The following is a 144,179-nucleotide window of genomic DNA, read 5'->3' on the forward strand; positions in this document are numbered from 1 at the left end:
GCACGGAGGGCATGTCCCCGAGGCGGCTCATATTGCGGGGCACCAGCACCCGAGGGAGGGTTCGGGGCTTGGGGCCAATGTGGAATTCTGTCCCAACAGGGGAACGTTCAGACGGAAGACCACCGCGCACCTGGGCCACCTCAAGACCCAAAATAACATCGGGTCCGAGCACGACCGTTCTCAGGTCTTGGATGGCATCGGCTGCGACCTGGACACTCATAGACGCGCGTCGTGCCAACTCCTGCGGGAGCATCCAGCCCCGTCCTCCGCCACCCAGCACGTCCCCGATCCTGGTCACCCCTGCGGCCACAGCCCTCCTCTCCGCCAACCACTGAAAAGGACGGAGGGGCGGATTCCTGAGCAGCGGCTCTCTGACGATAGCCGCTACTCCTGACGGGGGAGAGCTGCGTCGCGAGGCGACCACTTTCCAGACTTTGATCAGGTCCTGGTAAAAGACGGGCAACGCCTGCAAGGAGCCACTGAGGCCCAGCTGTTCTATAAACAGGAGCTGCGCGTCATAATTCAGGCCGTGCACCTGATGGAAGAAATACGTCATCAGGGCACACCATCTCGGAGGAGGCTCGACGTAGAGGTATCGCTGCAGGGTCTGAAGGCGGAAAGTCGCCACCTGTGTGCGTAGGCACACTAGCGCCTGACCACCCTCCCTAAGCGGGAGACTCAGAACTTCAGCAGCAACCCAGTGCAATCTTTTGTCCCAGAAGAAGTCGACTAACAATTTCTGGATTCTTGTGACAAAGTCCGGGGGAAAACAACAGAGTAACTCTTTCGAGTACAAACCCATTTCCATCTGTTGTCAGATGAAGTTACATTGTTTCATAGTTTGCCTTTGTGAGATTTGAACTCTTGATAATCTTTTAAATGAAAACCAAATCAACAAAATTGGGATAAATCAGGCACAGCCTCTAATTCAGGTCAGCTGTAAAACCAAGAACAAAGTTTAAAGGAAACTTACAAACTTTAAATCAAAATGTGATTAAAGTGGTCAACAAAACACCCCAGTCCCCGCGGTGCCCACCGAGCACGGAAGGCCTCGAGAGTGCCAGCAGACACCGCGTGCTCCTTCTCCAGGGACATCCGGCAGTGAACGTAGCCACGGAAGAGGGACAAACAATCGGGCGGGACTCCCCCGTCGATCGCCCGCTGCCTGGACCTGTTAATTGCCAACTTGGCCAGGCCCAGGAGCAGGTTCACGAGGAGGTCCTCCTCCTTCCCGACCCCCTTCCACACCGGGTGCCCATAGATCAGGAGCGTGGGGCTGAAGTGCAATCAAAACATCAATAAAAGGTTTTTCAAATAACTAAAAAGGGAGTGCAGCCTACAACACCCTATGTATACATGGTCCACGGACTCCAGAAGACCGCAAAAAGGGCATGTGTCCTGAGAGTCCGTGAACCTATGCATCCTCTTATTATAAGGGACTGCTGCATGCAACACCCTCCAACCCAGGTCCCCGATAGAAAGGGGGAGGACACCTCCGTAGAGGGCCTCCCATCGGGGGCCTCCGCCGCCGGACGGCAACAAGGCACGCCAGGGCGTGTCCGGTCGACGGACAAGGGCGAGAAAATGGAAGGTGTGCAGCAGCAGTCCGTACAAAAAGCCCCTCTTTGCCGTGCCAAAAGGCACAGAGCGCATGTCCCCGAGGCGGCTCATATTGCGGGGCACCAGCACCTGAGGGAGGGTTCGGGGCTTGGGGCCAATGTGGAATTCCGTCCGAACAGGGGAACGCTCAGACGGAAGACCACCGCGCACCTGGGCCACCTCAAGACCCAAAATAACGTCGGGTCCGAGCACGACCGTTCTCAGGTCTTGGATGGCATCGGCTGCGACCTGGACACCCACAGACGCGCGTCACGCCAACTCCTGCGGGAGCATCCAGCCCAGTCCTCCGCCACCCAGCACGTCCCCGATCCTGGTCACCCCTGCAGCCACAGCCCTCCTCTCCGCCAACCACTGAAAAGGACGGAGGGGCGGATTCCTGAGCAGCGGCTCTCTGACGATAGCCGCTACTCCTGACGGGGGAGAGCTGCGTCGCGAGGCGACCACTTTCCAGACTTTGATCAGGTCCTGGTAAAAGACGGGCAACGCCTGCAAGGAGCCACCGAGGCCCAGCTGTTCTATAAACAGGAGTTGCACGTCATAATTCAGGCCGTGCACCTGACGGAAGAAATACGTCGTCAGTGCACACCAACTAGGAGGAGGCTCGACGTAGAGGTATCGCTGCAGGGTCTGAAGGCGGAAAGTCGACACCTGTGTGCGTAGGCACACTAGTGCCTGACCACCCTCCCTAAGCGGGAGACTCAGAACCTCGGCAGCGACCCAGTGCAATCTTTTGTCCCAGAAGAAGTCGACTAACAATCTCTGGATTCTTGTGACAAAGTCCGGGGGAGGGGTCAAAGTGACCAGCCGATACTACAACATGGCGGCGATCAGCTGGTTTATGACCAGAACTCGACCTCGGTAAGATAGCACTCGGAGCAGTCCTGTCCAGCGCCGCAGGCGAGCGGTGACTTTCGTCTCCAGTTCCTGCCAGTTTGCCGGCCAGGATTCCTCAGCGGGGCAGAGATGGACCCCCAGGTAGAGGAGGCTGGTCCTGCTCCAGGTGAAAGGCCTGAGCTCCTTGGGTAGGGGATCCATCTGCCACTGACCGACCAGGAGTCCAGAACATTTACCCCAGTTGATCCTGGCAGAAGAAGCGGCAGAGTAGACCTCCTGGCACTCGCGCATCCTCCACAGGTCAGCCGGGTCACTAAACATAAGGAGCACGTCATCGGCGTAAGCCGAAAGGACCACCCCGATGCCCGGCCCGCGCAGAACCAATCCCGACAACCTCCTCCGCAAGAGGCGCAGGAAAGGCTCCACGCAAATAGAATACAACTGGCCAGACAGGGGGCAGCCCTGACGTACCCCTCTCCCAAAGCGAAGGGGCGCCGTCAGGGACCCGTTAACCTTCACTAGACACTCCACGGCGGTGTACAGAAGTCGGATCCGGGCGACAAAATGCGTCCCGAACCCGAAAGCTCGCAGAGTTCCGAGTAAGTATTCGTGATCCACCCTGTCGAACGCCTTCTCCTGATCGAGAGACAGGAAGGCGCTCGACAGACCAGCCCTCTGGGAATGGTGGATGATGTCCCGGACCAGATGGATGTTATCATAAATGGTTCGGTCCGGGACGGTGTAGGACTGGTCAGGGTGGATCATGTGGTCCAGCACGGTGCCGAGCCGAGAAGACATGGCTCGGGCGAAGATTTTGTAGTCCGTGCTGAGGAGAGAGACCGGGCGCCAGTTTTTAAGAAGGCGGAGATCCCCCTTCTTCGGCAGCAGGGCAATCACGGCCCTGCGCCACGAAAGGGGCATCTCCCCGGTAGCAATGCTCTCCCCCAGGACCCCCGCGAAGTCGCTCCCCAAGACGTCCCAGAACGCCCTGAAGAACTCCACGGTCAGCCCGTCTAGTCCCGGGGTTTTGCCCCTAGAAAGACCGTCGAGTGCGCCGGTCAGCTCCCCCAGACTTATAGGGGAGTCGAGCTTTCCGGCGCACTCCGGGCCGACTTGCGGCAGGTCCTCCCACAAAACTCTGCAAGCTTCCTCACTGGACGGATCCGGAGAGAACAGGGCAGTGTAGTAATCTTGGGCAATGGCCCTGATGCCCTCCGGATCCGAGACAAGGGATCCGTCGTCGGCCAGCAGCGTAAAGAGCTGCTTACGGACCCCGTGCCTTTTATCCAGTGAGTAGAAGAAGGGAGAGCCACGGTCCATCTCCTTAAGGAAACAGATCCGCGACCTCACGAACGCGCCCCGAGACCCGACCAGTTGCAGGTCCCGCAGCGCGCCCTTCTTCTCATCGTACACCGACCGCAGGGCCGGGTCTGCGTCGGGCTGACGGAGACGTGCCTCCAGGTCGAGCACCTCCTTCTCCAACTCCTCGACCCTGGATTTGCGTCTCATTGTCGACCCCTTCGCGTACTCTTGACAGAAAACTCGGACGTGAGTCTTGCCCACGTCCCACCATAGCCTCAAGGAGGGGAAGCCTCCCCGCTTCCTTCTCCAGCCGGCCCAGAAGCGACGGAACGAGTCCAGGAACCGCTGGTCTTCCAACAACAGGTTATTAAAATGCCAGTACGCGGACCCCGTCCGAGCGCAGAACGAAGTGAGCTCCGCCCACACCAGATGGTGGTCCGTGCACGGAACCTGCTGTATAGAAGCAGCCGGAACGCAGGACACGTACGCCTTCGAAACGTAAAGGCGGTCGAGTCTGGACGCTCCGACTCCAGGTGACACAAAGGTGAACACGCTGGAGTCAGGATGGAGATTTCGCCAGACGTCCACTAAGTCGAAGGACCTGACCAGGTCCCTCAACCTACTCACACCTCGCGTGCAGTGCGGGGTACCGTGACGGTCCCGGACCCCGAGGGTGCAATTGAAATCCCCCCCGAAGACGATGCACTCGCCAGCGTCGATGGAGCTGAGATGAGTGGACACTTCTTCAAAGAAGCTCGCTTGCTGCTGCGTGCCCAGGGGAGCGTACACATTCACAAAGTGAAGCACCGCCCCCCCCCAGACGCACAGTCAGGTGCAGCAACCGGCCTGGCACCGGCTCCTTGACCCCCAAGATCTCCGGTTGAAAATGCGGGGCCAACAAGATAGCTACCCCGCCAGAATTGGAGGCTAGGTGACTCATGTAGACCCCCCCTCGCCACTCCAGGAGCCACGTGGCTTCGTCTCCCGGAACGGTATGGGTTTCTTGCAGGAAGCACAACGCATACTTCCCGTCCCTGAGGACCGAGAAGTTCTGGAACCTGCGCTGTGCGGAAAATTGGGTGGGAGTAACTCTTTTGAGTACAAACATGTTTCCATCTGTTTTTTCAGATGAAGTTACATTGTTTCATAGCTTGCCATTGTGAGATTTGAACTCCGGATCTTGGGGTTACAAGCCCAGTACCATAACCACTTGGCTATTTAGGCCAAGCCAAAGAGCAATTCAACTAAGCCCACTCCCCTGCCCTTTCCCCAGAGACACCTGTGTACTCTGTAAGTCTTTCGAGTACAAACCCATTTCCATCTGTTTCAGATGAAGTTGCATTCTTTCATAGTTTGCCATTGTGAGATTTGAACTCTTGATCTTGGGGTTACAAACCCAGTATCGTAACCACTTGGCTATTTAGGTCAAGCTCAACACATTTCCATCTGTTTCAGATGAAGTTACATTGTTTCATAGTTTGCCATTGTGAGATTTGAACTCTTGATCTTGGGGTTACAAACCCAGTACCATAACCACTTGGCTATTTAGGCCAAGCTCTCACATTAAGATGTAACTCTTTCAAGTTCCGTTAAGATGTAACTCTTTCGAGTACAAACCCGTTTCCATCTGTTTCAGATGAAGTTACATAGTTTACCATTGTGAGATTTGAACTCTTGATCTTGGGGTTACAAACCCAGTACTATAACCACTTGGCTATTTAGGCCAAGCTCTCCATTAAGATGTAACTCTTTCGAGTTCTGTTAAGATGTAGTTGCACAGCCTGGGCACGGGTGTTAATTACATATGCATACTATTCACTATTCTCAATAAACTCCTAAGAATGTCTCCCTGCCTATGGCTCCTAGTTCTGATAAAGGCAGGTTTCTCAGTCCAGGGCCTCTTCCTTGTGCTTTGTGCAGCCTTCCAAGCAAAGTGATGGTCCAGCCTCAGATTCCCTGGACATGTTACTGATGCCTGCACCTCGATGGTGCTGGTCATTGCTGTCAGAATGTCGTGGGCAGGTGTCACAGAGTTCCATCATTCTCTCTGTCTGCTCTCAGCACCTTTAAGGTGGGGTTGACTCCATCTCTTCGGCATCTGTGACCAGTGACGCTGTGCTCCTGAAGGGGTCAGGTGCTGAAGGCTGACAAAGGATCAGGTGCTTTTAAAGTTTCATGGCTGTGTCTCTATATATGACCCTGATCACAGAGCGCAGGCGAGCTGTACTCGGCCAGAAAGAGGTTGGACATATGAAGATTTATGGAGTGTCCTCACTGCATGTCGTGATCATCCTCTTGGACTCGAGTGACTATTAGGACCTCCACTGCATCTCCATGACAGGAGCATTCTCACACTGGGTATGTGTACTAACATAAGCCAGACTGGAGTCAAACGTTTACAGATGCAATGTGAGGATCTATGGTGTCACTCACTGCATGCCGTCATCATCCTCCGTAAATCTGGCAGCTATGAGGGCCTCCCGAGTGCACCTGCCTGTCTGGCCAGTGCGAGGGCCTCAACCTGTCATTGCCGCCTGCGAGGACCTCCTCACCCTGATCTCTGTCAGCGTCCTCCTCATGCAAGGAGGCCTCCAGCTCCACAATCTCCTCCTCCGTCAGCTTCTCTCCCTGTTGCAGCGCCAGGTTGTAAAGGGTGCAGCAGGTGACCCTCTGTGGACTGTATTGCAGGGCTCTACCAGATCGGTCCAGGCACCGGAACCTTATCTTCAGCACCCCGATGGTCTGCTCCACCAAGTTGCGAGCTGCTGCATGAGCCTCATCATACCTTCGCTCTGCTGCAGTCTGAAGCCGCCACACGGGTGTCATCAGCCACGTCCTCTGCGGGTAGCCCATGTCCCCGAGGATCCAGCCCTGCAGCTTCTGTGGATCCTGGGATCAGGGATCTGTGACTGACTGAAGGTGTAGGAGTCGTGCACACTCCATGGAAACCATGCACACCTGGAGGATGCGTTTCTGGTGGTCATGCACTAGCTGTACATTCAGCGAATGGAAGCCATTGCGATTGATGTAGTTGACCGTGTGTTGTGACGGAGATCTAAGCGCAGTCGATGGCACCCTGAACCTGTGGGAATCCCGAGATCTGGGCGAATCCAATTGCTCTTGCATCCTGGCTTTCCTGGTCCCAGTGAAATGCACAAAGTTGTGTGCCCTCGCGAAGATGGCGTCCGTGAGCTCACAGATGCATTTGTGGGTGGAGGCTTGTGACATCCCACAGAGGTCATCTGTGGAACCCTGAAAGGAGCCACTGGTGTAGAAATTGAGCGCTGCTGTCACTTTCACAGCCACTGGCAGTAGATGCCCACCATGTCCCCATGGCGCCAAATCCTGCATCAGGTGGTAGATGTGACTGAACAGTTCCGTAGACATGGGCAGTCTTTGGCGACACTGGCTCTCGACAAGGATGAAAGGCAGTGTCTATAGACCCTGGGTATCACTAAGGCACCAACCAGCGACACCTCGCTGCATGAGCAAGAACCCCAGCCACCCCTTCTTGCTGAGGTTGCTGCTCCTTCCTCTGCGCAGCCTGGAACCTCAGTCGCTTTCCCCTTCACGTTCTGTGTGCCACGAGGCATACAGCTAGGATACCAGTCTCCATGATTCTGATGTACTCTTCCTGCAGGATGAAAGAGAGACACATGGGTTTGCATGGGTGTACTAAGAACCTGTCCTGACTAAGTGTGAAGGCCCCTTAACGCATTGCGGAGAGTGCTGGCCACCATTTGAATGGCCAGAGATTGGTGCGCTGCATGGCTGTCCGAAACCCCACCCATCTCTGCCCCAATCCACCCGACCGATTGGCGGCAGCTTTGCCCATTGCTCAGCTCAGGCTCAGGCATTTTCCTAATCCTCACTGCAAGGCTGCGCTGTTAGCTTGAGCCATCAGGAAGACTGGTCCAAGCAGGGATGCTGACATCGCAAGGGGTTCTGAGCGCCTCCATCAGTGACTGCTGCATGGCCAGCTTTAGCAAGGAGATTGTACAACTTGCCCAGTCGTCCAACTGCTCTGTAGTCCACTAAAACACTCATTAGTTTGCTGTCTGTGCCCGGGGGGTGAAAAGCCCTGGAGCACTTGGTGGCACTTTGATGCCTCTGCATTGCCGTAGTGGGTAGACAAGCTAGAAGCCCGCCCCCAATCATTTCAATGGCTCCGCCTGAACTGTCTCAGTTGCAGAGGAATGGTCACTTTATACAAGGTGTCCCTAATGCGCAGCCACCTCCCTCGCCTACCACCAATGCTTGTGCGCTACCTTCAACCGCTGGCAGCCCTAGCCGCACTCCCAACCCCACTCCAGGTCACCTCAACCACAGAGCTGCCCTTACCCCTCCACCCGAAGGCACTCAAGCTCCAAGTTCAACAGGTGACCCTGGCGAGCACTGCGCAACGTTACTGCGTACTCACCTCAGAGTTCCCCTCAAAGTGCACCCTCCAAGTGCTCTCCTTTTACATGCTGTTTTGAAACATGTTGGCGTGTTTTCCTGCCAATGTGGGCGGATGATCCCACAAAGGATGGTGGGGGAGGTGGGGGAAGGAAACAATTCCGACAGGCTGGCCTAATAATATGCTGATGCTTTACAATGAGGTTCCCAATGTCCAATGGCAAGAAACACAGCCCACCATTGGCAGGTTGAGCAGATGATTGCAAACTGGTTTCACGTTGTGAAACTGATCATGCCACATTGTCCTCTCACACCATCAAACATGCCCAATAGTGGTGGGCACAGAAAATCCTGGCCCATGTCTTCATTTTCCAGTAGCACAGGAATCCATTTTATACAGGTAATGGTTTTTCACCTCCAAAAGTAATACTTGTCACTCATTTGACTGGTGTGTACACTGTACGTTGAGGTGACTTGGAAGGATCCGATAGCCTGAAAATATTATGCTGTGGTAACAGTTTTATGGGAGGATTTTATGTTCAACTAGATGTGGTCATTGTGTAAAAGCTGCCACAAATTTTCAGTACTGTCTTTGGGGTTTAGCAGCAACAAATATAGGTTTCCTCAGCCACATCCAGGTATGTGAGGTGGTCTATAAATATAAATCCTGGGTAGGTCCAAATGCACGTGCCTCTTCAAACCCTTCCCTCTCATAATTAAATTGCATGGGGGGCCAGGAAAGGAAGTTGGTCAGTAGTTTAATTGGAGTGTGTTCAAGGGAGTGGAAGACAGGTTTTATGAGCTAAGGGCATGAGGCGTGTTAGGATAGTAACTAGAAAAAATAGATTGTTAAGGTCACCACATTACAGGAAGGATGTAATAGCTCTGGAGAGAGTGCAGAGGAGGTTTACAAGAATGTTGCCAGGGTTAGAAAAGTGTAGCTACGAGGAGAGATTGGATAGATTGAGGTTATTTTCCTTAGAGCAAAGAAGGCTGAGGTGACTTGATTGAGATGTACAAAATTATGAGGGGAACAGATAGAGTGGACAGGATAAAATTGTTTCCCTTGATGGTGAATTCTAGAACCAGGGGACATAGATTCAAGGTAAGTGGCAGAAGGTATAGGGAGGACAAGAGGAAGAACTTTTTTACTCAGAGGGTAGTGGGTGTCTGGAATTCGCTGCCCAAGTTGGTGGTAGAGGCAGAAACTAAACTCTTTTAAAAAGTACCTGGATCTGCACCTAAAGTGCTGTAAGCTGCAGGGCTATGGGCCAGGCGCAGTAAGGTGGGATTAGAAAGGGCACCTGGGTGTCCTCGGGCTGGCATGGACAAGATGGGTTGAATGGCCTCCTGCTGTGCTGAAACTTTTCTATGGTTCTATGTTTCTAAGGGTTAGAGTGGGGGAACCTTGGGAGAGGCTTGGTGTTTAACAGACAGGGAAATGAAAAAGATGGTTTCAATTTAAGAATCAAGGAAGTCCATGCACTTTTGTTCAAGTTAAGTGCAGAGGGTGGGGTTTTAAAGAGATTGCTTTGTAGTGCATAAAAAAAGCCAAAGTTCATCTTTGCTTTCCAGGATGATGCTGTAACAGTGATTGGTTTTAGCAGAGAGCAGCAAGGCCTGATAGTGGTCCAACCTGATGGGGTATTTGATGTTTCGTAGAACAGTTTTGAGCTAGATACGCTTAACTCCTGGACTTTATAGCATGAAGATGGTGCTATACTGGGAGGGGTAACAACCAGGGTGGGAGGAAATAATGGCTTTACTTAGAACAAGGAGATCAAAGGTGAAGATTAGTCAACCACAGGGTAGAGCGATCTGCAATTGTAGTCGTAAGCCACTTGCAGGAGAATTTATTCCATGGGCAGATGCAAAAGGATGTGGGGTTGGAAGAGGGAAGTGGGTGGTATGGGATACAAAGGAATATTTGTAGAAGGCCTTATCTGTGATCACGATCATGGCAGGAGAGAGGCAATTTGAGACAACAAGGTTGAAGTAGGTAAGTGTGAATATGACAGGAGGGCTTATATTGGCAGATGGGTTGAAAGAGTAAAAGCTGACAGTGAAATCAGAGGGAAAGCTGAGATAGGGATTCAAACCACTAATGGGCAAGGAGTCTGTCCATGAAGTGGCTGAGACAGGAAGGCAGGGTCATAAAAAAAATTAGGATTTTAGGGGAGACTGAGAAAGGTTGGGGCAAAATGTTCTCAAGAGAAGGTTATCAGGAATAAGGGGAGAATCCAAGCTGTGATTTGATGTTTCAAGCAACCCCACTAGCCCCACTGCTTATAGCAAGGCAGATGATGGTAAAAATAACCAGGAAGTTTGCTTCAGTAAGGAATAAAGTGTCATCCATGAATTGATTTTCTGTCAATTGTAATAATTCACAAGGTTGTAAACAACAACATCCTTGTTTAAGAGTGAACGGACATTCTGGAGGGAATTGGAGAAGGATGGTAATTGCTTATTCAGTGGCAGATTCTGAGGGAACAATGGTGGGTGGGGTGACTTGAGTGTTTTGCTATCCACAATAACTATATACAATATCCTAAGATTTCTTTCAACATAACTACAGCTTGATGAGCTTGGAGGTAAAAAAAATCAAAATCCAGCAGGATGTGAAAAGCAACTTTATTTTCTTTTTAATAGGACATGTACCAAAGTTGAGTGAAAATGTAGTACAAAGGAGGAAAGTTCAACCAATGTGATTCACTGGTTCATAGAGTGATAAATAGATTTACAGGCATACCTACCTTTAAAACTAACTCTGACTTTGGTTCTGCCTGTGGTACTAACAAGCAGCTAGAGCTTACAAAAACTAGGTCACTTTCTTAATAACCATCCTGGTAAGGACTGGCCATGGATTCACTAACGTTCAATATTTTTATTTTGAGGGAAGTGTTGATCCAAAAAATGCTAACAAGGTCTTTTAAAGCAAATGTATTTATTTGTAAACATCCCACATTTGCCCAATTATTCCAATCTGTACAAATATGAACAATATGTACAGCACAATTCAATAATTTAATAGTTTACTGATAATACACTTCTAGACTTACAGCTTGAAAGGTTCTAACATCATACACAGGTAAGTATACTGTGACGAGACATTACAAATCGGTAATTTTTTACTTCCACATTTACCCAAGGTAGTCACGTTAACAAATAATCAATGGGTAGCTCAAGTAACCAATAGTTCAGCCTAGGATAACATATTAAAGTGTAGTGGTACATATGGAATTGGATTAGGGTTGTGGTTACAGTAACTCATCATTAACAAGTCTTATCCCTGCTTCTCTCCTTTCCTAAATAACAGGTCTTGTACCCTTGAATGCACAGAAAACATTTTCCTTTTCTACTCTTATATATAAAGCCATGTGACTCAGCCCCGTTTTACTCCCAACCTGCTGTCTAGTTCAAAAGTAAAATTGGCAGGCGGAGTGGTTTGGGAAGAAAATAAAAAAAGGATGACCAAACCCAGGGAGCTTTTTAGTTCAAATTTCACTCCATTCCATACAATAACCACCTCCAGGAGCTAGCCTTCATTCTGGATTATGAAGTGCAAACACCATTCCAATAATAGCAACATTAATCATTCTGATAGTACACAGCACTGCAGTCCTCCATTGTAAAAGTAAACCAGTCAGAAGAAACAAAATGCAATGGGCTTAAGTACCTAAGTCCAACTCGAACATTAAACGACAAACTAAAGTGGAATTGATCATGCATGATACATCGTGAAGCACATTGTAACACAGCTCACATGACTTGTGCTAGTTAGTGAATTTTTAAGTTTTCAACACAATAACCTGTGCTTTAGTATATACGGTTAGTTTCAGCGCATGGAGACAGGTAGCTATGTTGCAGAAGATATGCAGAAAGATAAAGCACAAGAGTGTGTGTCAATCATCAACACACCCTTTTGTGATACACTTGATAAAAGATAATGCTTTATGTAACTGTACTGATAAAAGCTTCAAAGTAAAAAGATACTTAAACTGATCCTGATAAGTGGTTGAATGAACGTGCACAAGATCTACTGTTTGCAATTAAGTTCACTTCCCTGTTTAAGTCTTGAATATACCAAAATTCCATAAGTGCCGGCTCTGCTGGAAAGGACTACCTTAAATATCATAGCAGGCCACTAAACACCACATGATTAACTGCAATTTTGCAATAATATGCAAATGAAGTAAAACCGTGAGGAAACAAGTCATTCCAAACATTCAAAGACATCTAAAATGGTAGAACAGACAACTAACAAAAATTGTTCAGTGCCAACCACAGCATTTTCATGTGGACCATTATTACTCTGTTGCTCTATCTGGCTGTCCTCATTAATATCTTTGCAATTTAATATGCAGGCTTGCAGCAGAAAATAACAATTTATACAGTACAAATTTCCCACATTCTTTCTGCCAATCAGTACACATACAGTTATATACTTGGGACTCAATCATTTGCACTAGTTACATTGCTTGCTGTCCAGTATCCCCATTATAACTCAGTAGTGTGATCGCTCTCTGCATGAGGAGTCCAAATGCAAATAAAAAAGTGGTAAAGTTCACTTTTGCTTAGAATGGCTGGCAGTATAATCTGGCCGTCTTGTTTGAATGATTTTTGGTTTAGGTCGATTTTTCCCTTCCTCTTCCTCTTGTTCCTGCTCCAGTTCTGGATCACTTTCACAGACATGAACGACAACGCTGGGTGTGGTGTCGGTACCTGCATGCAGTTCGTATTTCTCCCCTGTACAGAATATAAAAAAGTGGATCTTAGCAACAACAAAAAAAAAATCTCCTTACATTTGATACAAGAGTTATTATATATTGTGACATCCACATGTGTTGACAGGCACACATTGGATCATCGCTTATAACAAGTTATTCTTTCCAAGAATTAAAAAAACAGAGAATGCATTGTCCTTAGACCTTTCCTCTTACATCTACAAGCTTTTAAATCCCAAATTTGTGGCACACGATATTGTTTCTTGTTTTAACTAACCTTCCCTCTTACCTCTTTCAATCTTGGTGTGCCCTGGTACTTAGTCTCGTCATCTTAGCTCAGCAATTTAAAAATTATATTCCTCGTGGTTTAACAGTCACCACACCTTTTGAATATATTTCATCCAGTTTAATTCTATTTTCTTCCTTTCCTTACAGTCCATTTTTTTTTTAAATCAGCTCACCTTCCCGACAACTGATCCATTTCCAGACCAGCACTATTCTGTATCCAACCTCTGGACGTCACACAACAGCAGCCTGGGTTGACTTGCCCTTTAAACATCCCTATCACCAGAATCGCATTTCAAGGCATCTCAGCCAACTCAATTAGGAAACGTCCCTTTGGGACAGTAGATGAGTTTACGTCAAAATGCTCACAATTTTAGAGAGCATTCATGTACTTGCAGAGAATCTTGATGTTTCTATATGCTTCAATCTTGCATGAGAAAAATGCATTGCGGTGGGTGGTGGTGGTTGGGGGCGGGGGGGGGGGGTGGTGTGAGAGAAAGCGGAAGAAAGAATTAAGCCCTATTGAACTACGAACAAGCATGTGTTGTGATTACCTGGGCCCAGCTTAGATATTGCATATAGCAGGTCATAGTTTATAACCGGAGTGGCATCTTCAGCTTGCTTCCAGCCAACAGGAGGGGATGCTGGTGGAGAAATGAGGAACTGCTTTTCTGGATGTGGTGGAGCCAGGTGTGGGTTACCTTTACTGAAAGTTTTGTTCTGGATCTAGAGAAAGAAAAAAATCACTCATTTAAAAAATACTGTAAGTTTTTTTAAAGTTATATTTTGATTGAAAATTGCTGTGTTAATTTTGTGCACAAAGTTAAATCACACTTAAGAAAAGGACACTTTTCCATTTCAGACACCCAAGAGTATATTTTTGATCAGCAATAAATTTTCAGACAGAGTGGATATTATTGACTGGATGTGAGTCTGAAATGGGTCATGTTGCACCTTTTTCAAAGCCTGGATTTTTAAAATTCTTTCATGGGATGTGGGCATCACTGACTAGGCTAGCATTTATTGTGCATCCCTAATTGCCCTCAAGGAGGTGGTGGTGAGCCGCCATCTTGAACCGTTGCAGTCAAAGTGCTGTAGGTACACCCATAGTGCTATAAGGAAGGGAGCTCCAGGACTTTGACCCAGTGACAGTGAAAAAATGGCAATATAGTTAAGCCAGGATGGTGTGCGGCTTGGGGGGGAACTTGCAGGCGGTGGTTTTTCTATGCATCTGCTGCCCTTGTTCTTCTTGGTGGTTGAGGTCGCAGGTTTGGAAGGTGCTGTCAACTCACTGCACTTACCCACAATAAGATTGTTGTAGGTGGCACTGATGCAGACTTGATGGCATGAATGTGATATATAAAAGACCTAACTAACCACAATGCTGGATATTTGTCAGAAGATATTTGTCACTCACAGGTATTTCACACTTTCGACTGGCACTGAATGTTAAAGTGAACCAAGTCATTGGCCTCATCTGCCATTATGTTGGCAACAATACCTGGTGTCCCTGGCACAGACATGGCAACTGTGGGGAACGAGTTTCACAGGTTTCAGGTTAGATCTAAGAAAGACTAAATAGGAGCAGGAGCAGGCCATTTGACCTAACGCGATCTGTGCCATTTGCTGTCACAACACACCACTTGGAATGACACTTGAAATGATATGAAGTGACCGGCTGCAGCCTTTAATCTGCCACCACCTACTCACAACCACCTCATACAGTCCAAGTATTTTAGGAACTGAGGGGTCAGGTGCTGGGCTATTCAGTCACACGCCCGCAGGCTCCATGTCATGCCTTCACAGTTGTTTTCCTTTCATGTCACTTTTGACTGTCCATTCCTTTCCCCCTTTCACTTCAGATTTTCTTGAGATGCCTTATAAGCCTTTGCAAATGTTCAACATTTTTTGGCCATTTGTGCAGCGTCTTTCTTTTAAGCATTTTCATCCTTTTAAATTTCATCTCAATTCTCTATTTGCTAGTCAGTCCACTCCCAATAGACTGATTGGCCTTCAAAAGGCCTTAGATACCCATGCCACCATAAACAATGGCATTAATGAGCTGACCACAGAAAATTGCATGCAATTAACACACTTCCTGCTATTGAATTGATTTTTAGACAATTTGGACTGAACTTGCTTAGGATTGGAAGCATTAAATTCTCATATCCAAGACTCTCCAGATCTCCCTCTATTTTGAGTCCAAACATTGCTGCTGTTGATGTGGCGTACATGGACTTTCAAAAGGCATTCAATACAGTGCCACACCGAAGGTTTGTAAGAAAAGTCATAGGTCATGGGATAAAAGGCGCAGTAGCAACACGGATACAAAATTGGCCAAGTAATTGGATGCAGAGGGTAACGTTGAATAGATATTTTTCAGGCTGGAGGAAGGTTTGTTCCCCATGGTTGATATTGGGATCCTTGCTTTTCCTGATATATATTCATGATTTAGATCCTGGTGTGCAGGGGACAGTTTCTAGGTTTGCAGACGATACAAAACTTGGGAGAATTGTAATCTATGAGGAGAACAGTACAGAACTTCAAAAGGACATTGACAAGTTGGTGAAGTGGGCAGATCATTGGCAGGTGAAGTTCATTGCAGAGAAGTGTGAGGTGATTCATTTTGGTAGGAAGAACATGGAGAGACAATATAAAATAAGGCGTACAATTCTTACATGTGTGCGAGAGCAGAGAAACCTGGGTGTATATGTGCATAGATCATTGAAAGTGGCAGGACAGGTGGAGAGAACAGTTAATAAAGCGTACAGGATCCTGGGCTTTATTAATAGGGGCATAGAGTACAAGAGCAGGGAGGTTATGCTGAGTTTATATAGACACTAGTTAGACCTCACTTAGAGTATTGTGTACACTTTAGGAAGGATCTGATTGCATTGCGATCGCGAAGCGGTTTACAAGAATGGTTCCAGGGATTAGAAACTTGAGTTATGAAGACAGATTGTAGAGATTGGGACTGTTCTCCTTGGTAAGGAGGAGACTAAGAGGAGATTTGATAGAGGTGTTCAAAATCATGAGGGGACTATATAAGAACAGATAGGGAAAAACTGTGCCCACTCGTCAAGGGTCACAACATGAGGGCACAAATTTAAAGTGATTTGCAAAAGAAGCAAATGTGATGTGAGAAAAAGCGAGTGGTTTGAGTCTGGAATGCACTGTCTGGAAGTATGGTGGAGGCAGGTTCAATCGAGGTATTCAAGGGGACATTAGATGGTTGCTTGAATAGAAACAATTTGCAAAGGTATAGGGAAAAAGCAGGAGAATAGCATTAAGTCATGATGCTCATTTGGAAGCTGGCACAGACATGATGGGCCGAATGGGCCTCCTTCTGTGCCATAATAATTGTGATATCCAATCTCAGAATACCACTGTATATGGCAGCAGAGCCCTATTCTCACAAATAAGTCATCCTGTGCAATAAAACTGAAAATTTAGTGTTGAATGCTTTTTTCAGTATTGCTCAAGGCCTCATGGAAGTACAGAAACAGTTTGGAGGCACTTCAATATATTTTAAGTAAACAGATTTATTAAAAAAGGAGCTTGCTTTAAAATTATGACAGTAAAAATGAATACCTGTGCGAAGTATAGTTTCATTTTCTTCCCATTAAACTCAGTTTCGTGAAGTTGAATTCTGGCCTCAGTTGCTGCAATGGGGTTGCTGAAGTTGATCCGTACACGCCTGAAGCTCTTAAAAAACTGAAAGGTCACATTCTTGTCATAGGCCCTGAACAGTGTCTCAAAGTCATCCTGTAGAGAAATTCAAGCAATGGTTAAATTTCAAGCAATTAGTTCCAGGATAGGTTTAATAGCTTTCAGCATTGGATTTGAATCATAATCGTGTCACTTTACTATCATAAAAATCTGTAGATCAAAGTACTCTAGAGTTCCTTGATTTTCTGATCTTTTTCATTAGTTTTCTGAGTTCAAGTGGAGAACAAGATCAGAACTCTCACTCTGAGGTTGCTCAATGACATCAAACAGGCAGTGGTATCCTAAACAGTGGTATCCATTAAATATAAACAGAGCCATGCCTTTGGATTGCCACTAGCCATAATGCAGGAGCAGAGAAGATACCAAGCTAATTGATTGGAAGATGAGAGTTCCTAAGTGATAACATTGTTTAGTGTATTTTGGCTTCTCTGTATTGGACTCTGTCACCTACTCCAGGACCATATGAAGACCTCCAGGCTTTTCTTCCTCTTGCAAGTCAAAGAGCTGACAAGATTGATCCTTAACATCCGAGCTTTCAATTAAACAGCCAATAATTGACATGATCAAATGCACTTGGGAGTTACTGGCACACTCTGGTGATAACATCATTTTATTAAGGAGTTACAAGAGAATGATATTTGACCATAATGTGCCACAGTCAACTTGATGTTTCAAAAATTGAATAAAAATTTGAAACATACAAAACGGAATAACTGGCAAAAAGATCACAACTTCAGGAATAATTAAGTGCAGCCTTTTTGAATTGAAGCATCATATCCCAAACACACAGTAAGTTTATTACTGCTTGTGAATACATATAAATACCACCTCTCTCTTTCAAATAGCTTATCTTTCCCATAAAGATATAGTAATCATTTAAAAAACTCTTCAGTACAAAATGGGCCAAAGCAACGTTGACATGTTTAATGTTTTGCACAAGTTAAACAGGTAACTAATCTTTTAAATCATTCCAAAAATAAAACTACCTCTGCCTTCAAATTGACAACCATAGAATATTTAGATGCATGAAGTTCACATAATATACAAAGAAAATTTCCTGGACATGTATGAAAAGTCTAAAAGCAATACGCAGCAACTGTGACTTCTTTCCGACGCACACCGGTGCTGATCATACCTTTGCCGTCCATACCTACACCACATAGACTGCAGCAGTTCAAGAAGGCAGTTTAACAGCAAGTACAACAATTCACAGTCATGATGCCAAGTTCGCCTGAGAGCAGATCTCGCACACCTGGCTCTAAACCAAAATGTAAAACTCTTGGGCCAGCCTTCAGGCCAGTTAGTTCCAGCAAGGTTTACATCTGGCCTACAGCCAGCTGTATGAGACTAGCTGCTGGTCAGCCCAGTGGAATCAGTGCAATACAAGACAATGAGTGGCAGCTCTGCTTTTGATTATTTGCTTCCATTTTCCAATGGGGTTTTGCCCTAGCTCACTTCGCTCATACCTGTCTTGCTGCGTTTCCTGCAAGTACTTCTCAGTTAAATGCAGAGGCAACGGCTATTCATGCAATCTTATATACCAGTTTGCTTAAACAAGGAGCTGTAAATGCACTTAAAATTGTTCCACTGCTATGCAGGTCCAAAGACAAGCCAAGTCAAGCATAGCAACCATCTGGTTTTAACATGGTCATGTCGGGTTGGTGGATGTTAAAAGGTTGTCTGTAATTGTGGATAAATAGAATTACCTTTCTACTAGTAACAGCCAAAGACTGCTCCTAATCACATAACAGATGTCATTAAGAGCTTAATTATAGAGGTAGGTTTTACACAACATCTTAAAAGGAGAGGCAGAAAGACTTAAGGAGGGGATTCCTGAGCTTGGCGTCTAGAAGATTGAAGGCACAGCTGCCATTGATGGGGTGAATGAAGTAGGGAATGCACAAGGTGTTAAGTTGGATGGACGCAGAGTTCTTGGGCGGTTGAAGGAGGATACAGAGATAGGGAGGGATTTAAACACATGGATGAAACTTTTAAAATCAAAGTGTTCTACAACCAAGAGCAAATGTGACTCAGGGGTTATGGGTGAACAAGGCTTGGTACAAGTTAAGATGTGGGAAAAGTTTTCAACGAATTCAAGTTACTAGTGTGTGGAAGCACAGGTAGGAGGACATTGGAATAGTTATGTCTCAAGACACCAAAAGCATGGGTTTCAGCAGCAGATGGGCTGAGGCAGAGATGGGCAATATTATTTGAGGTGGAACAAGCAGTCTTTTATTGGAGGGGATTATGGGGTGGTAAACTGAGCTGCACAGAGATTGTGAACAGTCTGCTTCAGTTTCAAGAGGTGGCCAGGGACTGGGATAGAATCAGCGGCTAAGTAATGGAGTTTGTAGTTCTTTTCCTGGCCACATCATTCACAAGAAATGCCTCAAATACCTCAAAAAAAAAAGTTTATGCCCAAAGCACATTCCTCAATAAATATTAAACTCTGCTGGATTATAGTCAGATTTCAAGGCATTTGTTTCGTACTGGCACCCTCCAATCTCCAAATCCAAATCAATTTCCTGCAAGGGTCATATTATGTTCACGTAAAACAGTAAAATACTTAGATATAAAACTACTTTCCAATGCTGCCAAGTCAGATTTCCTTCTTTAACAGCTCTCCTGTAATTGGACTGGTCTTAATCCGAATTGAAGCTTCCTCCATACGCGAATAAAATTTACAACTTGAATTTCTCCATTAAAAAAACAAAATCTCTATTTTCATGAAAAACTACAGAAGTGCACTAGCCCAGGTGCTCTCGTATTCATTTCGTTCCACTGCGCCCATTCACTTCAGACAATGGCTAACCTACTCCACCATAGATGTTAACCAATTTAACATGTAAAGGGGATGCAATGAACCTCTTTTCCATCCCCAATAGCTAAGTGAATTCTCCCAAAACATCTAACTTTACATCCAAAAATATGCACAATACACATATGCTTTTGACCATTTGCCGTCCTCAGTAAGAGTATAGTATTTGGTATGACTGAAGCTCACAAATCACTTTCCACATGACATTCACATTATCTCCACCTGTGTCTCTCAGTCCAGACAATTTCTGAAATTGTTTTTGACTACTGAATCAAATCAGCAGCAGTGATTTATCGCTAAATTCAATGCAAGCTCTCAAAATGGAAGTCTTTTTATTGTATTAAGATGGGTTGAGAAGAGAAAGACATACAACTGAAAGTATAATTAAACCATAAATCCACTCCTGGACTACTTAGGAATTGGAATATTCCATCCTGAGTCAGGGTTAATAGATTTCCTTCAATTCTTTGTCCAAGTCAGTAGCTAATTAAAAGGTTAGCTGAAAGGAACTGACATCAGACTGGTGAAATTCAACCCTCCACTTCCTGAATCATTTAGGTTCCACTGGTAATATTCTACAAAAGTGCTTTATAATTCATTTGTATAACACAAAGCTTCCAATGGAAGTATTTCCATAATATCATACAATTTGTCCCATTTATAATGCAGAATGGATTCAGAGGCCAACACTGCACCACCAAATATGCTGGAATTGTGCGTGTACAGCTGATCGGAAGTCACAGTGAAGACTTTACCCTTCTCCCAACAAACCAGGTGAGCTCAGCACACCTGAAGGCAGTACAAAAAGAGCACCAACTTTGAATGCTTTCGGCATTGGTTTGCAGATTCAGGTGATATCCATCATCTTTGGAGAAACACGTGATGCCTCATGTTAAGGCCGTGCAAGTTCTATATGAAGCAGAACACTACTGGTGTACTAGATCACCCAGGCTCTACCCCAGAGGGTGTTAAGTGTATTTCACACCCCTCACTCCGAAAAAGAAACAAGGTAGGAGTCAATAATAAGATTGCAGATTATGTGAGCCCCACTTCTGTCATTTAAAATCTACCTCTTTGACCAAGTAACATGATTGACTCTTAACAGCTGTCAAGGGATGGACAACAAATGCTGGCTGTGCCGGTAACATCCACATCCCAAGAAAGAATTAAAAAAAAACTTTTGGTCATCTCTCCTAATATCTCCTCCTGAGGTGTGGTGCCAAAATTTGATTGCTAATGCACGTCAAGGGCCTTAGGAGTATTTTGCTCATTTTCAGTTTGGGCAGTGCATTTGTGATTACCAGAAAGGCTAATGAATGTTATTTGCTAATGGAAGAAGATATAAAGATAGGAATGAGGAATATGACAATCGGCTTTTTAAGGGCCAGAGTCAAGAGATTTAAAAATACAAAGTGTAAGGCGAAAAAGAATTAAGCTACTGCTCCACCTCCTTAAACAGCTAACCACTCCCATTCTCTCACTAGTCCATAAGAACATAAGAAATAGGAACAGGAGTAGACCATTCGGCCCCTCGAGCCTGCTCCGCCATACAATAAGATCATGGCTGATCTTCTTGTGTTTCGATTTCCACATTCCCATCTAACCCCGATAACCTTTGACTCCCTTGCCTAACAAGAATCTATCTACCACTGCCTTAAAAATATTCAATGCCCCGCCTCCACCACCTCCTGAGGCAGGAAGTTCCAAAGTCACACAACCCTCAGAGAAAAAAAAACTCATCTCTGTCCTAAAAGGGTGACTCTTAATTTTAAAACAGTGCCCCCTAGTTCTCGACTCACCCACAAGAGGAAACATCCTTTCAACATTTACCTTAAGACCATTCAGAATCTTGTATGCTTCAATCAACTCACCCCTCACTCTTCTAAACTCCAGTGGAAACAAGCCCAGTCTGTCCAACCTTTCCTCGTAAGACAACCTACTTGTTCCAGGTATCAATTTAGTAAACCACCTTTGAACTGCCTCCAATGCATTTACATCCTTCCTTAAATAAGGAGACCAAAACTGCACACAGTATTCGAGGTGCGGTCTCACCAATGCCCTGTCTAACTGAAGCATAACATCCTTACTTTTATGTTCAATCCCTCTCGGAATGAAGGATAGCATTCCATTAACCTTCTTAGTCCAGGGTCTCCTGTATTCATTTTGTTCCATCTACAGTCACTTCTCAAATCTGCCTATTTGAGAATAATTCAGTGATGGCTCTGCTTACAAGTGGCTGTTCTTCTCCCCCTGAACAGCAGCTCCCTACAACAACGGCTGATCTCCCGCAAAATTCTTGTTGACAAGTGAAGTTCCATGTACGTTCTAGTGGTAAAAAGAAAGACTTGCATTTATATAGTGCCTTTCACAACAACTTGCAGTTGTATGAGCACCTTTAGTTTAGTAAGAAGTCCCAGGACTTTAGGGCAGAATGTCCCAAAGTGTTTTATAGCCAATTAAGTATCTTGTGAAGTGTCATCACTGCTGCAATTTAAGAAAGAAAGCAGCGAACTTACTTACAAGAAAGATCCACAAAGCATCATATCTGTACTTAGGTCTTGATTGAGGGATAAACATTGGCCAAGACACCAGGGAGAATGTCTCACCAAAACAATGGCACCTCTGACAGTGCAACTCTCCTGCATGTCCTAATATGTCAGATTCAAATTATAAGCAGCATTTATAGCTTTGTCCCTCTGCTATAGCACAAAGTCTGTCTACAACTGAAGGCTGAAAGAGCCTGTGTGAAAGAGCCTGACCACTCTACTCAGACAACCACCAACGTAGGGATAAGCATGTCAGAATATACTGCTGACATTGCGCTCTGGGTATCAGGAAGGCATTAAGGCCTAACTATGCAGGTGATCTCACCTGTCACTGAATTGAAACCTGGGAAGAATTAAACATCTAGTCAATACTAGAGCATGTAGAACCTTTTGACGTGAAGCAGCACACACAGAAGTGACCAACATTGTCTGCTATTATTTGACCTTTGTATAATGTGGTCTAACCCTAGGCATAAAACAGTAAGTGTTAGCAACTACATGACAGGTGGTCAGGTCAGAACAGTGCTCATGAAGCACTACAGTTGTTCAAAGGCATGTTACAGTTACAGTTTGTATTTATCCATTTGTTTTAAAATATAAAAGTTATCTGAAGCTTTCTGAGTGAAGCTCCCATCACACTGCCAACCACACCCCCACAACCGCCAAATACTCTTCTCAATCTCGATCACAGAGTGGTTTATCTGGTATCCATAACATGAGAAAAACCACATCGCAGTTGTACTGCCAGCCAGCTTTTTCTAGGCTGTTGGTGGTAATGCATTTTATTTGCATCTTCCTCAGTTTTGCTTCATATTTTAGCCATGGAAACTTTTCGTGTTATTTACAATTGGAAAATGCTTTTTTCACAAACACCATAATAATCAAAAAGGAGCCACGTGATTCACCACATTTGCAGTATGAATAAGAACTTCAAATAATGCCCAGTGCACATTTTATTCACAGAATGTTGCTTATGTATGAAACTGTATTCATTGGGCTCAAACATGCTAACCGGCGCTCACTTTAAATCTTAAATTAAGTTTATGCCAGTGAACAATTATAACCTACACTCTCAAGTTATAATTAGATGTGAGAAAAGATTGGGGACTTCATTCATAAATTTCTACCAACAGATCCCCTCATTAACTCAAGTACATTTTTTTTAAATTGTGGGATATAATAAAGGAGGCCTGTCATTTAGAACTTGTACAAAAAGTAGAATTTCTCCCTTGGAAAACTATAACATGCAGCTATTCACAATTCTGGGATTTTTTTCCCTTCCCCAGTTGTTAAGTCCTCAAACGTCCTGACAATTATTCTGCACAAAGTTTACAGCCGAGACTTCCTTCCCTGATTATAAAACAAATATTGGTACTTCACTCAGTACTACACTGAGACAATGCACTCACCGGTTACCGTACTACCTGTTGAAACCCTTCCCCTTTATTTCAGAAGCAATAGATGTTACCTAGTTTTCCATGACCTTTAGGTGATAAAATTCACCATATTTGTACACAGTTCCATCTTCTTTCCCCCAAAATATGTTATACTAAATAAGCAGGAACGGAGGACAGGAACAACTATGCAAATGAACATCATAAAATGTAGTTAGATCTTCATTCCACATTAGCTATTGGGAGTATTAGGAAACAAATATCAGGTATGCACAATACCAATTTCGAACAAGCACAAACTAAATTACAACATGCTTCCCAAGTCAAAATGCTATTCTTAATGACACTCAAATATGCCAAGCCAGTTAAATATGTCCTAAATAATAACAATAAGGATGATAAAGTGCCCTAAAATGGACAATAAATTGAAACGAGTTAGTCATTCTCAAAGTGTTTAAAAAATAGACATGAATTAACCCAACTCCTTACCCGAACATCAACATCAGTAAAGACTTCAGTGTCAGGCAAGCAGGCAATCAGAATAATATTGCAGTTAAGACTTTGGAAATGCATGGCTGATTTAGGAAAAGGCTCCCAGGTCTGATTTGTAAACCAGCAAAACAGTCTCAAGCTGCTGCTGACACTTCTATGAATTACAAGCTGTTGCGCTCTACTCTAATTTATACAGAATCTTGTGCTCACCCTCAGGAGCTTTACGGTATGAGACAGCAAATTCTTAAACAAAACCTGCACGTTCCAACTAGGACAAAATGAACTTCGAATGGAAAGTAGTGACATCAGCACTTAGTCAAGATATCTATGCTAATCAGCTTGGCTTTGCACTGGAAGATGGAAAAAACAGCTGATGTTGCCTGGCAGCTGTGTTATCATTGGTTCTGCACATAGTTTCCATCAGCAGTAATTCCATTCAACACCCACAATATGCACTTAATTTGAATGGCTTGCATCAGATGGAAAATTTTACACTGTTAAAACAACTGTTAAATAGTAACTGGAATAAATCATTAAACTGAAGATATTAAAGAGAACAGTAGGAAAATTAACCAGTCACCCTCGAATCTCCCCAACCCTCTTTCCTTCTACTCAAAACAGGCACCTCATGAATTTAATGACCTTGGCTCAGCCAAAACCATAAGAAACTGCCAGCACCCTTGCACACACACAGCCTGTTCCATTTCGAAATTTCAAGGAATTCTTTGGAAGATGTCCAAGAGACTGAAAAACATTCAAAGGTTCTACTGCACTAGTTAGTGATTAGAGAATTTTTACCTGGTGAATGCAAGGGGTGGCAGAAAACCACAGTTGTACTGCCGGCCAGCTTCATATCATAATCTGGCTAAGGAAAACTAAACTCTTGGAGCAGGGATTTGGGGGCAGGAGGAGGGGGCAAGATGGTGGAGAAACAAGAATTAGTTTCTGTGTTAAAAAAAAGCCAATGGTGACCCTTACAAATTGTAGCCGGAGGACACTGGGCAAATTTAATACAAAACAAGGCAGGAAATCTGACAGGCTCTTCTCTGCTGTCAATTCTGTGCAATCGCAGCAGTTTAAAAATTCTCAATTTAAATTAGAAGCAATTTTAGGCTCCAGACAACAATCCAGAATGAAAAGGTCTGGAAGGAAAGATTGGATATACATAGTACAAATATGAATAGGAGGATGTGCCTCTTGACAACTAATGGGGAAATTATCAACAAAAAATGACTGGAAAAATGCTAGGGGAATTTAATGTGGCAATTACCAAAGTATGAAGACTTAAATACGCACATATTTCTGTGGAAAACCAAGGTAATCGGAAAATCTGTCTCACATTTACTTTGTGGAAACAAGGAAGGAGGTCATGCTGAATGAAAATGAGGAAGGAACATGACTGTAGCGTGATAAAATAACAGGACATTGCCCATTAAGCAGGTTTGATTTTTAAAACTGGTTTATTTCAAAATAGGTCAAAGCGTCCCCATAGGTCACTAGCACTACAGAAGGAAGCTGAAGTGAAGACTCATTTAAGAAAGTGTGGAGCACTCTTCAAGTAACATCAGTGGCTACTCCCCCATTTCAGTTAGTGCAGGAACCAGATTTGGTAGTTATTACAAAAGCAAAATACAGTGGATGCTGGAAATCTGAAAAAAAATGCTGGATAAACTCGCTCTGATAAATGGTCATTGACCTGAAACATTAACTCAGTTTTTCTCTCTACAGGTGCTGCCTGTGCTGCTGAGAATTTCCAGCTTTTTCTGTTTCTGTTTCAGCTTTGATAACTATTGCAGCCAAGTGTCCTATAATGTTTCCAAAACCTCCTCTTAGTGCATTAAGTATTATACAAAATAGAACTTGATTTATTAAACTAAGCACAATGAAATTTAATTTGCGAAACATTTGGAAAATTGAGCTCCAATAGAGATTGCAATATACTAGTTAAAATAAACGTTAAACTTCAGTCACGTCAATACAACTCTCTTTGCTACTCAACTAACCTTTAGCAGCCATTCACAACACAGTGACAATATTTACATGAAGCATACACTGTTACTTTCTTTGTTGATTAAAATACAGTTGACATTTAAATGTTTCGTCGGTGTACAGCTTTTTTCCCCTCAAAACTTTTGGACTGCAATTTACTCAAATTCAGATATTGACAATCTTAATGAACCACTGCATTCATTAGCAAATCTAGTCATTGAATACAACCAAGACAACAACAGCAGCAACAACAATAACAACGACACGTAAGGTGGAAAGCGAGGTAAAGAGGCAGGGAGGTATAGGGAGGGAATGCCAGAGTTTGGGGCCTAGGTGACTGAAGACAAAGCCACCAACGGTGGAGTGAGTAAAATCGAGGATGCACAAGAAACCAAGACTGAGTGCGCAAAATATCACAGGATTGTGGGGCTGGTTTACAGAGACAGGGAGGAGCAAGGCCACATGGAGGGATTTGAAAACAAGAAAAAGTGTCTCAATCTATATAAAAAATTACAAGAACTTTTAGGTAAATTTGCTGCAACCGCTGAAAACAGCTGGGGCGTGGGGGTGGGTGGGGAAGGGGAGAGAAGAGACAAAAAATTTAGCAACATTTTCCTCATTCCATTTTAGGGTGCTTTGGTTTAGGATCGCAACTCTTTTTTTATTCGTTCGTGGGATGATTTACAGCTTTTACACCCATACTAAGAAAATTCAAATTTGATCAAGGTTTTATAAGGTGATGAAGTGAAAAAATTGTGTTGCGTAGGCAGTTTGTTCCAACTAAATATATGAGAGGACCATGAGGGTTTCAAGTTACCCGAGGCCAGACCTAGGTTAGATATTAGGAGGTAGTTCTTTTCCCACAGAATAGCAAGCCTGAGGAACAGGTTGCTGTCTCATGCAGTGGAGCCAATTTGGTGGATTGCTTCAAGCAAGAGCTGGACCTATTTTTTGTGAGGACGGAGATCATGTGTGCAGAAATAGTTTCTGCATAATATTAATCATAGCTAGGGTGGTCTCTTCGACTTTTTGATCATCTTGGGGAGGTGGTCAGACAGGAAATTTCCATATTATTTTTCAAGAGTTGGCCTAGATTTTTAAATTTGTTTTCTACTTCAGGAGGTCATGTGTCTTTCAGGTGGGGAATGTACATGTTCTGTTCTACAAGGCATCACAATTGTGTGGAATGACCTGGATGGACTCGTGGGTCTTATCCTGTTACTTCTTGGTGCATGTGCATAAATACTGGGTTCCTTTTTTTTTAAATGAAGTGGAAAGGCTCAATACATTTTGCCTAGAACTAAATGGATATAACCAAGTTATCATGTCACATCTTCATGTCAGCCTCTGTATCATACAATTATGAATCAGCATCTAAACTGTGCTGCTGGAAGTAGATAAAGAAATTATATTTCATAAAATCATTAACATAATGACGAATTTGGCTCATTTTCAAACTGTATTCTTGAATAATCCATAATATACTGAGCAATAAAAAAAGAAACTGAGTCACATCTGGATTTTCTTACTTTTTAGAACATTGCAATAACAATCAAAGCACCAAGTTAAAGTCATCAGGAATCATGAGTCATTCAATAAAATGCTGTGTAACCTTCATTTCCAAAGGACACATCTGACACTTCTTTTTGGATGCATAACCAAAGCAGCTGTTGTATTATGGATCACAAACTCCAGAAAAGTACAAAATTAGTAGTCCACTATAATGTGCAGGTCACTTAACTGCAAAGTAACCTTGGCTTTACAGCAAGATATGCAGCATAACAGGAGCCTGAGCTCATGATTGAGGCCACCCCCAGGCGGACTTCTTGCACCACTCAGCTCCAAACCAGTTGCAGCAAGAATCTTTCAAGCTTTTAGTAACAGGAACCTGCAACATTTTCACCATCATTTTACACAGCAGTCAACAAAACATTGTGCAAACGTTCTCAAGGGCAATTTGGGATGGGCATTAAATGCTGGCCATGCCAACAACACCCACATCCCAAGAACAAACAAAAAAAAAATCACTGAAGTGTGTACACATGCACACAATGTATTCTGCTTTATCTGAAAATGAGAATACATTGAGCCAACAGTATAGGTCTTAAATTGGCATTTGTGATAGAGAGACAGAATCGTATATGAATTAGGAGCACTTGGCCCCTCAAGCCTGCTCCACCATTCAATAATATCATGGCTGATCTGATTTTGACCTCATATTCCTGCCTAGACCCGATAACCTTTCACCCCCTTGCTCATCAAGAATCTATCTACCTCTGCCTTAAAGATATTCAAGGACTCTGCTTCAACCACCTTTTGAGGAAGAGAGTTCCAAAGTCTCTCAACCCTCAGAAAAAAAAATCCTCATCTCTGTCCTATATGGGCGACCCTTTATTTTGCAATGGTGACTCCTAGTTCTAGCTTCTCCCACATGAGGAAATATCCTTTCCACATTCACCTTGTCAAGTCCTCTCAGATCTTATATGTTTCAATCAAGTCATGTATTTGGATTTTTGGAAGGCTTTTGATAAAGTCCCACATAAGAGTTTAGTGTGCAAAATTAAAGCACGTGGGATTGGGGGTAATATATTAGCATGGATTGAGAATTGGTTAGTAGACAGGAAACAGAGAGTAGGAATAAATGGGTCTTATTCGGAGTAGCAGGCGGTGACTAGTGGGGTACCAAAGGTAACAGTGCTTGGGCCCCCGTTATTCACAATTTTTATCAATGATTTGGATGAGGGAACCAAATGTAATATTTCCAAATTTATTGATGACATGAAACTTGGTGGGAATATGAGCGGTGAGGAGGATGTTAAGAGGCTTCAATGTGATTTAGATAAGTTGAGTGAGTAGGCACATACATGGCAGGTGCAGTATAACGTGGATAAATGTGAGGTAGGAAAACACTAAAAGGCAAAGTATTATTTAAATGGTGATAGATTGGGAAATGTTGATGTGCAAAGGGAACTGGGTGACCTTGTACATCAATCACTGAAAGCAAGCGTGCAGGTGCAGCAAGCAGTTAAGAAGGCAAATGATATGTTGGCCTTCATTGCGAGAGGACTTGAGCACAGGAGCAAGGATGTCTTACTGCAGCTGTACAGGGCCTTGGTGAGACCACAGCTGGAGTACTGTGTGCAGTTTTGGTCTCTTTGCCATAGAAAGGATATACTTCCCATAGAGGGGGAGCAGCAAAGGTTCACCAGACTGATTTCTGGGATGGCAGGATTGTCATATGAGGAGAAATTGGGTTGACTTGCCCTGTATTCACTGGAGTTTAGAAGAATGAGTGGGGATATCATTGAGACGTTTAAAATTCAGGCAGGGCTGGACAGACTGGATGCAGGGATAATGCTTCCTCTGGCCGGGAGGGTCTAGAACAAAGGGTCACAATCTTAGGATACAGGGTAGACCATTTAGGGCTGAGGTGAGGTGAAACATCTTCACTCAGAGGGTGATGAACCTATGGAATTCTCTACCACAGAAGGCTGTGGAGACAAAGTCACTGAATATATTTAAGAAGGAAATAGATAGATTGCTAGACTCCAAAGGCATCAAGGGATATGGGGGGAGAGCAAGAGTATGGCATTGAGATAGAGAATCAGCCATGATCATATTGAATGGTGGAGCAGGCTCGAAGGGCCGAATGACCCACTCCTATTTTCTATGTTTCAATATTTCTTAACTCCAGTGGATACAAGCCTAGTCTGTCCAATCTTTCCTCATAAGTCAACCCTTCCATTCCAAGTATTAATCTAGTAAACCTTCTCTGAACTACTTCTAATGCATTTACATCTTTCCTTAAATAAGGAGACCAATACTGTACACAGTACTCTAGATGTGGTCTCATCAATGCCCTGTATAACTGAAGCATAACCTCCCTACTCTTGCACCTGCATACTAATTAGACACAGAGAAATCACCATTGCATTTTTATACTATTACGTAATGGTATTGTTATTGCTAGGCAAGTTATACAGTAAAGCGGCACTCAACATAGTAAACAGGAAAACACAATGACAAAGAACCCAAAAAACATTAGCACAGAAGATGATGATTCAGCTCACATCACAACTATTTACTTCATTCCCAAATGCCTCAGTATTTTCTTCCACATTTATCCAATTCCCCCAAAATTTAGCGATCAATTAAATTTCAGCAGTCACTTGACAATATGTTCCATATTCTAATAAACCTTTGAACGAAAAAAAAATTCTAAGGCCTCCCAGATTTGTGGAATGTAAATCTGGTATCTGGACTTCAACTCACTCCTTACTGTTATCCTCTTGTCAAGTTGGTTATGTACATTGGATTTAGACTGCAAGTTCATTATAACAACAACGTAAGTCACATTACAGTGTCTAATGCAAAAGTATATACCTGTATTGGAGGTAGTACAGTGAAGGTTCACTAAAATGGTCCTTCGGATGAGGGGGTGGTACTATGATGAGAAGCTGAGTAAATTGAGCCTATATTCTCCGAAGTTTAGAAGAGGTGATCTCACTGAAACTTACAAAATTCTGAAGGGGCTTGACAGGGTTGATGCTGAGAGGTTGTTTCTGTTGGTCGGGGAATCTTCAACATGGTGGGGGTGGTGCAGTCTCAGGGTAAAGGGGTCGATCATTAGGGACTGAAATGAAGAGGAATTTCTTCACTCAAAGGGTTGATCATCTTTGGAATTCTCCACTTGGAGGGTTGTGGATTCTCTAGCATTGAATAACTGTAAGGCTGGGATAGACAAGTTTTTGGTCTCTCAGGGAATTACAGGATATGGGGAGCAGGCGGGATAATGGAGTTGAAACTGAAAGTCAGCCACGATCGCACTGAAAGGCAGATCAGGCTCGATGTGCTATGTGGTCCACTCCTGCTCCTGTTTCTCATAAAGCCCCCCAAAAATTATGGGTGAATGTGACACTTACTGTGTGAATGATATAAAAGACATTAATGTTCAAGTTTCAGGCACAAGACATAAAACTGGTGACAGGGGTGTTTATGATGATGAAAAGGATTCTAATAGGATAGATGAAGAGAACCCACTTCTCCTGGTGGGGAATACAGAGTAAGTGAAAATTCCATTCAGGAGTGAAATCAAGAATCAGTTTTCACACAAAGGGTAGTAGAAATCTAGAACTTTCTCTTTCCCCTCTCCAAAAAAGACTGTGGATGCTGGGTCAATTAAAATTTTCGATGCACTGAGATCGCTGGATATTTATTGGGAAAGAGCATCAAGGGGTATGGATCAGGGGTGGCTAAATGGAATAGATGTACAAATCAGTCATGACCTAAGTGAATGTCCGAACAGGTTCGAGAGACTGAATGTCCTAATTCTGTTCCTAAGGCTATGGCAAGAAAGGACCAATGCTTCCATATGGGGCAACAGAATTTTTGAGAGATCTGTAGAATGATCCAAAGTCATTACTTATTTAAAATGGCTCATCGCCTTGTAGAGGTCAAATCTGTAGCAAAGTACACAGGAAGGATAGTGCAATTTAACAGAGTTAGATGAAGTAGGGTGGTAGGAAGTTTGCTTGGAGCATAAACAGTAGCCTTGATCAGTTGGGTTGAATGGCCTGTTTCTGTGCTGTACGTTCTATATAATTTTATGTTATTTCCATACATCTATTTCTTAGCAACATTCATGAGTTAAGTTCTTGGAGTAAAGGTGGCTGAGAGGAGATTTGATAGAGGTATTCAAAATCATGAAGGATCTGGACAGAATAGACAAGGTGAAGCTGTTCCCACTCACGAAAGGGTCGAGAACGAGAGGCCACAGATTTCAAGTAATTGGAAGAGAAGCAAAAGTGATGAGAATATTTTTTTCACGTAGTGAGTGGTTAGGGCCTGGAATACACTCCCTGAGAGTGTGGTGGTGGCAGGTTCGATCAAAGCGTTCAAACGGGAATTGGTTTGTTATCTGAAAAGGAAGATTGTTTAGGGTTATGGGGAGAAGGTGGAGAGCCGGTGCAGACATCATGGCCAAATGACCTCCTTCTGCGCTGTAACAATTCTGTGATTATGGTGAGCAACTCCGAGCTGCCACTTTACAAAAATAAAACACTATTTAGAAACGAGGCTCACAATCCATTAAAAACAGACATTTTAACACGTGGTAAGCTCCATTCATCAAATACAGTTGAAATTAAGGTTAAAGTGCAATGAGCAGGTCACTGTAGCATTAGCAATTGGAAACTGAATCATGTTCTAAGGCTGGGATTAGAAACACCTTACAGCTCTTCATGCTAATGCTTTGTAAGAGCAGTTGTTAAGAAAAGGAGGCAGCTGCTCTTATAATTCCACTCCCCTTTTATACACATAATATTGGAATTTTTGCACATTAGTAATTGCTACTGAAAAATCTAATCTGTGCACCATTTCTGGGCAAAATCCTTGCAGCTATGTTTTAGAGCTAAATACTTTCCATAAGTGGTCAGCTGTCAAAGCCATTGTAAAAAGGGGCCGGTAATTGACAAGTAGTTAACTGCTTTTTGGGAGATTGTTACATTGATGGCGGGTGGGAGAGAGGAAGTTCTCATTCAGTAATACATAACTAAACATATCCACAAAGCACAAAGCACAAATCACGTTAGTGAACTTTAGTTCTATGAATGCAGATAGCCTGATACAGATTGAACAGAGACCAGTCTATTAATATTTGGCTTTCAGCCAACTTAACACAATATCACATTTTCCACTCCTTGCCTCAGTTGCATCTGTGAAAGGGTTTCCATTAAACCACTGATGGTCAGCAAATCCACACATTCAAAATGATAGAAGCTCAAAAAAAATCTCGCGCTCACAAAAGGTCACGGTAGCCAAAAAAAATTACATGGAAAGAGCCATTCCACTGATTAATATGACCTCTTTTAAAGAAAGGACGCCCCCACCATTGTCATACTTGTATTATAACCTAAACTACATGAAGTACATTGCATGCTCCTTCAAAAATTAATATTTCACACAAACAAAAGGGCATCTGGGCAATTTATGGAAAGATTGGAAACACAGCCTTGTGCACATTGATAGTCATGCACAATTGAAAAAATGGAAAATTTGTACCAGGTTTGAATCCAGTGACTGATGAGGAGGAGTTCAATTTTTAGCCAATGAAGTCTGTTGTACTGAGGTCATGCTTTACCTTTTTATGGGTAGCTGAGTGTATGCTGGTATGATTTCCAGTTTCCCATAACAAACAAAAACAAGAAAGAATTAAGGAAATCTCAGCAAACCTATCAAAGGTACAATGGTCAAGCTTTTGATGATAATTGTATGCTTATGAACATTTGATTCAGCATTCTGTAGCACGCCTGAAAATTAAGGAATTTAGATGAGTCTAATCTAGACTCTTACATAAAAGCAAAATACTGCAGATACTGGAGTTCTGAAATAAAAACAGAAGTTCTGGTAAAACTCAGCAGGTATGGCGGCATCAGTGGAGAGAGAAGCAGAATTCTTGAAAAGTTAACTCTGACCTACACTTGCACACAATGAAACTATAAGGAGGGATTTGTTTACTTAAACCAACAAGGTCTTATTTTAAAAATTAACCCAGTACAAATTTTGGGGTGAAATAAAAGTTGCCCAACAGCAAACACAAGAACAGAAATGGTTGACTTACAACCAAGTAAGAATCTAATCAACACGCCTCCTCAAATTCTTCGAGGCCTCTCAAGGGCATCTGACATCAAGTCAACACTGTTTACATAAGGTTTAAAATAACTCATTTAGGAGGTTATATTTGGAATAGCGTGTGTAATCCTGGGCATCCCACGTTAAATACATTGAAGGGGCTTCTGAGAAAAAGGGACATCTGCAAGGTGTGGATTACACACTCATAAGTAGGTTCACATTGGACTGATATCATGATACTGGAGGATAAATACAAAAAAACGGCTAAGTCTCAGGTAAGGCAGGAAATTCTCTTCCTTTCCCTTGCCCCTCCAACAGATGCATAGATTTGTAGAATGGTGCCATTAATATCACGTTAGAAGGACTGGATGAATCTGCCTATATAATCGCTATTAAAGTTATTGGAAAAATGCTTGATTAAAACAAATTATAGAATCCCTTTGATTCCAATCCAAATGGTAAAAAAAAATCATCCTCAATGCAATCCATCTGAATTTATTTAAATAGATTCACTTTTTCCATACATAATAAGGCAAGGACAATTTCAGGCAATGGAAGGTTTCTTTATAGCATGGTCATCAGGTACATTCGGGTTGCATACACCACAGTAACATTTTAACACAATTATAATTAAGGTTTCTACCCTCGCCAGCCAAGGGTCTTCTGAAGGGAGAGGGCTGGGGAGAGAGAGAGAGAGAGAGAGAGAGAGAGAGAGGTGGGGGGGGGGGGGGTGGGAGTAGAAAGACCAGTCTTTCGGTTACAGGTCTGGCAGCATCTGCAGAGAGGAGCACAGTTAACATTTCGAGTCCGCATGACTCTTCAACAGACCTAAGGAAAGAGGTGAAATATAAGCTGGTTTAAGGGAGGCGGGGAACACAAGAGCAGCTGGATAGAGGGCCAGTGATAGGTGGAGATAACCAAAAGATGTCACAGACAAAAGGACAAAGAGGTGTTGAAGGTGGTGATATTATCTAAAGGAATGTGCTAATTAAGGGTAGAAAGCAGGATGAGCAAGGTACAGATAGCCCTAGTGGGGGGTGGGGTGGGGTGAAGGAATCTAAAAAGGCTAAAAGGTAGAGATAAAACAATGGATGGAAATACATTTAAAAATAATGGAAATAGGTGGGAAAAGAAAAATCTATATAAATTATTGGGAAAAAGGGGGGGGGGGGAGATCAGAAAGGGCATAGGGATGGAGGAGAGTTCATCTAAAATTGTTGAACTCAATATTCAGTCCGGAAGGCTGTAAAGCTCCTAGTCGGAAGATGAGGTACTGTTCCTCCAGCTTGCGTTGAGTTTCACTGGAACAATGCAGCAAGCCAAGGATGGACATGTGCGCATGAGAGCAGGGTGGAGTGTTGAAATGGCAAGCGACAGGGATGCCTGGGTAATGCTTGTGGACAGACCAAAGGTGTTCTGCAAAGCGGTCACCCAGTCTGCGTTTGGTCTTTCCAATGTAGAGGAAACCACGTTGGAGCAGCGAATGCAGTAGACTAAGTTGAGGGAAGTGCAAGTGAAATGCTGCTTCACTTGAAAGGAGTGTTTGGGCCCTTGGACGGTAAGGAGAGGAGAAGTAAAGAGGCAGATGTTGCACCTTCTGCAGTTGCATGGGAAGGTGCCGCGAGCGGGGGATTTTTTGCTCCCAATGTGGTTTCCTCTACATTGGAGAGACCAAACGCAGACTGGGTGACCGCTTTGCAGAACACCTTCGGTCTGTCTGCAAGCATTATCCAGACCTCCCTGTTGCTTGCCATTTCAACATTCCACCCTGCTCTCATGCCCACATGTCCATCCTTGGCTTGCTGCACTGTTCTAGTGAAGCTCAATGCAAACAGGAGGAACAGCACCTCATCTTCCGATTAGTCACTTTATAGCCTTCTGGATTGAATATTGAGTTCAACAATTTTAGATCATGAACTCTCTCCTCCATCCCTACCCCCTTTCCAATTTTCCCCCTCCTTTTTGTTTTTTCCAATAATTTATATAGATTTTTCTTTTCCCACCTATTTCCATTATTTTTAAATGTATTTCCATCCATTGTTTTATCACTACCTTTTAGCCTTTTTTGATTCCTTCACCCCACCCCCACTAGGGCTATCTGTACCTTGATCGTCCTGCTTTCTACCCTTAATTAGCACATTCCTTTAGATAATATCACCACCTTCAACACCTCTTTGTCCTTTTGTCTGTGACATCTTTTGGTTATCTCCACCTATCACTGCTCTCTATCCAGCTCTTCTTGTCCCACCACCATCCCCACACCGCACCTCCCACCCCCCTTAAACCAGCTTATATTTCATCTCTTTTGTATTTTTCCTTAGTTCTGTTGAAGAGTCATGTGGACTCGAAACGTTAACTGTGCTCCTCTCCACAGATGCTGCCAGACCTGCTGAGTTTTTCCAGGTATTTTTGTTTTTGCTTTGGATTTCCAGCATCCGCAGTTTTTTGCTTTTATTTCAGTTACAGTTGTTACATTGTTGGGAAAAGAGAGAGTGGAAATCCAGCTACGTTATACTTCCGACTTGTGATAATTAGGACATTTCCGCTTCAGGGGCCATGACCGTGTGATGCAGGTGGTCTTTACCTGCCTGTCATTTTTGAATTTCTATTTCTCAATATGGACATTGCTCACCTCAATGAAAAATCACAGGATAAAGCCCTACAACTGGATTTAACAAAAAAAAGAAATTAGAGAGTGACAAATTATTTCTTTAGAAAATATACAAAGGAAATAAAAATTCTGAGATCCAAAGGGTGCAGCAGCTGGTGTATACCTTTGCTTGCAGGCTAACAGTCATGCCTTGTTTCTTCAGAATGGGCGATTTTAAGAACACAGACTGAGTAAAAAACTTTCCCACTAGCTAATGATCCTTCAAATATTTACTTCTGTTCTTTGCTGCTGTTGGCTATTTATGGCAGGTTAAGATCTCCTTTAAGACATTTCAGCTTGATGTGATGAGCCATCATCATTACAAATTAATTATTATGGAAAAACATTCCATGCATGTACGTGCACTGTATATCATTTAGCATCAATTAAAACATTATTTAGCTCCATTTTAATAATTTTACTTTAAATATGTAAATGTTGACTTTAAAAGGGGTTTGATGATGGAAAAGCTTTCACTATACGAAGAGCAAATCTGACTGTTTAGAAAATTTTTAATTTGGGCAATCTAGAAATACATTTTTGTTGTGCTCAACACAAAAGTTCACTTCCATAGGCATGTCTTCATTTCCCCATGATCAGAAATATTTAACCCAATTCACTTGGCAGAAACAGGTGGGTGGGCAGATAAAATGATCTGGGTTACTACCCTGTCAGAATGACACCTGGATTGCTGCTGCTTCTGGACAGGCAGCCAAGCTGCCTATTCAAAGCGGATGTACATTAATGTCATGAGGCCTCAAAAATCATTTTGAAACTTACCCAAGAGCGAAAGCCACCTGATTCTATTTACAGGTTCTTACCTTCAGGTGGAGTGCATAACAGGTAAACTGTTTCTGCCAATGTCTGAGACAAGTTTCTACCCCGTTAACCTTAATTGCTGGGAATTCGCTCCATATTTGTGCTTAAATGCATGTACAATCAGGGCTTAAAACAAACATGTAGCCTAAAAGATCATGGAAATTTGCAAATAAGCAAGTTTACAGGCACAAGAACAATCCGTCCAATTCTCTCTGATCTCTTATTGATCCGTCCGCTCAAAGGCATCTCTGCCTACAACAATGGTCTTATTCCCAGGTTAAAGTTGTATATAGAAGTTTTCTGCAATTGTGCTCATTTCAAATTAAGACCAGTCTTTCAGGTGTCGCACGAAACTGTAATTTTTCTTGCTGTTTTATTGCAATGTTTTGAACTTCTGTAAAAACATCAAGGCACCTGAAAGCGTTTTTAAGACATCAGCATCAGCCAGATTAAAAACTGAAACACTCTTTCAATTGCAATTTCTTAAAGATGTCATATCCAAAGTGCATGAATAATGGTTAAACAACTTGAAACTTTTAATTTCATATTCTGTGGTGTGGGTTTGGTGTCAATTGCTTACTCTGAATTTACATCCAGTTTTTATGTTTGGGCTTATTCCAATGAGATTGTGTCAAATTATGATCAAACCTCCTGCCAGGCAGAATGGGTGTGGTAATGGGTGTAATTTCCAGGCTGTGCTCTCATAGGAAATACCAGGCCAATCTGCACATTTGTATTCCTGAGACTTTTTCCAGTCTCATCCCAGAAGCTTATTCACTTTTTCCCCCCTCTAACTTGATGAACATGTAGCTCTTTAGGCAATGAGTTTTTTTTAAAGGGAGGACATCAAAAAAAATGTATATATTTATCTTCTCTTCTAAAACCGTTTTACCTGCACTCATCCTGTAAGGGGACAGCATCTATTGAAAAATTTATAATTTTGTACGTTATTTAAAACCCTAGGTGAGATTTTTTGGCCCTGCCACCAATGGGCATCGCTGCGAGCGTGACAGGAAAATTTGGAGAGCCATTGACTTTTAACAACTCTCCAAATTTTCCCATCCCAGCAGCACTGATGCCTGCCGACGTTGGGGAGTAAAATCCCACCCAAGGTTCCTACAATTTCCACCTAGAGTATTGCTGAAAAAAAAACATGCCTAATTTTTCGTCTTGCACTCATTAGGACACCTCGCAAGAATACCAATATAAATTTGCTAAACAATCCTCAATGTGCTAAGAATTACGCTGACAACCAATTTAAGATTGTCAGTCGGGCTCACTGTGGCACATTTGCGTGTACTGGAAGCTACATATATTAATACACAGGGCCCTGTTCTTTGCAGACAGAATGACACATTGTGCCTGTTTCAGCTAAACACAATAGTGACAGCCATTTGCCGACTCATTCCTCAAGGCAATGCCTTGACCAATCATGGTCAAGCTGCCTGGTTTGAATTTCAAACAATGCTTGGCAGTTAACTGTCAGTCACCATCAGTGGTGCATTCTCCATGGCAATGCCACTTGCCAATCAATCAACACTCTCTTCATATACAGTGTAAATTGTTGTTTTCCTTTTACATTGGCATTTTTGCGAGGTCTCCTGTTGAGTGTAAGGCGAAAAGGTTAGGCCTGTCTCTTTTTTCAGCAATATTCATGTTCTGTACTACCAGAAAACTAATTTCCACCTTCTCAAGAACAAATTAGGACGCGCAATAAATGCTGGTCCTACCAGTGACACCCACAGCCCCTGAAATAAAAATATATAAACTCTGCTGCTAATCACCTGGAATCACAAAGTGGACATGTAAACGAATAGAAACTGTTCAGCTCTAGCACCAAGTGCAGACCTGGAAACAATGCCAATGTCCACACAACTTGGTTCTCCAACAGCGTGAGAGAACCAGACAGATCCACTGTTCTGATTCATCTGAATTAGTATTGGGGAGCATAAAAACTTAGAATAGTTAAAGAGAACCATACACTTACGATGTATTTCATCATATTGTTGAAAAATCCAAAAACCCTTCACACAATAAATAATTTCCACAATGTGGTAACTATTAGGTGGGGAAACAGAATAGCCATTCGCACAAGAGAAATGAGCAGTTAAATTATCTTTGGAGGAAGGAATATTGGCTGGGATACTGGGAGACCTGCCAGTCTTCTTCGACAATTGCCCACAAGTTGATTTTGTAATACTAAGTTACAAGTTAAAAATAAGTCCTCTGAGTTACCTCAATAACTCGTGGTAAAATCAATTCTCAATGTAGTACTAAGCCAAACAAGGAGGCCCGTTGATAGTCCTTGCAAAGTTAGCTGATCTCAATTAGGAGCACATAAGAGATTGCTCCTTGAGGGATAGGTTCAAGTAATCTATTGTCTCCAACTGGCCCAATCACCATTCACCTCAGTGATGTTCAATTCATCAAATGGGTGTGTGCGGCAGCTGTTTGGGAGTGGAGGCAGAGGATGGGGCAAGAATAGAGACTAAAGTAGAAACAAATATTTTGTAGGTTCGATCAGAGGTGCGTTTCTAAGATTGCGATGGGAGGAGCTGGAAGAAAACTTTGTTTTCATATTACGCCATTACAATCTTGCCAATTTTTCTGCGATTATCCACAAATAAGGATGGAAACATGATCTTCACTTGCATACAAGATATGTCACAGAATTATTTTTCTACTTCTGAGCTAACAGGAGAATGCAGTGGACATCTTGCATATTTTTCAGTAAGCAATTTGCTATGATGTGTGGCTAATTGTTTGACCCGGGCTATATTAACCGTCCTGAGGGAAATTAGGGATGAGTCTTGCCAGCGATGCTCATATCCCATGAAAGAATATATTAAAAATTATACAAGGCAGAGAATAGAGGTGCAAGTTTTGGTTCATCATGTCCACTTTTTGAAACTGTAGGTTAGTAGTGAACCTAACAAATGAGCATCAACTGTTTATTACAACTGAATAACCTTCAGATGCTCTCCAACTACACTCAGGCATGAGAATAATTTCTTGGGTAGGGTACTAGAGAACTCCTGGTATCCATGATTTGTACCCTAGCAGAGCAGCTGTACAGAATCAGAATTGGGAAGGAAAGTAAAAAAAATTGCATGTAACATATCTGCAGTAGATACTGTGCTATCATCAGTAGTTCAGCGAAATGAGTATCTTGACAGTTCCAACAGCATATAACATTGCTGCCTAAATTAGCAATGGTCTCAGGTCATATGGGGAAAGTGGGATTAAGAAGGGCGGGGAGGGAGAAGCAAAAAATTTTTGGAAAAAGCACACTGTTGGAAGATGCAAATCTTAAGAGAAACCTCCCAATTTGTAGGTAAAAATGTTGCAGAATTTTCCTCCCCTCTACAATCAATCACTAACTGAAAAGATCACCAATAAATCACTAACTGAAAAGATCACCAATAAAAGTCTTCTATTAGGGATCCTAAGGAAAATGTTGTCAAAAGGCATACAGAATTACCTTTCAAGGTCTTGAGCTTTTCGTGAAAATAGCAGTGGGCCTTCCATCATTAATAAATTCCAAATCAGGATATATTTAAGTACACCCGAGAAATCCAACCCTTCCCACTGAAGGGAAAAAACATGCATGGTGCAATTCTGTGACAGAAGCCCATTACCACTTAGATGATGTTACTGAGTAACCTCTGGAATCAGTCGATGGAAAGACCATTATCTACTCAAGGCAGCACTTTACTGAAGGCTACGAATGACAGTTTCAAACAGCTGTTCAGCAAGCAGTGGAAACTTTGAACAATTTGTCCTCGACAACCAAATCCACCCTCCCTGCCCGAATATGCTGCTGCCATGGAACAAAACCATTCAAAGCACTGACAGAATTGAAGCTTCCAGGCTCCTTAAACTGCACAATATTTCCCATCTAAAAGTTATGAATAAAACTGTGCTGGAGTGAATGCCTTCCAGAACCAAAGTGGCAAAAGACAATAGCAAGATTTCATCTGCAATAAGTTTTAATAACAAAAGCAAACCTTCAGGTTTCCTAGAGATAAAAACAAAAAAACTGCGGATGCTGGAAATCCAAAACAAAAACAGAATTACCTGGAAAAACTCAGCAGGTCTGGCAGCATCGGCGGAGAAGAAAAGAGTTGACGTTTCGAGTCCTCATGACCCTTCGACAGAACTTGAGTTCGAGTCCAAGAAAGAGTTGAAATATAAGCTGGTTTAAGGTGTGTGTGTGGGGGGCGGAGAGAAAGAGAGAGGTGGGGTGGGGGGGGAGGGTGTGGTTGTAGGGACAAACAAGCAGTGATAGAAGCAGATCATCAAAAGATGTCAATGACAATAGTACAATAGAACACATAGGTGTTAAAGTTAAAGTTGGTGATATTATCTAAACGAATGTGCTAATTAAGAATGGATGGTAGGGCACTCAAGGTATAGCTCCAGTGGGGGTTGTTTTTTTTTTATATAATGGAAATAGGTGGGAAAAGAAAAATCTTTATAATTTATTGGAAAAAAAAGGAAGGGGGAAACAGAAAGGGGGTGGGGATGGGGGAGGGAGCTCACGACCTAAAGTTGTTGAATTCAATATTCAGTCCGGAAGGCTGTAAAGTCCCTAGTCGGAAGATGAGGTGTTGTTCCTCCAGGTTGCGTTGGGCTTCACTGGAACAATGCAGCAAGCCAAGGACAGACATGTGGGCAAGAGAGCAGGGTGGAGTGTTAAAATGGCAAGCGACAGGGAGGTTTGGGTCATTCTTGCGGACAGACCGCAGGTGTTCTGCAAAGCGGTCGCCCAGTTTACGTTTGGTCTCTCCAATGTAGAGGAGACCACATTGGGAGCAACGAATGCAATGGACTAAGTTGGGGGAAATGCAAGTGAAATGCTGCTTCACTTGAAAGGAGTGTTTGGGTCCTTGGACGGTGAGGAGAGAGGAAGTGAAGGGGCAGGTGTTGCATCTTTTGCGTGGGCATGGGGTGGTGCCATAGGAGGGGGTTGAGGAGTAGGGGGTGATGGAGGAGTGGACCAGGGTGTCCCGGAGGGAGCGATCCCTACGGAATGCCGATAAGGGGGGTGAAGGGAAGATGTATTTGGTGGTGGCATCATGCTGGAGTTGGCGGAAATGGCGGAGGATGATCCTTTGAATGCGGAGGCTGGTGGGGTGATAAGTGAAGACAAGGGGGACCCTATCATGTTTCTGGGAGGGAGGAGAAGGTGTGAGGGCGGATGCGTGGGAGATGGGCCGGACACGGTTGAGGGCCCTGTCAACGACCGTGGGTGGAAAACCTCGGTTAAGGAAGAAGGAAGATATGTCAGAGGAACTGTTTTTGAATGTAGCATCATCGGAACAGATGCGACGGAGGCGAAGGAACTCAGAGAATGAGATGGAGTCCTTACAGGAAGCGGGGTGTGAGGAGCTGTAGTCGAGATAGCTGTGGGAGTCGGTGGGTTTGTATTGGATATTGGTGGACAGTCTATCACCAGAGATTGAGACAGAGAGGGCAAGGAAGGGAAGGGAAATGTCAGAGATGGACCACGTGAAAATGATGGAGGGGTGGAGATTGGAAGCAAAATTAATAAATTTTTCCAAGTCCCGATGAGAGCATGAAGCGGCACTGAAGTAATCATCGATGTACCGGAGAAAGAGTTGTGGAAGGGGGCGGGAGTAGGACTGCAACAAGGAATGTTCCACATACCCCATAAAGAGACAGCATGGGCCCCAGCTATGCCTGTCTCTTTATGGGGTATGTGAAACATTCCTTGTTGCAGTCCTACTCCGGCCCCCTTCCACAACTCTTTCTCCGGTACATCGATGATTACTTCAGTGCCGCTTCATGCTCTCATCGGGACTTGGAAAAATTTATTAATTTTGCTTCCAATCTCCACCCCTCCATCATTTTCACGTGGTCCATCTCTGACATTTCCCTTCCCTTCCTTGCCCTCTCTGTCTCAATCTCTGGTGATAGACTGTCCACCAATATCCAATACAAACCCACCGACTCCCACAGCTATCTCGACTACAGCTCCTCACACCCCGCTTCCTGTAAGGACTCCATCTCATTCTCTGAGTTCCTTCGCCTCCGTCGCATCTGTTCCGATGATGCTACATTCAAAAACAGTTCCTCTGACATATCTTCCTTCTTCCTTAACCGAGGTTTTCCACCCACGGTCGTTGACAGGGCCCTCAACCGTGTCCGGCCCATCTCCCACGCATCCGCCCTCACACCTTCTCTTCCCTCCCAGAAACATGATAGGGTCCCCCTTGTCTTCACTTATCACCCCACCAGCCTCCGCATTCAAAGGATCATCCTCCGCCATTTCCGCCAACTCCAGCATGATGCCACCACCAAATACATCTTCCCTTCACCCCCCTTATCGGCATTCCGTAGGGATCGCTCCCTCCGGGACACCCTGGTCCACTCCTCCATCACCCCCTACTCCTCAACCCCCTCCTATGGCACCACCCCATGCCCACGCAAAAGATGCAACACCTGCCCCTTCACTTCCTCTCTCCTCACCGTCCAAGGACCCAAACACTCCTTTCAAGTGAAGCAGCATTTCACTTGCATTTCCCCCAACTTAGTCTATTGCACTCATTGCTCCCAATGTGGTCTCCTCTACATTGGAGAGACCAAACGTAAACTGGGTGACCGCTTTGCAGAACACCTGCGGTCTGTCCGCAAGAATGACCCAAACCTCCCTGTCGCTTGCCATTTTAACACTCCACCCTGCTCTCTTGCCCACATGTCTGTCCTTGGCTTGCTGCATTGTTCCAGTGAAGCCCAACGCAAACTGGAGGAACAACACCTCATCTTCCGACTAGGGATTTTACAGCCTTCCGGACTGATTATTGAATTCAACAACTTTAGGTCGTGAGCTCCCTCCCCCATCCCCACCCCCTTTCTGTTTCCCCCTTCCTTTTTTTTCCCAATAAGTTATAAAGATTTTTCTTTTCCCACCTATTTCCATTATATAAAAAAAAAACAACCCCCACTGGAGCTATACCTTGAGTGCCCTACCATCCATTCTTAATTAGCACATTCGTTTAGATAATATCACCAACTTTAACTTTAACACCTATGTGTTCTATTGTACTATTGTCGTTGACATCATTTGATGATCTGCTTCTATCACTGCTTGTTTGTCCCTACAACCACACCCTCCCCCCCCCCCCACTCTCTCTATATCTCTCCGCCCCCCCACACACACACCTTAAACCAGCTTATATTTCAACTCTTTCTTGGACTCGAACTCAAGTTCTGTCGAAGGGTCATGAGGACTCGAAACGTCAACTCTTTTCTTCTCCGCCGATGCTGCCAGACCTGCTGAGTTTTTCCAGGTAATTCTGTTTTTGTTTTGCCTTCAGATTTCCTCCTCTGTCTGTGTAGATGGAATCTCGAAGTCTGGGCTGAATACTGGGCGACGATTGGTGAACCAGCCGTGTTTGGTGAATTGGGAGGCAATGGGTGAACTGGCTGTATTTCGGACGCACAATCTTTCCCATTTTCTAGTTACAGCCAAGGGTTCAACAGAACCTTCAAGAATGCTTCCAATCAGAGTTGGCAAACCTTAAGAGTGGGAGAACATTGCATGTACTCTAGTAAAAAGGAAGAAACCAACTTATATCTTTCACGATTTCAGACATCCCCAAAGTGTTTTTACAGCCAAATTAATACTTTTGAGGTGTAGTCATTGTCGTAATGTAGGAAACGTGGCAACCAAATTGGGCGCAGCAAAGTCCCACAAACAGCAATGTGTTAATGACCAGATTATCTGTTTTAGCGATGTTGCTTCAGGATAAATATTGGGCAGGGCACTGGGGAGAACTCTTAGTCTACTTCTAATAGTATTATTGGAACTTTTATGGGACCTGAGAAGCAGGTGAGAGTCCTTGGTTTATCATTCCCTCTAAAGGACAGTGTATCAGTGGTGTGGCATTCCTTCAGTTCATCACTTATTATGTCGGATGTGACTGTTGCTACAAGGCCAGCATTTATTCCCATCCCTAACTGATCTTGAGTAGCGCTGGTAAGCCACCTTCTTGAATCACTGCAGTCCCAGAGTCTTGAACCAGCGACAGTGAAGGTTGCCACATTTCCTACATTACAACAATAACTACACCTCAAAAGTATGAATTTGGCTGTAAAAACACTTTGCGGATGTCTGAAGTCGTGAAAGATATTTGTATGTGACTTGAAGGAGAACTTGCAGATGGTGATGTTCCCATGGGTTTGCTGCCCTGGCTCTTTTAGATGATACAGATCGTGGGTTTGGAATGTGCTGTTGAAAGAGTCTTGACAAGTTGCTGCAGTGCCTCTTCTAGATAGTACAGGCTGCTGGCACTGTGCACTGCCCGTGGAGGGGGTGCCATACAAGTGGGCTGCTGTGTCCTGGATAGTGTTGTACCCAGCCAGGAAAATGAACAGTATTCCATTACAATTCTGACTTGTACCTTGTAGATGGAGGACAGGTGTATTGATGGGAGTCAGGAGGCATGTTACTCACTGCAAAATTCCCAGTTTCTGACCTGCTTTTGTAACAACAGTATTTATGTGCCTGGTCCAGTTCAGTTTCTGGTCAATGGTAACACCCAAAAATGTTGCTATTGGTGGATTCATCAAAGGTAATGCTGTTAAATGTCAAAGGGAGATGGTTAGATTCTCTCTTGTTGAAATGGTCATTGCCTGGCACTTGTGTGGCATGAATTTTACTTGTCACTTATCAGCCCAAGCCTGAATGTTGTCCAGGTCTTGCTGCATATGGGCACGGACTGCTTCAGTATCTAAGTTTTGAATGTACAGTGTTCAGAACCAATTATCAGTGAACATTCCCACTTTTGATCTAAAGAGTGAGGGAAAGTCATTCATGAAGCAGCTGAAGATGGTTAGCTTAGGAACTGCTGTAGCAATATCCTGGGGTTCTGATGATTGGCCTTCAAAATCCACAACCACCTTTTTTTGTTCTGGGTATGATTCCAGCCAGTGGAGAGTTTCCACCTCCTCCCCTCCACCGATTACCACTGAATTAAATTTTAGTAGGGTTCCTTGAAACCACACAGATGCCATTGTGAAGTGTCACCTTGAATTATATGTTCAAATCTCTGAAATGGGACTTAAACCCATAACCTTCTGACACAAAAATGGGAGAGCCAGCTCTAAGCCAAGGCTTAGGTTTTTGTGGTTCTGAACACTCAGCAGGAATGGAATCAGAAGAAACAATTTCATGTTTGGAATTCCACAAGCAGCAAATTAACAATTACAATTCCTTTTCTATAAATCAGGATGATGTGTGACTTTGAGGGGAACTTGAAGATGATAGTCTTCCTACCCGCCTGCTGCCTTTGTCCTTCTAGGCAGACATTATTCCATCACACTCCTGACTTGGGCCTTGTAGGTGATGCTATATTATCTTAATAATTGCTTTGGACAGTCAGAAGGCGAACTTTATTTGTTGAAAGGAAAACAGGGTTCGATGAGGGGCGCGCCATTTATGAACAAGCTGATGTGCACTGTGGTCTTCTAACTAAGTGTACAATTTTCAGCATTCATTTAAAAACAATCCATGAACCTTGGGTACAGTAGCCTTCTGATATTGATACATTTTAGATGTGGATGTTTGTTCTCACATTTAACTCAGGCCAGTACAAATATCAGAGCAATTATTTTTCAATTGCTTCAAACTCTGAAGCTATACATCACTAGTATCAAATGCAGATATGAATAAATACTTTGGAGTTAGACTGTTTAACCTGTGCATCTATTAGCTTATTATACTGTCACTAAAAGAGGACAGAGAGTTCTTCCATCATTCTTAAAAAGCTTGATTTGGCAGGCACATTATTGGAAGCAACTAACCAATCTCTATACTTGTGTTCCTTTTCCCAATTAAAATTCACTTGCAACAGTTAACCAGGAGTAAGTTGAAAATGCTTAAACACACCCATGGAAGAGAACCACAAAAAAAAAAGCTGTCTCATCTTAGATTTTGATCAGTAAAGTTTTGTTTAAATTCAGACATGGCAAGGGAAAGCAAGGCAGGAAAAGGCCTTTTAAAGTAGGATTATTGTGCATCATTTACCTGAATTGTGATGAAACGTATGTCGCAAATTCTGCTTTTACTATTGCAACATTGATTTATATTTTCTGACGCTGAAGACCTTATTTTTCGAAATGAACACTAGCCATTACAAGGACATTTGCAGGATGTTCAGTTTGAAATCAGGTTTCCATTATTCAGTGTTGCCATTACACGATATTCTCGTAGACCCATAGACCTTTACAGCACAGAAGGAGGTCATTCAGCCCATCATGTTCATGCCAGTCAACAAAGATCTGACTGCACTAATCTCATTTTCCAGTACTTGGCCCATAGCCCTAGAGGCTATGGCAACACAAGTGGATATCTAAATACTTCTTAAATGTTACGAGAGTTTCTAACTCAACCACCCTTTCAGGCAGTGAATTCCAGACTCCCACCACCCTCTGGGTGAAAAAACTTCTCAGCTCCCCTCTTAATCTTCTACCTCTTACCTTAAATCTATGCCCTCTGATTATTGACCCCTCTACTAATGAGGAAACTGCCTTCCTATCCACCCTATCTACGTCTCTCATAATCGTATACACCTCAATCAGGTCTTCTTTCAACCTTCGCTGCTCCAAGAAAAACAACCTCAGCCTATCCAATCCTTCCTCATAGCTCGGATCCTCCAGCCCAGGCAGCACCTGGTTAATCTCCTCTGCACCCTCTCCAGTACAATCACATCGTTCCAATAATGTGGCGACTAGAACTGCACGCAGTACTCCAGTTGTGGCTATTCAGATATGACTGCATAGTATGATACAATGTTCTTCCAGTTTTTTTTTGGAAATCCACTGATTCCTTACAGTACTTGGTTCAGTTGCCTACAAAAGACTTCAACCCAGTACAAAAAAATTCTTCATATCACCTAAATGGTTTGGGAACCAACATTCACCATCAGGAACACAGGAGCAAGAACAGGTTATTTGGCCCTTCAAGCCTGCTCCACCATTCAATAAGATCATGGCTTATCTGGTTGTGGTCCCAACTTCACTTTGTCTGCCAACCATAAGTCTTGACTCTCTTGGCTATCAAAGATCTGTTTAACTCTGGCTTAAACAAATTCAATGACCCAGCCTCCACTGCTCTCTGGGGAAGCGAATTCCACATACTAATGAACCTTTGAGAGAAAAAAATTACTTGTGTCTTAAAAGGGAGACCTCTTATTCCTAAAGTGCATTCCCTAGTTCCAATGTCTCTGACAAGTGGAAAGATCCTCCCAGTATCCACCCTGTCAAGGCCCCTCAGGATCTTATATGTTTCAATAAGATTACCTCTCGTTCTTCTAAACTCCAGTGGGTACAGGCCCAACCTGTTCAACCTTTCTTCATAGGTAAAGCCCTTCATCCCAGGAATGAGTCGAGTGAAGCTTCTCTGTGCCGCTTCTAACGCATTTTATTTTTCAAATATAGAGACCAAAGCTGCACACAGTGTTCCAGACGTGGTCTCACTAAAGCCCTGTACAGCTGCAATAAAATTTCCCTACTTTTATATTACATTCCCCTTGCACTAAATACCAACATTCCATTTGCCTTCCTAATCACTTGCTGTAGCTGCACACTAACTTTTTGTGATTCATGTACCAGGACACCCAGATCACTCTGTAAAACTGAGTTCTGCAATCTTTCTCCATTTAAATAGTACAATGCTCTTCCATTCTTCCTTTTCAAATCCACTTTTGCAGGAAGAATGAACAGGGTTACAGGGAGAAAGCAAGGGAATGGCACTAGGTGAATGGCTCATTTGGAAAGCCAGCAGAGACATGTGAGCAGATTTTTCCCGGACAGCGAGCAGGGGTGGGGCCCACTCGCCAATGCCAAAGATGACAAGGGGATATGTTGGCATGTGTCCCGACGTCACCCTGCGTCATTTAGATTGTCAGTTCGGCAGGTTCACAGCTGAATCGGCTGCATGCCCGCTGAACTCGATGGCTTATTAAGGCCATTAAAAAACTAATTTTAACATGATTGATGGACCTGCCCGTCCAACCTTAAGCATCGCACTTCCTGGTGCGCATCACGCTGGGCGGGCCATAAAATGTCTGTGCCCACCCCCACCGACCCAGCGACCAGGTGTGCTGATCAGAGGCTTGCCTGCTGGTAGCTAGTAGCTACCACACACTTGGTCCCTCCATCCAAGCCATTGATATAGATTGAAAATAGTTGAGGCCCCAGCACTGTTCCTTGTGGCACTCCACTAATTACGGTTTCTCAGTCAGAAAAAGGCACATTTATCCCTACTCTATGCTTCCTGTTGGCTAACCAATCCTTTATCCATGCTAATATGTTACCCCCTACACCAAGTTCTCATAACCAGATTGTATATTATACAATAACACTTTGATAAGCAGAAATGTGCAGCTTTTGTGCAGGGACGTTAGACCACTAACTTGAAAAAAAACACACATGAAGGGAAATCAGAAATCAGAAATCTAGGACATTAGCAGCCTTTAAATAGATCAACAGCACTTCAAGCAGCTAAACCAAAATTCCAGCTGTGTAGCAAGTTGGAATTATAAAAATTAATTACAATTTGGTAAGAAGAAATACTTATCTTTTTTTTATTCATTTACAGGATGTGGGCTTCGCTGGCCAGGCCAGCATTTATTACCCAACCCTAATTGCCCTTGAGAAGGTAGTGGTGAGCTGCCTTTGTGAACTGCTGCAGTCCCTGTGGTGTAGGTACACCCACAGTGCTGTTAGGGAGGGAGTTCACACTGAGACTGAAATCAACCTCGTAATTATTTGTGGCATTACAAATATACAAGGTATGTTAAGAATAATTTCAGCTCCTGAAAACATGAAACAAATTTACCACACCTTATGTATACAACTGGTCTTGCTACTCCAAAACATTCTGAAATAATGGGCAGAATTTTGCCCTTGACGGGCGGGCGGGCAGCCGACTGCTGCCGCCGAAACGGACCGCGCTGCCACTTTGCACGGGCGGGCCAATTAAGGCCTGCCCAGTGGGTTAGCGACTCCCGTGTACAACAGGGAAATCGTGGCGGAGGCGGGAGTGTTCAGACCGCCGGTTCCAAAGGGGAACCAGCAGTCTGTATAAAAGAGTGGCCAAGCAGCCTCGTTGAGGCAGTGCACCATGGCCACTGACAGAGGGCGACCTGCTGCTTTCAGGGCACAGGAGGAGGAGGAGGAGGGAGGCAGGCTGCAGGATAGGCCAGCGGGGGGGGGGGGGGGGGGGGGGGGGGGGCACTGTGACCCTCGGTTCTCAGATTCCTGCCTTGCTGTCCTCCTCCGAGAGGTGTCCAACCGTCGGGATATTTTGTATCCAGATAATGAGAGGAGCAGGGCCCCCCACGTCACCAGGCAGGCGTGGCAGGAGGTGGGTGGAGGCAGTAAGCGATGTACGGTGCACCGGAATGCAGGGCCACAAACACTTCAATGAGTTGTTGTGCTCTGGAAGGGTGAGTACCATGTCAGCCTTGGCCATTTGACCCAGCAGGTAGCCTTAGCCTTTGAGGCACCCCCTCTCCCCCTCCCCCCTGTGTCTTAGTGTCGTTCTTGCATTGGGCATTTGGCACACGCTGGGTGGGCAAACAGATAGTGACCATGCTTACATCAGCCTTAGTGGTTGAGGAGAAGATGGGTTCTCCCCGCAGCATATGTTGGCGTTTGTCGCATTTGAGTAGTCTGGGGGCAACCTGAGGGGAGGCCGCTAGACACATACTCAGATCTCCAACACATGTCATATTGATGGTGATGAGATGGTGGAAGAGGATCCTCAAGGTGTCGTGGCCAAGAGCCATCTGCTGGCCTCAGCACCGCACCTAGCTGTGCCTCCTTGCCATGGGCGCTAAGACCCGAGTGTTATTCAAAGTGATGGACGCCGAATGTGTCCAAGGTGTCCATTGGGGGAGGGGGTTGGGAGCAGCCGTACTATCTTCTGGGGACTGATCACCAGTAGTGTGGACAGGAACCGTTGGAGGCCTCAGATGGACGACTGTGGTTGGGGTGCGGCGTGCGTGTGCAGAGTACATGAGCGATCAGACCCAATAAGAACCCTCTGGATTCTTACCTTCTCTCGATCTTTTCATTGAGAACTGTCGGCGCAACATTAGTCGTCTCAATTTCTCTGCTCCTCTCACCCATTCTAACCTGTCTCTCTCTGAACTTACTGCACTCCATTCTCTCAGGTCCAACCCTGACATTGTCATCAAACCCGCTGACAAGGGTGGTGCTGTTGTTGTCTGGCGCACTGACCACTACCTCGCGGAGGCTGAGCGTCAACTCGCAGACACTTCCTCCTACCTCTCCCTGGACCATGACCCCACCACTGAACATCAAGCCATTGTTTCCAGGACTGTCACTGACCTCATCTCCTCTGGGGATCTCCCTCCCACAGCTTCCAACCTGATAGTAGCCCAACCTCGGACGGCCCGCTTCTATCTCCTACCCAAAATCCACAAACAGAACTGCCCCGGTAGACCGATCGTCTCAGCTTGCTCCTGCCCCACAGAACTCATTTCTCGTTATCTTGACTCCCTTCTCTCTCCCCTTGTCCAGTTCCTTCCCACCTACATCCGTGATTCCTCTGACACCTTACGTCACATCAACAATTTCCAGTTCCCTGGCCCCAACCGCTTCCTCTTCACCATGGACGTCCAATCCCTCTACACCTCAATCCCCCACCAGGATGGTCTGAGGGCCCTTAGCTTCTTCCTCGAACAGAGGCCCGAACAATCCCCATCCACCACTACGCTCCTCCGTCTGGCTGAACTTGTTCTCACACTGAACAATTTCTCCTTCAACTCCTCTCACTTCCTCCAAATAAAAGGTGTGGCTATGGGTACCCGCATGGGCCCCAGCTATGCCTGTCTCTTTATGGGGTATGTGGAACATTCCTTGTTGCAGTCCTACTCCGGCTCCCTTCCACAACTCTTTCTCCGGTACATCGATGATTACTTCGGTGCCGCTTCATGCTCTCGTCAGGACTTGGAAAAACTTATTAATTTTGCTTCCAATCTCCACCCCTCCGTCATTTTCACGTGGTCCATCTCTGACATTTCCCTTCCCTTCCTTGACCTCTCTGTCTCAATCTCTGGTGATAGACTGTCCACCAATATCCATTACAAACCCACCGACTCCCACAGCTATCTCGACTACAGCTCCTCACACCCTGCTTCCTGTAAGGACTCCATCCCATTCTCTCAATTCCTTCGCCTCCGTCGCATCTGTTCCGATGATGCTACATTCAAAAACAGTTCCTCTGACATGTCCTCCTTCTTCCTTAACCGAGGTTTTCCACCCACGGTCGTTGACAGGGCCCTCAACCGTGTCCGGCCCATCTCCCGCGCATCCGCCCTCACGCCTTCTCCTCCCTCCCAGAAACATGATAGGGTCCCCCTTGTCCTCACTTATCACCCCACCAGCCTCCGCATTCAAAGGATCATCCTCCGCCATTTCCGCCAACTCCAGCATGATGCCACCACCAAACACATCTTCCCTTCACCCCCCTTATCGGCATTCCGTAGGGATCGCTCCCTCCGGGACACCCTGGTCCACTCCTCCGTCACCCCCTACTCCTCAACCCCCTCCTATGGCACCACCCCGTGCCCACGCAAAAAATGCAATACCTGCCCCTTCACTTCCTCTCTCCTCACCATCCAAGGACCCAAACACTCCTTTCAAGTGAAGCAGCATTTCACTTGCATTTCCCCCAACTTAGTCTACTGCATCCGTTGCTCCCAATGTGGTCTCCTCTACATTGGAGAGACCAAACGTAAACTGGGCGACCGCTTTGCAGAACACCTGCGGTCTGTCCGCAAGAATGACCCAAACCTCCCTGTCGCTTGCCATTTCAACACTCCACCCTGCTCTCTTGCCCACATGTCTGTCCTTGGCTTGCTGCATTGTTCCAGTGAAGCCCAACGCAAACTGGAGGAACAACACCTCATCTTCCGACTAGGGACTTTACAGCCTTCCGGACTGAATATTGAATTCAACAACTTTAGGTCGTAAGCTCCCTCCCCCATCCCCACCCCCTTTCTGTTTCCCCCTTCCCTTTTTTTTTCCAATAAATTATAAAGATTTTCCTTTTCCCACCTATTTCCATTATATATAAAAAAAAACCCACTAGAGCTATACCTTGAGTGCCCTACCATCCATTCTTAATTAGCACATTTGTTTAGATAATATCACCAACTTTAATTTTAACACCTATGTGTTCTATTGTACTATTGTCGTTGACATCTTTTGATGATCTGCTTCTATCACTGCTTGTTTGTCCCTACAACCACACACCCCCCCCCCCCCCCCTCCACCTCTTTGTCTCTCTATCTCTCCGCCCCCCACACACACACCTTAAACCAGCTTATATTTCAACTCTTTCTTGGACTCGAACGCAAGTTCTGTCGAAGGGTCATGAGGACTCGAAACGTCAACTCTTTTCTTCTCCGCCGATGCTGCCAGACCTGCTGAGTTTTTCCAGGTAATTCTGTTTTTGTTTCCAATAAATCCTCTGTTCTGCAGGCAAAAAGCGAACACAATCTCAGGGAGCACCAGAGGACTGGTGGTGGGCTCACCGTGCTGCAGCACCTAATCATCTACGAGGAGCAGGCCATGGAGCTGGGGAGGAGGCAGGCAGTCAGGGCGGTGAGGCTGGGGTCCAGCGGCCAGGTATTTGAGGTCCACAGTCCCATCCACTCTGTCTCCCCACCATCCAAATCACTGATGATTGCTGCAATCGTTAATGCTGCAACACTGCTCATTCACAGAATGAGACATTCTGACATGTGGGTCATACACAAAGGCCCTTCGGCCCCTTGAGGATGCGCGTCTCCAGCACCTTCCAAAGTTGCCTTATCCCATTTGTGACCACTATCCCCATGGTCTAATATAGCATTGGATCGCTGCTGCACAGCCAAAGACGTTTTGCATCTTAGGGGTTTGGGACCTCCAGCACCCTTTCAGCCAGTGTGTCCCACATTACTCTGTCCAAAAGGCCCTCAGCACCTCACCTGTCAACCTCAGGCAGTCAACTTAGATAAATGCCACCACGTTACTCATCCCTGTGCCAAGGGGAAATGTTGCCTTTTGCCCACCCGGTCTATCCCCCTCCTAACGGTATGAAGGTCAATAATGTGACCTGTCAATCTCCTGTACTCCACGTCAAATGTTGCAAGTGTTTGCAATGCTTCCTCAGCACCGCAACTCTACAGGCCAGCATGTATCCAGGTCAGGTACCTCTGCACTCTCCCCACTCCAATGCCACATAACATTCTATGTGACATTCCTTAGGCCATATGACCAGCCTGTCTGTATGCGCGTCTAATGTTTGGGCCTCCTCTAGACTATTTTCCACCCCACTAATGTTCGTCTCCATAGATTCTTGAAGGGTGAGCGACTTATGAGGCTTGGGGGGAAGGGATGAGAGGTTTAACCAACTGAACGCTAACTGATGCACTGTCCATGTTGTTAATTTCAGCATGGCCGCCCCCAACACGTCCAGAGCCCCCTCTCCACATCCGAGGGCCAAGGTGTGCAACTTGCAGCACATCATTTCAGCCAGCCAGGCACCAGTGCAGTGACAAACAGTCTGGTGGGGAATGTAATGTCAGCTAGTGTCACGGGTCATAGTAAATCATAGACAATCGCTGGAGGAGATGGCATGGACAGAGAGTGCCGATGGCGCCAGCAGCCGGAGGACTGCAGGGGATCAGGCACATGCTGAGTCCGGCACTGATGATGTACCTCTGGAGACGTCACCAATGCAGCAGCTGTAGGACAAGCGCCAGGATTCACGGGAGCATCTGGCAAGATTGCATGAGGGTGTGCTTCAGTTGGTCTCTGCGATGGAGGAGTCCAGGCAGAGTGTAAGTGAAGGGCAGAGTTTCAGGCTTCCTCCACTGAGAGATTGGCAACTCTCACGGAGAGGGGCTTTGATCGGATTGAGAGTCTTCTGATTGGGTTATGCTCTGACCTACAAGCCCTCACAGCGCTAATGGCCACGGGTGGTCATTCCCAATGTGGGAGATATTCTGGGCACCAAGTGTCGGTGCTCAGTGCCCATGCATCCGCAGTGAGCAGGGAGGTCCAATGTGACCTCAAGTCTGCACAGCAGCTGCCTGTCGTCTCTGCGAGCTCCTTTCAGGGCGTCCGGATGAGGGCAGCAAGTCCTCCGCCCCTCTGCCAGTGACCTTTGCATCTGTTGAGGCTGTGACAACTGGGGAGGTATCAGTTCTGGAACTGGCCACTCCCTCCCAAGTGGGGCCTGCACAGGCTCCATGAGCCAGAGGACGCCCACCAAGGTCATCGAGGCCAATAGGACAGCAGAGTCAGCAGGCTGTCTCAGATGCCACTCAGAGCAATGGGGTGGCACCTAGACGTAGCACCCACAAAAGAAAGCATAAGGCACCTTAGGCACTCCACGGGTATGTCACTGGTGATTTTGTGTTGGCCTTAGAATAGGGAACAAATAGTTATGTAAGTAAGAGACGCCCCTCATTATCGCCCTGTGTTTCCTTATCCTCTGAGCCACTGCTGGATTCATCATGTGCAGCCTCATCCACTGCGTCAAGGTCTTCAACATCAACTGTATCCCCCCTTTCCAGCGCAAGATTGTGCAGAGCACAGCAGACTACCACTTTCAGAGAGGTGCGATCTGGGGGGTACTGGAGTGTGCCTCCTGAGTGGTCCAGGCAATGGAAGCACATCTTGAGAAGACCGATGGCTCTCTCTCCACCACAGCCCTTCTGGTGTCCTGGCTCCTACTGTAGCGCTGCTCAGCTTCTGTTCTTGGACGGCGTAGTGTCGTCATGAGCCACTTTCTAAGGGGATAGCCCTTGTCACCCAGCAGCCAACCATCCAGCTGAGCTGGAGCACTGAAGAGCCCCGGCACCTGGGAGTGTTTTGAGGATGTAGGCATCGTGGGAGCTGCCTGGGTACCTTGCACAGACTTGTAGAATCAGCATCCTGTGATCACACACTATCTGCACGTTCATGGAGTGGAAGCCCTTCCTGTTGACGAAGGCACCGGGCTCACCTGCTGACACCTTGATGGCCAGATGTGTACAGTCTATAGCACCCTGGACGCGGGGGAAGCCAGCAATGGCTGCGAAGCCTCTGGCTCGCTGTGTCTGACTTTCCTGGTCGCAGTGGAAGTGGATGAAGGTCAATGCCCATCTGAAGAGTGTCTGAAACCTGCTTGACACAAGTGTGAACAGCTGATTGGGAGACACCGCAAAGATCACCCACCAAGCCCTGGAAGGAGCCAAAGGCATAGAAATGGAGGGCAGCTGTGAGCTTCAGAGCCGCTGACATGGGGTGTCCACCCACACAGTTAGGGGAGATCTCAGGGCCAATCATCTGACAGATATAGTTGACTGTTTGCCTTGACAGTCGGAGCCTCCTTCGGTACTGCACCTCAGACATATTGAGGTAGCTGCTTCGCCGCCTTGTCTACCCTGGCAGCAGGATAGTGGTATCTTCTGTGGCCCCTTCCACCTTGGGCAACCTCTTGGCCCTGCGCCCCTTGTGCCTGAGCCTGGTCTCCCAAAGGTGGCTCCCCTGGAGGCTGATTGTCCACTCCTGGCCTCCTCCTTATTCTATCCCTCCCTTCCTCCTCAGAGGAGCTGCCTCTCGTGGAGAGGTCAGAACCCATACCCCCAGGCTAAATGGAGGCCTCCGGAAAGCTGCAGGCACGAGACTGTCTGCAGAATGGTGAGCTGAAGTACAGAGAAAGCTCTTGGAAATCGATCTGAACTGCTAACAATCACACAGGCAAGTTTAAAACACTTTCTGCATTAAATACTTCATGAAAAACATGAACATCCCCTCTAAGCCCACATATCCCACCATTGGATGAGTTTTGATAAAAAAAATCACCTACCCGCCTGCCCGTTGGGCCCGTGTGCCGAGCTGAAGTTCGCACGGGCCCCTCAAACTCCTCGTCGATTGGCAACTTAAAGGCCTTAACAAGGCCTTTAATTAATGGTGGGTGCGCGTCGCGCTGCACAGTGCGCCCGCCCACATAAATATCGCGATGCCGCGCGCTGACATTTTAAGCGCTGATGTGAGGGCTCCACCACCCGCACGTCAGCCAGAAAATTCTGCCCAATGACTCCCAATAAATGGATGTCGCTCCCTTGCCCATTCCTAAACTGAAGGAAATGCACTTCAGGACTTCCCTCCAGCACTCCGTGCAAAACAGTTCTTCTGTTATCTTACAAAAAACAAAAAACTGCGGATGCTGGAAATACAAAACAGCAACAGAATTACCTGGAAAAACTCAGCAGGTCTGGCAGCATCGGCGGAGAAGAAAAGAGTTGACGTTTCGAGTCCTCATGACCCTTCGACAGATCCAGGTAATTCTGTTTTTCTTCTGTTATCTTGGCTAATATTTATCCTTCAACCAACAACACTAAGGAAAACAAATTAGCTAGTCATTATCATCTTGCTGTTTGCAGAACCTTGCAATGCACAAGTTTGCTTCTGAAATTCCTTATGTTGCAGCAATGACTATACTTCAGAAATACTCCATTGGCTACAAAGTGTGTTGAAATGTCCTGAGGCTGTGAAAGGTGCTATATAAAATGCAGGGTTTTTTTTTGTTCTAACACAAATTCTGGAATAAATTAACAGGGAAGGTGATTGAGGTGGCTGTATAAGTATGTCCAAGGGACAATCAAATGCGCTTTTCTGTAATAGTTCAATGGTTCTATTGAAAAAAGAACAAGGCACAAGGGGCTGAATGGCCTACTCCTGCTCCTGTTTCCCACGTTTCCTATGTAAACCTGCTTTCCTATGACACCATTGATGCCTTGGGACGTCTCAAATTGTTTTATAGCTAATGAAGAACTTCACAGGGTAATCACTGTGACGAGAGGAAAAAACAGGAGTGAATTTGTCCGCAACATGATCCCACAACAGCAATGTGTTAAAACACTCAGATAATTTATACCTATTAAAAAAAATGTTGAATAAGGAATAAACCTTGACCTGATGCAAGATTGTCCCTGCTCTTCTTCAAGGAGTACCAAGGGTAGATTACATCCAATGCCTACATTGCAACAGTGACCAACACTTCAAAAGTACTTCATTGGCTATAAAATGTTATGGGGTATTCTAGGGCACTATATAAATGCAAACCTGCTTTGTTCTGAGAGGACTGACGGGGGACCTCAATTTTCTATTATATCCAATTTTATAGGAAAAGATACATTGCTGGCTGTGTGGTGCTCCCTCAGTGGGTGCCCCTCGTAGCATGCAGCCAACCCAAATTCGAATTAAGTTATCTGACCATATTAGATAAAACTGTGAGCTTTCAGTATCCATACTTTGTTCCAACTTCTGCTGTCAACATCCTTCACCTAAATAAATGGAATGCATAAGGCCTTAAGATAAAAAGAACAGGAACTTTGGGGCCCTTTTCATGGAACTCTACCTACCTGCCTTATCAGCATTCTCTCATGCCCCTTCACAGTACAGAAAATACATCCATTTGGCCCTTGAACCCATGTACAGTCCATGCCAATAGCTTTCCCTGCTAACATCCAATATATATTATTTTTTGGGTATCACTCCTCTCGACTTCTCAATTCAAACATTTTGAAAATATGCATTCTGAGATATTTAAATACAATTCGCCTCACAAATTTAATGAAATCACTTTGTAAAATCACGGTAACTTCTCAAAAGAAATCAGGGTGCATGAAAATGACTTGGGACAATATGGCAATGGTCACTGTACAACTTTTAAACGATGGATGTTACTCTTGAGAATTTCCATCCGTCCACTGAAGTTGCAGGTGAATAAGGAAATCTGCACCCAAGGCTGTGACATCTGGGGAATAAGTCAGGATTTTTCAGTTGTGTATACGACTGAATTGTTTGCAACATTCTGCCATCAAATGGAGGTCAATTATTGCTAGGAAGGTCTGAGTCTAGTTGGCGTAGAGCAGGGGTGGGGAGCCTACAGCCCGCAGGCTGGATCCGGCCCATTGCTCAATTTCATCTGTCCCGCAGCAGGATTTCTAAAAATTAAAATTAGCTCACATGTTTTTTGTAGAGTCTGAATACAGTACTGGATCTTTCTATTGCCTATATGACTTTGTTTTTTTGTTGTTGTCTCAGACACAATTTTGAGTGAGATCTGCACAAACTCATCATGACAGCATGGCTGCTCATTTGTCTCTGTAACTGACCACGATGATGCGGGAAAACAATTAAGTATCGGGTGAACTATAGGACAGTGTTAGAATTTTGGGTTGGGAGCTCTGCCATCTAAATTTAAACAAAAGAATGACTCTAATGCTGAGGAACATTATCTTTGACTATGGTTGCCATTCTATGGGAAGAGCTCAAATCAGCAGATTACAAGCTGACAATGTAGTTTTATGTACTAAAGTTCCAACCACACTGTTGATTTTTGTGTATGTTTGGCTCACGACTGATTTTGTCTATGTGTGAATGGCCCATGAGAATAAAAACATTGCCCACCCCTGGCTTATAGAAACAAAGGAATCTCAGAATGCAAATACATCAATAACTACAAATTGTGATGGCAAGGCCATTATAAAAGCAAACCAAACATTAGGATTTATTTCTAGAGTATAGAATTGGAATTTTTGGATGGTGTGCTAAACGAACTTTGGTTAGAACAGAAATGAAAACAAAAAAGTGCTGGAAAAGCTCAGCAGGTCAGGCAGCACCTGTGGAGAAAAAGAGAGTTAATGTTTCAGCACTGGCTGTGCAGCAAGTTCAGAGGGAGATGGGTTAAAGCGAGTGAGAGCAGCAGAGAAATTGAGATGGCCAATGTCATGCTGGCTGTTCACCATGAAAAGATCTAGACAGGGTAAAAGGGGCCAGAGAGAGGTCAAATTGGAAGCAGAATGTTCGAGGTAGGTGAAGAAATCCATTAAGTGGAAGACTTCTGGTCAAAGAAGTGGGCATGGAGGCGATGAAAGAAGAGTTGTGTTGAGCTTGAAATTCATTGAGGCAGGGCCATAAGGAGATGAGGCTAAGGCCTTTGCTGAAGTCAAAGTGTTCAGAGTCAGAGGGCAAGGTCAGGTGGTATCATGAACATATGGCAAGGGGTGAGACTTGAGGAACAGAGGGGGTTGGACAGAAGGGAAGGGGATGAAGGATCCAATGGGAATTTGTGCTGGTTGGTGAAGCTTGAGGTCCTACATACCTGAAAGAAAGATAAAAAGTTTTTTGTTAAAGTGCTGAATGGGACAAAGGATGAAATGAAACTGTGGGGCAGGACAACTTTGAGATAGGGTGAGTTGGTGTTGCTTAAGGAAGTAAGCGAGTGTGTGCAAGCAGCAGTGCATGGCATTGAGGGTGCATCTTAGGACGTGACGAGAACAGTGGTTTGAGGAGTTCCGGATGTCTTGGAGACATCTGTAACATAACACATAAGAAGGGTGGAATCTAAACTGGAATCAACAAGGAATCAGTCGAAGCTGGAAATAGTTGCTGATGAAGGAAGTGTGGCTGTGGAAGCGGGTATTTTTTTTAAAAGATATCTGATCAAACATGAGACAGGAAATAAAAAGCAACGTGAACAAAGTAAAAGAGCCAAATGGAAATCCCAATGGTGAGAATAAAAAAATTTCTTCAAGATAGGCATTCCTGGAAGAGAAGTGGCAGTGAATTAAATATGATGAAAGGTCCTTGACTTGAAACATTAACTCTGTTCCTCTCCACCGACGCTGCTTGACCTGCATGTTTTTCCAGCAATTTTTGGTTAGACCAGATTTCAAGACTGTATGCAGTTCCGATTGCCATATCATGAACAGGATATAGAGGCACTGGAGAACACAGGAAAGATTTACAAGGATGACACCAGAAATACAAAGGTATACATATCAGGAAAGGATGAATGGGCTGATTCCCTATTCTCTTGAAACAAGGGTTGACCAAATAGAGCATCACTAGAGGCTGTCAATGTAAGCTCATCACCAAGAAATCCAATAGGCAATTCAGAAGAAACTTTTGTGTGGTAAGAACGTGGAACTTAATACCTGAGGAAATGGTTGAAGTGAATAGTACAGGCGCATTTAAGGGGAAGCTAGACAAGCATATGAGGGTCAAGGGAAAAGAAGGCTACGCAGATAGATTTAGATGAGGAAAGATGGGAGGAGGCTCCAGTGGTGTGTAAACATTAACATGGACTGGTTGGGCCAAATGGTCTGTTTTTGTGCCACATATCCTATATAGTCCAATGCAAATCTGTTTCCTCTTTTCTAAAGAAGACAAGCCCAAAATCTTTAAATTTTGCTTCACAGTTCAAACTGCCAATATTCTGAATTATCTTAGTTGCTTCCTTATATATTCCACTTTATGATTCAATGACCAGAACTGCACAATATCCCAGATAGCCCAGCCAAAGCCTTATGATATAGAATGATTAAACCAACCAACAAAGTTGATCTAAAAGGCTATGGATATAGTTGTAAATATGCCAACTCAGTTTAGGGTTAATTATACAGGGCTTTATCTTTAAATACTCAGCTGAATTCTCAGAATTAATGGGACTAAAAAAAAATGTTAGTAGCATTTAACATTTTCCATTTTTCTCCAAAATATTATTTGGATATTCTGCTGAATGAGTGAAATAGAAATTTCATAGATTATTTCTCAAAATGTTTCCAACTGAAAAAAAAAGACAGAATGAACCTGAACTGTTTCACAAAAAAAGCTGCAAAAGTCATATTTAATTCCATCATAAACCATTCATTCCACAAATTATACAGTTCCAATGGAAAAAAAACATTTAACAACTCTATTGCCTCAGGTACAACAGTGGATTTAGGCAAATACAAGAGAGGTGGTTAGAGAAATGGAAATTCCGCACAGTAGCATCCATTGTATGCAACAGCTTTTTAAAAGCTCGTATAATGACTATTTCCCTAATGCATCAGGTCATTTCCATCCCAACTTTCCATTACGTTACTGGAACAACAATATAACCATATTGTAGACAGGCTATTTTGCCACATTGATCTTCTTTATGGTGCAGTTATTAAGATAAGTAAACGCATCAATAAAATAAAGTTTACCAATTTGTTTTTAAGGTAATAAAACGTTGGCTTTGTTTACAATACTGATTTATGATCATTCAGAGATGGAGAGAAAGAAAAAAAGCAAAATACTGCAGATGCTGGAAATCTGAATTAAAAAAAACCAGAAAATGCTGGAAAAGCTCAGCAGCTCTGGCAGCATCTGTGGAGAGAGAAACAAAGTTAACGTTTCGTGTCCAGCTCTTCAGAGCTGAAGAGAAGTAGAAATGTGATTAAATTTATACTGTTTAAGGGGGTGGAGCAGGTGAAGCTTGATGGAAGGCCAGTGATAGGTGGAGGCTAAGGAGAGATTGACAAGGATGTCATGGACACAAGGCAAAGGGACTGTTAATGTTAGTGGTGAAGACTGAAGGAGGTGCTGATAGTGGCATAAAGGTAAGAAAGCAGAATGCATTAACAGCAGAACATGGATCAGCACTCTGAATAAACGACACAGAAACAAGTGACAGATGGCCCGATGGTGGAAAGGGGTAGGGGGGTTGGGGGCAGTGGGGTAAGAGGTCGGAGAAAAAGGAGGATAAAAAAATGAAAAAAATAAATAAATAAATAAATTTGAGAAAAGGATTTTGGGGTAAGGTAGAGGAGAGAGTTCATGGTCTGAAGTTGTTGAACTCAATGTTAAGTCTGGAAGGCTGTAAAGAGCCTAATCGGAAGATGAGGTGCTGTTCCTCTAGTTTGCGTTGAGCTTCACTGGAACATTGCAGCAGGCCAAGGATGGACATGTGGGCATGAGAGCAGGGTAGAGTGTTAAAATGGCAAGTGACAGGACGGTCTGGGTCATGCTTGTGGACAGACCGGAGGTGTTCTGCAAAGCAATCACCCAGTCTGTAGAGGAGACTGCATTGGGTAGGCCAAATTGAAGGAGGTGCAAGTGAAGAGCTGCTTCCTGTCACTTGCCACCCTGCTCTCATGCCCACATGTCCATCCTTGGCCTGCTGCACTTAACATTAAGTTCAACAACTTCAGACCATGAACTCTCTCCTCTATCTTTACCCCCCTTTTAATCCTTTTTTTAAATTAATTCTTATTTATTGTTTCTGTTCATGTATTTTTCATACCTTTTCACCCCAAACACCTTGCCGCCTCCCCCACAGGGCCATTTGTTACTTGTTTCTGTGTTGTTCTTTCAGAGTGCTGACCCTTGTTCTCCCATTAGCACATTCTGCTTTCTTACCTTTATGCCACTATCAGCACGTTCTTCAGTCCTCCCCACTACCATTAACAGACCCTTTGTCTTATATCCATGACATCCCTGTCAATCTCTCCTTAGCCTCCACCTTCTATCTTGCTTCACCTGCTCCATCCCTTCAAACAGTATGGGAAAATTTTTCCCCCTTTGTGGGGGGGTGGGGAGGGGGAGAAAGAATGTGGGAACAGGAGCGCCTCCGATTGGCTCCCCCAATTGGGGGGGGCGCCATTTAACATGGCCAGGCCAATTAAGGCCCGCCCAGCGTGACGTGCGTTTGGAAGCGCTATGCGTTCTGTATGGGCGGGGGCAGATCCCCTCAGCCGGGAGTGCGCTCTTTCACACATACGTATGAAAGAGTGCACAGATCTCCCTGAGGCTAAGTGCTGCCTCAGGGAGATTAGCTCCAATTTAAAATTTGTAATACAAATGATAAAAAAATTTCCCTGACATGTTCCCGCATGAGACACTGTCACATGAGTTGGGACACGTCCATAACTTTTATTGAAACCTTTAATAAAAATTTAAATACCCTCATGAAACCACAACCCGCCTGTGGATGAGGTTTCATGCTCTTTCCAAAGCCCGCCAAGGCTCCCAGCCTGCCCGCCAACCTTAAGGTTGGACAGGCAGGTCCATTAATGACCATAATTAGTTTTTCAATGGCTTCAATAGGTTGCTGACAGGTCGGCGAGCACACAGCTGACTCGGCTGCACCCCCGCCGACCTGAAAATGGAAATGACTCAGGGTGACATTGGGAGTTCCACCCGACATCATCCCACATCGCCCCCGCTCGCCAACCGGAACATCCTGCCCTATAAATTACATCGCATTTCTACTTCTCTCTAGTTCTGAAGAGTCAAATGGACCCAAAACGTTAACTGTTTCTCTCTCCATAGATGCTGTCAGACCTGCTGAGTTTTTCCAGCATCCTCTGCTTTTTGTTGGAGAGAAGGAACGTCTTTGAGTATAAACCACACAAAAGGAAACAGCCTCCTCACGCTCACTGCCACAAACTTCAACCAACCTGATGCCAATGTTGTTATTGGAAATTAAGATTCATTTTTATGAAAAGTGTGAAAAGATAAGGCTCGTGGGCCGTTCTTGTTTAGGAACACAAGTTTACGTACTTTCTAAGTAAGAAGTTTTTTAATGATTTCATTAGCTGTCCAGAGCTCACTAACTGTGACCAATTCTCTAAAACTAGCTGCAATTACAACTTAATATATGTAACATTAAAACATGCAAAGATTTTTTGTCTGCTTTTCCTGTCAAATTTTTCCATTCTTGAAGGCGTTGACTCCATGTTTTGTGGGATAACTTGCCGTAAGCCTTGAGGCAGCGAAGTGCAGCCTAATCCTCCTAAAGGAGGGAGGAACAGCTAGTGGCAAAATGAGTACAGGGTTACATGAGCAAAGTGATAGTTTATTGGGATATATGTTGAGTTAACCTCGGGCACAACTCAAAGCTTGGGCACTACTGGAAAAATTAATTGTAGGTCTGATTCATTATGCACTCACTCTAACTAAATCTCTACACCAGGTCATACGTAATTTGTATCGCTTATCTGCGGGAACTTGCAATGTTAACAATTCCCTGCTCCACAAAGTTTAAAAATACGCTGCAGTGGAATTCACTGGTGTTTGAGATTCTGAAATATAGAATGGAGCCATGCATCCACATTGCTGAGAATCACTTCTTGTGAACTGCTGGGATTGTAAAGTTACACAGAAATACAAGAAGAGTTTTAGATTTATTTCATGGGCTGGATTATATGAGCTCCCCACACCCCAGCGTAAATTTCAGAGAAAAACCCGCCTCTGCTTGGCCGGCTCGCCCAACTTTAACTTTTCAGGAGATGGCCCTTTAGTTAGTATGAGGTGGAACTTCCGCCCATCTCCAGGAGGGAGTCCTGCCTCATTGGTTGGTCGGTAGCTCTACGCTGCACCAAGATCGTTGGCCACTGCCAACATTGTAGGGGGCCCAGGAGGAAGAGACACCACGGATGCCCCCAAACCCAGGAAGGTCCAGTATCTCGCCTGGGCAGGATTGGCAGGCCCAAGTTGAGGTGGGGGAGGGGGGATCATGTTGGACAAGGCAGGGGGGGAGGAGAGTGGGTGCAGACAGGCAAAACTTTGCTGGGGTGGGGGCAGGGGGTTGGGCAGTTCTGATTGGCACAAGCAGCTTAGGAAGGAAGCATCCCCCCCTGCCCCACTGACCAGCAGCCCACAGGGTTAAGCCTGCCAGGCTACCCTTTGGGTACAGGCCTCTCCAGCTGCTCGTTAGAATCAGAGTGGCAGCAGGATGAGGCCTTTAGTCAGGCATTAATTGCCCACCCAACAGTGTAGTGCTCCCTCATCACTGCACTGGACTGTCAGCCTTGATTTTTGTGCTCAAGTCCTGGAATGAGGCTTGAACAGAGCCTTGTATTCAGAGGTGGGTATGCTACCATCTGAGCCAAGGCTGGCACACACATGAAGCAGAAGATCAAGAAAGCCAAAAGTTTAGGTTTTAAAAAATCAGGATCAAAAGGCCCTTTTCTCTGTGTTGTATGGAGAGTGTGACAAACTCTGCACTTTGCAAAACAGATTGTATTTGATAGATATCCTTTTAAACTAGAATGAGACTAAGGGGAATTCTGGAAAGATGGGTAATTGGATTTCCTGGCTATGACATAGTTTCTGAGAAGTTGGACTCTGGTTGAGGTTGCTATGGGGATGAAAGATTAAAAAAATACAAACAAAATCTAAATGGGGGCTTTGGGGTACAGCTGGTGGCCAGCAGCAGAACATACAGATCCTGCTGAGGAGAGGAATCAAATCTCTCTTAGGAAGGAGTCAGTATTTTTGTTTGGCAGAAATGGAGACAGGATCTGTGTGAGCTGGTGAAAACAAACAGTCTCAAAAGTGGGAAGCTGTAGATATAGCTCAAAGTCACGAAAGAGCTGGGTGTTTTACCAGAACAGACCAAACTGTGAACCAGGGCGATATTGAACGGTCTGTTGAAAAGGGATTCTAGGAAGCTACACCATCAGGACTGCCATGACCCAAGGGAGAGAAGGTTGTTGTAGATAATCGTACCTGTGGAACTCAGGGGTGAACGCTGTTGTTGGATATGACTCTAGACCTAACCTGCGCAAATAAAGAGCAGCATATTGTGGAACTCTGCAGCTACATAAAGCCGTGCACGATGAAGGGGAATGCTCGTACTTGAGACATAACTTTGTTGCATTTATTATTTAATGTGAGATTCATAGTTGGTAATGAAATGGCATTTGTCTGTTAATGCATGCTTAATTTTATGTTGAATCGGAGTTTGACTACTGCAGTAAAAGTTTTAAAAGTGAAATTTGTCCGGTGATTCCTTTTATTGTGGATTTGTTTGTGGATTCCTTTCTTTTCAGGCTATTAGTCTCTAAGGAGATTTTAACAATAGGTTTACAATAACACATCTATACGGGTTTAGGCATTCTTGCATGTCCCAAGAGTCAACTTTGTGTCTGCTAAGTTCCTTACTAGATTTCATAGGGACGTGAAGAAGCAACCACGGTTCACACTTTTTAAACACCAAATGCCGCTTGTATGAACAGGATAAGGCTTGGCTGTGATGCTGTATTGTGCTCTTTCTCCTCCCCACCCCCCAACCCAAAACACTGAGGCTGGGTGTAGCAGCCATTGCTGCTGACTGAGGAGTTATCAACTAATACAGGAAAATGTAACCTCCCCAATGAGTCACTTGGTGATGGGTACAGACCGGTGCAGTTTCGAGGTCACTTAGTAACAAAAGGAAATTAGAGTGAATAATGTTACTGAGGCAACGCTACTACTCTTAAGGCCATGGCAAGATTCCAGCAAGTTTATTTTATAGGAAAACATAAAAAAATCTTAACTGAATCTTGTGAAGTTCTACAGGCAAGCAAAAGTTTTCTTATCACCTTCCCACCCCCTCACTAAATCTAACAAGATGCAAGACAACATAAACAAACTTCCATGGTAAGACGAGACAGTTTGGTTAGTCCCAAATGGCACTGGAACTCATTAGACTGATTTTAAACAAAAAAAAAAATCTCTTAAAAATCACGTTTCAGTCCAATTTTTGTTGCTGTAAAGTTGACCTGAATTCCATGGATTCAATCTTTGCCATCAGACTGAAAGTATGGTTGGGTAGAAAATAGTTCAACAGAAAACCAATAGTGTGCCTGACCTAGATATTTCCAATATAGCTGTGAGTGCCAAAAGAGAAAACAAGAGGAGGAAAATGTTTCATATCTTGAAACACTCATCCACGGTGACAAAAATATTACCAAGCCAGCCCTCCAGAAATAGCTGTAAACAATGAACAATGCTGTCAAGCTTAGAAGTGGGCTGAAAGGACCATTGCTTTTTGCAACACTTCACTTGCAAAAATTAACCTCTGGTTCAAGTATTTGTTTTTCCCCTCTGCCCTCAAGGTTGAAGGATTTTACTTTTCAGTTGTGACGAAGGATAATATCCAAAATGTTAAAAACATATTTCCTTTGTACAGATGCTGCCTGGTCAGTCATGTACTTTCAGGGTTTTGATTCAGATTTCCAATATTTTTAAGTTTTAAGAGTTAATAGCTCGGAACAAACTGCATGTGAAGGTGTCCCTCTAGAGTCAGAGAAGCACTGCTAACATTAAGAGATTATACTGCATGCAAATGGAACAAGTTGACATTTACCCACATGTCCCTACCTCACTTTTGTACGCTGCAAAATTGCTGCTTTCACAAAAACTGGTTTCCGATTCAGGGCTCAAACCTTCTTGCACTGACAAGAAAAAAACAAATAATCTGAAGCATACGAAAAAGTTAGCTGACCTGGTGTGCACGATAACGGTGGGGGCGAGGCAGTGAACTAACTTCTCTTAGCCTTTTTAAAGTTTGCTTTAATATAGCACCCCTAACATATAAACATGTCCCAAAGCACTTCACAAAGGGCACAAGGTTAAAAAAATGGATAGCAAGCAAAGGAAGGTGATATTAGGAACCGTGATCAAAAATTTGGTTGAAGGGATACGTTTTACAGAGGGCTTTAAAAGGGAAAGAGCAAATTCTTGTCCATAGGGCTTAGGTGGCTGAAGGCACAACTGCCAATAGAAATGGGTGGGGTGGGGGGGAAATGGAAGAGGTTTACTAGAAAGGATCACAGCGTTATGGAGGTGAGCCCTGGGGCTGGAAATCGCTATTGGCTATTCTGATTGAGGCCTCAACTTTACTTTCCTATCTAGCCCCTATACCCTTTGACTCCCTTGTCAATGAAGTATCTTTCTAAATCAGCCTTAAAGATAATCAATGGCCCTGCCCCCACTGCTCTCTGAAGAAGGGAATTCCACAGGTCAACCTACAGAAAAAAATTCTCATTTCAACATAAATGGCAGACCCCTTACTTTTAACCTGTGTTCCCTAGTTCTAGTCTCTCCCACAAGGGGAGCATCCTCTCAACATTCCACCCTGTCAATTCTTCTCAGGATCTTGTATGTTTCAATAAGATCACCTCTCATTATTCTAAAGTCCAATAGATACAGGCCCAACCTTTCCTCATGAGTTAACCCCCGCATCGCAGGAATCAGTCGAGTGAACCTTCTATTGCAAGTTTTACCCAATTGTTCTCTCAAGTGCAATGCCAAAGACCATTCCTATGAACAACTGATGCACCAGAAATTGGTCATTAGATCATTGCCCAGGTTTGATTTTCTTTTAAATATTTGTTCTTGGGACATAGATGATATATGTAAAGCAGTGCTTATTGCCCATCTTAGCTCTCTTGCAAAAAAGTCAACCGTGTAATAATAACAACTACCAGGGCCATAGATTTAAGGTAAGGGGCAGGAGGTTTAGAGGCGATTTGAGGAAAACTTTTTTTTCAGCCAGAGGGTGGGGGCTATCTGGAACTCACTGCCTGAAAGGGTGGTAGAGGCAGGAACCCTCCTGACATTTAAGAAGTATTTAGATGAACATTTGAAATTCTATAGCATACAAAGCTACAGGCCAAGTGCTGGAAAGTGAGATTACAGTAGATAGGGGATTGATGACCAGCATGGACACGACGGGCCAAAGGGCCTCTTTCCCTGCTGTTAGCTCTATGACACTATGTATCGTGGGACTGGAGTGACATGTGGATCAGATATGACCAGACACTTTCAAAAATTTATCAGTAAACCTCATTCAGTTTTCATGGCAATCAGGCAGCTTTTATAGTAATTTTTCTGGTGCCAGCCCATAATTTACCAGGTTTATCGAAATCATGGGATTATTTGAACTCATCCTTTGGGTTGCTGGTCCAGTATCCATAACCACTGGGCTAACATACCCACTACAATTAACTTACTGAATCTTAGGGCATCCTTACAGTCTTTGGATAGTAGAAGGATAGGTACCATCAGGCTGTGTAGCAACAACAACTTGAATTAGATAGTGCCATGTTCCAAGGAGCGTTACCAAACAAAACATGACAGAGAGCCATATAGGGAGATATTAGGGCAGATGATGGTAGATTTTAAAGAGCATCTTTAATGAGGAAAGATAGCTAGAGGCAGAGATGTTTATTTCTAGAGCTTAGGCCTTAAGCAGCTGAAAGCACATCCATCAACAATAGAGCAATTAAAATTAAAGAGATGCAAGAGGCCAGAATTGAAGGAGTGCAGATATCTCATGAGGGTTGTGGGGCTGAAGGAGATTAATGAGATAGGGAGGAGCAAGGACATAAAGGGATTTGAAAACACGGGTGAGAATTTTTAAAAAGTGGGGTTGCTTAAATTAGTTACCCACATTCGCTTAGCTGTGTAATTGTGTATATGTTTGTTCATTTTGCAGATATTTAATGTATTGATGTATAATGTACAGGCTGACATAAATGTTATATGAAAGATGGAACAAGAATACTGGGGGTGGTCAATCTGTGGCCCAAGAATTACCAATTCATCATGTTTTAAGAGGTAATGATTACTTTATCATTTTGTTGGTTTGATCTTCAGTAATGGGATGTCCCAGGCGTAAGGAAATAAAGATTGATTTAGTACAAAGTGCTAATTTGGTTTTTCAAATGCCATGTTTTCATTATGGATAAAATGAAGCCAATATTCTCCAAAAGAATTGGGAGTGAAAATAAAAGACTGCATGTGTTATAAAAACAAACAGTACTGGAAATACCCAGCAGGTCTGGCAGCATCTGTGGAGAGAGAAACAGAGTTAAAGCTTCAAGTCCAACGACTCCTCTTTGGAACCAGTCTTCTCAGTATTTTGCTTTTATATTAGGCTGTGTTACTGGTTCCACAGGATCGACTTCCAGCTCAAAGTTGAAGATGGTGATAAATCTGTGGTTGCACTGCCTATGGCACAGTTGAGGGTACACAAGCAGTCTAGTACAGAGGATACTTAAACTGATTGCTGTAAATCAGTTAACTTTGAAATGATATATATATGAGTGGGAATCCAGCCTGGGTTTGAGAGATCGGTTTTGAAGGTAGTTCACAAAACTGAATGTGCAGTCTTCACAGACTGGCCACCTGTTGGTTTTGATAGAGCCCAATGGTTACAGGATTAAACTGAACTTAGTCCGTACATACATACATATGAATAGTCCAATAGCATGTAGCCTTCCTTTCATTTTGTGAGTTGGTGATCAGGAAAGAACTTTGTAAGGAAAAATCCTGATAATGAACTAAAGTCCTGCTTTGGCTGTGAGGGATGAATACTCACAGGTCTGCTGCTGCCAGTACAGCAATATGAAATGATGAATTAAGAGTATTACGTAAGAAGCACACAGCTCAATATCAAAGCCTCTTGGCTTTAAGCTTTTTTTTAAGCCAATACACTAAATAAACCTAGTGACAGCACCATTTTAGAATGTGTCCAGCTTTAGTTGTCTTTCCCTTGAAGGTCAGGGAACGTGTACAATCAACTATTCAGAAACTGACCTTAAGTGGTTAGTCAGTATTGAGGGTCTGTGTTAAATTTAACTTTTTAAAAAAAATGTTGGATTATATCAGTGTTTGTTAAAACACAGGCTGGTGATGATGATTTTGTGATATCTTAAGCCAAAGCACTTATTCCCAGTGCTCTTTTTGTGCACACAGGAAAAGATTAGGAGGCTTCCCACCACTTGACAGAACCAGAGGGATAGTGAGCAATAGAATTGAAGTTCTCTACTTTATTGCTGCTGTTATCAAACATTCATGTCCTCAAGTTGTTAGCTCATATCTTATCTCTATACCTGAAGTGCTGTAACCTACAGGGCTACAGGCCAAATGCTGGAAAATGGGATTAGGTTGGGTGGCTTGTTTCTGAGCCAGCACACACGCGATGGGCCAAGTCGCCTCTTTCTGTACCGTAAACTTTATGATTCTATCTTTGTTGCAGAAGTAGGTCAACTGCTATTGCATGATAGAGCAAATGCTGGATCACCACAGATCTCAATTAAAGGGGCTACAAATGTTAATTATGATTCATATTGAATCTCCCTGGGATCTGACTAGGCTCTGAAATTTGAGGCAGCTCAGAGTAGCGTGGAATGATGCCAAGTTCAGTGTGCATCTCTCTTCAGAGGACATGTCTGCCGTAGATCAGAAGTTCCCATTCAATTGTATATTTGCTGTGGATTCTTGTGGTATGAACAAAAAGGAAACTGCATCAATCTATTTTTGTTTGAAGATCAAGTCAGATCTTGGATAGTCAATCTGGTAGAGCACAAAAGATTCACAAGGATTATACAAAAACTAAGAGGATATACTTATCAGGGAAATCTGAGCAGACTGGGGCTGTTTTTTTCTAGTGCTACAAATATCTAGTTCATAATTAATATTTTTTAGAATATAACTTTGAGCTTCAGGAATTAAACTTTAATGGTAGAAATTGATGAACAACCCTGAAGTAAATGCAATTCAAAAATGCTTGGGAGTTTATTACACTTAAAGCTTTGGGGTTATGTTGACTTAAGAAGTGAACTGCTAAAAAGGTAAGATCATAAAAAGGCAGATCTGTTACTTAGCTAAAGAATAGGTGGCATGATGTCTGGAGCTATTCCATTAAAATATACAAGTTATTCATGTGGTTTCCCAAAATTAAGGAAAACTTTGAAATTAAAATATAGTTAATTTGCATTTCTACCTGGGAACAGGCTGTATGTGTCACATAGCCATGGGGATGCATGGAGCTTAGTGTGATTCTTTGTTTTGAGTTTATCTCTGTGAATTCAGTTAGTGTATAACCAGCAGGCAAAACTTGTTGATGTTTGGAAACCAAGAGTATTTTCTGATGTTTTAAGCCACTGCGCAGGAGTCACGGGGAGGCCTGTGTTTGACCTGTTGGATCCAGAGTCGTGTCCCAACAGAAAGACCCACATGAAATCTTGTACCTCGGCAAATAGCTGGAATACTGAAGAGAGATCAGGATTGAATTCTGGAGAGCGGTGATATACCTTTTGAGTTGGTCTCAGGAAAAGTGAATGAGCCTTAAAAGATTTCAAAAGATAAAGGAACTCTTGAGAAGGAAACAGAAAATAGACCTGAGTTTAGAGCATAAGTCTTTATAAGCTAAGTGTTAAGTTAATAGTGCTTACTTTGTTTAATTTCTTTAATAAAATTTGCTTTTTTTAAAACCTTGAAATCTTCTGGGGTAGTTCTGTCTGGGGGTTTGGATTTCTTCTTTAAATGTTAATGGTTCTTAACAGGATCGGAACACTGGCAAAAAAAATGGAAGTCTTTAAGATAATCAAAGGGTTTAATAGGGTAGATGTAAAGAAAGTCTTTCCATTTGTGGGAAAGAAAAATCGAATTTCGTTGTTGTGATGAAAGCTATATTTACCTTGCTGAGTTCAGAGGTTGGGAACGCCAAGTCCCAATGACCATTGTGCTGCCGGCTGGGAACCGGCTGCACATGTGCAGTACTAGCCTTTTTATGTTCTTCAAGCCCAGGGCCAGCCCTGCATGCCTGTGCATTGCAAAAAAATAGAATGGCGTGAAAACCTGGGTCAATGACCGGGTGCTGAGTGCCACGAGCAGCAAGTGTCCCAGGTAAAGGTCAAGGGAGAGAGTGATAGGGAAAGATTCCCAGCAAGTGCCCCAGAGACAGGGATAAAAGACAGGGGACAGAAACAGGTTCCAATAAAGTTAAGAGAAAAGAGCAGAGAAACAGGCTCCAAATTAAAGAAAGAGCTGCAGGGTCAGACTTTAAGTGAAGTGGGCTCATGAGAACCCTGAGGTTCCGAGAAGGCAGCAGAAGGTTGGTTACACTGTACTGAGAACCGCTGGGCCAAAAGTACCCCTTTAGAGCCGTGGTGTTCTGCTTGGCGTGGCCGAAGGTTTGAAATTCTGTGGTGTGGTCTCAATTGGCTGAATAGACAGAATAGTTCTATTCTATGAACACCATCCCACTGAAATTCAGCCAGGAGTAAATTTATAAATAATTTATCAACCTAAAGTTACCTATGGCCATATCACGACCTGGTGCTTGTAAGATGATGCTCGAGTACACTTGGAAATCCAGGAGAAAGGAATCACGGAAGGGGAGGTTGAAACCCTACGAGGTGAGCCATTGTTGAAGCCGACTCGAGTGTGTGTAACTTTCGGGAGAGAATTCCAAGGCAACAACTTCAAATGTGGAGGTTGGAAACCCTCATCAGAAAGACAGAGTTTCAGTGAAATTGGCTGATTCACAATGTGACAACGTCTGGCTGAGTTGTTGAGAAATCCATGGAGTTTGGTTTGGTCGCATATGTCATTTATTGTGTTGTGTGGTGTGTCTGATTACAGTTTGCCTGTTAATTCACATGTATGTCATATTTACTCTGAACGTTAGAGTAGATAGATATTGTAGATTGTTTTAGCTTTCTGAAGTTTAGTTTTGTTCCAAACCCATGGAATCTTGTGGCTTTATTCACATAATAAGCATCTTGAATCTCAAACATCATCTACTTTAAACAAAATGCCAGATCTCCTCTGATGACCTGGGGCCTGGCCAAGGATCATAACACTGTTCAATAGGTAACTTTAGGTTTATAAATTATTTATAAATTTACTCCTGGCTGAATTTCAGTGGGATGGTGTTCTTAGGCTAGAGCAGCATACACACAGTTCATTCAGCTCACTGAGACCACACCATTTAATCCAGAGAGCAATTCAGTCAGTCCCACTTCCCGATTCTCTCTGTATCCCTGCAGTGTCTTCCCCAAGTTTTTATTCAATTCCATTTTGAAGGTTACTATTGAATCTGCATTCACCACCCTTTCAGGCAGTGCATTCCAAATCCTAACCACTCATTGCATACATTGTAATATGCCTTTAAGGGATAGCAACATGCCATCACTTTAAGGGAAGTGTGTCATGTGATTTAGCCTCAGTTTCACTTCGGCCTGCAGCGGAACACAGATATACAGCTCTGATGTCCTCAAGCATTCCGTCCATGTATACCTGTACACATCTGCCTAGAATTAATAAATAAACTCTCAACGCATTTTGCACAATCCCTTATGAGCGATTGGTGCCCTTCTTATCATTATAACACACACGACAGGGTAAAGAACTTTTTCCACGCATCACTTGGTTCTTTTGACAATCATCTTAAATCTATACCCTCTGGTTATTTTTACCCAATGGTCAGAGTTTCACGTTATTTAATCTAAATTAAACCCTTCATGATTTTAAATACCTTTACCAAATCTCCTCAGCCATATCTGCTCGAAGGAAAACCCCAGCTCTTCCAATCTATTCAAATAACCATAACCACTAATTCTTGGAACCATTCAAGTAAATCTCGTGTCTCCACTCCAAACCCTTTATGTCCTTCCAAAAGCATGGTGTCCAGAATTGGACACAATATTCCAGCTGGGGTCAAACAAGTGCTTTATATAACTTTAACATAATTTCCCAGTTTTGTGCTCCATACCTTTATTTATAAAACCCAAGGCTCCAAAGGCTTTATTAACTGCTATGTTAACCTGCCTTCAAAGACTTATGCAAAACACCCCCACGTCTCTGTCTTCTTACACCCCCTTTAAAATTGTACCATTTAGCACTATAGCCTCTCCTTACACCAAAATGTACCACCATACACTTTTCCGTGTTGAATTTTATCTGCAATGTGTCTGCCTATTCCACCAGCATGTCTTTCTCTTGAAGCCTATAACTATCTTCCTCACTGTTTAATACACATCCAAGTTTCAGGAACACAGGAATTAGGAACAAGAGTTGGCCACTCAACCCGAACCTGCTCTGCCATTCAATAAGATCAATACTGATCTGCTTGTGGATCAATTTCACTCTTCTGTCTATCACCCCCCCTCACCCACCCCCCTATAACCATTGAAGCTTGTCTATCAAAAATTTATCCAACTCAGCCTTGAATATATTCAGTGATCCAGCATCCACTGCTCTCTGTTTAAGAGAGTTCCACAGAGTAACGACCCTCTGAGAGAAAAGTTCTATTCATCTCCATCTTAGATGGGAGATCACTAATTTTGAAACCGTGGCCCCTAGTTCCAGACTCCCCAACAGGGGGAAACATCTTCTCAGCAAATTGTTATTCTTCAAGCTGTGAAAGATGTATGAAGTTCTGTAAAGGAGTGAAATCTACAGTATTGACGTCATTTTTTAACCTGTTAAAGTAGAATCTTTATTAACTGGCATGCATGGAGAATGGGTGGTGCTGGTTAATGGAAAGTTCCATTTACCAATGGAATACAGCACAATACTTGTAGCATGAACTAATATGCATGTATTGAGGAAGTAAAGAACAGTATTCTTTTTACTTATAATCTTCAACATGAAAACATAAATCAAAGTATAAATTAATAGAATATAGGTATGGGTTCCAGATAACTTCCTAATTGCTTCCGGTTGGTAAAGTGACAAGTCGTATTAGGGGAACATCAGAAATCCCAGTTAGTAGAGAATTCCGGTTGGTAATGTGCTGGATAACACAAAGCTTACTGTACTTTTAACTTTTTTAAAGAATGAATCATAGTTTCTTTCCTGCTGGCTGGACTGCGTAAAACACTATCGGATCCTGTCCTTGTCTGCATAGAGTGGGAGAGATAGTGGCAAAGTAGTATTGCCACTGGACTAGCATTTCAGAGACCCAGGTTCGAAATTTGGATTCAATAAAAATCTGGAATTAGAAGTCTGGTGATCATCATGAAACCATTGCTGATTGTCATAAAAACCCATCTGGTTGTCCTTTAGGGAAGGAAATCTGCTGTCCTTATCTGGTCTGGCCTACATGTGACTCCAGATCCATGGCAATGTGGTGGACTTTTAAATGCCCTCTGAACAAGGGCAATTAGGGATGGGCAATAAATGCTGACCTAGCCAGTGACACCTACATCCCCTGAAAGAATTAAGAAAAAATGCTTCTGGCAAAGGATTATCCACCAAATGATTTCCTCTTTAAAGGACGACTACCTTGAGAACTAGCTGAACTGTGGCGCCATGCAGCTTTAATGAAGTCATACATAATAGATATTACAGTATTTTACTAGATCATCATATAAAAACATTACAAAGGAGAGTCTGTAACATTTTCTGGTATAAGAAACAGAAAACATAATTTTGTCATGAAAGCCATTTCACTTTTGCAAATTACTGTAAAGCTAATTTGCCTCATCTATTATTCAGGTCCATAGGCCAAATACGGGTCTGAAAATTCAGATACCATTCATCACATTAAAGAATTAACAAAGAACAAAATTGCCATTTGATCTATAAAAGCACAATTTTCACAAATGTAGATTGTAGTCACACCCGTTCTTGCTCAAGGGCTGGGCAGAGGCTGACAAAGGCAGTTCTGTGATTATGGACTACAACATTGGGGCTGTTCATCAGTTCACTTATGACTGCCTAGAGACACTGACACGAGAGTTGCAGATGAGGAAAGGACTCAATCCACCCCAGCTCAGGAAAAACAAGTAGAATCACATGTCAAGTCCTCAGGATGACCCAAAAAGCCTCACAACTAACACAATTAAGTACTTTTGAAACGTAGTCACTGTTGTAAGGAAGTGCATCAACCAATATGCAAGTTCCCACAAACAGCAGGAAGATAAATGACCAGCTAACCTGCTTTCTGTTGGTTGATAGATAAATATTGCCCAGGGAGAGATCCTCTACTCTTCTATTGCTAAAGCCACTGGGTCTTTGTTGTCCACCTGAGAGTTTAATCAGCTTAAAGTCTCAAAAAAAATAGTACCGTACTCTCCCAATATTTCACATAAGCGTCAGCCTAGGTTATTTGCTTATCTCTCTGGAATAGGATCTGTTCAGCTGGTGGGCCACATCTAGGTATGGACATTGCAGGCAGTTGGGGGGCATAAATGCTCAAGGATTAAAGAATTAAACATAAAACCATTATTATAATTATATCATAACCATGCATTACAATAAATAAACCAAACACAGCCCTTTTTCATATCCTCTTGACTTAATGAGAACAATGCAGTTGGTCACCCCTCTTTACTATTGCCTCAGAGTTCGGTGTCATTCTTGTTGCAGAAACCCGCATTAAGGAGCTGCGAGGCTGGTCAGTTAACTGGGATCGGTAGTGAGATGTGTTGTATTCCAACAGGGAAAACCTGTGTTCGCACACAGGTGGGGCTGAACAAAAGAAGGATGTTTTGGTCACCTTGCAGATATTTGGGAACTCAGCCAACCAACAAGCACAGTGCTTATAAGAACTGGTTGCCCTGAAAAGGTACTGAAGGACTGCCAGCACCCACCGCACTAGGCTTCAACAAGAATCAGCACCGTAAAATGAGGAAATGAGAAAAATGGGGAAACAAAACATGGAGTCAACTTCACTTTTCAAAATAAGAGTTTTAAAACCCAAATGAAAATAAGTTGAAATATCGAAATTCCAGTGTGTATATTTGGAAAACCACAATGCAAATTGAAACCTCAGTTATCTCACAAGCAATCTTGAATGCACACTTACCTGTGCTCCTCCACACTGACATCCTTTAACATGGCAGCCACATTCTTCAAGAAACTCCCACCTCTGGTCGTTAACTTACCTTGAATGAATTCTGCTGGATCAGGAGCCTGATGCTGCCCGTGGGCCATAATTTCCCCCACCCCCGCACTTTACTGTATGCCCCTGGCAATTTAAAGGGTCTTTTTTTTACACTTAATTTTTTTTTATACTTTGAAGGGATGTGGGCGTCACCGGCCGTTCCCAATTGCCCGCAAGTCACAGGAGTTATCCAGTAATTTAAATTAAGCAATATAAATAATAAAGGCACAGCTTATTGCTCAAAATACTCAAAAGAAATTATAGAAAATGAAAAAAATAATTAAGAGGAAGTGGAAAGTCAGAGAAGTAACAGATGGAGGATTCAACAACTAAGGAAATAGACAGATATTTCTCTGGCTGCAGACATCGATTCAAGATGGTATGTTGCCTCCATGGTGCCAGGGCCAGGGAAATCAGAGTTGCTGCAGAGCATTCTGAAAGAGGCCAGGAGGGGGGTGGTGGAGAGAAGAGAGAGAGAGAGGGAGAGAGGGGAGGAGGAGGAGGAGGAGGGATGAGGTCCTGCAGACAAATTTTAGGGTATTAGGAAAGAAATTAATAAACCGGGCATCAAAGGTAGCAATCTCTGGATCACTTCTAGTGCCACACTCCCATGAGTACAAAAATAGGAGAATAATGCAGGTGAATGCATGGCTAGAGAGGCAGTGCAGGAAAGAGGGCTTTAGATTCCTGGGGCACTGGAAGCACTACTGGGGGAGGTAGGGCATGTACAAGATAGACAGGTTGCACTTCAATAGGTCCAGGACTGATGATATAGTGGGGTGGGTTTGCTACTGCTGTTGGGGAGAGTTTAAACTAGCTTGGCTGGGGGGTGGGAACCTGAGTATAGATCCAGAATAAAGCAAAACTGGGAATAGAAGGTAGAAAGTTAGTAAGCGAGTTCAGAAGACAAAGAAAACAAAGGCTAGAAAATAGACATCAGACTAGTTGGTTGGTGATTAGTGTTATATACTTCAATGCAAGGAGTCTAAGTAAGTAAGGCTGATAAGCTGAGGGCACAGACAGACACTTGGAAGTATATCATAGCTATTACTGAAACATGGCTTAAAGGGCAGGAACTATGACTCAACATTCCTGGTAACAGGGTTTTCAGACTGGATAGAAGAGGAGGTGGTGGTGGTGGTGGTGGGGGGGGGGGGGGGGGGGGGGGGGATTGCACTATTCATTAAAGAAACAATTACAGCTGTGAGGAGGGACAAAACAACATTATTTGATTATCCTTCTACCGTATGAGGACCAAAAGAGGACAATCGTATTGCTCGGAGCATACAGCCAGGGGGTAAGTGAAGAGTAAAAATGTGGGCAAATTGCTGAAAGGTGAGGGAGCTTAAAGGGTAGTAGTAGTACGGGATTTTACTTTAATAATAACATAAGGTAAAATTGGTGTTAAAGTTATAGAGGGCACAGAATTCTTAAAATACATTCTGGGGGACCTTTTTTTGCCAGTACATAGCAAACACAAATGGGGGCAATTTTGGAGTTAGCTTGAGGGAATGAAGATGGGAAGATGGAAGGGATACATTGAGAGTATTTTAGTGGCATTGATCATAATTCAGTTAGATTTAATGTAGTTCTGGAAAAGGACAAAGACCAAGAGTAAAAGTTTTAAATTGAGGAAATGCCAATTTTACTTACCTGAGGTGAGATTTTACAAAACTGGGATGGAAAAACAAGCTTACTTGAAGGTAAATGTCTGACACAGCATGATTCAAGAAAAAAGAGAGGGTTCAGAACGATGCTCCCACCAAGAAAAAGGATGAAATTCCAATATCTAGACCTCACTGGATGGCAGAGAGAATAGAGAGTAGGATAAGGTAAACAAGGTAAGCTTATGTCAGATAATAAGAGCTCAATATGCAGATAGCCTAGAGGATTACAGAAAGTGCAGAGGTGAAATTAAAAAGGAATTTCCAAAGGCAAAGAGAGGGCATGAAAAAATATTGGCAAGTAGAATGAAGGAAAACCCAAAGATGTTTTATAAATATATAAACAGCAGGATGTTGATAAGGAAAGTGTAGAGCCAATTAGAGGCCAAAATAGTAATTTGTGCATGAAGGCGGAGAATGTGGGAATGGTTTTTTAATGAATACTTTCCGTCTGTTTTCACAAAACTGGGGTGGTGGGGGGGGGGGGATTATGATGCAGACACTGTAATTAAGGAGATGGAGCTTGAAATAATGGATGGGAGAGGAAACATTAAGGAATTTAGCATCTTTGGAAGTGGATAAGTTACCAGACCTCAAATGAAATGTATCACAGGCTGCTAGGAGAGGCAAAGGGAGAAAAAAACAGATTCTGACTACCATTTTCCAATCCTCTCTTGCTACAGGTGTGGTGCTGGAGGACTGCCAACATTGTACCATTGTTTTAAAAAGGGAGGAAGGGTTAGACCGAGTAAATACAGGGCAATCAGTCTTACCTGGGTGTTGGGCAAATTATTCTGAGGGACAGTAGAAAATGTGATTTAGAAAGGCATGGATTAATCAAGGACAGTCAGTATCGATATGTTAAGGAAAAATCAGGTCAACTTGTTTGAATTTTTTTGATGTAACAAGGAGGACTGATGAGGGTAGTATATGTTATGTAGTCTGCAAATATTTTCGCAAGGCTTTTGACAACGTTCCACATGGCAGACTGTCAAAAAAGTAAAAGCCCATGGGACACCCAAGGGCAAGTAGCAACTTGAATCCAAAACTGGCTCAGTGGCAGGAGGCAGGGGTAATAGTCGATGGAGTGTTTGTGACTGGAAGGCTGTTTTCATTGGGACTCCACAGGACTCAGTACTAGGTTCATAGCTGCACAATGATTTAGATTTTAGATTTAGATCAATGACTTATACTTAAATGCAGGGGGCATAATGAAGAAGTTTGCAGATGATACAAGGATTGGTCATGGGGATAATAATGAGGAAGACAGCTGTAGACTGCAGAAAGGCATCAATAGACGAGTCAGATGGGCAGAAAAATGGCAAATGGAATTCAATCTGAAGAAATGTGAGGTAATGCATTTGGGGCCAGCAAACAGGGAATACACAAGAAATGGTAGGTTACCGAAAGGTGTAGCAGAACAGAGGAACCTTGAAGTGCACATCAACCGGTCCCTGAAGGTAGGAGGACAGACAGATAAGGTGGTTAAGAAGGTATATGGGATTTATTGGCCGAGACATAGAATATAAGAATTGGGGGGGGGTCCACGTTAGAACTGTATAAAAGAACACTAGGCTACAGTTTAAGTATTGTGTATAGTTGTGTATAGTTCTGGCCACCATTGTACTGGTGGATGTGACCCCACTAGAGATGATACACAGGAGATTTATGAAGATGTTGCCAGGAATGGAAATGTTTAGCTCAGAGGGAAGATTGAGGCCGTTTCTTTCTGGAACAGAGAATATTGAGCAGAGAATTAACTGAGGTGTATAACATTAAAGGGTCTAGATAGAGTAGATAGGAAAGATCTATTTCTCGTAGCAGAGGCAGGTCAATAACCAGAAGGAATAAACTTAAAAGTAATTAGCAGGATAAGAGGGGAGTTGAGAAATCTTTTCACACAGAGGGTAGTGGGGGTCTGGATCTCACAGCCTGAAATAGTGGTGGAGAGAGAAAACCCTCATCATATTTAAAAAATGCTTGGATATACACTTAAAGTATTCTAATGTATAGAGTTACAGAATAAAACCTGGAAGTGAAATTAAGCAATGTAGCTCTTTATTGGCTGGCGTAAACACAACAGACTGACTGGCCACTTTCTGTGCCATAAGTTTTCTATGTTACATGCAAGATTATCTCTGAAGTTTATGAAGGCCAAACATTTCCAGTCTTTGATCATAAGTCTGGGAATCAGTCTTGTAGCCTTTTTTTTTGTTTTACACCAGAACACTCATCCTTCTACTTGTTCTGCTGATTGTTGCTTCGCAATGATTGGGCCTGCTGAATATTGGGTCCAATAAGGCCCCTTAAATCTGTTACAGTGTACAAGAATAACCTAGGATAGCAGTAGCATAGCATGACAGCACTCGTTTTAGCCATGAATTAGGTATCTGGGATGAGTCTGTAAAGCAAAGGCTGCTGGGATATCTGACATAAAATAGCTTAGACAAAGCTCACAGCAAAAACTAACCCAGACTAGCCTGAAGCGGGTGTGAATCCAGCCATTATAGATAGGTAGGTGTCAGTCATTAGAATGCTAAGCAAAACGAGATAGTTGATCTACAACACTTAGCATGATAGTGATTAAAGATAACGGGGTGTCAGTCACTGGAATGCTAAGATACACAGCAAAACGGGACAGTTGATCTGAAACGCCTTGCACCTATTGTAAAAGCAAAATACTGTGGATGCTGGAAATCTGAAACAAAAACAGAAAATGCTGGAAAAACTCAGCTCTGGCAGCATCCAGGGAGAGAGAAACAGAGTTAACGTTTCGAGTCCGTATGACCCTTCTTCAGAAAAGAAGTGGAAATGTGATAAAATTTACACTGATTAAGGGGGGGGAGGGGTGATGGTGGTGGTGGTGGGTGGGTGGAGGAGCAGGGGAAGCTGGATGGAAGGCCAGCGATAGTGGGGACAAAGGAGGGATTGACAAAGATGTCATGAACGAAAGGAGAAAAGGAACATTAACGGTAATGGTAAGGTCTAAAAAAGTTGCTGATAGTAGCAAAGGTAAGAAAGCAGGATGTGATAATAGCAGAACAAGGGCCAGCACTCTGAAAAAAACAGCATGAACATGTAACAGATGGACCTTTTGGGCGAGGTGGAGGGGTGGGGGGATAGAAGAGGGGATAAAAAGGGATAAAACAATGAATAAATGAATAAAAGTAAAAATAAGTGGATAAAAGATAAAAAATGAATGTAGAAAAAAGGGGACGAAAAGAGGTGAGGATAGAGAAGAGAGTTCATGGTCTGAAGTTGGTGAGATCAATGTTAAGCCTGGAAGGAAGATAAGATGCTGTTCCCCCAGTTTGCGTTGGGCTTCACTAGAACATTGTAGCTGGCCAAGGATGGATTTGTGGGCATGATAGCAGTTGAAATGGGTATGTTGAAATGGCAAGTGACAGGAAGGTCTGGGTCACTCTTGCGGACTGAGCGAAGGTGTTCTGTAAAGCAGTCACCCAGTCTCCATTTGGTCTCCTCTACATTGGGGACATGGTTAAGGGCCCTGTCAACAGTATGCTGCCAGACCTGAGATTTTCCCAGCATTTTTTGTTTTTCTTGCATCTATTGTGATAGATTGTGAGCCTATGTGATGAAGAACACATCCTCAGTCACTAAAGTACAGAGACTAAATATATGAAAGACAAGTGAGGGCCGAGTACTGACTCAGATTGGATTGACTAAGGCAGGCTCTCCCAGCGTTTACTCGAGTAAACAATCGAGAACCGTATCAGAGTCTCCAAGGTGTTTGTCAATTTCACCACAACAGATCTCCCTCAACTTCATCCTGAGCTACTTCAACACTACTCATGAAGTAATTCTGTCATCCAAATAGCAATCAAAAAAATGATAAATTGAAATTTGGCCTTTTATCTCCAAAAGGATTGGAATAAAAAATGAGGAAATTATGCTTCAGTCGGGAGTAATGCATTCAGTTTTAGGAACTGAATCAAAAGAAATGTCCTTGGAGGTGATGCAGCACAGGTTTGCCAAGCAATATCATGGTTTAACTGGTTAACTTATGAGGACAGGTTGCATAATGCTGTCATGTATTCCCTTGAGTTTAGAGGCTGAGGGATGATCTAATTGAGGCGTTTGAAATGATCGATTTGATTGTGTAGATATACGGAGAAAGTACTTCCTCTGGTGGGTCAACCCCGAGTAAAAAGACAAATTTAAAATTAGAACTCAGCCATTTAGGAGTGACTCAGAAATAACATTTTCAGACAAAGTTGGAAATTTGGAACTCTCTTCTCCAAATGGCTTTGAGGCTCAGCCAATTAAAATTATCAATTTGGAGATCAAAAAGATTTTTGTAATCTAAAGTTATCAGGGAATATGGTGCAAAAGTTGAGCTTCAGATCAGCCATGACCTAATTGAATTGTGGCACAGTCATTGGGCTGAATGGCTTACTGTTCACATATTCACTTTCTTATCTGTAGTACTTCACATTCTCATGTTGAATTTCACTAGTGATTAATCTGCCCACATACATTTTGCCCAACTCTTTGTAGTTTCCAAGCTCACTTCTTAGAATCAATCTGATATAATCTGTAAATTCAGTTTCTGAATCCATATCATTAACACCAATTTGAAAGGTTTCTAACATTGTTCCTTGAGATATTTATACATGTGGTATGCTACTTCCTAATCTACCAATACCTTACCCTTTCCCAAGTTTTTATTCTGAATTGTCAACACTTTAATTTGTATCCACTGTTACATTTATTTTTTAAGATTACGGAACACAAGGTCATGGGGCTTTCCACAGTCCATTTAGGAAAAAAGTCAAGGAGATTTGATTGGACCAAATCTTCCCCTTCTGATTCCATGTCGGCTGCTGTTTACATCCAATAATCCTGCAGGAATTCTCCCTCATTTGAGTAGAGTGAAAAAAGGCACTTTTTGATGCAACTCACTCGCAAAAGTAAAGCTCCACATATTTAAGTTATTACTATTTGTTTCCTTTACTTATGGATCTCCAATAGCATTTGGAATGATCCTCAGAGCTTTTACATGTACACTGTACACTAATGTAATTAATGCACTAAATAACAACATAGCAGTTATTTGGAACAAGACATTATTAAGCTAACCCAGTTTTTTCCCCACAGGCCAGTTATACTATAAGTTCGCAACAACGCAAAACCTGGAGCAGTTGCACATGGACAAAAAATGTGAGCCAGGCAGGAGTGCAACAGATGAACTGAAAGGCATTTTGCATTTCCATAAATGGAGTGAGGTCACTGGACGAAAACAGTTGCCTTGCATTGGCTGTACTATAATCACAATCAGTACAAAGTAAACTTTAAATGAATCGATAACCTTTTTAAGATGATGGCAGAGAGCCCAATGTCCCATCAGCTCTTCACCATCATTAAAATTTAACTGACATTCAAACATTGGTTAAGTTGAGTTTTGTGATGTCTGCTTGCATTTGTGCAGAGTTTTATTTTGCTTGACAGGGAGAATAAAGTGAAACAAATACACGTCTGCCAACTCTGAAGCATTCTAAGCAGATACAAGTCTGAAACTGGTACTTGTGCTATGACAGCACTTAATTAAAATAAAGCACTAAAATCACAACTAATAAAACAAACTTGCCCAGAAAATGTTAAATCCTGTGGCAAAGACTTTACAGTTAAGTGAAGAGTTTTTAAAAAAAAAAAATACCCAATCTTATTTTATTCAACTGCACTAACTTAAAACTAATCGGCAGTGGTTATTAAATAGATTTCAATAAAGTGTAATGGTGAGTGTGTATAATTTTGACCATTTGAGCTGTAAAATGTATCCAATAGCTCAAATATAGTTTCTCTCATTCTAAATCTGGTTCGGAGAGAATATGAAATTCTGATAGCTATAGGTCAGTGGTGGCACTAGTAATGGGAACACGATGAACCAAGCTTATTGCAGAAGTAGAAGTAGTAATGTATATTGGTTTAAGTACAATTTTTCCTGCAATGCATTCAGAGAAAGTTCATTCTAGAAAAACAAATTGTATCCTCAGCGTAGCTAGTCAATGGGTTAGGAAATAGTGGTCAAAGGTAGCAAAAAGCTAAGAACATCATAGATGTGGGTTCATGCTGACAAAATATGAAATTAATAATCCACTTTATGTTTACATTGTACAAACGGCACAAGATAATCTTCAGGCAAAACAGAACTTGTGCATTTTCAACTCACTGACCAATATTGGTTAAACACACAGACAAGAACCTTTCAGCTCCCACAGCTGATAATCCATAAGAATCACAAACAGAAACATATTTTCAGGTTTCCAGGGCCAGTACAATATCGAAACATGAAAAAAAAATCTTTATATTAAACTGTAACTAGTACCAAGAGTATCTGGAGGAAGAAAAAAAGACTTCCCATTAAATTAACTTTGTTATCTTTCCTTCCCATACCACTTCCGAATTATCACTAACTAGCCTAGAGTAAGGTATCAATGTTTCCATAGATGACCTGAACAATAGTTTTAGTACCAGAAAGTTCTACATTCGCAAATCAAAAATAATGTCAGACTTGCAGCATTATTCGATACAGGCACTAGACATTTGGGAGCTTTTATGTATAAAAAGATGAAGAGAGTGGAAATAGTTCAAAGAGAGAATTATCTTGCATGTTATGCCTTGCATACTCTCAAAATCACCAGAATGAGGGTTTTTTTGCTGCAAGATTACATAACTCTAATGACGTTGTTGTAACCAAGTATGAGGATTTAAAAAGGGGAAAAATAAACAAGATATAGTTTATTTTAAGCCTTGTCCGGTAGCAGCAAGTCCTGGCAGGTGTGAATGAAGCAGTGAGCTGGATTCTTCCTGCTGGCCTGGCTGAATGCTGCTGTTCTCTCTCTCTCTCACACACACACACTGACTCAGACTCCGGGGCCTAGTGTTTCGGTGCACAGATAGAAAGGGGGAGCGCTTACTCGGTACAAGGCGTCCACGAACACCCGCTCGTCCACGTTGCAAGCGATGGTGGAGGTGGGCAGGTCGTCCAGCTGCGAGCGCAGGTGCACTTGCTGGGGCTGCCCGGAGCTACCAGCCCCTTCGGCCGGCGGCTCGGCCTCCATCGGAGTCTCGGGCTGCACCTCCCCGTTCGAGCCGGAACAGTGGCCGTCCGCAGCGCCCGGAAACATCTCCTGTTCTCTCTCCATGTCGGCGCTGACCAAGTTTCTCTTCTCGCTGTCACCGCTGTTCGCCACCGTCATTATTTTCCCAGCTGAGCTTTTGTTTTCTTTGAAAAGGAAAAAAATATATATATAATATTTTCAACCTTCTTAATCGGAGTGGAGTGGGGGTGGGGGAATGATGGAACGTTTCCCCCCCCCAACTTCCCTGCCTCCCTCAGCAGCCGCCACCTCCACCCATCATGTGGGAGGTTGAATTGACTGCGAGTTGAAACAACATCCAGCCGCTCACCGCCACCTCTGAAACCAGCTCCTCTGCCCTGCGCCGATACTTAGTTACCAGGACACGACGCAACAAGTTACTGCCTTGGACGTCAGCACTGGCAACACCGTACAAATATGTTGCCATTTTTAACCTGGTAGCAATGTCAGTCACCTAACTCAACCCCTGCAAATAAACAACATCTCGAGCACTCCTAGCTCTGATTTTTTTTTAAAAAACCCACTTGAAGAAACATTTTATTTTCAAGAAACCTACTCTCACAGATTGTTAATTGAAACCTGAAAACAATGACCCATCCTCTCTGTGGATAACTCGTGCATCGAAGGGAAAATTGGTGAACGCGTAAGGGAGAAAGGAATAGATGGGGTTAGATGAAGAGGGGGGTGGCGGGAGGCTTGTATAGGCCATTTGGGCCGAATGGCCTGACTTGTGCTGTAAATTCCATGTGATGGCCGAGTCCAAAATTGGACCGGGGCTCTTTTCTGTAGGAAAGAGACAGAGGGATTTTAAGTTTTGAAAGATTACAAATGGGTTTAACAGAATATGCATAAAGGAGAGGTTTTCACATGCAGGTAAGCTCAGAATCAAGGGCTTTAATATGAGGTAGACATCCTGGGCAGATGAAGTTCAATGCAGAGAAATGTGAGGTGATTCATTTTGGCAGGAAGAATAAGGTGAGACAGTATAAAACAAAGGGAGAAACTCTAAAGGAGGTGCAGGAACAGAGGGACCTGTTGCATATGTACACAAGTCATTGAAGATGGCAGGGCATGTTGAGAGAGCTGTTAATAAAACATATAGTATCTTAGGCTTTATTAATAGGGGCATTGAGTACAAGAGTAAGGAGGTCATGTTGAACTTGTATAAATTAGGCCTCATCTGGAGTACTGAGTTCAGTCTGGGTGCTATACTTGAGGAAGGATATGAAGGCATTGGAGAGAGTACAGAGGAGATTCACAAGGATGATTCCAGGGAGAAAGAACTGTAGCTATGTGGATAGATTCGAGAGGTTGGGACTGTTTACCTTGGAAAAAAGGCTGAGAGGAGACTTATAGAAGTATTCAAGATCCTGAGGAGTATTGTGATGTTTTAACTCACTTTATAAATCACTTTGTTCACGAAGGGGTTGCACGCTTATCTGTCAGGAGGTAAGTCGATTACAATATACAGCAGAGGCCAATATGAAATGAAGCACATACTATTTATTTACACAAACAACAGAGCATTAATATGGTAAGTCCTTCTCCAGACAGACCCTATTCTAAACTAATATTTACATGGTAGCCCACACTACACAGCTATTGGGTCTTAGAGTCACGTCGCCAATCTGCTCACAATCTCTTTAAGGTGTATTACACCTCAGATTACTACATCCTTCCCCCTTTACTTGAAAGTACATTTTACAATGTATTAACTATTTATGTGAATAAACTATTTACAAATTCAGTCTTTCTGGAGGCTTTTTCAAATGTGTTGACCATTGTAGTTCTACGACTTTGGATGGTTTATCTGAGGCCTCCCTCTCAGGAGTTATCTATCCACTAGGCTCCCCAGTAGGAATCTGTAAGTTTGCCTCTTCGACTCTCTCAGGCTCAACGGTTTCTGCAGGTACTTCCAAAACAAGAGGAGTTCCTTCTACCTGTGGTGTAGACTCCAACAGGAAAGTTTTCAGCCTCTTTCGGGCCTCATTGCATGCACTCCTGCTGCCCCTCCCCTCCTAATTCAACAATACGAAAGGCAACTGCCAGGAAGGTTCTGAGGATAAGGGTCTTGTGCAAGGCTAAATGCAACACAAAATGATCGGCCTCCTGTTGTGTAAAAGAAAATTTCAGGGCCTTGTTAGCAATTTCGCTTTCTCTTCCTACGTGTCTTCTCTTGATGGGTTTTCTTCTCGGCAGCGCTGACTTTCATCTCAGCTTCCTCTTCAACTTCCCTATTGGCCAGACCATGAGCTCAACTTGAGAGAACTTGAACATTTCCTCATCTGTCAGCTCCTTTGAAAACTCAGGGGCCTCTATTCTTAAGACTTCTGGTTTCCATGTAGTTGGTTCTTCAGTTCTTCCATTTCGTTTTTTATATTTGTTAGTTGTTTCCTGGTGAGACAAGTTTTGTTGGGCTTTCTCAGCTAATTGATTCTTCATCTCGACCAGAAACATGAGGAATTCTTTCTGTTCTTCCTCATACCTTTTTAATGGTACAAATTGGGAGCTGATGGAATCTTGCAATATGCGAAAGTCCTTCAGCAGGTTTTCTTTTTTCTTTTTGGAGGTTACTGACTTCAACATGAACTCAGTCCTGAAGCATCAGCCCTACGAGTTCCTTTCATTGAGTTTTTACATGCCCCTTTTTCCAAACAGCAACGTTCCCTGCTTCTGATTTGAGATTTCAGTAATCTCACAACAAGATTGATCTCTCTTAACCAGTTTCTTCCAAGGAGACTCGGTCCTCTGCCTTCTATCACCATGATGGGCAGATTTACAGACTGGCTTTTGTATTGTACTGGAATCTTGCATGTACCTTTCACTCGGATGTTTTTGCCAGTATATGCCTTTAGTCTGGCATCTGAGTTTTCTCCAGCCTTAGTAACTGGCCTCCTCCGTTCAGATACTTAAACGCGTGGCCCCTATGACAGTCGTGGATGCGCCTGTATCCACTCCCATTCAAAGAGGTTTCTGTTGACTTCTACTGTCACGTAGATTGGCTCTGTTTTATCTATTTTTAAATTGTGCAGGGAGTAATTATCTGACTCTGCTTCTTCAGGCTCCTCCATTATATGAATTTCACGACTTTTGCCTTTTTGTTTGAACTTTGGCCTCAATCTTTCTTTACAATTTCGCATTATGAAATATAATTAATCAATATAATTAGACCAGGTGGTTTGATTAAAAGGTTCGGTGTAGCCAAATTGTGGCATATTGGAGGGTGATGGCTTTGACGACTACGGTGAGGGTTTATAATTGTAATGTACTTCCAATCAACCTGCAGGCAAGGTTACTTCAGTACAGTTGAGTTTTTGCGGCTTTCCTTGGTGTCGTTGACTGGTGATGTTTTGCCTCGTCACCAGTTGTTATGTTTTAACTATAGGTCGCTTTGCGAACCAGTTGCACGCCTTTCTCACCACCCACCTCGCCATTTAAAACTCCAGGAATTTTTCTTTTCGCAAATGTTTGGAAAGTAACCTCACTTGTTGGACTGTTGCTTTTGTGTTTAATTAGAATTGAAGTACTTGCAATTTCTGGAATGCTTTTTTTGAAGTGAGCTGGTGAGTTGACTACAATATATGGCAGATGCAGAGATCAATATGAAATGAGGCACATACTATTTATTTACATAAACAACAGTGCATTAACATGATATGTGCTTCTCCAGCCAGACCCTACTCTAGACCAACATTAACCTGGTAGCCCACGCTACACAGCTATTGGGTCTTAGAGTCACATGGCCAATCTGCTCACAGTCTCTTAAAGGTGTATTACACCTCAGATTACCACAGGTATGAACAGGGTAAATAGTGAGAAACTGTTCCCAATAAAGAGAGTATAAAGAACTAGAGGGCACAGATTCAAAATTATTGGCAAAAGGAGTAAAAGTGTAGTGAGGAAAATATTCTTCACCCAGAGGGCAGTTGGAGTCTGGAACGAACTTCCTGAGAGGATGTTGGAGGCATATTCGATCGAGGTATTCAAAAGGGAATTGGATTGTTATATGAAAAGAAAGCATGTGTAAGGTTACAGAGTTAAAGCAGGGGAGTGGGACTATGTAGAATGCTCTTTCAGAGAGCCAGTGCAGACTCAATGGGCCAACTGGCCTCCTGTACTGAGAAGGTTCTATGACTCTGTGGAGATATTCACTAATAAATTCAATAGGGGATTCAAGAGAAATTTCTTTACCTAGAGTGTGGTTAGAGAATGTGTGGAACTTGCTATCATGAGGGGTAGTTGGGGCAACTAGCAGAGATGCATTTAGGGGAAAGCTAGATAAACATATGATGGTACAAGGAATAGAAGGATATCACCATGCAGTTAGATGGAGTAGGCTGTGAGGATGCTCCTGTGGAGCATAAACACTGGCATGAACCTGTTGGTCCAAATGTTTCAGTGTTGTAAATACTACATTATATTGTGTACAAACAATTACAAAAAAGGACTATATAGTAGTTTGCACATGGTGTTCACGTTGATTTGGCTGTGATACATAGTCTTAACAACATTTTACATAGGGTTGAACAGAATATACGACACAGAAGTAGGTCATTCTGTCCAACCAGTCCTATCCAACCATGCTCCAGTCAAGTCTGCATCCATCTTCCCTCATCCAAATCTACTATCTAAATCATTTATTCCCTTCTCCCTCTAGTGCTTGTTTAGCCGCCCCTTAAATACTATTATATATATCATTTTTATATTATTTACTTCAACCATTCCCAATGGACTTTTAAAATTCTTTGATGGGATTCTTTGATGTGAGCATTGCTGGGAAGACCAGCATTTGTTGCTCATCTCTAATTGCCCTTGAACTGCCTGACTTGCAAGGGCGTTCAGAAAGCTTTTAAGCTTTGGCAGTTTTGGCGATTATCTTATATTGATGGCCTCTAATTATGCTCTTTCCCACAAAAGGAAACATTCTCTCTGTATCCGCTCTATTGAAGCCTTTCATAAATGTAAAAACCTCTACTCAGTCTTTCTTCCTGAGAAAAGGACATTAACAGCAAAGATATGTCTTTTCACACAGCAATTTAACATTCTTCAGGCTGGATTTTTAAAAATTTTACTTATTCTTTTCATTCAAGTGATGTGTAGGCAATTTTTAATTTAATGTTATAATGTCCCATTTAGTCACATTCTGACTTTCAGATAATACGTTAAACCAAAGCCACATCTACTTGCCCAGGTAGATGTAAAAGATCCCATGGTATTCAGTATAGTTGACTGGGTGTCCTGGCCAATATTTATCCCTCATTTTACACCCCCAAAATAGATTAACTGGCTCTTTATCTCGTTGCTGTGTGTGTGGAATCTTTCTGTGCACAAGTTAACTGCTATAATTGTCTACATAATAACAATAACTATAAAATAATGTATTGATGCATCCTAATGCTGTGAAAAACATTACATAATTACTGTACATTCTAACTTTGTTTTATTGTTTTGTTTCTCAGACTCTCGTTTGCTGTTGCTTTTCTTTTTGTATCCATTCTCATACTTCTTGTAAGTTTCTCATTCAATGAAATATTGCAAGTTTCTAACAGTGAGCATGGTGGTGTCAAAATTTTTTTTAAAATCACATAAGATTTTACATTTTCATTCCAAACAAGAGTGATATTTCTCAAGGTCGCAAGGTTACAGAATAATTAAGAACAAGGAAGACCATTCAGCTGAAATTAATTCATTCATCCAGAAACACCTTCTGGCCTTTTTTTTCAATGTCCAACTGTTCCTTAAATTTATTGATGGCTGTCACTTCCACCATTTTACTAGGAAGTCTATTTTGGGATGATCACTCTGCGTGAAGAATAACTTCCTAAAATCATTTCTAAAATTACCTTTTTACTTTGTAACCCTGTTCTTGTGTGACAGTTTAAATTGCAAAGCAGGCTGACTGCCGTTTCCTGTTCTCAGTGATATCTGCAGTCAGCAGTTCAAAATGTCAGGAAAAAAAAACCTGCCTTTGCACGCTGTGCTTCACCAGAGCAACAGTGATAAAGCTGTGACACACCTTAGAATCTGACTAGAATCAACCCCCAACATAGGGACAGCATTGCCAATGGCAGTCACTGTTATTATAGCCTTGAACCTCTAACTGCCACTTGGAACATATCAATTTGCAGTTTACAGATAAATTAGAGCTAGCATATTTTGTGACACATTCCTGGGTATCCAGCAGTAGAATTAAAGGGCTATGCAATTTTTTTCACATGACAGGATTCCTTAAATCCAAGGTATTATTGATGGCATGCATGTGGGGCTATGGGTCCTGCACATAATCTCATGACCTTCATGAACCACAAGGACTTTCACTCAATCAACTTACAAGTTCTTTGTAACTATCTAAACAGAATATTGGAACTGAATGTCTACATTTTAGGCACGAACCATGTCTGGTAATTTGTTTTATGGCAATCCGCTGTTCCAGGATTATTCAATGGATAACGGAAATTGCGAGGGTGGCTCCTAGGAGTTCTAGGCTGCACTGGAGTGCTGCCTCTGCAAGACAACTATGAATTGTGTTACGACCAGTCCCTGGGTGAGGGCTCCCAGTTTATTAACTTCCCGAGCAGGATCTCAATTTTGTTATGTTCCAAGGTGAGGAGGAATGAGCTTGTTTATTCAACCCCCTTGGTTGGTCACAAGAAAGTAAATTTAAAAGAGATCCCTTCCCCTCCCCACACCTCATGGATACCTTTACCCAGTCTAAATATATTTATTATTTTTTTTGAAGGAGCCAATTTAACCAAGCTTTCTCACGTCAAAGAAAGAATAAATTTATTCATTACTAAAAGCCCAAGAAAAATAATAAAAATGCAACACACATACATACAGATCAGGAATGAGAAGTTAACTGTCCAAATAAAAGTTTAAAAAGAATACGAATCAATCTTTGGTTTGTCCACAAGACATAGATGGTGAAATGCTGCAGTCATTAAGTTGGATGATTCCGGTAAAGCTGACTTGGGCAGTTTAGCAGTTGGTTCTGTAGGTTGGCTGAAGAAGCTGTCCTATTTCCTTTTTGATTGTGGCTTCTGCTGCCTTGCCTCCAGTAACAGAGAGGGAGAGAGACTTCACTTGCAACTGCAGGGGTGACTAGGTGGTCTTCTTGTTGCTGTCACACACACAGCACACTAGCACACTAGCACTGATCTGCAGCTAGCTTTTTAACCCATTTTTCCCTGTGTATTCCTGCAAGGGAAAAAAATGTCCTAAGCCCTGCATCTGTTCTCTTTGATCTCTGACCATTTTACACATTCTGAGATATGAATCAACAGAAGATGAATCCTAGGTGACTGCTGAGACATGATAATCAGTCTTTCGTCTCTTCAACCCCAGGAGATTTAAGTTCAGTCTTTTGCATGTTTCCTATCTCCCTTTCAAGTGTCTCTGCTTGAAGAAGGCCATGACACCTTTTCGGGTGTGACATTCCATGTTCTCTCAGGACAGATCTGTCAGTATGATCCAGATAGGAATTTTCCAGAAAGTGGTCACTTTACATTATCAGCCATCTTTTGCTCAGTGTCCTTGCTTGTATTTCTTTGAAAACGCACATGTTTTTAAAAAGTTCAATATGCCCATGAGTAATTCGTGGTTGTAGTCAGCTTTTCATGATAATAGCAACAGAGCTCAGATACAACAAGATCCATGCAACCAGCTGGATCATTATCAAACACCTCTTTGGATGCCTGAACAGGTCAGAAGACATGTTACAGTGCATGACTGACATCATTTTAATATGCTGCATCATCAATAACAAAGGATGCATAAGCATATCAGATGCTCATGAAGGACACTTACTCTAAGCCAAGAGCAGAACAAGACAAATTTGAAGAGCGGGAAGAGGTTCCTGCTGAATCTTCTTTGCAGATCCTAATATCATATTTTCATTGATAACATCTTCATCTATGTACCACGTCTGCCCAGTACGTGAATCATCCCTTCCATATGTGGACAAATACATCTTCACCAATATAGGACTTTGCACTTATTCAGGAACAAGGATTTCATCAACCCTTCTGAAATTTGTTCTATATGATATCAAGAAAATTTTCCTGAGACGGTTTTAATACATTATAAATGAATTGTGTCTTTCCCTTTTTGTATTGTTTCATGGGATGTGGGTGAACTTGTACTAGTGGGGTAAACTAGTGTTCGTTACTCCAGTGCAACCCTTTGGTGACAGAGTATGTTTTGAGTGCTCTGTAATCTATCCTGCTGCTACTTCTTGGCATTTCCCAAGTTACAGGAACAAGTGAGATAGCTGCCTGTTGAGTGTCATTGCCAATTCATGACCAGTATAATGTGGAGGCCACTTCATCTTGGGATAGATGGTTCTCCCACTCCTTGTACTGGTCATGAAATGATCTTGCAACTGAATCCACCATATTAATTGGTGTGGTTCTTTCTTCCTGGCATATTTGCTACATTAAACAGGTCTTGGACAGCCAAGGGACATCTGAAGTACTTCCAATACTATTACATCAGGGGCCATCCATACTTCAGTGACAAACAAAGGAATGGGAATTGTACTTATACTATTCATTGGTACACATCCAGTCACTTGATGTCTTGTATAGTTAGATTTGTCACCTGGTAGAAAAGAAGCAACAGAGTAAAATACCACAAAAAGACAAGGGGTGGAATCGCCCCAGATTTGCACCAAGTGTGGTAGCAGGCGGGAAAATGATGTTTTACCCTCCGGTCACAATGGCGGCTTCTCACGCCGTATCGTCCCAATCCCGCCACATTAATTATGCATTCCTGGGAAACACGCCGTATCGATGTTGGACGGGCCCTCTTTCATCCATCACATCATCACCTCACCAATTCGTCATGCCGGGCGCCATATTTAAAGTGCAGCTGCATGCACACCTCTCAGTGCTTCCAGCCCAGGAGGGCTGTACGGAAGACATGGCCCCGAAAGGCAAAAAGACTGCTGCCCCCAGGCTCAATGACGTGTCCCTTGAGCATCTTTTGGATACAGTAGAGGCCTGCTGTGATGTCCTCTACCCCTGCCCTGTCTGCAGGATAGGCAGCAACATCACCAATCCAGCTTGGGAGGCGGTGGCAGTGGTGGTCAGCACCAACGCCCTGCAAAAGAGGACAGCCACCCAGTGCCGCAGGAGAGTGAATGATCTCCTCTGTCCTGCCAGGGTAAGTCATTGCTCTCAACTCACATACTCACGAACCCATCAGATATCCACAGGGCTCTCACTCACTGCCAGTTCAAGGGACATCACCATTCACTCTCCCACACATACTTTTATTGTCCTCATCCCATCCATGGAACCACTCACCACCCACACATGCCAGGCACATTATCATCTGGCCTGGCAGGCATCCTGCTTACACTCTCTCCATCTCTATTCATGCAGGACAAGCTGACACACAACAAGAGGGAGAGTTCGCAGACCAGTGGAGGAATACCTGAAATCAAGGTCCTCATGGACTTTGAAAACAGAGCCATCCAGCTGGGCAGTGAGGATCTGCACTGTTCCTGTGCTGACGGTGAGGTCAGCGGTGCTCTACCAAGTGAGGATCCAACAGTGCAACATCCATCAGACAACCATGCTGTGACTGTGTCCTGTTTCACAAGCCACTGCCATCCATTAATTATCTCTCTTTGCTTTCGCAGGCACATCTGGGAAACAGTCGACAGACTCCACAACCCAGGGCCTCCAATCAAGCCCCAGAGAAACCTCTGAAGAGGAATCTGAAGAACCCTCCATGAAGTCCCGTCACAGTGCTTACCCACACCCTCCACCAGCGCAGAGACACGCACCTCGTTGGGGTCTAGCTTTAGGGATCACAACCTGGTGAGCAAATCGCACTGTCTGATCTACAGCAGGCAGTGGCAGGGACTTCCCAGACCCCTGGCACTCAGTGAACTGCTAGAGGCCAGAAATTTGCTGAGCCCGAGTCAGATGATGAGTCTTTGGACTTGTTCAGGTCACAGTTGCTGGAGCTGCAAAGTCAAGCTCGGGAACATTAGCAAGGGATGTCCGCTGTACTCCTCAGATTGCAAGGCACAATGGAGGAGTCTATTCACTGTCAAGCTGAGATGATAGCGCCGGCATGCCAATGCACCAAGGTTAACACTGGTAGGATGGTGGCTGTTATTGAGACCTTGGTTCAGGATGTTGCTCCTGCGCTCCCCTGTGGGCTGAACTCCATCACTGATGCCATAGTTGGCTTTCAATCTAGCCTCTCCTTCTGCTCCAGGAGTTGGCTGGGAGCCCTTGGGCACCCATAGGGAGGAGGATCAGCAAGTAAACACCCTGGGGCCATCCACCCTGGTGACTCTGGGAGTGTCCAGCCCATCCGAATCCCCTCTTACTGTGATCCCAGCAGCTCCAGAGGACCCCAAAAGCAAGCCGGGGGCCTCCAGGTATTGGTCCTCGAGAGGACGCCCTTCATCACACAGCCTGCTTCCACCTCTGCTGTGGATGTCTGGGGAACACCAAGATGTAGCGGCAGGGTTAGGAAGGTTAAGAAGATGTATTTGCACGGCTTGGGCACGGATGTTAATCACTTGTACATAATGTTCACTATTGTAAATAAACACTCAACAGTGCCTCCCTGCCTATGGCTCCTTGTTCTGATTAGCAGCGTTCATGTCATTCTCATATGAATCCTTGGTTCCTGCGCAAGGTAAAGGTAGATATCTCAGTCCAGGGCCTTATTCCTGTGCATTGTGTAGTCTTCAGACCAAAGTAATGGTCCGGCCTCACACTGCTTGGAGACATTAGTGGTGCCTGCACCCCAGTGGTGCTTGATATTGCTGCCAGAATGTCGTGGGCTGGCGTCACAGAGTTCCATCATTCTCTCTGTGTGCTCTCAGCACCTTTAAGGTGGGGCTGGCCCCCATCTCTTCAAGCACCTGTGACCAGTGACGCTGTGCTCCTGAAGGTGACAGGTGCTGAAAGCAGACAAAGGATCAGGTGCATTTAAGGTTTCATGACCGAGTGTCCATGATATGACCTTGATCACAGAGCCCAAGGGAACTGCCCTTGGCCAGACAGGAGTCAGACATTCTCAGAGGCTATGTGAAGATCTATGGAGTGTCCTCATTGCATGTCATCATCATCCTCCTGCAACCGAGCGACTCTTAGGGCCTCCACTGCACCTCCATGATAGGAGTATTTTCACAGAGTGTACGTGCACTGCCATAAGCCAGACTGGAGTCAAATGTTCATAGAGGCAACATGAGAATCTACGGGGTCTCCTCACTGCATGTCATCATCATCATCCTCCGCAAATCTAGCAGCTATGAGGGCCTCACGAGCACGCCTGCTTTGTCGCAGTGTGAGGGCCTCATCGCTATCATCGTCTCCTTCAAGAACCTCCTCACCCTCACCCCCACTGATGTCCTCCTCATCAGAGACCTACAGCTCCTCCATCTCCCCCTCGACCAGCTCCTCTCCCCGTTGCAGCATCAGGTTGTAAAGGGGACAGCAGACGATGGCGATGTGGGACACCCTCTGTGGACTATATTACAGGGCTCCACTAGACCGGCCCAGGCACCTGTACCTCATTTTCAGCATCCTGATGGTTTGCTCCACCAAGTTGCAAGTCGCAACATGAGCCTATAACTTCATTCTGCTGCAGAGTGAGGCCGACATACGGGTGTCACCAGCCACGTCCTTCGCAGGTAGCCCTTGTCCCCGAAGAGCCATTCCAGCAGCCTCTGAGGACCCTGGAAGACGTCAGAGATCTCTGACCGACTGAGAATGTAGAAGTTATGCACACTCCCTGGAAACTGTGCTTAGACCTGCAGGATGCGTTTGTGGTGGTCACACACAAGCTGCACATTCAGCGAATGGAAGCCCTTGTGGTTGACATAGTTGACCATTTGTTTTGACGGAGATCTGAGCACCATCTGAGTACAGTCGACCACACCCTGCACCTATGGGAATATCGAGATCTGGGCGAATCCAATTGCTCTTCCAACCTGGCTGTCCTGGTCCCAGGTGAAATGCACAAAATTGTATGCCCTCATGAAAATGGCGTCCGTGACCTCATGGAGACATTTGTGGGTGGAGCCTTGTGATATCCCACAGAGTTCCCCTGTGGAACCCTGAAAGGAGCCACTGGTGTGGAAACTAAGCACTGCTGTCACTTCCACAGCCACTGGCAGTGGATGCCCTCCATGTCCCATGGTGCCAAATCCTGCAGTAACTGGCAGATGTGACCAACCAGTTCCCTAACATGCGCAGTCTTTGGCGACACTGGTTCTCGATCATCTGCAGGGATGAAAGGTGGTGTCTATAGACCCTGGGTCTAGCTAGGCGTTGACCAGCAACGGCTCACTGTAGCTCTTTGACAGCATGTGTGGGAGCTCCAGTTCTGAGGGTGCTGCTCCTCCCTCCGTACAGCTAGGTGCCTCTGTCGCTCTCTTCTGCTTCACCTTCACTCTCTGTACGCCACAAGGCATACAGATAAGTCGTCAGGTTCCATGCTCTAGATGTACTCCTCCTGCAGGATGAAAGAGAGATAAGTGGGTTAGCTTAGGTGTTCTAAGAACCTCTCTTGGTTAAGTGTGAAGGCCACTTAACACATTGTGGAGAGTGCTGGCCACCAGTTGGATGGCCAGAGTTTAGTGCACTGCATGACTGCCCGAAACCCCACCCTCCTCCACCCCCCTCCACCTAACCGATTGATGGCATCTTTGCCCATTGGACTGCGTGTTGTGCTCTCAGCTCAGGCACAGGCATTCTCCTAACCCGCACTGCAAGGCTGCGCTGTTAGCTTGAACCATGGGGGAGACTGGTCCAAACCTGAATGAAGACATTTCAACGGGTTGTGAGTGCCTTCACCAGTGACTGCCCCATGGTTAGCTTTAGCAAGGAGATTGTACAAAGTGTCCAGTCATCCAACTGTTCTGCAGTCCATTAAAATGCTGATTAGTTTGCAGTCTGTGCCCAAGGAGTGAAGAGCTCTGGAGCACTTGGTGGCACTTTCATTCCTCTGCATTGCTTGAGTGGGCAGATAAGTTCCAGACACGATTCCAAGCATGTCAATGTGGCTACATCTGAACTGTCTCAGCTACAGAGGAATGGTCACTTTATATAAGGTTTCCCTATTGCGTGGCTGCTTCCCTCTCCCCTCTACCCCGCATATGCTTGTGCACTACCTTCAACCACAGGGCAGCCATTGCCCACAACCCCAACGCAAGACGCCTCAACCTTGAATTCCAACAGGCGACCCTCGCAACGTTAGTGTGCACTCATGTCCGAGTTCCCCTCAAAGTGCAGCCCTCCAAGTACATGCCTTATATATGCTGTTGTGAAACACGTCAACATGCAATCATACCAATGTCGGCAGATGATCCAGCGTTGGGGGGGGGGGGGGGGGGGGGGTGGCGGTGGTGGGATTCAGGCGGGCTGGCCTTATAATGTTATGCAGATGTATTACAATAGAGTTCCCAATGTCCGATGGCGGGAAATGTGGCCCACCATCGACGGGCTGAGTGGACGATCGCAAACTGGTTTCACAACGTCATGAAACCGATTTTTGGCTTTCTTGCCATATTGTCCACTCACGCCGCCAAACAGCCCCAATGCCAGTGGTTTTATCTGTTCAGAATAGCAACTTCTCTTTAAATCTCTGTTATTCTGCACAGTCCAGGAATGGGAGGTGCCGGCTAACCAAATATGCTAGTTAACTGAGATGTAAGGCGAGTTCTGCATATTCATCCAATGAGAAAGGTTCAGGATGATCATGCAGGTGTTGAGGTCTTGAGAGGTATGGGAGCACATGAACTGAATGAGCTCTGCCAAGGGGAGATGGTGCTGCAGAGCAGTGGGAGGCTGAGACTGGATTGAGGACAGACCACCATTAACTATTACTGGTGAATTTACATCTCCAGTCAAAAAACAGATCTGGCCCCAGAATACCAGTTAAAAGGGAATTCCAGTTAATATAGTGCCGGCTAGCAGAAATTCTACAGTAAAATGATTGAATAGAACAATACAACACAGACTCATTATGCCTATGCCAGATATTTGAAACAGCTATCCAATTAGTCCCACTCCCTTGGTCTTTCGTCAAAGCTTTGCATTTCTCCACCCCGCAAATATTTATCCAGTTCCTTTTTGAAAATGATTATTAAATCTGTTTCCACCATCCTTTCAGGTGGGGTATTGCAGATCATTACAACTTTATATGTAACATTTGTTTTGCTCATCAAGCCTCTGGCTCTTTTGCCACTTAACCTTAAATCTATGTCCTCTGGTTAACAACGCTCGGCTACTGGAAACAGTTTTTCCTTGTTTACTCTATCAAAATTCTTCATGATCTTAAACACCTCTATCCGACAGCCTCTTAAACCTCTCAGCTGTAAGAGAATAGTCCCAGTTTATCTAGTTTCTCCATGTAACTGAGGTCTTTCATTCCTGGTACCATTCTAGTAAATCTCCATTGCAATTCTCCCTAAGTTCTTGACATCCTTCTTGAAATATTGTGCCCAGAATCCTACTCACTGTTTATCACATTTCTGAGGGTTTTGTGTCATCTGCAAACTTTGATATTATGCCCTGTTATCCAAGTCAATCATATATCAAAAACAAATTGGGTTCTAATACCAACCTCTGGGAAACACCACCACATACTTCTCTCCAGTCGGAAAAAAAACGGAAAACCATTACTCTTTGTTTTCCATACCTTAGCTAATTTTGAATTTGCATAGCCACTGTCCCTTTAATCCAATTGGCTTCAATTTTGCTAACATTTTGCTATCATGTGGTACTTTATAAAATGCCTTTGAGGAGTCCAGATACACAACATCAAATCTTAATTTGAGTGTATAGTTTGCTCCGTTGAAAGAAGGGCATTAGAAATTGAGAAGTGCATTCTATTCAATTAACCCCAACCCCCTGAGCGCTCAAGAACAGCATAACAGATTTGTTTCCTTTTAACCGTGTGATCGTGGTTTTCAGGGCTCTGTGAGTGTTGATGGTACAGGGTTAAAGAGAATAATTCTTCGACATGAAAGTCTTCACAGAGTTATGGAGTAAACTTTGCTGAAAAATTGTTGATGCAGTAGGATCTCTAATTGGTTCAGATTCTAAGTGCTCACGTCCAGACATTGACAAATCTCAAATGTTAGTGTAGTGACTAATTGTACAGAGTCTTTGCTTCCCAGAGGTTCCGTTTTGACCTATTTAGTATCATTTGTTATTGTGTGATTCAGATTTCTGTGGCGTGGGAAGCTAGATGTAGAAGTTAGATTCAAAAGTACCATAGATGTTGGCATACAAGTCAACCTTAGAAGCCTTAAATAATCCGTCCAAAACTGGGGGACCGACTTATACATCAAGCATAAAAGTGAACTGTCGGCTTAGATATGGTGGTCACTATCTTTATCATTTTCCATGTGCGCTCTGTTGTGTGTGTGCGAGTCTTAAACTCTCATGTATCTTTCAACACAGCCTTTATCACTTGCTTGAAGCCCGGCACCCAGGTATAAGGGACTGAAAGTAAAACACCCATTTGTGGGGTGAAAATTTGAGGGTGACTGCTAATACCAGTATAGCATGTCATGGCTGAAAAGGGGGTGTCAACTTATACGCTGATATATGCACAAACTTGACTTTTGTGGTTGAAAAAATTGGGTGGTCTTATGTGCCACAATGTACGGTAGTTACAAGGATTTCTGTCTCCTCTGTAAAGCTACAAAGCCTGAACATAATTTGTTTGTGAAATTGAAATTGGCTAGATAAATTGATATGAGTTATTGCTCAATTAAACAAGAAGGGAATTTTTTCTGTAGTTTAAGGGAATGATCAAATGTTACTTTTGGAAAAAAATGTCCAGTCTATGGGGTTCCTGCCCAGTGCTGTGTTTCAAAGAAATTGAATATTGACAATTCAGTGAATTGTGAATGAAGTCAGTCCAACAATACCAGTCCAGTTTGAACCCAGGGTGGGGTGAGGGTGCGGGTGAAGGTTGGTGGTGAAGATGCAGAAAATTTGGATTTATTTTAAAGTGCTAGCCAGGACCAGCAGCTAAGGCACCAAAGCATACATAAACAATCGCAGCCTTACACGAAAGCTATAAACTTGTACAAAGGGCTCAGCTGTAAATTTGAAGTTAGGAAATGGGAGATACACGGGCAGGGACAAGGGATAATTCAATCAAGAAATGGGGAAGGCCATTTTGCACCGTCTGATAGCCATCTTCAAAAAGGACAACGCCCAGTCTCTGTACTGTAATTATTGTATCAGCCCACCGGGGGGTCATTGTGCTGTGGCCTTCGTCTAACTAATACCATTAAGTTGTAACTGATAATAAAAGATATATAAACTGTGCTCATTTGAAACTCGGTGGAGAAGCGCCTGGATTGCCCAGCGTTTGCTCCCCGCATGCGTAATAAAGGAACCACTTGAATATTGCATCTGGACTCCGAGTGTTGAAATTTTGTACCAGAGTATTCCTCGGACCTTTCAGTGGGGGTATGGGGCTTTGGAGGCAGGTGGATGATGATAAATCGTTGTGTTAAGTAACACCAACAACAACTTGCATTTGTATAGCTCCTTTACTGAAGAATGTCCCAGACTGCTTCACAACAGTGTTATCAAACAAAATTTGACACTGAGCCACATAAGGAGATATTATACCAGGTGACCAGACACTTGGTCAAAGAGGTTGGATTTAAGAAGCGCCTTAAAGTAGGACAATGAGTTAGAGAGGTCGGGAGATTGGGTGGGGTTGGGGGAGTTCCAGAGCTTAGATTCTTGACAATTGAAGGCATGGGAACCAATCATGATGTGAATAAAATCAGGATGCCCAAATTGAAGGACAGCAGATATCTTGGAGGGTTGTAGGGCTGGAGGAGGTTACAGAGATCGGTTGGGGTGAGGCTATGGAGAGATTTGAAAACAAGGATGAGAATATTAAAATCAAGATCAGTGAGCACAGTATGAATGGTGGAAGATGGGAGACCAGGAACATGGAGAAATCCTGCTCCAACTTAACAGAAGGCAGGGCACGAATGAACCCTCTCTGCTACCTCTGCTCCATCTTCCTGCTGTCCTGCAGACCTAGAGGCACAGCCACTGCAGTCCTGTTGCAGCCTGTTTGTGGACAAGTCAGTTATTCTTCTGGCATGAGGATGTGGCACACACTCTGGCAAATCCAGGAACTCAGCAAAACTCCTCCAAAAACACTCCAGAGTACTTTCTGACACTTTGCAATCGAAAGTATTCCAAGAAATTACTTTACCTGTAACTTGGGTGTAACATTTGTCATCTTCCAGTTCCCAACAGCACTCTCATATCTAAGGAGGACTGGGAGATTATGGTCGGATCCTCTACAATTTCCACCCTTATTTTCTTCAGCAACCTAGGATGCATCCCATCTGACCCAGTGACTTTTCAACTTTGAATGTTGCCTATTTTTTAAGTATCTCTTTTTTTAACCAATTTTATTCTATCCAGTTTCTCTACTATCTTTACTGTGACATTGGCAGCTTCCTTTTCTTTACTGAAGACAGGCTGCAATATATTTGTTTAGTACCTCAAACTTGCCCTCTACTTCCACAAGATTAATCCCTGCCTGGTCCCTAATTGGCCCCACTCATTCTTTGACTACTCTTTTATAATTGTTTATGCAATACTTCTCCAGTTCTCTTTTATGTTACCATTTAATTTATTCTCATACACTCTCTTTGCCCCTGTAATTTCCTTTTTTAGTTCTCCTCTGTATTTATTGTATTCATCTTGATTCTCTACCTAATTATGAACCTAATATTTATCATAAGACTTCTTTATCTGTTCCACTTTGTTTGCTATTTCTTTAGTTATTGAGGGAGCTCTAGTCTAGGACACCTTTTCTTTCCCACTCAAAGTAATGTGTCTAAGTCTGTACCTGATCTATCTTCTCTTTGAAGATGTCCATTATTCATTTACTCTTTTACTTACCAATCTTTGATTGTAATCCACCTAGTTCAGATTGTTTTTCAAATCACTGGTTAGCTCACCTGCAGTTGAGTATCTTCACATTTGATATTCCTTTGTCCTTTTCCATAACTATGCTAAACGTTATGACATTGTGATCACTATTTCCCAAATGTTCTCCAGTTGAAACATGCTCCACTTGCCCTATTTCATTCCCCAGATCTAGGTCCAACAATGCTTCCTTCTTATAAAAACAAAAAAACTGCGGATGCTGGAAATCCAAAACAAAAACAGAATTACCTGGAAAAACTCAGCAGGTCTGGCAGCATCGGCGGAGAAGAAAAGAGTTGACGTTTCGAGTCCTCATGACCCTTCGACAGAACTTGAGTTCGAGTCCAGGAAAGAGCTGAAATATAAGCTGGTTTAAGGTGTGTGTGTGGGGGGCGGAGAGATAGAGAGACAGAGAGGTGGAGGGGGTTGGTGTGGTTGTAGCGACAAACAAGCAGTGATAGAAGCAGAATATCAAAAGATGTCAACAACAATAGTACAATAGAACACATAGGTGTTAAAGATAAAGTTGGTGATATTATCTAAACGAATGTGCTAATTAAGAATGGATGGTAGGGCACTCAAGGTATAGCTCTAGTGGGTTTTTTTTTTTTATTTTATATAATGGAAATAGGTGGGAAAAGGAAAATCTTTATAATTTATTGGGAAAAAAAAAGAGAAGGGGGAAACAGAAAGGGGGTGGGGATGGGGGAGGGGACTCACGACCTAAAGTTGTTGAATTCAATATTCAGTCCGGAAGGCTGTAAAGTCCCTAGTCGGAAGATGAGGTGTTGTTCCTCCAGTTTGCGTTGGGCTTCACTGGAACAATGCAGCAAGCCAAGGACAGACATGTGGGCAAGAGAGCAGGGTGGAGTGTTAAAATGGCAAGCGACAGGGAGGTTTGGGTCATTCTTGCGGACAGACCGCAGGTGTTCTGCAAAGCGGTCGCCCAGTTTACGTTTGGTCTCTCCAATGTAGAGGAGACCACATTGGGAGCAACGAATGCAGTAGACTAAGTTGGGGGAAATGCAAGTGAAATGCTGCTTCACTTGAAAGGAGTGTTTGGGTCCTTGGACGGTGAGGAGAGAGGAAGTGAAGGGGCAGGTGTTGCATCTTTTGCGTGGGCAAGGGGTTGTGCCATAGGAGGGGGTTGAGGAGTAGGGGGTGATGGAGGAGTGGACCAGGGTGTCCCGGAGGGAGCGATCCCTACGGAATGCCGATAAGGGGGGTGAAGGGAAGATGTGTTTGGTAGTGGCATCATGCTGGAGTTGGCGGAAATGGCGGAGGATGATCCTTTGAATGCGGAGGCTGGTGGGGTGATAAGTGAGGACAAGGGGGACCCTATCATGTTTCTGGGAGGGAGGAGAAGGAGTGAGGGCGGATGCGCGGGAGATGGAGATGATTATTTCGGTGCTGCTTCATGCTCTCGTCAGGACTTGGAAAAATTTATTAATTTTGCTTCCAATCTCCACCCCTCCATCATTTTCACGTGGTCCATCTCTGACACTTCCCTTCCCTTCCTTGACCTCTCTGTCTCAATCTCCCGCGCATCCGCCCTCACTCCTTCTCCTCCCTCCCAGAAACATGATAGGGTCCCCCTTGTCCTCACTTATCACCCCACCAGCCTCCGCATTCAAAGGATCATCCTCCGCCATTTCCGCCAACTCCAGCATGATGCCACTACCAAACACATCTTCCCTTCACCCCCCTTATCGGCATTCCGTAGGGATCGCTCCCTCCGGGACACCCTGGTCCACTCCTCCATCACCCCCTACTCCTCAACCCCCTCCTATGGCACAACCCCTTGCCCACGCAAAAGATGCAACACCTGCCCCTTCACTTCCTCTCTCCTCACCGTCCAAGGACCCAAACACTCCTTTCAAGTGAAGCAGCATTTCACTTGCATTTCCCCCAACTTAGTCTACTGCATTCGTTGCTCCCAATGTGGTCTCCTCTACATTGGAGAGACCAAACGTAAACTGGGCGACCGCTTTGCAGAACACCTGCGGTCTGTCCGCAAGAATGACCCAAACCTCCCTGTCGCTTGCCATTTTAACACTCCACCCTGCTCTCTTGCCCACATGTCTGTCCTTGGCTTGCTGCATTGTTCCAGTGAAGCCCAACGCAAACTGGAGGAACAACACCTCATCTTCCGACTAGGGACTTTACAGCCTTCCGGACTGAATATTGAATTCAACAACTTTAGGTCGTGAGTCCCCTCCCCCATCCCCACCCCCTTTCTGTTTCCCCCTTCTCTTTTTTTTTCCCAATAAATTATAAAGATTTTCCTTTTCCCACCTATTTCCATTATATAAAATAAAAAAAAACCCACTAGAGCTATACCTTGAGTGCCCTACCATCCATTCTTAATTAGCACATTCGTTTAGATAATATCACCAACTTTATCTTTAACACCTATGTGTTCTATTGTACTATTGTTGTTGACATCTTTTGATATTCTGCTTCTATCACTGCTTGTTTGTCGCTACAACCACACCAACCCCCTCCACCTCTCTGTCTCTCTATCTCTCCGCCCCCCACACACACACCTTAAACCAGCTTATATTTCAGCTCTTTCCTGGACTCGAACTCAAGTTCTGTCGAAGGGTCATGAGGACTCGAAACGTCAACTCTTTTCTTCTCCGCCGATGCTGCCAGACCTGCTGAGTTTTTCCAGGTAATGCTTCCTTCTTCATTGGGCTGGAAACCAACTGTTCTCTTGTACACATTTCAGGAATTCCTATCCCCCTCTTTGGCCTCAACATTGCAACTTTTCCTATTTACATTAGGAGAACTGAAGTCCTACATTATCACTTCTCTAAGGTTCTTGCATCTTTCTGAAATTAGCCTGGAAATTAGCTCCTCTCTCTCCTCACTGTTTGGTAACTTTTCAAACCAGAGGTTTGAATTTTACCACCACACTGAAGATCCCTCCACCAGGATCAAACATGGGCCCTGAGCCTGTGTGGGTGAAGGGCAGGACCACGGAGGGTATTTCACTGGCAGTGGCCAATTAAGAGGCTGTTACTGGGTAATCCATTCAGTTAAGGATAGGGGCCTGCCTCTTCAAGCTGCTGGCCCAATCAAAGGGTAGTAATCTGCACTTTTATTTTATAATTTTATTTTACCCTCTATAAGTTAAGGTTTTATGTTAAATTAGCTTTCTCATTCAGCTTTTTAAGAAGATCCATGGTTTTAAGTTTCAGCAGGCTGCAAACTTGGTTAAATATCAAGCTGGCCTTGTCATGTTTAGAAAAAGCTTTCTGCGTAATACTGCACGGTGACCTAAATGACTGTGTGTTGGAAGACTAGTTACTAATCCATTTTGATTGATGCTCTGCCAAACCAATCAGCAGCTTAAGTTTAAAAGGGGTTGGATCTAAAGGCATCTAAGCAGGCTGAGGTGCATGAGTTTCAGTGGTTGGTGCATCCTTTAAAACAGAATGTGAAAGTCAACAACTGCACAGCGATAGGTACTGCATGCTGCTGCATAGTGACTTTGTGCACATATTGCAACCTTATTTTGCCCTTGAGTAGATAGCCACTTTTTAGCAAGTCCAAAACCAGACAAGGGCTCAATAGAGGCACGGTGATGCTGGATTATTGGTTCTGGTGGTTGAATTTATGCGGATTAATTTATTAACTAATGATTTAGCTTTATAAAACACTAAAATAAAACATTTGCTTCTTGGTTTACATTTCAGTAGTTCATAGGCAACCACTCAAAATCCAGACTGTCCTGGACAAGATGGACAAGAACCATGTACTTAAAGGCCTGGAGTTTCTTGCTGATTTGCGATCATTTAGACATGTAATCTGGATGCTAGCAAAGTAATCAGCATAATAGATTGTGGAAATTTGAACGTCAATGAATTATGCTCCTAATCACAATATGTCTAAAGTAACAGGTCAACATGGTGTGCCCATTGAACCCTGCCAACAAAACTGGCCACCGAGTTTCCTCTAATTGTGCTTGTTCAGGGGAGCAGGGTGGAAGCGGGAAGGGGGTGGTGGGAGAGGTGTTAATTTTGAATTGTCCATTGGGGTAGTGGTGGTTGGGGTACCAATGCTGAGGCAGTACATAGAGATGCTGTTATGTGTAATGTAGGAAAAGGTGGAGGGGTGGCTCTGCTAATTAATGATAGTATTAGCACATTAGAGAAGGATGACCTATGTTCAGGAAACCAGGATGTAGAGGTGGTTTGGGTTGAGATGAGATATGATAAAGGCAAGGAGTTACCTGTGGGTGTATTGTACAGGCCCCCTAATTGTAACTACATAGTAGGACAGAGTATAAAGGAAGAGATAATAGGAGCCTGTCAGAATGGAACAGCCATAATCATGGGGGATTTTAATTTACATATAGTCTGGAAAAATCAGATGGGCAAAGGCGGTGTGGATGAAGAGTTCATAGAATGTTTTCAGGATAGAACAGCACTTTCTGGAACCAAGCAGAGAGCAAGCTACACTAGGCCTGGTATTGTGCAGCAAGATTAGATTAATTGATCACTTCACAGTGAAGACACCCACAGGTAGCAGCAATCATAAAATGATTGAATTTTACATTCATTTTGAGGGAGAGATGAGTTGGTCCAAGACTAGTATTTTAAACATAAGTAAGGGCAATTATGAAGGCAGAGCTAGAAAAAATGAACTGGCAATTCAGATTGAGAGATAGGTCAATAGAGATGCAGTGGCAGACATTTAAAAGAATATTTCAGAATACACAGGATACATTCCAATGAGAAAGAAAAATTCCAAGGGGAGGGCCCACCATCTGTGGTTAACTAAACAAAAACCAAAAACAGTATCAAACTTAAAGAAGAAGCATATAATTGTGCAAAGACAGGTGGCAAGCCAGAAGATTGGACAGAATATAAAGAACAGCAAATAATGATAAAAAGATTAATAAAGATGGGAAGGAGTACACGAGAAAGCTAGCTAGAAATATAAAGACAGATAGTCAGAGTTTCTATAGATATTTAAATAAGAAAAGTATTAACACAGTGAGTGTTGGTCCTAAAGAAAGTGAGTTTGGGGAATTAATAATGGAAAGTAAGGAAATGGCAGGTGAATTGTACAGGTATTTTGCATCAGTCTTCATTATAGAGGAGACAAGTAACATTCCAAAAATGGCTGTAAATCAGGCAATGGGACAAAACTGTTTCATAGGTTGCAAATGGTGAAACATATGAATTAGGAGCATGAGTATGCCACTAAACATGAAACAGTTTTGTTCTTAATATATTTTTACAAAATACACATACAAACGAACATACAAACATATGAATTAGGAGCAGGAGTAGGTCACTCGGCCCCCAGAGCCTGCTCCGCCATTCAATAAGATCATGGCTGACCTGATTTTAACCTCAACTCCACATTCCCTCCTACCCCCGATAACCTCATCACCCCCTTGCTTATCAAGAATCTATCTACCTGTACCTAAAAATATTTAAGGACTCTGCTTCCACTGCCTTTTGAGGAAGAGAGTTCCAAAGAATTTTGACCCTCTGAGAGAGAAAAAAATCCCCTCATCAAAGGAGAAGTGATAGATGGATCGATAACTCTTGAGAAGGGAGAGAAATCAGGCCTGCCATTCAAATCCATTAATGGCTGGTTATTCTGTGAAATTGATAAAGATGTTGGAACAGTTTCTCTGCTTACCTTATCAGCAGAGGTATACAGATAGACTCTTCAAACAGATCGAGTCAAGGGGATCAACACAGAGAAACCATGAAAGTTATTTTAGCATCAAATTTAATGAGAAGGAGTTGGAAATTTCAATGAAAAGTAATGCTGCAAATTAATTTATTATGAATCTCTGCAAATTGTAACTTCACAAGTAATTTGTTCTTGAAAGAAAAAAACAGAATAGTGGAAATGCAAAACTGAACAGCAACAATTTTCATTAGTAGCTCAGTGACTGTGGTCTGGCTTTGGAGATTGTATAAGAGATCTCTTGAGGAATGAGGGTCACAAATGACCACTGTCCAACACTTGCAGCCAATGTATTTGTGGTATTGAAAGCATCAGACTTTACCATCATGGAATTAAAAATAGGAGGAAAACAAGCACAGCTCCTATTTGTATGTGGGAAAATGCTCCTTTTGTCCATGGGGCGGAGACAAAGAGACTATGGAAAGGGTGAGCACAAAAGCAGAGAGACGCCATTGAATAGGAAATCAGCTGAGAACAGCAGAGGGCAACACCTGATCTCTAGAATTGTTTAACACTTTGCCAGGAGTAGTATTCCTAAATTGGGATGGTATTTGGACACAAGTGTGTCAGGAACCAGCTGCTTTAAAAGGGAAAGTCTGACAAGGGATAATGATTAATGTTTGATTCATGGAGTTGCGTTAAAGCATTCAGATATGTCCAGGTGGTTTGTAGGGTTATGTGACTTATGATCACTAAAAACACAAAACAGTTTACACACCATTCTGAACAAAAATGGGCTGCATTTGTTTTTAAAAGGAATGTCGATCAATGTGGAGTATTTTAAGACAACATGAGTCTGACAGGCCTGAGGACCAGGTATTTATTGGCAGAGAGCTTGAAGGGATTTGAATCTTTCCACTGCCTCCATTTTCATACATGCCAGCTATCTGTGTTTTATGTGACAGCCAGCATTTCAAATGCAGTACCCATTTGTCTGCATTTGCAGTTAAAAGTCAATGGGTTTAAACTTCCCATGTTACAGAAATTACAGAATGACCGGAAAGTGGCTCAGTTGCAATGGGCCCACTCTCCTCCCTTCTTTAATTCTTCACTTATCATTGGGCTCATTTCCTACCTGTTAGTTTGTGTGGGATTTGAATTTGACTGCACATAATGGGCAGTAACCCTTGACCTAGTAATAGTTGTGTGAGATGAGGAAACATCAATTAATAAATCTTAAATGCAGCGTAAATCACAAAATTAGTTTACTGAAAAGAGTGCCTTGGTGATAGATCAACAGCAATTTCTGCTGCAGCTTTTACACTATAATTTAGCCTTGGTATTTAATGGTTTTGCTATTTAATGGCTACATAAATCCAAAGTTGATAATGCCCTGGGGGATTTATACTACAATTTCTTAACATCAGCAAGAAACTAAACAACTTTGTACTTGGAAACTTATTAAATTAAATTCAATACATTTGTGGAATGGAAGGCAACAGAAAATGTTCACAATTTCAGGGAAGAGAACTTGCCAACCCTATCTGCTTTGATCAAGGCTTGGCTCTAACTCAACTTGATGTAGTTGTTTATTCACAAAAGGTGCAATGTCTGGACATATTCCTTTTTCCTGTAAAGGACAGGCTTTTTTATATGAATATGTAGCTTCTAGCAAGCATAAGTGAGCAACATTGCAAGCCTCACTAATAATCTTATATTGGTTGTTAGTGTAACTCTTATCACACTCAGGATTGTTCAGTAAGGGCTGCACAATCAGAGAATGTGTTAGACATTATGTTCTGAGTTAACGTAACAAGATGCTGCCATCAAGCCAAAAAGACTTCCTGCTGACCATATAAATAAGTAATGTGGTACGTGAATTTCAATGCCAGTGCCAATGCCAGATATATAGGTCAACTGTCCAAACGACTGGCTGATTGTATCAAGCAGCACGTCCCTTCAGCTGTTCCCAATAGGCAGAGTACTGACCGCACTCAACCAACCTGTACTTGCAAAACTCAAGACATAATGTCTAACATTAGATGTGGTTCTGCGATTAGTCAGCACTTGGGCAATAATGCCCACACTCAAGAGAAAATAAAGACTAATATTGATGCTACATTTATAGTTTAAATATAATTTAAATCTCCAGCACAAGTGTTGAAAAGAAACTAATGTTTGTAGCATAGACATACATTTAATGATATAAATTAAGACTAACAGAATTATTTCTCTTATATATGTTGAAACATTTAAAAGGGAGCATCAGGCATATAAAGTGCAAAGTTATTGAGAATCCAATATCTAATGGTTAACATATTTTTTATAACAATAGGTTATCAGTAAAAAGATTTGCCAAAGTAAAAATTAAGAAAGTCAGCGAAGTGAATGGTGAATAGTCATTATGCCAAGTTACACTACCTAGAACATAGGTGACTTTTGGGAAGAATGATTGAATTCAATTGTTGTCTAAAATGCTCTGATAAAGTTAAACAGCAATGAAATCAGAAAACCTCAGGAACATTAGAGCAAGGCATCACCATTAGGTTCAGTTAGAGTGAGTACATTTAAATTGAAAAGAACAGTTCGTAATAATTTTAGAGGAATACTAGGTCTGATACCAAATAAATATTTTACTAAATAAATAGATTTGGATTTTAGTAAAAATTATATCACATACTGACATATTACAAAATATTCTTTGTCTCACTTAGTTTATGGGCATTCTTCCCCCAAGAGCTTGTTCTGTAGGAACTGGCTTTGACTCTTTAAAAATGTTTTTTTATTCATTCATGGGATGTGGGCTTTGCTGGCTGGGCCAGCATTTATTGCCCATCCCTAGTTGCTCTTGAGAAGTGGTGGTGAGCTGCCTTCTTGAAACGCTGCAGTCCATCTGGTGTAGGTACACCCACAGTGCTGTTAGTGAGGGAGTTCCAGGATTTTGACCCAGTGACAGGGAAGGAACGGTGATATATTTCCAAGTCAGGATGGTGAATGACTTGGAGGGGAATTTCCAGGTGGTGGTGTTCCCATCTATTTGCTGCCCTTGTCCTTCTAGATGGTAGTAGTCATGGGTTTGGAAGGTGCTGTCGAAGGAGCCTTGGTGAATTCCTGCGGTGCATCTTGTAGATGGTACACACTGCTGCTACTGTGTATCGGTGTGGGGGGAGTGAATGTTCGTGAATGTGGTGCCAATCAAGTGGGCTGCTTTGTCCACCGCTGTCCTCAAACTAGTTTAATCCAGAGTTTTACAATTAGTAGAGAAAAGAGGTTTTTGTTCCATCATTCTGGGCAGAATTTGGATCCAGGTCCCAGAGCTGAAAAGAAAATCTGTTCTACCATCCAACCATTGCTCAGACTTAGTATCTCCCGCATCTAGAGACGCATGAGGCGGGCAAAGCAGTCTATTCTCTCCTGTCCACAGCTAATGTCGTCCCATCACACCAGCAATTGACAAGGAAGTATTCAATGAATGGCATGACACTAGGAAGTTCTGAGGAACAAAGGGACCTTGGCGTGTGTGTCCATAGATCTCTGAAGGTGGAGGGGCAGGTTAGTGGGGTGGTGAAAAAGGCATATGGGACACTTGTTTTTATCAATTGAGGCATAGATTACAAAAGTAGGGAGGTCATGTTGGAGTTGTATAGAACCTTGGTGAGGCCACAGCTGGAGTATTGTGTGCAGTTCTGGTCACCACATTATAGGAAGGATGTGATTGCACAGGACGGGGTGCAGAGGAGATTCACCAGGATGTTGCCTGGGATGAAACATTTAAGTTATGAAGGGAGGTTGGATAGGCTTGGGTTGTTTTCGTTGGAGCAGAGAAGACTGAGGGACGACTTGATCGAGGTGTACAAGATTATGAGGGGCATGGACAGGGTGGATAGGGAGCAGCTGTTCCCCTTAGTTGAAGAGTCAGTCACAAGGGGACATAAGTTCAGGGTGAAGAGCAGGAGGTTTAAGGGGGATGTGAGGAAAAACTTTTTTACCCAGAGGGTGGTGACGGTCTGGAACGCGCTGCCTGGGAGGGTGGTGGAGGCGGGTTGCCTCACATCCTTTAAAAAGTACCTGGATGAGCACTTGGCACGTCATAACATTCAAGGCTATGGGCCAAGTGCTGGTAAATGGGATTAGGTAGGTAGGTAGGTCAGGTGATTTTCACGTGTTGATGCAGACTTCATGGGCCGAAGGGCCTCTGTGAATCTGTGATCTGTTGACCAACAGGAGATCTCTACTGACAGTCTGGTGCCAGTTCATCTTTGGTCACTCTTTTCTTCTATGTCCAGTAGGAGTCCATTGCATGACCTGATGGGCAGATTACAATGACAGGAGTCACATCACGTGGCCAAGCCAGCTGAGCCATTTTTTGTAGATGATGGATGGATGGACATGGAGGCTGTCCTGAGTGTTTTCTTACTTCAGTGTTCAGTGCCATCCAACCATTCTTTTATTATGAGTTTTGAGGCCAGACCATTGTAAGTGATGTGGCATGGGCCTTCATCATTTTATCTTATAAGGAAAAGGATAAGAAACTATGTGCGATTGAAGCTGCAATTAAAGAAGATTTTAACATTTCACACGTACCTGTTTCTCAGAGCCTTCTACGTTGGGGTAGGACAGACACTGTTGCACCAGTGAATCTATCTACCTCCGTCTTAAAGATATTCAATGAAGCCCGCCTCCATTGCCTTTTGAGGCAGAGAGTTCCAAAGTGGCACAATCCTCTGAGAGAAAAAACTTCTCCTCACCTCTGTCCTAAAAGGGCGATGCCTAATTTAAAACAGTGCCCCCTAGTTCTGGACTCACCCACAAGGGGAAATATCATTTCCATGTCCACCTTGTCAAGACCATTCAAGATCTCAAATACTTCAATCAAGTCACCCCTCTCTTCTAAACTCCAGTGGAAACGAGCCCAGTCTGTCTAATCTTTGTCAGAAGACAAGCCACTCATCCAGTAAACCTCCTCTGAACCTCCTCCAATGCATTAACATCCTTCATTAAATAAGGAGACAGTATTCGAGGTGCGGTCTCACCAATGCCTTGTATAACTGTAGCATAACATACTTACTTTATGTTCAGTTCCTCTTGTAATGAAGGATAGCATTCCATTAGCCTTCTTGATTACTTGTTGTACCTGCATACTAACTTTTTGTGACTCATGCACAAGAACACCTTGATCCTTCTGCACCTTGGAATTCTGCAGCTGTTCTTCATTTAAGTAATACTCAACTTTTTTTATTCTTCCTGCCAAAGTGAACAACTTTACATTTTCCCACATTGTACTCCACCTGCCAGATTTTTGCCCACTCACTCAACCAGCTATATCTGTCTGCAACCTCCTTATGTCCTCTTCACAACATACTTTTCTACCTACAACAAGCACAAAAATAGTTGGAAAAACTCAGCAGGTCTGACAGCATCTGCGGAGAGGAATACAGTTAAAGTTTCGAGTCCGTATGACTCTTCATCAGAACTAAGGAAAAGTAGAAATGAGGTGAAACATAAGCTGGTTGAGAGGGGTGGGACAGGTAGAGCTGGATAGAGGCCTGTGATAGTTGGAGGCAAGAAAGAGATTGCTAAAGATATCGTAGACAAAAGGACAAAGGGGTTTTGATGCTGGTGATATTAGCTAAGGAATGTGCTGATGGTGATATTAAGGGTAGAAAGCAGGATGAGCAAGTGACAGATAGCCCTGGTGGGGGTGGGGTGAGGGGAAGGGATCGAAATAGGCTGAAAGGTGAAGATAAAACAATGGAGAGAATTAAATTTAAAAATAATAGAAATAGGTGGGAAAAGAAAATTATGCTTAAAAATATATAAATTATTGGATAAAGGGGGATCAGAAAGGGGGTGGGGATGGAGGAGAGAGTTCATGATCTGAAGTTGTTGAACTCAATGTTAAGTCCGGAAGGCTGTAAAGTGCCTAATCGGAAGATGAGGTGCTGCTCCTCCAGTTTGCATTGAGCTTCACTGGAACAATGCAGCAGGCCAAGGATGGACATGTTGGCATGAGAGCAGGGTGGTGTGTTGAAATAGCAAGCGACAGGGAGATCTGGGTCATGCTTGCGGACAGACTGATAGTGTTCTGAAAAGTGGTCACCCAGTCTGCGTTTAGTCTCTCCAATGTAGAGGAGACTGCATTGGGAGCAGTGAATGCAGTAGACTAAATTGAGGGAAGTGCAAGTGAAATGCTGCTTCACTCAAAAGGAGTGTTTGGGCTCTTGGATGGTGAGGAGGGGGTAAGTAAAGGGGCAGGTGTTGCACCTTCTGCAGTTGCTTGGGAAGGTGCCGTGGGAGGAGGTTGGGGTGTCGGGGGTTGATGGAGGAGTGGACCAGGGTGTCCCGGAGGGAACGGTCCCCATGGAATGCTGACTGGAGGGATGAAGGGAAGATGTGTTTGGTGGTGGCATCATGCTAGAAATGGCAGAGGATGATCCTTTGAATGCAGAGGCTGGTGGGTTGATAAGTGAGGACAAGGGGGACCCTATCATTGTTCTGGGAGGGAGAGGAAGATGTGAGGGCAGATGTGTGGGAGATGGGTCGGACACGGTTGAGGGCCCTGTCAACCATTGTGGGTGGAAAATCTCGGTTAAGGAAGAAGGAAGACATGTCAGAGGAACTGTTTTGGAAAGTGGCATCATCAGAACAGATGCGATGGAGGCAAAGGAACTGAGAGAATGGGATGGAGTCCTTACAGGAAGCAGGCTATGAGGAGCTGTAGCCGAGGTAGCTGTGGGAGTCAACTTTTCTACCTATCTTTGTGTCATCTGCAAATTTAGCCTTCACTGCACTCATCTAAGTCATTGATATAAATTGTAAAAAGTTGAGTCCCCAGCCAATCAGAAACTGACCTATTTATGCATAATCTCTGTTTTCTCCCAGCCAGCCAACCATCTATCCATACTGATATGTTACTGCTACACCACGAGCTTTTATTTGCCGCAATAACCTTTGATGTGGCACCTTATCCAATGCCTTCTGAAAATCCAAATACAGCACATCTGAAGGTTCCCCTTTATTCACGGCACAAGTTACTCCTTTAAAGAATTCTAATAAATTGGTTAAACATGATATCCCTTTCACCATGCTAACTCTTCCCGATTACCTTGAGTTTTTCTAAGCGCCCAGCTATAGCCTCCTTAATGATCGATTCTAACACCATCCCCATGACAGATGTCAAGCTAACTGGCTTATAGTTTCCTGTTTTCTGCCTCCCTCCCTTCTTGAGTTGTGGGGTTATAATTGCTACTTTCCAGTCCAATGGAACATTTCCAGAATCTAGTGATTTTTGGAAAATTGACATCAACACGTCCACGACCTCATTAGCCACCTCTTTTAAGACGCTAGGATGAAGTCCATCAGGACCTGGAGACTTGTCATCCCGCAGCTCCAACAGTTTGCTCAGTAAAGCTTTCCTAGTGATTGTAATTTTACCAAGTTCCCCTCTTCCTTCCACCTCTTATTTACAGTTATTACTAAAATGTTGTATCCTCTGTTGTGAAGACAGAAGCAAAATATTTGTTCATTTCATCCACTATTTCGTTATTATCTACTGTTAACTCCTCATTCTCACTCTCTAGAGGACCAAGTATCAAATAGTGTGATGTAGCTTTAAGAAAGAACACATGGGTCATTTGCGAGTGAACTGAAGTTACAACTAGGAAACATTTGGGTTGCAGTGAGTCTAGCTTAGCAGTAAAGAGGAGCAAAAGCTACAATGTTGGTTGGCCAGGAAGATGGTCTGAGGACTAGAAGTTCCAGGGCCTCTGGTCAAAGATACAAGTTATAGTTTAGCAGTAAGAAGGGATGTCAAGGCTGCAAAGCTGATTGGCTAGAAGAATGGTCTTGGGCCTAGAATGTTGCGAGGACCTCCGGTTAGAGATACAAAGCAAGGTTAGATTGTTATGGGGATGCTAGGAGCACTCTTCACATTGGTCAAGAGTTGCAAATATTGGGTTAGAAGTTGTTAGTTAAATTGATCCAGGTGCACATACTTGAGCTAAGTGTTGCAAAGCTACCTGCAAAAAGACTATAAAAATAGGGGTGTATCACTGAGATCTTTGCACTTGCCAAGGATTAGCATTTGTCACAGGACACTTGCTGGGGGAACGTTTTTTGGAAGAGAGAGTTATAAGTAAGGCACTTGCCGGGAGAGCAATTTCCAGGAGCAGGACACTTGTTAGGAAGTTAGCATTTGTGTAGGACATTGACGTTCAATGGGTGTTTGTCAAGGGCTGAGGGCTTGCAGTGAGAACCCAGTATCAGGCTTAGTTAGTGACTAAAGTAACTACCACAGGGCTGAGAATTGGTGTAGGAATCCCATATTACACATCAGTGGATCCAATATAGTCAGGATTACCAGGGCTAATGCAATTGCTTTAAGAGAGGGTGAATAGAAAATATCTAACCACTTAGCTGTCAGTTAAAGTCCAGCTTGAGAGATATAGTAGTAAAGTACAGTCTTAGTCATTTTGGGAAAGCCACAATCTTTGTTAGAAAGCTATTTTCACCAAAGAGAGAGAGAGAGAGAAAGAAAGAGAACCCTCCACAAGTAGTTGTGAAACGTGTAGCTTCAGCAGTTAAGGTAGGCTTTTAAAGCTGCATGTCTGTTGGAGTAGAGTTGGCTAAGCTGAAATCTCAAAGTATGTTGCGAATCAAGAGATCAAGTTCTAGGAACCAAGAAGAGAAGACCCCAGAAGCCCTGGATCCACAGGAAAGACAGACCGACACACGTTGAACTTGTGTATCAAGCCATGTTTCGACTAATGAAATGTTAAGTATCAATCTTTATTATCCAATAAACATTGTTGGTTTGCATTCTAAGTTAATGATTGCCCTTTTGTAAATATGATTATTCCTTATGTCACAACAGTGGATTACAGCCCCAATTTACTTATGGGTATATTGCATTTTTAAGGAAGACATGTGTATATTTTTTTAAGAAAAAAGATGTACAAGCAAAAACTGGCTGAGAATGTAAAGTAACCATTTTCTGTAAAATTCTTCTGTGGGCTGTACTTGACAGAGTAGTCCAGAAAGACCATGCAATGTTGCACCTTAAAAGGTGTCAAGGCCTATTTCAGACAGAGACATTTGAAAGGAAAAGATGAAATGCAAAAGACTGAACTTTAATCTCCTGTGGTTGTGGGGACAATGGAGACTGCCTACCACATCTCAGCAGAAACCATCGCCTGTTGAACTATATCTCAATGTGGAAATGATCTGAGTTGAAAGAAAACAGACTCTGGGTGAATGACATGTTTGTTTTCTCCCTTCCAGGAATAAACAAGGAAATAGGTTAAAAAGTTAGCTGCAGACCTGATCTATGTGTTCTAGTTATGGCGTGCTAGTTTGTCACAGCAGAAGAAGATGGACCGGGCACCCCTTTGTAGCTTGTAGGCAAAGGCTCTCCCCTAAGGACAGCTTCTACAGCTAACCCACAGAACCCAGTGTCTCCAAACCAACTGCTAAACTGTCATAGTCATCTCTACCAGAATCACCCAACTTAACGGCAACAACGTTTCGCCATCTATTCCTTACAGCCAAGCCAAAGACTGATTCATGTATCTTTTTTAATTTTTATTTTTGGACTCAATTTCTCATTTCTGATCTGAGTGTATGTGTGTTGCATTTTTATTGGGTTTTAATAACTAATAAACTCATTCTTTCTTTGACTGAAGAAAGCCTAGTTAAATTGGCTTCTTCTAAAACATAGAGAAGAATTTTTAAGTCAGCGGGCGGGCACGCAGCTGACCTGATCAGACGTGAAATCGCGCGGGATGATGTCAGGCAGATGTCCTGGCGTCATTCTGCGCTTGCACAATATTTTGGTCATCAGGCGTGCGAGGCTGTTGAAACCTGCTGACAATTAGCTGGGCAATTAAGCCCATTAATAGCGCAATGGTCTCCAATTTTTCATTACGGTTGGCGGACGGGTGAATCAGTCAGGTGGGCTTTGTATTTTTCATGAAACCTCATCCAAGGGCGGGATGAGGCTTCTATTATTAAATTTAAAAAAATTAAAATCTATGGACAGCATTTTTATCATGTATATGTTCAGGTGACTGATTGTGATGCTTGGACACTTTTCTCCTGACTTTAAAATCTTTATTCAATTGTTTTAAAGTCTTCAGCTCCCTGAGGCAGCTCTTTGCCTTCTGGGAGCTTTCATTCGCCGCTTGCCCACGCCCGCGGTGATGTCAGCGCCCGCCCTCCTCCCGCCCCCACCCCATCAGCGCTGAGCATTTCAGCACGTACTTCACACTGGCAGGCCGTTAATTGGCCAGCCAGCATGAAATCGCGGTCAGGGGCTGAGTGCGGTCAGCAATCCATTCCCCAGCCGATACCCAATTGTGCCCACCCACCAACCTAAAAATTCTGTCCATAAATACTTTTAAGTTAACCTTGTTACAACCAACTGAGGGGCTTGAATAAAGAAGGGGAGCCAGCTCGTCCCTCGTCATGCAGGAGCATAACAAAATTGGCATCCTATTCCGGAAGTTAACAATTTGAGGTATCACATTGGAGATCAGAACAAATTGGAGGATCTTGACTGAGGACCGGTCATAAAACTCGACAAAAATTTTCATACTCTGGGATTTAGAATGGAGTTCAAATCCCTATAGCATATTTTGGATAGTAAAATCTATTCAAAGCAGAAATAGTTACAAAAGTTTCAGTTAAACATAAAGAAATAAATCTCATAAAGCTACATAAATCAATACAAATATCAGAGGAAGGTCTTTGTAAAAATAACAGTACTAAACTGATTTTCATATTTGTTTAATTGAATACCATAGAAATGGTATTCCAAGGCACTGAGATGCATTTAAGAGTACTTGCATTTGTATAGTGCCTGTCATGACCTTGGAGTGTCACAAAGTGTTTCACAATGTTAGGAAATAGAGACAGTTTAAATAAGTTATATTTGTATTTGTGGATGTTAGGAATGAGTTTTAGCTTTAATGTTTAAGTTTGATTTGTATTTCTGTACTTGTGTGTTAAGAAAGGTCAAATTGAGTTCTTGTTTCATTTCTAAAGGTGCTTGCATTTCTAATGAGAGTTTTTACGACAGTTGCAATGAAGGTAAACAACAAGAGTAGAAGAATTGGGCTGTTGTCTAGCAACAGGGGTCCAGAGAGGCAGGTCCCTCCCACAGATGCACATACATGGAAGAAGAAAAACAGCAGTTTGATTTGGAATCTGTTTGAGTTCAGTTGGTTTTGAAAGTAGCTGCCAGGAGAGACTGGAACAAAGGGACAGATAGCAAGTCCCAAAGAAAAGAACCCAAAATCCAGGGGAGTGGAGCAGGAAAAAGTCCCAAAAAGACCTTCTAGTCAAAGGAAGGACAGGAATCTGGAAAAGGGTCCTGTTAAGTGAAGTTACGAGTGAGGGGCAGAGAGAAAGGCTCCAAGCTTCATATTTAAAGAGACAAAAGCTGCAGAAAGCAGATTTAAAGCGAGAAGGTCCAAAGAGTTGGCTGAAGGTCTGTAACTCTTAGCTATGGGCATGTGAAGCAGTGTATTACTGTTAAATGCTGAATTGGTGAGAAAGAGTGCTTGAATGCATGTGGTGACCCAGGGAAGAGGAACATCAGAAGGAGAGTTTGAAACCCCTGGAAGTGAACCCTGATGGAGAAAGTATTGGGTTGGCAGAAGATTCCAAAGCGAGGTCCTGGAGATTAGAGATTGGAAACTCTTGTGTGAAAGACAGAATTCAGGGATCCACAGCATCTGTTGAGGTGGCATCTGTCACTTGGTTTCAGAGTGTGGTATGTCTGGCCACAGGATGCCTATTGGTTTACATGGACTGTGCATTTACTGTGAACATTAAAGTATAAGGTCGCTTTTGTAACTTGTGTTATCCTTACAAATCTGTATATATCTGTAAAGGTGTAGTTTTGGATGAAAAGGTTCTTTAAAACAGTTCATCTTTTCTCGTTTAAAAAATGTTTTACTCTTTCATTAAAAGTTCATCAGCTGACTCCTGTGACTCTTCATGTATCTAAACAAACAAATTAAAAGTTAGATCTATCAAGCTGGGTTCCACTCTGGGATCAGGCTTGTCCAGGAATAACCTCTGCTGGGATCATAACAACAGCCAATTAATTGCATTTGTAATATCACAACTGTTATAATGTAGAGAAACTGTTGTAGAACAGAGGGGTTGATGCATCTTGGGAGTTGTACAATGTCTTGTTATGTGTATATCTAATTAGTTAAAGATACCTAAGTAGTCGTATTATAAGCGGCACATCAGCAAAAGCAAAGCATACAAGACAATAATATATGACCAACTTGAAAATATATTCAGAAACCAAACTAATTTATTTTTCCCCACCACTGGAAGGCACTGATTTATGCTGTTTATCAGCAGCCCTGCAACATCTAACTCATAGTCATTTTTCAAGTGTGAGCCCTGTGATTGGTAGTGACAGTTTGCTCAACCTATAGTCCAGCTCAGGCTGATGAGATGCATCTCTCTGTCTACTGGCTCTTGCTGTCCTTTGTGAAATGGACTTTTGCAACCTCTTGCAGAACTCCTGGGTGCATGGCACAAAACTGACAATTATTGTTGTACAGTTGGCTATTTTACTGGGAGGCCACAAATATGAAAACAGACAATATTCTTTGGTGTAGGGATTAAAGAATTAACAACATATTGTAACAATCTCAGAGACTGATAACTTTGATAAAGAGATATGAACTTCCAGTTAGCAGCTGAAAGGATCACATGGCACATTTTAAAACTATTACTGTAACAAATGACTAAAAGCACTATTGAATAAACACTATTTTCCTTTTGTAGGCAACATTTGCTTTAAACTATAGAGATTTATACTTATCACACATCACACTCCCCACAGAATTACAGTCCTTACAGCAAGTAGTCCACAGTTGGTCCCAGCTACCAATGGGTTCCTGTAACCCCATTTTGCTGAGTAGTAACCTTGAGTGACCAACTCCAATCCCTTTCCTCAGATTTTGGAGAGTTCTCTTAATCCACCACCAACAGTAAAGCATGTTGCAATGATTCTTCTTCCCCTTGGCCATACAAAGACCAATCACCACCATCAACACCTCTTTGTCCTTTTGTCTATGACATCTTTTGGCAATCTCCACCTATCAGTGGCCCTCTATCTAGCTCTACCTGCCCCACACCCCCTCCCCCACTTAAACCAGCTTTTATTTCACCTTTTTTTATTTTTCCTTAGTTCTGAAGAAGAGTCATTCAGGCTCAAAATGTTAACTGTATCCCTCTCCACAGATGCTGTCAGACCTGCTGAGTTTTTCTAGGTATTTTTGTTTTTGTCCTGGAATCGTTAGATGATTTTAGGATTCATCTCTTTGATTAGAGACTCTCTCCTTCCTGTATCCAACTGTGTGGGCTCACAAAGCAGAGCAGCATTTTCTCCCTATCAATCACAAAAAAACTGCTCTCTGTCTGTGATATTCATGGATTTATAGGGAAGCCTGTAACCTGATCTCAAAATTAGTTTCCTCTGCCCTCTTCCCCCATGGCAACGTGATACACATCAGCTCTGTATCTAAGTAGAAATGCTAATTATCTATGCTTGACCTCAACTTCCTTTCATTTTATACATAAATGGACAGTTTTCAACACAACTGTTTACATCCTGTTATCTTCAACACTTGTCTGAGACTTGGGGAGATTCAGTTTAATTGCCGTAAACTCAAAGACTGCTGCCATTGCCTCCAAGCATAAATACTTTGCACCTTCTTCTTAGTAAAACAATATGAGCCTTCCCTTGGTCTCTACCAATCAAACCACACAGACTTGCTATTAGGCAGACTGCAGAACAGGTCATAAGACCCCCCCCCCCTAATTTACCCTACATTTAAAATTATAGTCTCCAAATACAATAATCTTATTAACACCATAATTGTAACAATATATAATATTCTTCAGGTAGGAAAATGTTCCTGTCAGCTTCACAGAATCAAAAAAATAGATGCCAAGTCAAAGAAATAGATATCAGGAGAGGTAGTGGGTTTAGGGAAGATGTTAATAGTGAAGACAGAAGTGGAGAGGCAGAGGTGTTTAGAGAGGCAATTCCAGTGTGTGGATCCTTTGCGGCAGAAGGTATCACCTCCTCATGATGGGGCGAAGGGTAGGGGAAGATCAGAAACTAAAGTCAGAAGGATTGAAAGTTTTTGGGAGACACATTGCTTGTTAGATTAGAAAAGGTTACAAAATTAGAGAAGAGGCTGTGAAGGAGTTTATACACAAAGTTGTAATTCCTGGAAAAAAGGAGACATGCTGTCACAGCTTGTCAACCTTTGGCATTCTTGCATCTGCCCTGATGAGTGTAAGACAAAAAGTTTCGATAGCAATACTCAGGTTCTGTACTACCGAGTGACTAAAACTTTAATTTTCAAATTGGAGGCACTGCGGCTTTGATAGCTAATTTGGGTCAGGAACAAAGGTGATGCATGATTACAACAACTTGCATTACGTAACGTCTTTAACAAAGAAAAAAATAAAGACTTGCATTTATATAGCAGCTTGCATCATACAGGACATCTCAAAGTACTTTACAGCCATTGAAGTACTTTGAAATGTAGTCACTGTTGTAATGTAGGGAATGTGACAGCCAATTTGCACTCAGCAAACTCCCATAAACAACAATGTGGTAATGATCAGATCATGTTCCTGTGATGTTATTTAAGGGATAAATATTGGCCAGGACACTGGGGATAACTCCCTTGCTGTTCTTTGAAATAATGTCATGGGGTCTTGTATACCCACCTGAACAAGTGGATGGAGCCTTGCTTTAAAGGTGGCAACTATGACAGTGCAGCACCAGAGTGTCAGCCTTGATTTTTGTACTCAAGCACTGGAGTGGGACTTGAATCTGGAACTTGGCAAGAGTGCAACCAACTGAGGCATAGCTGAAAATAGTAAAATATAGTAAAACATTGCCAGGCACTGAGTGAAACTTAGTGTAGAATAGATTAGAGATAACAGGGTTTTGAGTGGATAGAATTTTTAAACTCTATCTAACCCCTGCTTTATCTAACCTGGGCACCCAAAATGGAAAAATATTTTGGGTGTAGAAGCATACCATGTTCAGATCAAGGTGGGTAAGACACAGAATGCATCAACCCAGAAGGATGGGTGCGTAATAGTGGCATGGGTTCCCACACCTCCAACACTAGTCTCCACTTCTCAACACTGTTGGCAAGCACTGCACATGGGTGGAGGTGCCAGGTAAGATTCACTTCATGTGATATCAAGAAACAACTGAAGGCACTGGATGGTGCAAAGGCTATGGACTCTGACAACATTCCAGCAATGGCACTGAAACTTGCTTGCTCCCCTAGTGAAGGTGTTCCAATACAGCTATGACACTGGCGTCTACCTGGCAATATGGAAAATTGCCCATATGTCCTGCACACAAAAAGCAGGAGAAACCCAAATGCCACCCCATCAGTCTCCTCATGATCATCAGAAATTTGATGGAAGGTGTTGTCGATGGTGCTATCAAATGGCATTTACTCAGCAATAACCTGCTCACTGATGTTCAATTTGGGTTCCACCAGGGCCTCTCAGCTCCTGACCTCAATAAAGCCTAGATCCAAACATGGACAAAAAAGCTGAACTCAAGAAGTGAGGTGAGAGTAACTGCTCCTGATATCTAGGCAACATTTAACCAAGTATGGGATCAGGGAGCCCTAGCAAAACTGGAGTCAATGGAAATCAGGGGGAAAAGTCTCCACTGGTTGGAGTCATACCAAGCACAAAGGAAGATGGTCATGGTTGTTGGAGGTCAATCATCTCAGTCCCAGGATACCACAGTAGGTGTTTCTCAGGGTAGCATCCGAGGCCCAACCATCTTCAGCTGCAGTATCAATGATCTGCCCTCCATCATAAGGTCAGAAATGGGGATGTTTGTGGATGATTGCACAATGTTCAACATCATTCCCAACTCCTCAGAAAATGAAGCAGTACATGCCCCAGTGTAGAAAGACCTGGACAACATGCAAGCTGGGCTGAGAAGTGATAAGTAACATGCGCAGCACACGAGTGTCAGGCAATGACCATCTCCAACAAGAGAGAATCTAACCACCTCCCCTTGACACTCAATGGCTTTACCATCACTGAATCCCTCACCATCACACCCTGGGGGGCTACCATTGACCAGAAACTGAATTGAATTAGCCGTATAATTTTTAAAAAATATATTCACAGGATGTGGGCTTCGCTGGCTGGGCTGGGACTACAAGAGCAGGTCAGAGGCTGGGAATTCTGTGGCGAGTAACTCACCTCCTGACTCCCCAAAGTCTGTCCACCATCTACAAGCACAAGTCAGGAGTATGATAGATTACTCTCCACTTGCCAGAATGAATGCAACTCCCAACAACATTCAAGAAGCTGGATACCATCCAGGACAAAGCAGCCCACTTGTTTGGCACCACCCACTACCTTCAACATTAATTCCCTCCACCACCAATGCACAGTGGCAACAGTGTGTACCATCTGCAAGCTACACTACAGAAACTCACCAAGACTCCTTCAACAGCATCTTCCAAAGCCATGACCTCTATTCAGCTGGAAGGACAAGGGCAGCAGATAGATGGGAACACCACCACCTGGAAGTTCCACTCCAAGCCACTCACCATCCTGACTTGGAAATATATTGCCTTTCCTTCACTGTCACTGGGCCAAAATCCTGGAACTCCCTCCCTAACAACACTGAGTGTACCTACACAATATGGGCCGCAGCAATTCAAGAAGGTGGCTCACCATCAACTTCTCAAAGGCAATAAGGGATGGGCAATGAATTCTGGCCTAGCCAGATATGCCCACATCCCATGAAAGAATTAAATAAAAGGCACGGTGTCTGGATTTAAATAACCTCATGCACCAAGAGGTGTGATAACCAGAAGGACTTTTACTTGTAGTCTGAACTAAATTCCCAAAATTAGCAAAAATTCAGGAGGTGGTCAACAGATGGGTCCAAACAATCCCACTTTGAGTGCTAACCAAACTTATGTATAAGAACAGGCCACATGAGTTATTGTCATTCGGAACAGACTCGAGTAGATTGTGTGGAAATCCACTAAACTTCTATTCTCCATTGTGACTGTGGTGTTTTGATTCGACTGCTTACAAACCTTTAAACAGGCGGAGGCTATTCAGCTTGTTCCACCATTAATGGCTTGTCTGTACCTTAACACCCTCTGCCCGACTTAGCTCCATTTCCCTTAATACCCTTGGCTGGCAAAAATTTATCAGTCTCAGATTTTAAGTTATTAATTGAGCCAGCATCAAATGCCATTTGTGGGAGACAGTTCTACACTCATGATGTCATAAAATAGTTACATCACAAAAGGAAGCCATTCAACCCATCATGTACATGCTGGCTTTCCTCAAGAACAAATCCCTTTTCCCTACTGCCGTTCAAATCTTTTCTCTTCAGATAATTATCCCCTCCCCTTCTGAAAGTCACCCTTTGCATGAAAGTGTTTCTTCGTCTAACTACATTCCATGTGGAGCAGGCAGCCTGTTTTCTCTTAGTTAATTAAATTTAGAGCAGCATAGAAGCTAGATGTTTAGTATTGGCAAGATCATTGATATGTGGTAGGCATAATATAGGGTATCCTGGGTGTCAAGTTGTTCAGAAAGAAAAATATATTATATGACATTTTCTTCAAATCCCAGCAGGGTGTTTTTTTTTTGGTGCTGCTTCTCCCATTTTCTCTTCAACCACTACCTGTGGAAGTGAGCTCTGCATTCTCACCACTCTCTAGGTAAATACGTTTCTTCTGAATTCCCTATTTAATTCTGTGGTGGCCATCTTATATTCATGGCCACTGGTTTTGCTCTTCTGAAAAATGGAAACACTTTACCCATGCCCACTCTGTCACAACCTTTCATAACAGCATCTGTTAGGTCTCCCCTCGACCTTCTCTTTTTAAGAAAAAAGAGAACTGCTCCATTCATCCTTTCCTGCTAAGTACAATCTTGCACTTCATGTAAACTCACAATTATTTTCTGTGAAACATGCCAGTCAAATTAGGAAGAAGCAGATTAGACCTTAACACCTGTGGCTGGAAAAATAATATAGGACAGTTTCAGGTTTCTAGGACTATTAAAAAGTTTCTGGGGCAGGGTGTAACTGTATAATGGGATCTCTACCAATATCCTTGCAAAGAGGATACATTAAAAATAGAGAAAATAAAGAACAATGGAGTTAATTGAAATGACACTGCAGTAGAGTATAGTAAAAGTTGTCACAGTGTAGAGGGTGGTAGATGAATGTTCAGGTGTAGACATACGACAGATAAGTATGTAAAGTATAAGGATATGCCCATACTGGGAAATAATAGCAAAATAACTAAACCCATCTGCCCAGAGTAGGGAAAATAGACATCTCCAAATACTGCAGAATTAATTGTGTGTCACATTATCAATGCCACAAATTATATCCACCAATCACCGTGACCTCCAGCTCTTTGGGTTGACAGATAAACCATTGGTAAGTAAATAGAATGCATTCTACAGTCCGTGCATGTGTCTGACTAGAGAATTGAGGAGTGGAAAATTTCAAAGTAAACATATTAAGATTTTTAACAAATTTTCACGAAAAGAGAAAATATGGGATTTCTGATCATTTATGTAGTTTCTTTCACAATCTCAGGACATTAATGAAGTACTTTTGAAATGCATTTGCTGTTGTAATGTAGGAACCGTGGCAGTTAATCTGCATGCTCCCACAAACAGCAACTTTATACTGACCGGATAATCTGTTTTATTTTATTAATGTGGTTGAGGGATAAAAATCAGCCAGGTCACCAGAAACAGAATTGTTACAGCACAGAAGGAAGTCATTCAGCCTATTGTGTCTACAGTGGCTCTCTGAATGCGCAATTTACTTAATGCAATTCCCCTGCCTTCGCTCTGTAGCCCTACAGATTCTTTCTTTTCAGATAACAATCTAATTCCCCTTTGATTGCCTCAGTTGAACCTACCTCCACTACACTCTCAGGCAATGCACTCCAGACCTTAACCACTCACTGTGTCCAAATATTTTCCCTCATGTCGCTTTTGCCAATTACCTTAAATCTGTGTCTTCTTGTTCTTGATCACCAATGGGAACAATTTTTCCCTGTCTCTTCTGTTCATACCCCTCATGAATTGAATACCTCTATCAAATCTCATCTCAACCTTATCTTCTCTGAGGAAAACAATTTCAACTTCTCCAATCTATCTTCATAACTGAAATTCCACATCCCTGGAATCATTCTTGTGATACTTTTCTGTACTCTCTCCAATGCCTTCCTATTTTTCCTTAAGTGCGGTGCCCAAAATTGGACACAATACTCCAGCTGAGGTCGAACTAGTGTCTTATACAAATTCAACATTACTTCCTTGTTCACTCAATGCCCCTATTAATAAAGTCTAGAATACCGTATGCTTTAAACCACACTCTCAACCTGTCCTGCCACCTTCAATGAATTATGTAATATACAACCAGGACCCTCAGCTCCTGCAGCTCCTTTAGAGTTGTACCCGTTCTTTTGTATTGTCTCTCGATGTTCTTCCTACCAAAACGAATCACTTCACTTTTCTCCTCATTGAACTTCATCTGCCACCTGTCCTCCCATTCCACCAACTTGTCTATGTCATTTTGGAGTCCTCCTCTATCCTCCTCACAATTGACAATGCTTCCAAGTTTCAAATCCTCTGCAAATTTTGAAACTGTGCCCTGTACACCAAGGTCTAGTTCATTAATATATATCAGTAAAAGCAAGGATCCCAATACCAACCTCTGGGGACTCCACTACAAATCTTCCTCCAGCCTGAAAATCATCCATTAATCAGTACTCTTTGTTTCCTGTCACTCAGCCAATTTTGTGCCCATGTTGCTACTGTCCTTTTTATTCCATGAGCTACGACTTTGCTCACAATTGTGTGGCACTTTATCAGCTGCCTTTTGGAAGTCCATGCACAGCACATCAACAGCATTGCCCTCATCTCTGTTGCCTCTTCAAAAACAAAACTCCAGCAACTTGACCAGGGAGGACTCCCATCTGTTCATCTTCAAAATAGTGTCATGGGATTTTTACTGTCCTCTTAGGAGGCAAGCAGTGCTTTGGTTTAGCATCCTTTCAAAGAGGCAGCACCTCCAACAATGCAGCACTTCTTCAGTTCTGCACTGGACTGTCAGCCTGGATTTTGATCTCAAGTCACTAGAGCAGGACTTAAACCCACAAACATTTGGCTCAGAATTGCGAATTCTACCAGCGAGCCACAGATAAGATTGTGTTAATAACACAGAACTGAAGGACAAGCCAGTAAAACTTGGAAGTGACTGGTACTGATCTGGAGTTCCATTTTAAGGGCCAGTTCGGACCAGTAACAGCCATTCGATACGTTTCACTGGTTTTTCTTTCTGATTGTAGTTATCCAAATGAAGCTCTTTCATCTTGCATGCCCATCCCAATCTGCTGTAATGTTTCTCTCTCTCCTGCTCCTTGTTCTAATCTTAATTGTGCCCCTGGTATTAAACCTTCAGGAAAGGATTTGAGAAGCATGCGCAGTGTATTTTGTCAACCGCTAATCCATCCTTTCTTGGAGAGGTAGCCAGCAGTTCAAGTGAGCTACAGACCACTGGTTGAATTCTCTCCTCCTCCTGCACTTGGAGTGAGGGGCGATGGCGGGGCAGGTGGGTGACGGTGGGAGGACACACAGAGAGGAGGGTGGAGAGCTGGCGATCGCCCCAAGCTACTCGAGAGAGGAAGAATGCGGGAAAACCACAAAGAACTCCCAGCAAACGGATAAAACCCAGGACTGCATGCCGGAGATGAAGGAAGGAGAGAGAGACCAGGACAGCAGCAGCGGACTGTTCAATCTCTACCGTAACACACTGGATCAACCAGAGCATGAGGTCTCCTTGTTTGTGAAGGTATACTCCATCTTCTGTTATGCCCAGAAAGTTAATTAACTTGCTACCTTTTAAAAATATGTATTCTAATATTTAGTTTCCGTCCTTAATTATAACAAAGAAAATCACGATGTATATATCCCGAAGGGACCCTGGTATAAATTGTACGGTCACTGGTGCTTAAATCTATTCGCTAATTGAAACTGGATTTAAAGCCACTCGTGAGGCTTTGATGACTGGAATGAAAATTTATTTTTCATTCCGTACATATGGAGCACCATCAAACACTTCTAGATTGTGTGGTGCACACAGTTACACTAAACATCCAGTTAGTGTGTCTGTACATAGTTACACTAAACATCCAGTTAGTGTGTCTGTACATAGTTACATTAAACATCTAGTGTGTCTGTATAGAGTTACATTAAGCAGTTAGTGTGCCTGCCTGTACAAACAGTTACATTAAACACCCAGTTAGTGTGTATTTACACTGTTACATTAAATACCCAGTTAATGTGTCTGTACAGAGTTACATTAAGCATCTGGTTGGTGTGTCTGTACAGTTACATTAAACACCTAGTTAATGTATCTGTACACAGCTTCATTAAACATCCAGTTGGTGTGTCTGTACACAGCTATATTAAACACTCAGTTAGTGTGCCTTTACACTGTTGCATTAAACACCCAGTTAGTGTGTCTGTACAGAGTTACATTAAGCATCCAATTGATGTGTCTGTACAATTACATTAAACATCCAGTTAGTCTATCTGTACAGAATTACATTAAGCATACTAACTGGTAACATTAAACTAATAGTTACATTAAACATCCAGTTATTGTGTCTGTACTGTTACATTTAACACCCAGTTCGTGTGTCTGTACAGAGTTATATTAAACACCTAGTTAGTGTGTCTGTACAGAGTTATATTAAGCAGCCAGTTAGTGTGTCTGTAGAAGGAGTTACATTAAACATCCAGTTAATGTTTCTGTACACCGTTACATTAAATATCTAATTAGTGTGTCTGTACAGAGTTACATTAAGCATCCAGGTAGTGTGCCTGTACAAACAGTTACATTAAATACCCAGTTAGTGTTTTACATAGTTACATTTACCATCCAGTTAGTGTGCATGTACAGTTATATTAAACATCCAGTTAGTGTGTCTGTACATTGTTACATTAAACACCCAGTTAATGTGTCTGTACATAGTTACATTAAACATCCAGTTAGTGTGTCTGTACACAGTTACATTAAACACCCAGGTATTGTGCCTGTAGACAGTTACATTAAACATCCAGTTAGTGTGCCTGTACACAGTTACATTAAATATGCAATTAGTGTTTCTGTACAGATGCACTGAAACACAGTTATTGTTTCAGTGCACCGTCACTTTAAACACCCAGTTAGTGTGTGTCTGTACATTGTTATATTAAAGAAGGAAAAAAAGAAAATGATTGCATTTTTATTGCATGTTTGACAACAGCCAGACTTCTCAAAGCACTTTACAGCCAATGAAGTACTTTTGACCTGTAGTCACTGTTGTAATGTAGGAAACACAGCAGCTAATTTGCACACAGCAAATCCCACAAATAGCAATGTCATAATGATCAGATAATTCAGTTTTGTGATGTTGGTTGAGGGATAAGTATTGGCCAGGACACCAAGGATAACTCTCCTGTGTTTCCTTGGAAATGGGATCTTTTACATCCAACCGAGCAGGCAGATTGGGCCTCAGTTTAAAACCTGATTTGGGGGATGGCTGTTTGACAGAGAAGCACTCCTTCATTACTGCAGGGGATTGTCAGCCTTGATGTTTGTGCATAAGTCCTGGAGTGGAATTTATATCCGGAGCCCTTTGACTCAGAGGGGAGAGAGCATCCAACTAAGCCATAGCTAGACACCGAACTAGTGTGTGGGTTTGCGTGCACTGTTACATTTAATACCAAGTTGATATTTGTGTGTACATAGTTACAGTAAACAGCCTGCATATGTGTGTGTGTGAATACACTGATACATATTCTAAAGGGTATGTTCCAATTCCAACTTCAACCTGTTGCACCCAGTCATTAGGTTAATTTTATGTTTGTTTCCCTCATTGAAAATGACAATGTTTCCAGTTTTCTTCCTGAGCTTGCAATGCCAACAGGAAAACTGCAGGCCATTCCCTGCAAGGATGGCACCATAGCTCAGCTGAATGGCCTGTGCAAATTAAATGTGTGTCTGGCAACTTGGAATTTCATCAATGTAACAGTCAATATCCTATGATTTTCATTGGTTGCAGAAGAGAATAAAAAGTATCACTGTTCAACTTCAAAAGAAAATTTGCAACCGAGATTTCATTTTGAGAAAAAGCTGCTTGACTCTTTTTAACATGGTTGAAAAAGATAGAGCTTTAAGATGAAGATGAAAAGGTCTTCTTAGACAGATTTCAGGTGGATAATACACTGAGAACCACACTTATCATAGAAGGTCCAGAGAGGAAATGAAAAAGCAAATAAAAGAAGCAAAGAGTGTTCATACTTTGAGTAAAGGACAAATCTAGAGCCACTCATTTCCTTAACACCAGTTTATTCACAAAACCACAGACTCCCCTGTCCCTCCAGTGTAAACCAGCTCTTATTTAATTCCCTAATCTTTTCCCAAGTAGTAACAGCTGCTCCCACTTACAAACTAAGTGTGCACTTCATTGTAACAGGATTCCAACATGAACAGATTCCCTTCTATTTAAAAAAAATAACAAGTGCATTTTTATTTTCAGACAGAAGGAACTGATGAAGGAGAGATAAATCACACATGAGTTGTCCTTTTTCTAATACTCCCAATAATTTCTTACTAGAAGCATTCCTTTTGGTAAAACAATTTGTACTGAAGGCTTGCATTTGCCTGTTTGAGTTTGGAGATTTCCTTTTTCTCCACCATTTGCTTTAGATTTACAATGTCAATTTTTAATCTTTTTTCATTTACATACTTTGTGAAGTGCATGTTATCCCAAAGGGAGTGATTGTCTATACAATATTCTATTGGTACATTTTCTTTGGCATAGAATTCCCCCTAATATCTTCGATAAAAAGGATGCCAGGTCAACTGCCTCGACAAGTCCAAGAGTTTCAGCAGCCAAGGTTCTTTTTACTATTCTCCTTATTTTCTTGGCTTCCCAAGCACAGGGGTGAAGGTAACTTATTTCTTACTGGTGCAGTCATATAAGTAATCCCGAGTTTGACTAATTATAACTTAATGCATTGATGGTCATTTATTTGACTATTAACTGCCTTTTTAAATTAAACATGTGGTTTCTGCGTTCAAAGCATTTTGATTATCAATCCATTGCCACCAAGGCATGTTTGAACAAAATAAAGAATTTTTATCACAACTGGCATCAAAGGACTGGACAGATTGATGCAGCCAATGCTCCACAAACAGCACAGACTCATTCCCTGGACCTTTGACAACCAGGATGGTTCACCACAAGCCATCTACTGCCAGGAAAGACTAATGCAACAATTATATATTCTATTCTGATGCAAAAAACACAACAGGAAAAGTGGCCCAACCATGGCTAACAAAAGAAATAAAGGATAGTATTAGATCCAAAGAGGAGTCAGATTAAGTTGCTGGAAAAAATAGCAAGCCTGAGGATTGGGAGCAGTTTAGAATTCAGCAAAGGAGGACCAAGAGATTGATTAAGAGGGGAAAAATAGAATATGAGGGTAATCTTGCAAGGAACATAGAAGTGGACTGTAAAAGCTTCTATAAGTATATAGAAAGAAAAAGATTAGTGAAGTCAAATGTAGGTCCTTACAGACCAAAACAGGGGAATTTATAATAGAGAACAATGAAATGGCAAAGCAGTTAAACAACTACTTAGTTCTGTCTTTATGGAGGAAGACACAAATAACTTCCCAGAAATACTAGGGAACCAAAGTTCTAGTGACAAGGAGGAATTGAAGGAAATTACTATTACTTAAAAAAAAATACTGGAGAAGTTAATGGGACTGAAAGCTGATAAATCCCCAGGGCCTGATAATGTACATTCTAGGGTACTAAAGGAGGTGGCCATGGAAATAGTGGATGTGTAGGTTGTCATCTTCCAAAATTCTGTGGATTCTGGAACATTCTTGGCAGATTGGAGGGAGGCAAATGTAACCCCACTATATTAAAAAAGGACGGAGAGATAAAACAGGGAATTATAGACCAGTTAGTCTAACATGAGTGGTAGGAAAAATGCTAGTGTCTATTCTAAAGGATGTGGTAACAGGATACTTAGAAAATATCAAAAGGATATTTTCAAGGTCAACATGGATATATGAAATGGAAATCATGTTTGACAAACCTACTGGAATTTTTTGGGGATGTAACTAGCAGAATAGATAAGGGAGAACCAATGGATATGGTGTATTTAGATTTTCAGAAAGCCTTTGATAAAGTCCCATATAAGAGGTTAGTGTGCAAAATTTAAACACATGGGATTGGGGGTAATATATTGGCATGGATTGAGAATTGGTTAGCAGACAGGAAACAGAGTAGGAATAAATTGGTCTTTTTCAGGATGGCAGGTGGTGACTAGTAGGGTACCGCAGGGATCAGTGCTTGGGCCCCAGTTATTCACAATATATATCAATGATTTGGATGAGGGAACCAAATGTAATAGTTCCAAGTTTGCTGACGACATGAAACTAGGTGGGAATGTAAGTGCTGAGGAGGACGTTGAGAGGCTTCGAGGAGATTTAGACAGGTTGAGTGAGTTGGCAAATACATGGCAGATGCAGTATAATGTGGATAAGTGTGAAATTATCCACTTTAGTAGGAAAAACAGAATGGCAGAGTATTATTTATATGGTGATGGATTGGGAAATATTAATGTACAAGGGGACCTGGGTGTCCTTGTGCACCAGTCACTGAAAGCAAGCATGCAGGTGCAGCAAGCAGTTAAGAAGGCAAGTGGCATGTTGGTCTTCATTGTGAGAGGACTTGAGTACAGAGGCAAGGATGTCTTACTGCAGCTGTACAGGGTCTTGGTGAGACCACACCTGGAGTGTTGTGTGCAGTTTTCATCTCCTTACCTAAGAAAGGATATAGTTGCCATAGAGAGAGTGCAGTGAAGGTTCACCAGGCTGATTCCTGGGATGGCAGGATTGTCGTATGAGGAGAGATTGGGTTGATTAGACCTTAATTCACTGGAGTTTAGAAGATTGAGAGGGGATCTCATTGAAACCTATAAAATTCTGACAGGGCTGGACAGACTGGATGCAGAGATGATGTTTTCTCTGGCTGGGGGGTCTAGAACAAGGTCGGGGGTGTCACCATCTCAGGATACAGGGTCGACCATTTAGTACTGAGATGAGGAGAAACATCTTCACTCAGAGGGTGATGAACCTATGGAATTCTCTACCACAGAATGCTGTGGAGGCCAAGTCACTGAATATAGTTAAGAAGGAAATAGATAGATTTCTCGATTCTAAAGGTGTCAAGGGGTATGGGGAGAGAAAGGGAGTATGGCATTGAGATAAAAAATCAGCCATGATCATATTGAATGGCGGAGCAGGCTTGAAGGGCTGAATGACCTACTCCTGCTTCTGTTTTTCTATGTTTCTATGAGAAAACCTCACGATTCCCCATTGCATTGGGAATATTCTGATTTACAATGGGTCAGCTTTAAAAGATGGCACTGCACATTTGAAAATATTACTTATCAATCTTATGGACACAACAATCAGCCAACCATTGAAGTCTCTGGAATCAGGTAATGTTGGTGGTGGAAGTTGTCAAACCATCGCAATAAGCTATAGTGAATGTGTTCGGTGCTTGTTCATATTACAAACAATGAGATGAAAATGCACCAAAGAAACGTGCTACATTTCAAATTCCAGCTGTACAAGAAGCATGGAAAGAAATGCCCATTATTTGCTCAAAGGACAAAAAATATCCAAAACATTCTGCCTGAACTAATCCTCCACGAGATCAGTTAATTGATCTATTTTAATAGCGTTCATTATGTTTAAAAGACGTGATACATCGATACAGAAATCGAGAGAAGCTGTCACTCTCACACAGCCACACTAAAATATAATTAACTATAACCAAGTGACTTCCATTCTCGTTTCCATTCTCCCCGCTCGTTCAATACCTTAACCACAATTCAATGAGTCAACCACTCGATTTCTTAACTATGACTGGAAGATTACTTCTCTCCAGCTGCCGCTTGGCATTCTACCTCCCCCCATCTCTTCATTCCCATTTCCTCTCCAGTTTCTTGGCCACTTTCTTACCGGTGACTCTGTACCGGACTGTACCGACTTACTTTCACCCCTGGCCTAGGGGCAACATTCCTCACATACCCCTGTTAAAAATATTATAAAACTTGCTGCACTTGAAAACCAATCACAAATGTCTGCAGGAGAAGTGTCACTAAACACAATCAATTTTATATTCTTAGGGTCACCCAAAGATGAAAATTTCAGTACACATTTTTCTATCTTTAATTGTTTTAATGTTTTGCTCACCCATAAAATGTCCTGGACCTTGGGATATTTCACTATAGTAAAGACATTAAGACTTACATCTGGCCTTGTCTGTGTGCCCAGCCAGTTCAATTGTCCAAATAGACTTTGCAGTTGCTCCATTTTATCTTTGTGAGGACCTAGCCCAATTGACTGTGACAGGGTTAACATTTTCTAAATGTTCTATTTCCAACCCAATATATTTAAAGGCCCCAGAAGCCTGACTACCAACCTTAAATTCTGTTCTAATCCTGTCAATAGCATTGTTTTAAATCACCCCAGAGGAAATTGTCAACATGCACCATAGAGCTACATGAGAGTCTCCTGCAATGGTACCAATAAAACATGGCAGGATCTGCCTTCAGTTGGAGACAACCCAACTTTAACAACACTAATCTAACTGAACGTTACCATACTCTGGAAGCATCATTCAAATTATAGACACACTTATTTAAGTTCCAAAGTCTTCCTTCTACATCTGGCGCTGCCTTAGGAGGTTTGAGTAACACTTCCCTCTGGAGGGGATACCATTGCGGAAATGCAGCTTTTTATGTCTATTGACTTACACTCCCAAGAAAATGTTGCCTAAAGGGCCAAAAACATTTCAAAATTTCCTTGCCTGCTGTACGTGCATCCACTCTCACCTCCCTATCTGCTAAGCATTCTTCAAAACATCAGGCCACTAACCCAGCCTTGGCCTTATAAGTTCCATCTGGTAGGACCTTTTCCATGCAGATCCATCTATGCAAGAATGCTGGCTGACCCCTATCTGGGACCTCAGAACACAAGTCAAACTCCCTCCAACTGGCTCACCCTCTGTCTACCCTTCCATGCAGCTTTATCCCCTAATTTATTGGCTGTTATGGAAACCTCTTGATCATGGGGACTTCTGTTTCTATTATTTTGTCATCATTCTCCATTCTACTGTGTCATCTAGTCAAACTGCAACCTCTACTCACCTGTTGAAGTCTTTCTGGGCTGCTGTTAGATCCCCTGCATAACCTGTCTTGAGGCCCTTTCCACTGTATGTGAACGCTTCCTCACCTGGGATTCATCACCCAACAGATTACTATAACTCGAGCTACGCTTCCTTATTTTCCATTCTCGTACTCCTTCCTCCCAGTCCATGGCCTTCACTGTTTATCCATCATCCTGGAAATTCAACCAATTCTTTTGTTTGCTAGTAGATTTCCTTGCCAGTCCCATTTTGTCACGTCCTTCCAGTTATTTGATCCATCTGGGTGGTACAATACTCAAGAATCCATTTTGGGCAGCTGACTTCTAGAAAAAAAAATGCCCCTTCCAGTTCATCACAATCTGCTTTTCTACCGGTATCTAACTCCTGATCTATCGTATCTTGCCCTTTCGGTTATTCCCCGCAAAATGCACAAGCATGCGATGCATATGGTGCTTTGTTGTCCCCTATCACATTATCAGCATCTGAAAATTCAAAATTCATTCCTTCAAGAGCAGAGGGAGTGTCCGAGAACATCGAAGGCAACTTCAGATTACTTCCATATGCCAGATGGTAGGGGCTATACCCCTGAACCATTTGCAAAGAACTTTTAGCATGTACTGCCCATGCAAGCGCCATTTGCAACTTGCAAGCCGGTTGGTCGGCTAGTATCTTACGTAACTTCTCATCATTTACTACATGATTCCTCTCGCATAAACCACTGCTGAGTGGGCTCTCAGCTACAGTGTTCATGACTATAATATTCAAATTCTCATACGTGCACCAGAATTCATCATTTACGAATTATCTTCTATTATCCATCAAAAACTTTGTTGGCATTCCTAGTTCAGTACCAACCCATGCTTCCATTTGTCACAGGTATTTGGCTAAATCTAGTCACCATATCCACAAAGTGTAACAAAAAAACCTGCGATCCTTTTGCCATAGGTCCACCTCCACTGTGTCACATCCCATGAATGAACTAAAAAAAAATTCTCTATCAACTACTCCAGCATCCCACAGCAGAGCTTTCAAATTCTCTGATGAAGGATGAGTGAATTATCTATATAACTTCCAAATAATTCTTTCCTTGTCAGCCAAACTCTTATCGCCTAAAGACAACAATACATTCTGAACTTTGATGGTAAACAGTAAATCTGTGCTCGAGTGAAATGTAAATCCACGGCTTGGCCGAATAAAAGTGCTTTGTCGTTTTCCATAGCTAGTTTCATCTTTTTAAAAAATTAATTCATGGGGTTTGGGCTTCACTGGCTGGGCCAGCATTTATTGCCCATCCCTAATTGCCCTTGAGAACATGGTGGTGAGCTGCCTTCTTGAACTGCTGCAGTCCATGCGGTGTATGTGCACCCACAGTGCTGTTAGGGAGGGAGTTTCAGGATTTTGACCCAGTGACAGTGAAGGAACGGCAATATATTTCCAAGTCAGGATGGTGAGTGACTTGGAGGGGACTTCCAGGTGGTGGTGCTCTCATCTATCTGCTGCCCTTGTCCTTCTAGATGGTAGCGGTTGTGGGTTTGAAAGGTGCTGTCGACAGAGCCTTGGTGAATTCCTGCAGTGCATCTTGTAGATGGTACACACTACTGCTACTGTGCGTTTGTGGTGGAGGGAGCGATTGTTTGTGGATGTGGTACCAATCAAGCGGCTGCTTTGTCCTGGGCAGCATCAAGCTTCTTGCGTGTTGTGGGAGCTGCACTCATCCAAGCAAGTGGAGAGTATTCCATCACACTCCCGACTTGTGCCTTGTAGATGGTGGACAGGTTTTGGGGAGTCAGGAGGTGAATTACTCGTCGCACGATTCCTAGCCTCTGACCTGCTCTTGTAGCCACAGTATTTATATGGCTACTCCAATTCAGTTTCTGGTCAATGGTAACCTCCAGAATGTTGATAGTGGAACATTCAGCGATGGTAACGCCATTGAACGTCAAAGAGCGATGGCTAGATTCTCTCTTGTTGGAGATGGTCATTGCCTGACACTTGTGTGGCATGAATGTTACTTGCCACTTGTCAGCCCAAGCCTGGATATTGTCCAGGTCTTGCTGCATTTGGACATGGACTGCTTCAGTATCTGAGGAGTTGCGAATGGTGCTGAACATTGTGCAATCATCAGTGAACATTACCATTTCTGACTTTATGATGGAAGGAAGTTCATTGATGAAGCAGCTGAAGATAATTGGGCAGAGGACACTATCCTGAGGAGCTCCTGCAGTGATGTCCTGGAGCTGAGATGACTGACCTCTAACTACCACAATCATCTTCCTTTGTGCCAAGTTTGACTCCAACCAGCAGAGAGCTTTCCCCCTGATTCCCATTGACTCCAGTTTTACTAGGGATCCTTGATGCAACACTTGGTCAAATGGGCCTTGATGTCAAGCGCAGTCATTCTCACCTTACCTCGGGAGTTCAGTTCTTTTGTCCTTGTTTGAACCAAGGCTGTAATGAGGTCATCTGTGCTCTTTTCATTGAGGACCTGCTCAACAATACAGATGATATCTCACTGGAGACCACATCAGAACTAATGAAGAGACTTTTCCCAATTATCTTGCATGGGATGACCACATTTTTGAAAGACTCTAGTGTGTTGTCATCTCAAAACCTAAAAGAGGTATAGCTTTCATACTCTTTAATCTTATGCCAATCTTCCTTGTCAAGAGATTCCAAGTAGCAATTGAGCCAATCCACCCAACACAGTGTAGAAGTGCAACCGCTATCTAACACCATACAGTTGAATGAATCAGTGACCAAAATGCTCATCACTGGACTCAAGCTCCCTTTAGGTAATATAATTCCTTCAGGTCAATCATCATCGACATTCTCAACTTCAGAATTGTCTATTTCATGTGTCACCTCAAAGACACAATTTTTTCACTTCAGCAATTCATTGCATAATGCTATTTGGAATCACAACAATAACACATGTTAATCATTCTCCGTGCATCTCTAGGGTTCAAGCACCTATGGTTGCCATACCAGACCTGCTTTTTGTCTTGATTCTCAAATTGGCTAAAAGTGCAACCATATTCAGACCAGCTATCAGCAATCCCATCCTGTACTGACACCTGCATGTAGTATTCAGGCGATCTCAAAATGCAGCAACCATGGAGTCCTCTGTTCTTTGCTTCACTGCAGAATTGTCTGTATTCAATTTGAAAGTAGCTGTAAAGGACTGTTTTCCCAAAAAGTTTTAGGGCAGCATCCATTTCGTCTAAGAGAGAGAGTCTTTTCCATGAAATTGAACCCCCATCAATCTATCTGTATGTGAAATCTGTGCACAATCCAGTAACTTGTATGCAAGCACAAACTGAGAGATCTCTAGGTCAAACTTTTTCAATCTCTTATACAACCTATCAAAGTCCAGGGAATACTCTTCCATAGGCTGATTGTCCGTCTTAAATTTATTACAAGTTAACCATGCTTTGTAGGATTCCAACAGATCCACCTTTCTTGTAAATCTTATCCATAAATTTGTAAAAGGAGAATTAATGCCTCTTCAGTCTCCAATTAAGTCACCCATAATCAACTCCAAAAATACTTTACTTGTAATCCTACTTTTTCCTAGTAATGACAAAGCCAAGGCTATACCTTGCTTCCTCTGGGATAAACGGACTAATCTGTGTCCACGTTTCTACCTCATAGTTCCATTTGTCATATGGTTCAGCCACTGAAAAAAGCCAGGGCATAATCAATGCTTGAGAAGTTGCATCAGGCCTCAGCCATTTTGCATCAGAGGGTGCCAGGAGTAATATATTTCTTTTTTTCTCTCAGAAGATAGAGACAAAAAAAATCCTTATTCAACTTCCAATCACCAGAGTTCAAAGTTCGATCTCTGCTACCATGTTAAAATCACTGTTCATACTTTGAGTAAAGGATAAATCTAAAGCCAGTCTTTCCTTAACACAGATTTATTCACAAAACCACAGAGCACAGCTACACACCCCCCATTTCCTCCCCTACGCCAGTGTAAACCAGTTTTTATAGACTTATGAATAATTCCCTAATCTTTCCCCAATTCAAAACAGTTGCTCTCACTTACAAGTGTCACATTCTGACCATTTTAAAGCATTTAAAGTTAATTTAATCATTAAACTGTCTTCATATTTACACTTGAAAGTGGCAACAAGACCTAACTCCTTAGTGATCCAGTCTCTTTTGTACCTCTTCTGTAGGCAAAATATTTTAAATTTGCCTATAGCAGAGTGGCCCAGGAGGATGGAGCTTTGTCTTGGCATTGCATGAATCTTTCAAAACATGGGCCAGGATTTTCAGCACAGCGTGGGGGTGCGTGCCTGACATGCCCGAGTGTGATGGCATTGGGCAGGCGTCCAGCGTCCAGCATCATCGCACACCTGTGCGATACTTCAGTTGGCGGGCACACGCGAGAGTCGGCAGTGTGCCCGCCGTCAATTAAGAGGCCTATTAAGACCCTTAAGCAGCTCATTAAGTAGATTTTTCCACTGCCCGTCCAACCTCACGGTTGGCAGGTGGGCAAATAGGCCAGGCGGCCTTTGCATTTTTGCGAAATCTCTTCCACAGGCGGGATGAGGTTTCCAGCAATGAATACAGGAAAATAAAGTTTTTTCAAACTCATTTGTAACATGTCCCGCTTCATGTGACTGAGTCACATGTTTATATTAATTGTCAATTCTTCATTTTTCATTTAAAAAAATCTTCAGCTCCCTGAAGCAGCTCTTTGCCTTCAGGGACCTGTCTGTGAGCACACCCGGTGCATGCGCAAACTTCACCGCTCGTGCTCCTCCCGCCACCCCCACCCTGGCAGCACTGAGGCTGTCAGCGCGCGTTTCACACTGGCTGTGCCGTTTATTGGCCAGCCAGAGTGAAATCGGGGTGGGGGCCCGTTTGCAGATGGTGGACCGTTTCA

At 43.1% G+C, this 144,179-nt stretch overlaps 1 protein-coding gene across 4 annotated transcripts; it reads right to left on the reverse strand.

Moving 5' to 3' along the window:
* Positions 1 to 11,081: 11,081 nt before the first annotated feature.
* LOC121290660 (calcipressin-1-like) lies at positions 11,082 to 87,621 on the reverse strand. Of its 4 annotated transcripts, XM_041211403.1 has the most exons (5): positions 24,140 to 24,326; positions 21,798 to 22,035; positions 16,755 to 16,928; positions 13,718 to 13,889; positions 11,082 to 12,900 (listed from the first exon to the last, which is right to left on the reverse strand). In XM_041211403.1, the coding sequence occupies exons 2-5, from the start codon at positions 21,870 to 21,872 to the stop codon at positions 12,719 to 12,721; spliced, it is 603 nt and encodes a 200-aa protein (XP_041067337.1). In that variant the 5' UTR covers positions 21,873 to 22,035; positions 24,140 to 24,326; the 3' UTR covers positions 11,082 to 12,718. The 4 variants fall into 4 exon arrangements, with proteins under 4 accessions (XP_041067337.1, XP_041067334.1, XP_041067336.1 ...); XM_041211400.1 differs by lacking the exons at positions 21,798 to 22,035; positions 24,140 to 24,326 and adding an exon at positions 87,131 to 87,621; XM_041211402.1 differs by lacking the exon at positions 21,798 to 22,035 and having other exon boundaries at positions 24,140 to 24,471.
* Between the last annotated feature and the right edge of the window lie 56,558 nt (positions 87,622 to 144,179).

This window comes from Carcharodon carcharias, chromosome 18 (assembly GCF_017639515.1).
Source record: "Carcharodon carcharias isolate sCarCar2 chromosome 18, sCarCar2.pri, whole genome shotgun sequence".
Classification (NCBI taxonomy): domain Eukaryota; kingdom Metazoa; phylum Chordata; class Chondrichthyes; order Lamniformes; family Lamnidae; genus Carcharodon; species Carcharodon carcharias.

Excerpts from the sequence above, each read along its gene's own strand:
- LOC121290660 (XM_041211400.1), bottom strand. The coding sequence starts at position 87,412 with ATGACGGTGGCGAACAGCGGTGACAGCGAGAAGAGAAACTTGGTCAGC. Across the intron at positions 16,929-87,130 it reads TCGTGGACGCCTTGTACCGA|GATGACTTTGAGACACTGTT; the intron begins GTAAGCGCTCCC and ends ATTTCTCTACAG. Across the intron at positions 13,890-16,754 it reads TGAAACTATACTTCGCACAG|ATCCAGAACAAAACTTTCAG; the intron begins GTATTCATTTTT and ends TTCTTTCTCTAG.